Below are 134,579 nucleotides of genomic sequence, written 5' to 3' on the forward strand. Positions count from 1 at the left end.
AGTCAAACAAGACCAGCCAGTGCATTTGTACAGACTGAAGACAAGCAAGAACCAAGAAAAAGAGCACAGCACCAAGAAGATGCTGCCTACTTAGCGTTTGCTTGGAAAAAGAAGCAGGAGGGACTAGGAACTTTCCTCTGCAAGGAAAAAGTCATCAGCCGCCCAGAGATGGCAAAGCAAGGTATCCTCAAACAGCCATTTCTTTCCACCTCCCAGTTTAATGAAAGGGTGCATAATCAAGGGAAACAAAACAAAGCCTGCTTCTGTAATCTAGTACTTCTAAGTTACACATAGCCTGATGTTCCTCACGCCTTGATTTATTTGTCCATGCTCTGTATTTCAAAATGATCGTGTTGGCTATGTGCTGCCCAGAACAGCCAGCCGGCATCCCAGGGCTGTTGCCCTGCAACAGGACTGCCTTTGGGGCAACATAACGTGTAGGGAGGTAATGACCCAGGAAGAGGGAAGAAGAAAGGTGAAAGAGTGACCCAGAGCCCACAACAAGTTTTCAGGCCTGGCATTCAGGAAAGCCATTTCTGACTTGAGATAAACCAGAGCTAGGGTGGAGGGGGAAGAAGGAAAGCAACGCCCCAGAACGAAATGACCCCACCATCTCCTTATATGCATACACTCAGGAAAAGCTGTCCCAGTTGTCAAAGATCAAGTGTTATGCATTCAGAGCATAAATGACAGCAGCAGGACATCACGAGCTGCCATCTAGCTAAAGATACAAAAATATTTCCCTGAAGTTGCATTGCAGTTGTGTTTATTTTCTTTGTGCCATTTCACACAAGACAGTGCTGCCTTCCTTTCTGCTCTGCTCCCAGCAGCCTGCAGGGAACGGCCACGCTTACTGATGTCCTTATTTAACACTTCAGTCATTCCTCACACTCCTTCACAGAGGACGCCAGGGCTTTGAGACAGGCCCGCCAGCAGGTGCGCTGGGACTCGCCAGGCTGTGCAGGAGTACAAACACCAGCTAATTAAATCTATTGTTAAAACAATTTGTTTCTTGCTGGGGCTGACTCGCCTGGAAGCATCTGAACTAGGCAGGTTTCATTTCTGAGGGCAGACTGCCACCTTCACTCGGGAGCTCCTCACCCTCCGCACGTTGTTTTAGATTTAAAGCTCAGATCACGAGCAGGGAAGGGAGTTGTACTGGAATCAGAAGAAAATTAAAAATCCCAAGCCAAACTGCAAGCCCTCCCTTAGCACGAGCAGTGCTCAGTGGGAATACCCACCATTCAGTCAGGGACAGTCCAGCCAGCAGCCCAGTGTTCTGGGAAACAAAGCAACAAATACAATGCAAAGTCTTCTACAGGATACACCCTGCCACTTGAGCAACCAAGTCTGTATTCACTCCCCAGCAACCAGCCCTTCTCACTGGGCTGATGATTCAAGCACTTCTTAGGAAGCATTTGAGCATGGATCTTGAGAGCAAATCATGAAAGCAGCCTCTCACAGCTTCCATACCTTGTACAGATCTCCGTAGCCATACTCTTTCACTAGCAACTTTCCAACTTTGCATACCATAGACTGTCATGTCCTAATTACAGAGCTCTGCGGCACTTAATTGGGCAAAAATTAATTACAATATGTGCCAGACAAGTAAACCTCCTTCTGAATACATAATGCTCTGCAATGAGGTTCTCCACAGACAGGTAAGTAAATCAGTAGAAGGAAGAGATTTCAGAGGCACTCATTTGGGATAGCTAAACCACAAAACACTTAGCTGCTTTTCTAACTTAATTGTATTTGGATTTAACTGCCATAACTCAGTGTGGTAATAAAAGCTTCTAATTTCCCCAGTTTTCTCTTGACCCCCATCACCACACAGCTCCATTTCCACCAACCCAAGAGGGCCCTGCTGCATTCAGCTGTGCCCAGCAGTTCTTGGGCTCTTCACTTCAAGTCTCACAACCCACTCTGCTCCGGTTATATCCAAACTTATTAATGCTCTTTACTAGTTTATTCAGTGCTTATGGTTCACTCAGCTCTTCTGCCCACTGCAAAGCATTATTTTGCTATGAAACACATTCTGAGATATATCCTCGAAGCAGTTCACAAAAGAAATCAGGGAACAAAATAGTCCCTTAGGAGACTTAGGGAGTGACACCTCCAACCAGGCTCTCCGACACTAAAGAGAAAAAGCTGATGAAAAGCCCCAGGCAGCTGATTTTCCCTAGCTCTCTATTAAGCCAGGCTTACCACAGGTATGAAAGCGTAAAATCTCAATCTTCACTCCTTCCAAAAGGGATTTTGGTACAGAACCAACAGGAAAACCCCCTACTCCCCTAACTGTGGGATTGGTCCCTTTTGTCTCTCACTTCAATCTCACTGATTGCCTTCAGGCTTGAGATTTGGCAGGTGAAGCCCTGCAATGCCAGCTGGGTCAGCCAATTATCCCTTTCTATCCTTGACCTCCCTTGGCACCTACTGAGGTGCTCAGAAGCTGCCCAAGGGACGGTGATGTGGCCCACTGCCATGCACCAGTTCCCAACTCCTTGCTTCATGTTTTATATCCCCCATATGATTTAAACTCTCATTTGCATGAAGAGATGTTTCTGGCACACTGGGAGTGCCAGGTTCAGGTTTCTCTTTCATGGCTGAGCAAGCTTAGGTAATCAAATGGATGTCCATAGCGTTTTTTGTTTGGCATTCAGTGCATCCTGATGAATTTCTAGATCTCTTGTAGGTCCTGCAACTAACTACACAGATTTGTTGTGTTTGAACAGAAGGACGTGGCACTGTCACTGCTGCCCAGAGGAGCTGTGGATGTTCTCTCCCCGGAGGCACTCAGGGCCAGGTTGGATGGGGCTCTGGGCAGCCTGATCTGCTGGGTGGTAACCAGCCCACGGCAGGGAGATGGAACTGGGTGATCTTGAAGGGCCCTCCAACCAGAGCTGTTCTGTGATTCTCTAATATGGGTAAGATCTGAGGGCAGAGAGCTGCAAGGATCACATCTGCTGTGAACATCAGATCCCCTCATCTACTAAAGGTGCAAAAAAAAAAAAAAAAAATCAGAGCAAGAGTATTTCAAGCAAACACCAATCCCTGAAACATGCAAGGAAGGAAACAAAAACAAACAGCAACCTATCACCAAACGTAACTTTCTACCTGCACCTTGGTTTTTCTCCAGTGCCAGTGCTGCTGTTGCTGCCAGGAAGGAGCTGTGGGCCCATGGCAAACCCCAGGCTGCGGTTGTACATGCACGCTCACGGCTTCCATAAAACACTCAGAGGTGAGGCTTTGCACTTAGCTCCTTTTGCTTCTGTTCCTTCGGCTTTTCACGTCCTTTTAATACCAGCACCCAAAATAACTTCACAGTTTGATTCTGCAGAAAAGGATCAAGGGTAGCCACAGCGTCTCAGCTTCCGAGACAGCTTGTGCCTGGTGTGCTTTTCCTGGGATCAGGCCCATTTTTCCAACTGCTCAGACATCACACAGGCCAGAGATCAATTACCTGTGAATAGCTCACTGCGCAGAGCTTGGCAAATGGGGGGCAAATGACACTGCTAACAAAATGAGAGCACTTACCAATCATGTAATGTACTTTACTGGCTACACCCCTCTTCAACAAGTGCCTGAACCTGCTGCAAGACAGCCTCTGCTGTCATCCGTCGGCATCGCACAGAACAAACCCGTGTACCGCCGGCTTAGCCGGCAGTGTACAGGAGGGGGAGCATTTGCTGCAGGATGTGCTGTTTCCCCATTGCCAGCTGGCCTTGCTTTCCCGGCCCCTTGGAGGTACTGCGCCGCTGGTGCACGGCACAGGGCTTTTTCTCGGTTACGTCATTCCGGGGGTTTCAAAGAGCTTTCCCATCAGCGAGGATCTTACCTGCAAGTTTTGGGACATACCTATGACATGAAATTCCCACTATGCTATAGCTACACAAACATCCTCCCTTCTGTCAGATCTCGGGATGGCATTTTCCTGAGATATACTGCTATCAAGAAGGGAAAGGAAGCCTGGTGTAAGCCTTTTCCTTTGTGAAAAGACATTGCTTTATTCATTCAGTTATGTTTAGTCACCTCCAATTCCCAACTCCTCTGAGAAGCACAGCTGCAACCCCTGCTGAAGTCACTGTGGTTGTGATTCACAGCCTAGATGGAATTGTCAGGAATCCACCATTCAGAAGGCAGAAATCCCAGCGCACTTATTGCTGGCCTAAGCAGAAAGAGACCCTTGGCCCCAGATGAATTCTAGCACCAAAACAGTTGTCAGGAAGGTGCCACCTCTACCGCCATACCACCAACAAACTCCTCTGGGCTGACAGAATAAAATAGGAGGCATTGCTTTTGGAGCAGCCCTCATATATTCAAAAATCAAAAATAGCATTTGGCTTTGTATTCAGAAATACGGACATTTTGTGGTCTTAGGCTCCTTTTTATAGTGAGAAAGGAAATGCGTGCATCACGGGGAGGCACTGGTCTGTAAGCAGCACTGGCCAGAAGTAGCTATTCTTGTGGATGAGGAGTGCTGCAAAGGGAGGAAAGACCATTCCTGCTCTGGGCCCCAGCTTACAGCAAGAGAATGCCTCGTTTTTATCACGTTTATCAATTCTGATTGAAAGAGAGGGAGTGCAGTTCCAGGTTCAAGAAGCTCAAGAGCTGCTCTTTATGAAAGATAAAGCTCCCCATCCATGCCTCACGGAGTCAGAAAGCTGCCTAGAAAACCTTTCCCTGCAATGCTGTAATCAAAACCCGAATACTTACATGTGGCCACGTGGCTTGTAGCTAGGGATGGAAAAAATCTCTCTGTGTACTTCTGATTTTAATACAACCAGTATCTTGTAGAAGATAGGCACGGATCCCCATGGTGATTGCTTGTCCCAGAACACTCATGTTTAAACTCTCATCATCAGACAACCCCTATTTCGAAAACTCAAGTGAGGAGCAGAAAAAGGTTAAAAAAACTGTAAAATATTTGGTTGAACTAGAAGATCTTAGAGGTCTTTTCCAACCGTAACAGTTCTGTGACTGAGCAGTGGGTGTTCTCCCCCTATATGTGCACAGGCATGCAGGGGCACTGAAGAGCCATGGGGACCCACCTCACACTCTTGACATCACACTTCCCCACAACTCTCTACTCCATCACAATGCTGGGTGAGTCCTGATCCCCACTGTGCACCTGTACGCAGGAAGGTGAAGATCAACCATTGCCACACATCATGTATTAAGACTTGAAGCCCAGGAGCAAAACACGAGCTTTGCTAAAGCGTATTGTAATCACCCAGCATGCCAAAAATCAGTGCGGGTGAGAAGGCGCTCAATGAGCTGGGCTACAAGCTGGGTCAGACCTTAGGGGAGGGCAGTTTCTCAAAGGTGAAAGCAGCCACCTCTACCAAACACAAAGTCCCCCTGGCCATTAAGGTGGTGGATAGGCGACAAGCTCCCCCAGCCTTCGTGTACAAATTCTTGCCCCGGGAGCTTTCCATTCTACGCAGGATCCGTCACCCCAACATCGTGCACATCTTTGAGCTCATCGAGGTGTGCGACGGGAAGCTCTACATCGTGATGGAGGCGGCAGCCACCGACCTTCTGCAGCTGGTGCAGAAAATGGGCAAGATGCCCTGCGTCCCTGAAGCCCGGGACATCTTTGCACAGATTGTGGGGGCTGTGCGCTACCTGCACGATCGCAATCTGGTGCACAGGGACCTGAAGTGTGAGAACGTGCTGCTGACTGCCGACAGCCGCCGGGCCAAGCTCACCGACTTTGGCTTCAGCAAGGAGGTCAACGTCTACCCGGACCTGTGCACCACGTTCTGCGGCTCAGCAGCCTATGCTTCCCCGGAGGTGCTGATGGGCGTCCCGTACGATGGCAAGAAATCCGACATGTGGAGCCTGGGGGTGATGTTTTTTGTCATGGTGACCGGCCGCATGCCCTTCAATGACACCAACGTCCGCAGCCTACCCCAGCAGCAGAAGAAGGGGGTCCTGTACCCAGAGGGAACACCCCCATTGCCAGGGCACTGCCAGGCCCTCATCTCCCAGCTACTGAACTTCAATGCGGAGCGCCGGCCTGGCGCGGGGCAGGTGGCCAAGAACTGCTGGCTGAAAGGAGACATCTGAGGGACAATCCTTGCCGGAGACCCCAGCGTGGCAGTCACATTTTAGCACAATAAATACTGTAGAAGAAAAGCACATTAGCAGTTTCTCGATCGTTTTGGGTGGCAGAATGTGAGTGGGATTGAACTTAAACTGCTGGCGAGACAGTGTGGTGGTCAATAACGTGGTCAGAGAAGGTAGTCAAACCCCTCCACAAAGGAGATAAATGTGCCTGCTGTGGGGTTGGCTTTAAGCCCTGGTGACTGTTGAGTGAGGGGTTAGAGAGCAGCATAAGGCTGCTTATGCCAGAGTTGGCTATTTGGTCACACGGGGGGTCGGGTGCAAGCTCTACCAGCAGCCTTGGTTACCACCAAACTGTGATTGAGCTTTAGATCACACAGAAATGTCCAAAAACCCAAGTTTAGAGTAGAATCCTTGAAGATGACTCAATAGCATTACCAAGCCAAAAGTTTTGGTGTGTCTTCAACCAAAGTCTTGCAGATACTGATTCTTGCCAGCATTTGAAATCTCTGCCGAGAAAAAGCTGATGAGAAGGAAATGCCACTGGCAATGGGGAACACTGAAATGGGAAATGGGGAAAAGTGTAACAGAGAAGTGCTTTTCTAACACCAGATTTCTAGCTCCCACACTAAGTTACCAATTAATCTGTAATCCCTCCCCATATCCACTGTATAGCCCAGCTGTCAAGCTTTCAGATGGTTAATTAAAGGTAGGAGCTGGCATCTGAAATGCACTTTCATGAGATCTTTCAAGTTCCAAGCAAGTTCCAAGCAAGCTTCCACTGAAGCTGAAGTCAAAAGGAAACTTTCCTGTTGGGTGGTCCACTAATCCCGGTGTCATTAGTGCCCTGTGAGCTAACATAGCACAGCCCTGACAGGGGACGTCTGAAACGAACAGAGCCCACGGGGTTCTGCTGGAGGAGAAGGAAACAGCTTTTGTAACACAAACATTTTGGGTCTATTAAAAGCAGCAGTTTAAGTAGAACAAGATGTGGTGGCAGAGTCAGCCCTGGGCTTTTCAGCATGTGGGCTGCAGTGAATTTTGCCACCACCAGACTGAAGATTTATTTTATTCTCAGCTGCAGAATAAAACTTCATTGCAGCAGCAAAGCCCATCACAGAGTAAGGGATGGGATGGGTGTCCTGAGGCCTGTGGTTGGGGAAACAGGCTTGGAAAGAGGAGCGGGTGATAGGAATGGGAAAGAATAGAGAAATCAAAGGAATGCAGGAAGCATGGATTTCGCAGTGGTGAGACTTTCAGCAAGGCTCTTTTTCCTGCTAGCCCTCATCTCCAACACCTGCGTTGCTTTTCTCTTGCAGTGACTGAAACAGGGCTATTGCCTGCCTCCTTCTGACAGGCACCACCCAGGTGCTGCTGTGCGGCCGTTTGAAGATGACAACTCCATGGTTGCCAGCCCATTGTTACCTTACACCAAAGCTGTGCCAAAGAGCTCCCCCCTGAAACTAGAGCATGTGAAAACTTCTCTAGCAATGCAGAAAAGTGAATGATATCCTTAGGCCATAAAACTTACCTTTATAAACAGCAAATAATGTCTCCAGGTCTGAGGCACTGCCATCTCATGAGCTTTCCAATGTTTCCACAAGGTGGGCTCAGAGATCTGCTCAGGTTGTGACACCTGTGTCTTAGAATCCCTGTGAGCGGCTCTCTGGTGTCTTGAAGAAACTTTACCCCATTTAATCAGTGAACTAACCATTCCAGAGACATCATCCCCGTGTTCAGCACTGTAGTGACTTCCTCCTGGTGCTCTGTGGTTTCAATCCAGCAGCATTTGGCCTGAAACATGGGCTTCATTCCACACAAATGAAAGGAGTGGAGACAGTGGAAGGAGAAAGGGGGCAAGCACATTCATATCTTGAGCCATTTCATTATATCAAGCATAATTAATAACAATAAAAGTAGTTTCACATTGAATAACAGGAAGTTCCCCATGTGCAGGATTTTCCATGAATCACATTTTCGTTTTCACAGCAAACATTAATCTGGGCACCAGGTGGTACATCTTATCCTCTCGTGTGACAGTGAGCAGACTGACTGCCTTACCTCAGCCAAGAGGATTGCATTTCACATTACAGTTTAAAACTTCCCTGGTCTCCAGACTTCAGATCAGATCGTGGATTTGGCTTGAGATGATAAGAAATTGAACAATATTTGATGGCCTGGAAAGACGTGAATTCTCTCTCCGACTGCTTCCAAGTCCATCTCATTTTATCTCATGAATGAATAAAAGGGCATACGCTACTACACAAGCAGATGGCTTTTTCCCAGTGCTGAATAAAGGATTCAGATTTCCTAACTGCACTTAGCACAGCCAGGAGGGCACGCACAGCACAGGACTGCAGTGGCTGCCTGCAGAGGCCAGGCAGGATCCATCCCCTGGATCTCCTACCAGCAGACAGATGTTTGCTCCCAGTGCTGCCATCCCAGGAGCAGCTCCCAGGGCCTTGCTGGGAGGGAGAGCTGCTGCCTGCAATGGCTGGCATTCATCTCCCAGCCTCAGAAGATCTCATCCCTTCAGCGAGAGATGCTGTGGGCACAGCAGAGACCTCCTGGGGAACCAGGCAATCTGTAGGTGGCAGCACTGAGAGCGGACACCATGGTTTACCTCCTCCATTTCCTAGCATCGAGAAGTGTTTCTGGGCAGCACAGCTCGCGTTGCGCTCTACAACAAGAGCAAGCCCTGCTAACACATAGGAAAGTAATTAAATGCCTCTTAGCAAGGCAGTTAAACAACAGTAATGAGACAAGGTCAACAACAGCGTCATCAGAGCCAGCATGGGAGCTGACAGCCCACAGAGCCCCGTGCTTCCTCACAGGAGTGTCTTTCCAAGGGGTCAGATCCCACCAGATGCTCTCGATCCTGCTAAACGATTTTAAAGCAGATAGCAGCTCCTCCGTGTGGTCACTTTGCCTGTCCTCCGTGTCCCACGTTGACCCTCTCAAAGCACAGCTGGCAACGCCGCTTTGTCGGTCGTGCAACTGCACAGCACTCTCAGATCTGCATGCTCTCCAGAGGGGAACAAACACGCCATTCCCATTACAACCTTAATTAAAAATACAGCTTGAGGGCTTGCTGCAGCTGACTTAGCTTTAGCTTGAACTCTGGCATTGGCATGGGAGGGGAGGAAAGGAGAGGGAGAGGTGAGGGAGAGGTTTATGCAGCTCACTAGCACTGGAGATGGTGAGCAAACAGCCTCACTCGGGAGACACCGGGCAACGCTCACTAATTACAAGCAAAATATATGCGTTGCTGTCTCAAGTACAGTGATAGTCCTTGGCTCCTCATTTGCATGTTTGTTAGCTTATTAATAAGATACGTGTCTCGGAACACCTGAAACACACCATCATGCACGTCTGCAGCAGGTCATTTATGAGAACAAGTTGCCTCTCTTTCTATCTCACATGCTTCTCCCCTGTCCAGAGAATGGTTCAAACCACACCATCCAGGGCAAACTGTAATTGATGAATAAATCTTGGAAAAGCAATTTTGCTTTCTGCACATTATGCAGACAATTAACTTCCCTGACATTGAGAGCCACATTTATTTACAAGTGATGGACCCAGAGAATTGCTGGAGGAAGGACCCATGGGACGGTTGGACCTACTGGAAACCCACAAAGAAATACATATGTATTTACATTATTCATATGGTTAGTGAGAGATATTTCTCTGCTTCTTCCTGCTCCAGAACCTGGAAGGAAGCAGTGCCACGAGTGCAGAGCTGGGCTGGGTGCTGCTGCTGTGCTCTTCATCTTTTTCCTTGCAGGAGCACATAGAGGCGACTGCAGCCGTTCCCCTCACACCACACATTCCATTTTATCTTTACAGAAGAAAAAGGAACATCAGTTGCTATCTTTCAGTAGATGCTATTGCAGGCAGCGCCTGGCAGGAAGGCTCTTGTGGAGACAACTGCACTGGTGGTTTGGAATGGAGAGCCACCCTGTCAGCAGATTGAATCTATTACAAATGCTATCCTCAAGACGTCATGTGGGATCCAAATTTCAGACCTGCAACTCAGCACATATTTTATCTGCAACACTCATAAAACACCCGCGTTCTCAATTGCACTCTGCTCCGTCTCTTTGGTTTTATTCTACCCTCAAATTTGCTGCATGCCCCAGATTGCAAAGAGGAGAGCACAGCAGTGCGTCAGATGCTCGGCGAGTCAGCACCACAGCCCTACAGAATACATGGTGCCAAGCTGCAATTTCATGCCAAAATAAGGCACAAACTGTAATTGTTGTCAAAGAAACACAAACTAAAAGCACGCAAAAGGTAGTTCTAGTCATGGGGATACTTTTCCAACAGTAGGTGAATGGACACCACCTTGGTTCTAACACTTACGTGCCTTGAGAGCCTGCTCTCCTCACAGATAAATGCAAATCTCTTCCACAGAGACAAACCCACAACGGCCAGGAACAGCGGGGAACAAAGCATAAGGTCAGCGCATGGGGAGACTCCATCAATGGGTCAATGGGCCATCCATCCAGCTGCCACATGGGAGCAGGGGCCGGAAACGTTCCTCGGAGCTGGTAGGAGAAGGACGGACTGTCATAAAAAAGCCCAGGGAGCCATGAAAGGCTGAAGAACAAAAAAGCAGCACATTGTGTCCAAAGCAAGTTCAACAATTTTCCCAGCTCGCTGAATTGTGGGAACTTTTGCTTTTCCAGGGAATAACTATGCTATTTTTAGCTTTTTTATTATACAATTTGTCACAGGCTGTCTCAGGAGGCTATCAACAATCGGTTTCAAACAGATCTGACCACAAACACTTCTCCACATGTGATTTAGAACATCTGGACCCACAGAGGCAGCTTTCAACGCATGCCAGCAGCGCGTTTCTTCTTGCTTCCATCCTCGCATCCGTTGTCCAAGCGCACGTAGGAAGCAGATTCAGACTCAAAAGCTACAGCCATACCTCTACGCTTTGCACTTACTTGGAGGAGCTGGGAGAAGAGATGTCGTGCCGCTGGAAGCAGAGCACAGTGCATTGCTGGTAGCGCATTCCAGGCATCGCCGAGCTGCCTCGATTGGTACGTCACATCCCTAAGGACAGGGGATGGGATCTGGGCCTGGAGGAGCGCCAGCAGCACGCTCACATCAATACTGCATCTGCAGATCAGGAAAGGAGGTGCATGCTCCTCTGCTACGTTCCAGCCGTGTGCACCAGATCTATGTTTGGTGCACAGGAGGCTCCAGCCATCATAGGAAACCTCGCCAGACAGCCTTTGTAGGTAGCGTGTAAATTCATGGAGCAGTTGTTCAATAAATTTGAGAAGGGGACGGGAAGATATGAAAAAGGAATCCAAGCAAATAGCAAAGGAAATGACATTATGATCCCAGCTGGAAGCGCTGTAATGATCAGTTTGGTGTCTGCATAGAAACCTGCATGAGAACGGAGAGATTCAGGCTCCTGTGGAGCCAACGAGGATTTAACATCAGCGGGAGGGGGGGGGGAAGGTTTTGCACAGTCATTAATTTTGTGTTCCTCTTTAACTTCTCTTTCATAATCCTCACATACGCAGTGCTATCACACAGCAGCCCACGTTCCCACTGCCTTCTGCCTTGCCAGTTTGGGTTCCCCGCAGCCGGCCAAAGCTGCGATCGTTGGACAGATGCTGTGGTGCTAACCCCAAACCAATCCCCGCGCAAACACCAAACACCATGGTGTGACAGCTCAGCCGGCATAGGAGCAGGAGGAAATCTCTCCCCTGCCAGTCACAGGCAGGTGCTGGGCATTACCTCCATGGGCAGCAGCTCCTTCACCACTGAGGACAGCTCGCCCTGCAGCCCCCACTACCAGAACCAGAACTGCACTGGGTACGTGGACTGTGGCCTTGTGCTTCAGCAAGACAGAGCACTTCAAAGTTCTGGATTTGAATCCCGCTTTGCTCCAATCCCTTTTCAAAACCTTTTTTTTTTTTTCCTTTTTATGCTTATTTACACACTACTTTAAAAGAAATTCCCTGTGCCCTAGCAGAGGGATGGGTCTCACATGAAAGCTCTGTGGGACTCACTGGGTGACATGGGAGAAGAGAACATCTGGCAACGCAATGCCAAGCATGAGGAGAAAGCCACACCAAGGGATGCCTCCAGTACTGCCACAGGCCAGGATTAGCGCTGTGCAAGTCTTCTATAGCACAGAAACAAAAATAGAGCCAATCTACAAAGGGCTTTGCTCTTCCTGGAGGACACTGCAGGTCCCCACCCACAGCATCCCAGGGTCTGGCAGCTGAAGAAGAAATGCCGTTTTTTTTGGAAAGGGTTTCTTCACCCCATTTCTACAGAAGAGCCTGAAGATGCAGCTGAAGCTTAAAACTGAACACTTCAGAGCAGCTCTGGCTCTCTAAGGAGGAGAAGGGTTTGCTTTGTTGCTCTGGGCAGGGAGCTGGATCCTTCAGCCATGTGTCCCAAGCAGGTCGCTTGGCCCCGCAGGGCATCCCTGGCACAAGGTGCTGAGTGGATGGATGCATGTGGTCCTCTTCATTTACACACTGACATTTTCCTGGCTTGCAGTCCTCCTTCTTTTCCCATTTGCTTCATTCTACCCTGAGAAATCCTACTTCCTACCAACAGAGAAAAAAAACCACTCGGGAAGGATCAAGAACCACATCCCAGAACGACACAGTTCTTGGGAGCCCAGCACATGATGAACACCACATGGTGTCCATCTAACAACACTTCCAAAATGCTGCCTTCAGACAGGAGAGAACACATCTGTGCCAGTAACAGGCTGGGTGTTAGCTGAGAACAATGATGTATTCACATTGCAGTAAGTTCCTGCTATTGGTTTAAAGTCAATAGCTTTTTCTATACCAGAAACAGCCGATTTTTTCTTTTCTTGCAGCACTGCCATAAAGCTAATGAAAACCCAGAGAATTGCCATCACAAGCCCACACTCATATAAGAAATCTCCATGAAGAGATACAGGATGCAATCACTCAGAAGGACCTTTCACTGCAATTAAAAGCTCATCCACAACTTTTGGGCTCCGTTACTAAAAATGAGATGATAATCCACAAGTGATGGTGGCTTCGATCAGACAGCATCAAACCCGAGCCTTCATGGTTAAACTTACACCAAGGTCCCATTCCACACCTATGGCAGCATGCACGTAAGTAACAGTCACAGTAAGAGCATCCATAGCTACTTTGAGCTTCTCTGTGTCTGTGTATACATGAGCTCCCTCCTTTTGGCACCGGGTTTAAAACCACATGGTTTGTGCTGCAATGTAATTCTTTCTTGCAGACTACAAGAAGGGCAGGCAGACAGCAGCTTGAGATCCGCGCAGTGCATCAGGCCAGCAGGGACCTCATCACAGCTGTGCTTCAAGTGCTTTTCTAACAGAAAGAGACAGAACAGGGAGAGAACGCACAGCAACAGAAGCTTTTCATGTTTCAGGCTTTGCTTTTGCTTTGTGTCAGAGTTTTGGGAAACACTGATGATACTGACAGAGCCAGCAAATCAGCTTGAAAGGGAACAAAGCACTTTTCATTAGAAACAGCTCTTGGTTAGAAGGGAAATAGAACATTTCCTATATATTCAGCTGAAACCAAGATGCCAGCATGTGGAGGCAGATAATGGAAGAAAATAACCTGAAGAAAGTAAATTGCTGCTTTACACTTCAGACATACACCTCTCTCCATTACCAAAGAACATCAAAGCGGGAGGGAAGGAGGACAGGAGGAAACGAGTCGGCTCACAATCAGATGTCAGTGTCTTAAAGGTTTAGGGTGAAGGACAGAGGGAAACTGTTTCTTAAAATCTCTTAGGACAGTTTCATCACTGATCATAACCAGAGGCAACCACGATGCTCCCACACTTTCCTAGCTCATTCTAAGTTGAAGTTTGTGCACCCAGCTCACCCCTGTGCACAGGGGAGCAGGAGTGAAGCTGGTAAGCCAGTAAGGAAGATACAGATAGAGAGAAAGCATAGGTCTAGGAACTGTTTTTTTTATTTGATTCTGGAAATTTTCAAGAAACCAAAAAACAAATCTCTTTTTTTTTTAAGCATCCTTGCCCAGCTTTCAGGTGGCAAATGGAAATTTACAAATAAAATGTTGGATGTGTAAGGTTAGCACCACAGGAGTAACTGTCTTCTCTTTACAGTTCCGTTTGATAGATGATAAAAGAATACACAGGAAAAGAAAGAAAAGCTGACCTTGCATTTTAATCTTCAACATCCTACATACTGAAATCTGAACATCAAAATGCCACAGCTCAATTGGCATATCCAAATCGTTCAGCAACACTCAGTCTGTACAGTATGTGACATTTCGGTGGCAAATGGCAACTATCACAACATACAGCCTAATAGGCAGGGCCAAAATGGTAAAGCTCCAGGAAAAGAAATAAAACAACAAAAAACAAAGCAAGGACACTAGTATGGCTATCACAACCTGCTGCAGAGATTGGAGAAATAAAAGGAATTTATGTGGGCCTGGCTGGGATGGGGTTCATTTCATGGGTCAATTACCCTAATGCTACCCTGCAATAGCCTCATTTCATGAGATAAACATGCAAATGTATCTAATCTAAACACTCTCACTTCCTACCTGCAAACTACAGGAGCGCATAAGGCTCTGACCGATTGTTTTCCTCTATTTGTATTCGTTTTAAAAGTCGTGGTTCTTACTGGAAGGTCTTAAAAGTTCTTCAAAACAGTTCTACAAGCCCTCAGTCCTTACCAGGCAGGAATCTTAACACAGGATTTAGGAGATTTAAATCTTGCAGTTACGTGCAGTCTTCTTAAGGCTTAAGTGCAATAATTACTTCGAGGTATCCTCATTTTGCATTACACCTTGATGATAAGACTTCCCTTCTAAGTAATTATAAGACATCTGAAATGCTTCAAATTTTACTCAGTGATTTGACTCAGCCGCTTAAAATTTTTACAAAAGGGTTCAAATTTGGATCATAAAGAAGAAGTAGAGGTGGACACCCCACCCCTGGAGACACTCAGGGTCAGGCTGGAGGGGCTCTGAGCACCTGATGGAGCTGCGGGTGTCCCTGTTATCGCAGGGCAGTTGGACCAGGTGACCTTTCAGAGTCCCTTCCAACCCAAACAATTCTGTCATTCTATGATTTTGTCATCAGTTTGGGAAATATGTCTGTTGATTACTCCCACCTTTCCACATCCTGTGTACAGATTTCTAACAGCAACACTAAGTAACCAGCTAAAACAATTGCTTTGTATTGACATTACAGCAAACTCATCTACTTTAATCCCAAAGAGAGATGCAATACAACCCAGAACAACCTTTCTTCTGTTTTGTTTCAGACTGATGAGGAAGCCAACATTAATACCAGAGTATCAGCTGCTGCACACGGTTTGAACACGGAGCGCCAACAGCAACAGAGGAGCCTTCACAGCCAGTAGTGCTACGCAACGTCACCACCAGGAGAGTAACGAGACGCTGAACTTTTCTTTTTCTTTCCTTTATTTATGCTTGGACTTCCAGCACTGCACATCAGGGACCCAGGGTCTTCATCTGTCCTATTTCAGACTGCAAAAATACAATGGTTTCTCCGCTGTGCTCACATCAACAAAGCAAACAGTCACATTCAACAAGCCCTTCACGTGAGTAGTTACTTCTATCTTAAAAACACAGCTCCTCTTAAGGATTTCAGCTAACGCTTCTGGCTTATAAAGATTAAGTGCAATTAGTTACACTGAAAGTTTATAAGGTAGCTCTTGGATTGTATTTCTGTGCACACATTTACATCAGGCACACAAGTTATATAAAATAGCTTGGAGTACAAAAATACGGCTACAACATAGGAATACCAAACAGCACAGAATTAAAACAGTTTTATTACTGTAATACCAATTTATATACAGACCCTCAGATTCAGGAACTTGTAATTTTAAGTATTCTTCCCAAACTGTAGTGTACACTCTAAAAAACTGCAAATTAACAACACAACTCTACACTTTAACCCCTACAACTGTCTATGCAGGCTGCACCAACCCTCTCTTGCACACAAAAATGTATTATAAATAATTTTTCACAAAATGTCGTGTGTGTTTTATTGCACATTGTACATGCCAATATCTAAAGGAAAGGCCCAAAGCCTTCGCTTGGTACCAAGCAGCTTAAATACCTAGCAGTACTGTGTCATGAATACTATGGCGTTTTTCAGGCTCTAATCTTAACTGATCATTTAAAGAAAAAAAGCAGAACAGAAAAGGTTTCAAACCACGTGTTTTTGTGAGTGAAATAGGCCTCTTCAATTTTATTCTTATTTTTGCTGTATAAAGGCATTACAAATATCTGACCTAATTAAAAATCCTGTTTGAAAATTTCTGCTTTTTTTTTTTGTCTTTTTTTTTTTTTTTTTACTAAAAAATTATGCACGTAGCTGCTTGGGTAATGACACGTTCCTTTTGTTTTGCAGAATTAGGTGTTCCCATGCTGTACATACTGAAGGATTGAGCTACATAGGTGCTAGTGTTAGCTACAAGGGTCGGTGCCTGGTCTCAGCTCCCCCCATCTCTCCAGTGGTGGTGGCAAAGGAGGAGCCCATCAGAACACCACAGTGGGTTGGTATAAAGAAACTGGGCACAAGTTGCCACCAAGCCTCAAGGTCATGTATGGCTTTTGTTATGTGGATCTCTAGACTAAGAAATATGAGTAATTTATCATTAATATGTGGGTTTACGGTATGCTGCATTAAAATATGGCCACTAAACAAAGAGAATGATTCAGGTATGACAGGTAACTTGCCAGCTGGTAAAAATGCCCCACTGGGTAAAGATCTGCATGTTGAGGGTTAAAACTATGGCATGACGGATAAGATTAAAAAGTCAACTGATCCAATGTTTTGCCAAGGGCTTCTAAAGCTATTAGCCATCAACAGCTCCAGAAAGGGATAAAACCAGCAAAACCAAACGACTAAAATTGCACTATTACAAAGAAACAAGTCCATGGAAGGGAGTCACCAGCTGCAGTTAGGGGACAGCCACTTCAAGAAGCCGATTGTTTTTTCGTTTGCAAGTTGGGACGTTGCCATTTTTCTGGCTGCCTTGTATGAACTTCACACACACTTTGTCTTGTCTGAACTGGACCAAAAACCTAGGAGAGGGAATAAAACGCATGTTAGTGAAAGGTGGAAGGAATGCACAGGAAGTCTTCACTGCTCTAACTACAAAAAGACACCAGAGAAAAGGCTTTTGGAGAAGAGAAGGCTGTGAGGAGACCTCATTGCAGCCTTCCAGTATTTAAAAGGGAATTATAAAAAGGAAGGGAATCAACTTTTTACTCAGGTAGACAGTGACAGGACAAGAGGGAATGGCTTTCACCTCCAGGAGGGAAGGTTTAGAATGGATGTCAGGGGGAAGTTCTTTATAGAGAGGGTGGTGAGGTGCTGGAACAGGCTGCCCAGAGAGGCTGTGGATGTTCCATCCCTGAAGGTATTCAAGGCCAGGTTGAACGGGACCCCAGGCGGCCTCTTCTGGTACCACACATGGAGGTTGGTGGCCCTGACTGTGGCAGTGGGTTGGACCTTGATGATCCTTGAGGCCCCTTCCAGCCCAAGCCATTCTATGATTCTATGACACTGGATATTGCATCCTTGGGAATTTTTACTAAGCGAGGCAATATAATTAGAAAGAATATAATTGGAAATATATATTAAAAAATACACGCATTAAAAAATATAATTAGAAGAAAGCATAATTAACAGTATTTTACCATTTTTGGTCCATTACTTATACCCTATTTTCAGTTATCTACAATATGCCAGTGACTTAGGCACCTTTGAAAACTAGATTCTGCAGCCCTGTAATCAAAGGAAAAAATTCAAACTGGGGGTTTTGGGTTTGTTTGATAAAGCAACAAATAGGGATATAACTTCTTGTTACTTTCTTACCATACAATAAGGAAATTAAATCATAGCTACGCATTCTTACATTCTTTGTACAAAAAAAAAAAAAAAAAACAGTTCTCCCACTTAAAAGTGGATAAAGTGAATATCTATGTCTATATAGATATATCTGTGTATCTATAAACTGCAGTAAGTTCCAGACATCTGTTAATTCCCTCAAAGACCAACATCCCTGTGACTGAGAAGCTCAGCACAGCACAGCAGAAGCCACATCCCACGAGGAGATGGCTTCGTGCACACAAAAAGCCACAAACACTCAGCTGAGGATGACTGCTTGAGCCGAGCAGCATTTCAAAAGCTCAGCAGAAACTGAGGTGAATGCTGAATCCTTAAGCCAGCATCTCTGAATATCTCAATAAACAGGGAAAACGCTGTTAAATCTGTTTTATAGCTGAGACTCCCAGGCCCACAGAGTGCCTTCCTGCTGGCATGTCGGAAATGCGCTGCAAAACAAACCAGCATTTTAGCTGCCTTCTTCTTTCTTATAACTACTTAGCTCTCACAGCCTCGGCAATTAGGAAAACTCATTTCCTCCTCAGCAATATCCTATAGCCCAGGGAAAATTAATCTGGATTTGACACTTCTTGTTACATACTGGATGAGAAGTTTCAGTGCATTTGAAGAACTGCTTTAAAAAAAACCAACAAGCTCACCAATAGCCTCACACCTCTCACTGATAGGGAGAGCAAATTAAAAGCAATAAACAGGGCAGTGCTGCTTTCTGGCTCACGTGCAGCAGTCACTGACCTAAGAAGTCCTCTGTAACAGCAGATTTTCCCTTTTTGCATCCTTAAAACGTCCTCCAGCAGAGGCCAAAAACTTCAAAGAATTTGTCCTCCATCCGGAAGCCACAAATCAAGCTGACAGCGTGGCCCAGGGGAGAAAGCGGCCGTGCCGTGTTGCCCCACAGCCCTGCTTTCCTGCCCAACCCAGCAGGCTCCAAAATTAACTTGTTCAGCACTTCCTGCCATGCAGGCAGCCACAAAATGGGAGCTGGTTTCAGAGCCACCACCTCTTGTCATCAACAATGCATTTTCCTCTGACTTTCATCAGTCTTCCAAGCCTTGCCAGCAAGTGTGCCGGTAGCGCTGGCAGGCAAAATGCATCTTCTGATACAGCTGGCTCTGCTCCTGAGTCACTGCTCCAATAACATGTGTCAACACTGACTCAACACACTCCTGGATCAACAGCACTTTTGGTTTTATAAGCAAAAAGTCACGCACAGTAGTCAAAGCGTGGCCTCTCCTTCTCCTCAATTCCTAGTTTGGCCTGTAACTAAACTCTGGCATACAACAAGAGTAACGCATTGAACAGTCATCTCTGTTGACAGCAATGAGAACAAACAAAACTGAAAACTATTTAGTCTGGATAAAATCAAGAGCAATACACACTTGAATGGTTTTAGTCTCCAAAGCAAGTAACCAAACCACATCCCAAAATACAAGACTTCCAGAAAGCAAACTGGTCTCCAAATCCTGGCTGGAAGGCCAGACTAGAGCACTGCACACTTAGATTTAACTCCAGTTTATTCCTTTATAGCAATCACTGAACTAGTAACTGAGCAGGGACAGTCACAACTCTTGTAGAGGCTAAAAAATCACTCACTTCAGCAAAAATGGAATAAATCACATCTGGCAGCAGAACACTGGAAAAGGGCAGATGTCATTTTCAAGGAAACAGCAAAATCAGTCTTTATATAAACCCTCAAAGCTGATCAGATACAAATTGTTATCACCGCCTGAGCTCTAGAATGCTATCAGTGCTGTACAATAGATAAAAAATTACATTTTCACCTGCAAAAAAATTATTTTGCTAATGTTAAAGGTTTCCAAACGTTCTTCCTTATTAAAAATGAATAAATCCACTAAATCAACACCACTGAAATCAGGAGGTGCTTCACACAACAGACTATATGCAGAACAATGGTGGGTAAGTGATGGACTCCTATGGAACAGAATTCATGAGTCCACATGAAAGCAATATCTTTAGTCCATGATTATAAACGCTGCAAATTCACATCTCACTTCAGGTCAAAATACGAAACTGAATCAAATAAATTCTAATTTGAGATACAATCTATTTATAAAACAGAAAAAGAAAAAAAAACCTACCAAGAAACAGAATGAAACAACTAAGCAAAAAAAAAAAACCTCAAACAACCACCACACCAAAAGGCCAACAACTGATGACCGAAACTCCATAACAAGGAATTTAAGAATATATCTTTCACCATCAGAATAAAAAAAGGTTGAGCTTCATGGACCTACACTACCAGCACTGCTGCTACGTGTGTTTTTTGTTGTTTTCACAGGAACCTGGCACACGATGTCCATTCTAATTAATTGATAAACATCTCATAGGAGTATGTGAAGCTCTCATTTCACACATGAAAGAGTCTCCTCAAATGTAGCATCTCTTCATTGTCTCTCAAGCAGCATTTCTGCTTCACAGCTCTACTTGAAACTATGTTACGGACATTTTTGCTATTGACTTTTGAGGAAATAGGAGCCATAAGGAATATTAGGGATGAGAATCTATTGAAAATTGGATCCTTATTTATACGCACTCGGTCGAGAGAAAAATAGTAATTGCGAAGCAGTGTTCTGTTTCTCTAACACTAGATACTTCTTAGCACATTGCAATATAAGAAATGCAAGCAAGAAACATACTCATCAGAAATCTCAATGTTGAGCTTCTGCTTGGTTTGGCTGAGAGTAGTGCGGTAAAGTTTAGTGGCCATTTCAATAAGGTGATCGCTGCTGAGCAGGAAATCCCCTTTGCTAGCTGCTCCTGAGCCCTGGAACACAAAGAAAAGTGGTTAGGATGACCAAAATCTGAAGTGTGCATTCAATGCCAACAAAGCAGGATGCTTTACAATGAGTCCTCCCACTGCAGTCAAATAAGTCTTGTAAATTAAATAGAGATGCTGTGCAGTGCTGAGGCTCAAAATACAATTCAGTCTCAAATAAACAGTAAATTTGTTGATAATAATAAAAACTCCTCCTCAGCCTAAAGGAAAGTCACCATCCCTTGTCCAACAACGCTGTATTGTTTCTGTCTCCCTCTTCTGGCCATGCCACCGCAAGTTCACATTTCTTTTCCAGGAAGGAACAAGAACCAATTAATGCCACAGCATTTGGAAGAAGGTGGTCAGTATGAAAAGACTCTATATATAGCATTCCTCAAACCCATTTAAGCCAGAATACAAGTGCTAGCTTAATGATTTTAGCAGAGCAGTACTGACAGCGCTGAGAAGTAAATATAGCACTGAAGTAAGTTCTTTGGAACTGAGTAACCAAGTGAGCTGTGCCATAATGTGAGTTTCTTGGAATCACAAAAAGAAGAGAGAAACATTCTGCTGGCGTGTCAGGAAGAACTATACAAGCAGCTAAAAAGGAAAACACTGTCACTAGGTATAAGCAGCAGATCAAAGGCTCATTATACTAACGGAAAATGTTAATCCAAAAGAGGCTACAGTGAAAAACGTTCACAATTAAATTATCATTCAGGATGTAACAACTGTTCCTGTTTGAAACCAGGAGTTTTAAATCAACATTTTTGCAGACGGGGCAAAATGAAAAAATAGCAGTCTCAACCTTCAGGCTAATCCATTTGACCAGATGCTACAAGACAACCAGTAAGCCATTGTTATATTGCTACGCATCAAACAAGCATTTACTATATGAGGAAGTCACAACCAACCTCCTTGAGGTGCACTGCAAAGAAGCCATCATTTTGGGAACTCATGGACACTTTGGTAACGTCTCCCAGTGGAACCTCCGACTTGATATTTCCCGACTTTTGATCCGCAAGGAGAACGTTGTTTTTGGTTAATAAGAAAATCCTGGATGTAGCCTGTGAAAATACAAAATCGCAAACCACTGTCTACACAAAGAGGCAATTTAGGCTTTACTGAGCACCCACTTAGACTACAAATCATTCCTGGAGTTGATAAGTTTGGCCCATTTAAGTAAACACCAACATTTGTTGTTCAGCAAAAACTGCAGATGAGTTAAAATTAGGTCAAATTTATTTGTGTGTCTAATTACAGATAGAACAGCTTAGCTCATTTTGGCACGTATGCTTAGATATAAACAGTTTCTTTAATTACCAGCTTACAGTTATAAAATCCAGGAAATAAAGTCCAGAACCACAAATCAGAAATACCCTCATTTCTCATGCAGAGAACCATGTAAGAAAATCCTTAAAAATACAACAGATACAAAAATATATGTTTTAAGAAGGTATTTAAAATCAAAGCTTCAAATAGGACAGCTTATGTTTGGTGTAAACCTGTTGTAAAATATCACGATAATTCAATTACGTAGTTTCTTCTCCTGGAAAACTTCAAAGAAAAAAATCTTAGCCATTAAGACATCTCTGTCTAAAGCACATAGACCCATAGCTCATTATTATTATTAACTTTGAGCGCTGTCTCCCGTGCCAATTCAGGAAAGATACTGTCTTCATTTAATTACTCCCCTCCACACTGAAAAATTGATTTGGCATCAACAACAGTCAACCTAATTTCTCTCCTACAAATGCATAAATGACACTTACATCTTAGAAGCTGAGATCTACTAGTTGGAATATTTAGACAGATACGGTGACAACAATTATATCTACTACAGGAGAACAATGCTTCCTGTTTCAGTAACTATAATTTAAATGCAAAATAAGTTCTGTCTTGCCAGAAAAAAAGTACGCTGCATATTTAACAGCTTTATTTAAATGATATTATCAACTTGCCTCTTAATTCCAAAAAAAAGGCTTTTGATATCAATCAGAAGGTGGGCACATTTACCAACGTCTGCCGCTCGTGGTTTTAAAACATATTAGAACGTGATCATCATGGATTTGAAAGCTGTAAGTTTTTCAAATATTTCAACGCAAACAATATTTTCTAAATATTTATTTCATTCAACTGGCCAAGTGAAAAGATTATCACAAAGGCTGCATTTAGTTGTGAATCAATACAGCCTGTTGCCAGTTGATGAGATGCCATTTTTGCTTGGAAAAGCCACTGAAAACCGTATGCCCAAGCAAGCTTTTACCAACCGTGAGGTAAATTTACAGTGGGTGTTTAGAATAAAAAATTTACATAAATCCAACACTTCAGGTGTTGCCCTTAAAAAAGTTGCGGTGTTTTTTTGTTTGTTTGTTTGTTTTTTTCCCACCTTGGTACTATTACATGACAGAAATTAAATCTTCCTGTCAGTTTACAACAAAATCAATCGACCCTTCTGGATAAAGCAGCATCATTTTATTACCTTGCCATTAGCTCTATTGATCTTATTCACAACTTCGGCAATAATGATCTTCTCATCCACAGCATCCTTCAGTTTTTTGTACTTGGGGTTCTTGCTGATCTCCAGGTAAGCCCCTTGGAATGGCTGCCCAACGCTGCAAAACAAAGAGAATCAGAGTTGAATACGAATCTAATACAAAACAGGTATTGCTCCAGGCTCCGTGGACTCAGGATTTGCTCCAAATGGAAGCTTCCCTAATCCTGGATACATCATCTTCCAGAGAAAGTCATCTTCCACCTCGTCATTTGCAAAAGACCCAGATCCAGAGCCAAGCGACCCAGAAACCTTTGCTTTCAATTTCTCCCTCTTTGAAATAACAGCAAGGCAGACTGCTACATTACTGTGTAACAGAATAATTACAGCAACACATTGCCGAATGCAAATATGTCAATATCTCAGTGTTTATGCAACCTAATTTCTCCTCACTGCTGCTGAGGAGCTGGGAGCTGCTTCCCCAAGACAACAGGAGTGGCACCAGCATTAATGCAGTGCAGAGGTGTTCACAACTGAATCTATGCCATGAAGGCACACCACGTTCATTAGAAAAATTTGGGAAGTGTGGCTCTATCCCACAACACACTATCCCCAGAAAAAGAAAGAGGGGTGCTAAATGGTAAGCATTTTAGTCATGCTCTCTTGCATATATTAACAGCAAAGCATCAGTGAAGAACGAGAAATTCATCTTTCAAGACAGTAATAGGATATTTATTTTCCTGCTCTGGAAGCAATTCCAAATAAACGGGCCAAATGGTTACCAATACCAGGCACATGCATTTCTCTGTATATGCAATCAGTTTTGATGTAAAATCTCCCAGTAACGGCCTGTTTGTGAAAACAGAAGAAATTCAACTTTCAAAAGAACAGCAGCTCTGTCTCTTTGCAGCATTTCAGAGAGACAATAATTCCCCTTGAGGATTCACTCGTTAGATGTGTAGCAGCCCTTCGCCAACACTTGCTGTCCTTGCAGCTCACCCCATCGTTACCTGAGGGTCGTGTAACGACAGCTCCCCTATCAGTCGCTGCTTGTTTTGCTTGGAAGTCACTTTAACTAATCACTTTGATTAAATTACAGTCTAAGCAGTAAATGCAAAGCTTTGCCAAGGCGAGAGCCCAAAAGGAACCGCTACATTATCTGGAAAAGCACTGCCTTTTCTAATCACCAGCTCACAGGGAGAGAAAAGGAAGGGCACTGGATTTTTAGTAATCACCAGAAGTTCCTCTCTGCTCTTCAATAATTACACTGCACGCAGAAAATTAGCCACGTCCTTCAAATCACTATCATTCCAACTAATCAGAAACTTTATACAAAATTTCCTCCACCCTTAGGCCAATAAAAAATTCAACAGGAATTAATCAGCTCTGAATACAGTTCACAAGGGAAAAGGAGATGGAAATGTTTCTAAATCAGAGAGGGCTGAGGAGTGGGGAACGCATTCTAACTTCCCACTGAGTTGACGCTTTCTGTTTTGGTTTTTATTAATTAACACTATGAAACCATAGTCACCGAAACCATAGGTTCCCTGCAGATTTTGTCCCTGATCAAGTGACAAATCAAAAGTTACTTTCTATCACATTTACCACTTGGATAGAGATCACTCAGCTACATATTGCAGCAAAATACTGCATTGTTCAGCCTTGGACGTTTCTGTGTGTAAGTACCAAAGAGGGATGCAAAATTCCTTCCTTCCCACACTGATCAGACAAGAAGTCCAGGGGCAGCATCTTTCTCTTTTCCCAACAGCATGAAAAGGGATCACAAAGCAAATAAATGAGCAAACCACAAGCTGACATACACAGCCTTTAAATAAGTAATCTGCTGAAGGCAAGAAACCGAGCCCATTACAGGAAATAAAGGAAATGCCTCAGTAAAAAAATGAAGAAAACAAACCAATAAAATGCACAGACATTGAAGCAGAGCCTCTCCATGCATGGAATTGGCCCCATCAACTGTTGCAAGATCCTGGCCCTGCCTCATTTAACATTGCTTTGCTCCTCTCTCTTCAAACTGTGGCACACAATAGAAATCTCTGTCAAGATGAACGATGCCTTTGTTTTCAATGAAAACATTATTTCGCAGCTTGTATTTTCTTAAAAAGTGCAATTCAACTTCTTTCAAAGACATCCAACCTCTATTTTGTCATTTTATTGCATACACAAGACACGCATATTGCTTAAGTAAAATCAGATACTGCTGCACTTCCCTGGGCAATGTTAGCTGCAGGGAAAGGAAAGACTAAAAGTTAACAGATTTTAGGTGCTCAGCAACCTGAGAAATCAAAGAACTTGTACAGACGTTTCACATTCGTCAGTAGTTTCCAACAGAAAAAGTAAAAATTTGTAGAATTTAAATTAATGGTAGAGCACTTTTTAGAAAATTCTCCTTTCAGAAAAAAATACATACGTGCCAATGCATGTAACTTAAAATCCCCAGTCTTCCAATCCAAACATTACTCTGATTGCACTAATTAGGAAGATAAGAGCGGTGCCTGGCACGCCTCATTGGGAATGATGTGGTCACTTACAGCCCTTCAGTCGGCTTTGCACTTCTGGGCTGCAGGAACCAGCACAATGGAAACTAGGGGAAAGAATGAGTTCAACTTCTCCAAATTTTTACTGTGCAGGTCTGTCATAGGGGATCAGAGCAACAAAATGTCATGGTTTCGGAAAAGAAGTGCTCAGTATCACAGGATGAGCAGCTGCAACAGCAGGCAAGCTAACTTAGAGGCAAACTGAGGTCAGTGAAGTAAATGATGGAGCCGTGATCGTTCAGCAGCCCCTACAGTAAAACATTACAGTGAAACAAGGAAAAGCTCTTTCTTGCCTAAGATAAAAAGCAAAATCGTGCACAGCTTCCTAAACGCGCGGAAGGATAGTAAGGATATTGAATTTATTATACAGGAAAACCTGAGGAGTAGGTAATCACCTGGCTGGATATAAAGCCTTCTTGTCCTTGAAAAGTTCGCTTGCTTCCAGTTTTTCTTCATATATAAGCTTCTGCTGATCTGTGAACTGGTCTCTGTACTTTTTACACTGCAAAACACGATATGTCAAACAAACCAAAAATTATCCTTCCAATTCTGATCTGAAGCAGCAGCACCACAAACTAATGTTTGCTTATTGCTCGATTTGTACATTCTTTGTATGCTTTTGAGGCGACTCAGCTCCGTTCTACATGTCTCTAGCACAGTAACAAGCTGCAGAGGTGTTTTCCTCCTCACCCATTCCACATTCTTCTCAATTACACCAAAAAGAATCTCTACAACATCTCATTTAAGCACAACATGACTGGAATGCCAAGCTAAAAGGGTTCACAGAACATGCAGATGCACAATTGCGGATGCTTATGTAAGCACACAGAAAGAACAAAACATAGCTGAGAGGATGACTTTTGCAAGCACAAAAGTGAAAATGGTTCCTTGATAATGCACAGAAAATATAGCCCACGAGCTCAGTAAAATGTCTCATCAGCACTTACATTGATTCTCACCATTCTCTCCATTCAAAGATCCAAAACAAATTTCAGCTGACCTCAGCTCATAAGTAAAAAATTCCACCAAGTACTTCCAATGTTGGGCTGAGAGCTAGTCCCAGCCCTGGCCACAGACACGAGGACTATAAGGTACCAATTAACAGGGAACAGGCATGTGGCTTCAATATCTAGTTAAAAGCCAATAGCAGGAAGCGATCCTCTTTCCCCAGCCCCAGGAAGAAATAGGCAGGATAGTTATACCCCTTGAAGGCCAAAGACAATGATCTTCCAAAGAAAGAAAATCATCCTGACTGGAATGGGAAGAAATGCTTCCTAAAAATAGGCTCTTCAGGAAGGAAACAAATCTGCTGACAGTCATACACTGAATTTCTGTACAGGCTGGACCAGAACGTGCCCTACCCTCCACAAATGGAAAATCCTCTTCAGTTCCTTGTGAGTTGAGTCCAAGAAAAGGTAAGGTCTCGCTGGCCAGTTTTTATCTATTGGTGATAAAGAAGGCATCTTCTTCTTCATTTCCAAGAAGTATTTCTGCATCTGAGATAAAATTGAAGCAAGATGTTTTATTAATGTTCAAATACAGACTTACTGAAATACGCATGGCAAAGCAGATGCTGTGTGATTAAAAGCACCGTTACCAAACTGCAACTCTCAGCTTTAATAAACATCAGCACAGATTCTTAAAAAGCTGGCCATATTGGAAAAAGCAGATTTAGATGTCATGAGTATGACAAATGCATAGTTAGTGCCACTCCCACACCTTCAAAACACTATTACTGTTATTCTTTCTTTACAATGTCAGAAAATTTATTCATTTTCTGCTTGCTTAGCTTGGACACTTCCTTACAAAGACCACAAAGGTCACAAAACAACTGTTATTTTTGCAAGAAAATATACAAAAATTAATACATAATGTACATATGCTTTGTACAGATATATACATACAAGTCTCTGAAGGGTAAATTCATAAATTTTTCTTCCAGCGTTGGCTCTGAAGAATTTCCTGTACTCTCTACGGACCTAAAAAGTTAAACAAACCCCCCAAAGTGAGCATGAAAATGAATGTGTTCTCACTGGTATTCTTATAAATCTTTATGGCAGAAAACAGTCAGAAAGCAGACAAACATGCAAAGTGTTCCCTGAAAAGCAAACTCTAAGTGGATACACTTAAAACATATGAACCGGGCTACAGATTAAGAGGTCAGAATGTTACCTCAGACGACCTCAGCAGAGTCATCTGCAAGTGTGACAGAGAATTTTAACTATCTTCCTTTGAAAACACAACACTCGATACTGTTGGATTCACAGAATTCTGACTATCTTCCTGGGCTTTTTCATAAGGTGAAACTGAGCACATCCAATGTGAGAATGAACGGGAAGCCCATGCTCATGTCAGAGCTGAAGCACCCGCTGGCCTTCCTCCAAGTTTGGAGCAGCCGGGGACACACCTGTTAAGAGTTTGGAGCAAAAACCAGAGAAAACATCGTGGCTTTGCATAATTTACCCCAGAGCAAATCTAGCGGTTTCAGTGAACTTGCCATGTGCTGCTAAATTCACTGCAACCGAAAAATAAAGTGAGACTGAAAAGAAAAGGCTGTGGGGAGACCTCACTGCAGCCTTCCAATACTTAAAGGGAGTTCATAAACACGAGGGGAACCAACGTTTCACACAGGTAGACAGCGACAGGACAAGGGGCAATGACTTTAAACTAACGGATGGAAGATTTAGATGAGATATCAGGGGAAAGTTCTCTATTGAGAGAGTGGTGAGGTGCTGGAACAGGCTGCCCAGAGAGGCTGGGAGGCTCCCTTCATAATAAAAATGACTAGAGTTGTTATTCACTGATTTTCTGTGAAGTCTGGTGCTGTAAAACTGGTGCACAGCCCCTACTGTATTCAAGAAATGAGTACATGTGGTAGATACTAAGGGACATAGTTCAGTGGGGAAATATTGGTGGTAGGTGGATGGTTGGACTGGATGACCTTGGAGGTCTTTTCCAACCTTGGTGATTCTACAATCCTATTTATTACTCAGTGATGGAAACTCGAAACCACTCCAGCCATAATCACCCCAAATCTCGCTCTTCTCAGAGATTCTCTTTAATAATGGTGCTTTACATTCCCTTGCAAGGTGTGCACATTAATTTGGAACACGGGGTCTTGCTACACATCCACAGAGTCTACTGGAACTGTGGGGAGGCTGCAAAGCAAGCACTGATCAATGCAAGCGTTCCAGAAAAGCCTATCTCCAGAAAGTTGGAAAGCACCACAGATGGTATTAAAATCTACTTATTACACAACAATAAAAAAACTAAAACAAAAAAACCTCAAGAATTACTGGATTAATCTTGATCACTTGTATTAAGTTTAATTCTTCACTTATGTATATTTTGGGTGAAGCTTCTACAACATAAGACAGAAGAGAATTGCCTGTGGTAACAGTGGTGAAGTGGAATTACAGAGTGGGTTCTTGTTCAGAAAGCTCTGTGTGTTTCAGGTGAGGCAAACGTGCCACTTACACCATTTAAAAATTTGCTGGAAAACCACACGACAGACAGGCAGAGGAACATTCTGGCTGCAATGTGCCTTAAAAGTTTTGGATTCATCAGTTTTCATTCAAATGCTGCTGTATGATATGCAACAGCCTCTGAGTTCTCATTTTAAAATGACAAAAACAGACCCACTTTGGCAGTAGCACTTAATGTGCGATTCTGATCTGTAGAATGACTTCTTACAATGGCTCCTCTGTATTTCTAGCTCTGCTTTCCATGTATATATTGTAACGTAATTTTTATATGCATAGTGTGCCCATATTACATGCGATTAAAAGTTTCCTAGGTATTTACACCCATTTCATCACTGTTAAAATAAATTTGAGAACATGGTAGCTGGACTTATCATTATCGGGTTGTGGTTGTTTCCTTTCAGCCTTCTGTAGCCCACAGTACCCCATTAGCTAAGGTGGCACCCAAGCCAAACAACGATTTAGATTTCTGCAGTTCCTCAGGACTGCATCTGTAAAAGTACGTTTGAAAATCTACAGTGAGCAGAACCATGTAAATCATGTCATGTGTCATGTAAATCATTTGGGCGCAGACCTGAAATATCCCAAGTTGCCATTTTTATAGTCTATTTACAGAGCAGAACTACATTTTTCCAGATTACAAACGTGTTTTCTTTTGCCAACCAGTCCTTGAAAGCAAGGGACAGACAACGAAAGTCTATTGCACATCATAGCTCTGCTGGGAGGTCAATGATGCCACCAGCCATAGGTGACCGCATGCAATGCCGTGCCCTACACAAGCTCAGTGGTATCAGCCGTGGGCTCAGCATTGTGATGTGAGCAGCAGTGAGAGTCTGCAGTTCCTCTCCGCCTCCATTCAAATAAGCAGAGGTCACAAGTAGAAAATAAATGCTTGTAATCTGTCCAGACAGGACCTCTGCCAACACAGGTCATGTTTATGAGCCATACTAGAGTCCTTTTAGATTCAATGAGGCACATTCAGCTTACGAATTTTGCTGTCAATTCACTGAAAAAGTTAAGCAACATAATTTTGTGCAAGAACATTCTTACTATCAATCCCCCACACCTGCTGATTTAAGCGTTAGTAAGGTGCCACGCTGTAATGAGTTCATGTAGGCAGAAGGGAGTGTTTAAGAAGTACCTTCAGTCCAAGCCAGTAAGCCCAAATGACTGCAACAGCATGCTTACGCCTAGCCTCCTCCTTCAAGCGTTTCAATTCCCTTCGAGCCTAAAAGGTTTAGATAGTGAACAAAAGAGACAGCCCGATGCAGACAGCACAATGACCAGGAAAGGCTTCTCCCAAACAGAACAGCCAACATACAATCAAGGTACAGAGAGATGGAAGAACAGTGTTTAACCTCCGAAACCCCTTTTGTGGTGTGAATTGGTGCTAAACCGCATATGAGGTCCAAAAAGCCTCAATTTGATCTTTTATTTCACAGATGAGAATTTTATCTGCCCTCTCATTTGCTGCCAACGTTTCCATCTCATCCTACATGCACACCCTTGCCATCAACAGTAAGTACCGTGATCAGAATGACGTCTATGGAAACCAAGACCGAAATCTCACCATCTCAGCAGCTCTTCCACTGGCAAGTGCTGGATCATAACCCTGAAACTGTGTGTGATAATAATGACGGCACTGCACTAAGGGCTTTTATTCTGGAGGTGATTTTGATTTTTATGTACTTAAATAAAATTCTACAGCCTGGTAAATTATTCCTTTCTCTATGGAATGAAAAGGTAAGCCCCCCAACATAGAGCCTTCCTGCATGTAAAGAGATAGGCGCCCACCTACAATTCCTCAATAATTCCCATTTCAGGAAAGCAATTTGCAAAGCGAACACATATATGGGCAATTTAACAGAATCAGGTACTTTAGAGGATATCCAAACCTCTGTTACTCAGTATGTGATTGCAAAAACCAAACGGAACGGAGAGTTCCAGTGCTATAACATCAGAGAGGCACAGCAGCTCTGCCAATGTCGTCAAGTTATACATTGTCAAATGGAACTGTGCAGCTGCAGGTCCAGCCTGTGCCTGTAATGGAGCTAGCATGGGATGCAGGCACTCACAAAAATGCTTCTACTCATCTGAATGGGACGAAAGCTTCAACCACACTGTACTGGCAAAGTAAGGATTATGCAAAGTCAGAAAGTTTCGTCTTGTGAAAAGGAAGGAAATCGAGCACTTGAGGTCTAAGCTTTTCTTTAAAAGCAAGTGATTTCTGAAGATAATATACTCTTCTTTTTGAAAACTTCTAAGCATTTAAATGATAAGCTCTAACACAATTAATACTATCACATCCATTTCTGATCTGGTCCTTTCTAGCTCCGAAGAACATCTTAAACTCAAGAAAGTAAATATCACCTGTGCAGTACTGATCAATTTTTCAGGTGAAAGGAACTGTGGATAAAAAATAAACTACCCATGCGTTGCATTTAAGTAAACAAAGAGGAAACTGTTAAGTTCAGTAGCCACCTAAATGTCAGATTAGATGCTCTGCAGGGTCTCTCTGCAGGGAGGGAAACTCTGCACGTTTGCTTTGACTTGCAGTGCTGCCACTCCATTGCAAATCTAACAGCTTTCTATCAAAACAGCAATAGTCAAACTCTGCATTCTACTTCAGATGTGATGTGAGCACATTTCTACATCTTGTTGGCAAGGCGATCAGACAGCACTTCCCACCTCATCCTAAATAATAACTGGGAGATGTTTTAAACATAATGAATCAACAGAACATAATTTTCAAATAAGTTAAGATTTTACTAGTTTAAACCAATACAACTTTGACCTCCAGTGAGAAGCATTTCAAATGTTCACAAAACCCACAACTGCAGGCTGGGGATTAGCAAGAATCTTTCAGTGGGACTTTGCTTCTGAAAACAAACAGCTGATGCTGGAATTCCTGGGATTTTTCTAGGGCTGCAAGTTTAGAATTGCAAACTAGCACCATTTTCTGCTAAAAGATCTGGTCATGAAGCCGCACTTTAATTGCAGCTACTAAAATTTTCTTACTGGTTCAAATCACAGCCAGAGAGTGAATTAAACCAATTAAAATGAATATTGAGTAAAATGAACAGCATTGGTTTGAACTTGCAAATGAAGACTGCTCAGGGTGCAGAATACACAGCCTGATGAAAGTGTCAATTAGATCTCTAGGACAGTGTCACTGAAAGCACTTGTTAGGGGAGGGAAAAAAACCACTGACAAACCACAACCTTCTCTCCCCGCCACAAACCATGCTTTGCACATTTACAAGTAGTTAAATGCATTTTCTAATTTGAGAATAATGGAGTCTAGTCGTTTTTAATCTGGTCTAATGGCTTGTTAGTGCAAATCACTACTTGGCTGCCATGCATGGTATTTCCTACTCTACAAAACACTGACGTACAGAATGTTGTCAGATTTAAGGATGGCATGAATGGAAATGGAGGGAACCAATGATCATGCGCTATTATTTTTAAGTCAATCGTATTAGTTATTAATTCTCACTATTTACTACTGATTAATTGTTGACATCGTCGGGTAATGAAGGGGGTCTTATGACATGTGCATGAAGTACCTTATATCCAAGCCAGTAAGCCCAAATAACAGCAATAGCATGTTTATTTCTAGCCTCCTCCTTCAGTCGTCTCAGTTCCCTTCGTGCCTGCGATGTGTTTGAAAATGGGATATAGAAAAGCTTAGGGAAGAAAAGGTTACTGCAAGTTCCCAACGGTGAGAGAAAGAAACCAGCCACCACAAAGAGCAAATATTAAAGCACATCCCAGCTTCCTAGCCTGCACCAGCTAAAACACGTTAGCAGCAAAGAGGAAAAAAAATCAGTAGTTGAAGCCACTGAAAATAGTTTCAGCTAGAATGCCCTCAAGGGCCCTATTCTGTCAAGAGACAGTTAGGTGCAGAATTTGTTACCGCTTTCTCACCTGGGTACCATGCCAGTAAGCAGCAATTATTGTGGCAGCCTCGTTACAACGCTTCTGGTGCTTCAGCTCCCGAAGAAGTTTCCGAGCCTGTAAACAATTGAAAATAAAAAGTAGCTTGACCCTAGATCTCTTTATGACTATCTGCACAATGGCAACTATATTTCCCCTCTTCACAGCATATGCCTTTTCCCTTTAGAAATAAATCACAAGTAAATTGCACTGTTGCAGGCAACACTTAAGGCTGCTGTCAAACCAGGCTTTTATCCCCAGCACTGCTACCACCAAACATTATGTTCTCCATTGACAAATGAAGAAAAAAACATAATTCAAGATGAGATGATGATTTGACTGAGTTCTCTCCAAATAACACACAAGGGAAAAGACAGCACAACAACTTTTAGGCTGTCAGAATACTTCTAACTCACATTTTTAAAAAAGAAAAAGATGGAGTACAACTCATAAGAAACAATAAAACCAAATTATGCTAGCGTATTGACAACAGAGTTCAAAGCCTGCTGGGCAGCAGAGGGCTGCTGACACCTATAGGTTGTAACTAAAGCCCCTTCCCTGTCCAATAAGAAGGGAACTGACTCCAAAATCAAAGGCAGCCCCCTCCTCCCTAAAGAGAGAAGAAAATGACAGCCTGTGGGATGGAGAAAGGTTAATAAGAAAACAGAGGAGCCCAGAACATTTTTTTCTGATGCTGAACAGCTTTAAGCACTGTTTTCATGGGAACTGTTATCCCCATTTTTGCCTCTCACTACTGCATCACTCCTTAAGTCTGGCTTAAGAACACTGGCTGCAGGATTCTCCCTTTGCAAAGTACAAACCTCTGAGACGCAAAGTTGTCACAAAGTTTAGACAAGCAAGCAATGACAAGGCACCTGCTTAATGGCAGGGATGACACGCTTTCACCCCTCTGCTTAGCAAACAGCAGAGAACTGGAGACATAACCCAAGCAATGTTCTGCTCAGGTGATCCAGACTATTTAAACCTGCTTACAGTGACCCTAACTCATGCCAAGAAGCGTGAAAGCCAGGAGGCTCGGTGCACTTCAACTGTGTTTTCTTTCCCACTCTGTAACTCACAGGCACAGCCATAGGAAGAGGAAACTCACCTTCCACCCTCTGATGTACGACTGTACTATAATAGCTGAACTCTTTATCTTCTGATACTTCTTCTGTTGCTGTATAAAAATGAATATATGATGCTCAGAATATTGCGTTACTAACATCTGAAAATATCACTAGGGATAGAAGTAATAAATGTTAAATATGAACAATTTCTGAACAAGCAGATCAAAGCACAGATTGTCTGTTAAACTGGAGAGGAAACAAAACCCATCAACAATGCTACATGGACAATGCCACTCTCTGTGTACAGAAACAGTTCATGGTCAGCAGCACAAAAGTTACATGGATTAAATACTAACAGTAACAGCTTTATTTGTCTTTCCCACCAGTAGGGCAGCATACAAACTCTCAGAAATACTCAAATTTGTTGGCTAAGCTTTTCATTGCCTTTTATGCTTTTTCTATTAACTTAGGGAAAAACAAAACCAAAAAAACCCAAATGTACTCCTGAATGACACGTTGGGATATTATCCAAGTACACCAGGCATTTTCTTACTAAAAAACAGCAGCTCTCCAGTAGGCTACCGGCCACTATAACAGTGAATAACAGTTGATTGACTTTGCAATATGGCTTCTGGGCTTCATGCTCAGCCCCATCAGTACCAGGGAGCATCACTGTGAGTGAGCCAGAGAGACTTGTAAGACTCAGCAAGGGTCTACAGCTAGGAAATCAACAATGACGTGGACTTGGTTATGTATGGCAACGACATTTTCCATTCGTTATGATCATACGAGATCTCAAATCAGAAGCACGGGCGCATTGCAATTCTGTACTGATGCTGCTTGTAGAAACAGTGTATTCAATCGCAAAAATTCACAGAGAAGAGTTTTACAGTGTAAAAGCATTTCTTCTCAGGTGCAAATAACTACACTTTTTTGTAATAATCCATATTTTGCTTTCATTATCCATGATAATTGAACCAAACATGAATGGCTTTCAAGATGACAAATGAAAGTGCTCGTCAAATGAAAGGAGCAACTGTCAGTTCTCCAACTTCCAGTTTAAGATGCTTTCTCCCTCTTTCACGTGATATTTTATCAAGCTTTCTAATATAGGTAAGGAAATGCACTTTGACATCTGAGACTTTAACACTTGATAACAATCTATCTGTTGTACCACATGCCATTCTCTAACTGATAAAAAGACAGCTCATAATGGCACGGAAGACCCAGTCTACAAAAAGATCTGTTTGAAAACTGTACCGGTGTGAACTACTGAGCTATGATATTTATGGGCTACAATTAAAATAAATCCCTGAGATTCTTCCAGGCAGTATTCCTGAGCCTCAAATGCAAAGGTCCCAAATAAGGGGAAATACAAAAACACTTAGGAATTACTGAATTCTACAGAATCACACATGCATATTACCAAACTTATAAGCCATATGCTTTGAGAGTGGCACAGCATTTGGTTCAGCTGAATAAAAAAGGCTAGGCCACAAAATCCTGCTCTCAGAGCTAATGGACTTGAAGGAGCTTTTAATTATTTAAGCGAAAGCAAAAAGAAAACACTTAAAAATTTCTTTAATGTATATTTTTAGTATTTAAATACTAGTATAAAATTGAATTCTTTCTACAGTCCTCCATACATAGGAAAGGAGGTTATGAAAACTCATTAAACAATAATAAGATTTGCTTCCCTTACCCCTGCCACTAATTTAGTCAGGATTGTCTTACCGCGTATCTCCTGAACCATGCAGCAATCACAATCTGGCTTGTTTTCATCAACAAGAAGCGTGTGCGGCACTTCCAACCTCTGTAAATCTTCTCAATGAGAGTAGCCAAGTCCTCCAACCGCTGCTTTCTGAGATCTTCTAGTTTGAAGAGCTGGGTGTATTTTTTAGGGTTTTGTTTGACATTGGAAGAAAAACAGAAGGCAAAGAAAGACCAAACAGCCTGTTAATTACAGTTATTCTAAGCAAAATCTCTCCTTTATTCAAGTTCCCCCTTTACACACCTTTTCCTGCGACACCAGCAGACACATCAACAGGTTTGTGAAAGATATGCTGCTTTAAGTCAGCACATGAAAGTTAGATTAAACTCAGGCTGACAGCTATGGTAGAGAATTGACTCTCTTTCAGTCTTCATCAACGTTCATTTATCTCAATTTACCGTGTCTAACATTGAACCTTTAGCCTTTTTCTAGGCTATATTCTCCACCAACCAATGTATCTAAAAAAATCAATAGGAACAAGCTGGCAAATTATGCAGTCCATAGCAGGCTATCCTCATAAAAGATGTCTTGATTTTGTGTAGGAAGACATTTTTCACTTACCGTTCGTGGGTTGCGGATGAATATCTTTGATCTACCAAATGAAAATTCTTCTTCAGGGATTTCCAATTCATTAAACAGTACCTCTACGCCAGTCCTAGTAAGAAGTAAATGAGCTTAACAAACACAACCCCCAGCTCTAAAACTTCTTAGTTTACATATTCACAGATTAATTTCTGGAAAATAGATGAAAGCTTATTTTAAATTCTTAAATACTGCTTGACATAAGCAGCTTGGAAACCTAGCTCACTTACTTGCTGTTTATTTAGCTAAAGGCAAGAATAATCATGGTAAAGATTCAAAATCATTTGATGAAAAAGAGGCAATTTTCATTCAGCAGCATCAGCAATGGCCTATTCTTTTCCCCGCTTACTTCTGTAATGATTTTGAACAACAGTAATTTTTACATCCCTGAAAAGGGTAGGTTTTCCAATGAAGGAACTCACGCAAAGTCCAAAACGATTCTAAGGGAATTAAACAAGTAAAACACTTGAGCTGCACCAGCTTACTTGTCAATTTACTATTCAAATACTTGATTTTTCGTTAAAAAAGAACAAATTATATTTGTTTTTAAAAAAGACAAAAATCCCAACGTATGGAAGATAATCACTGTATTCACTGAAATGGGAGAGTTGAGAAAACTGCAGTTCTCCTACCTGGCTGGCCCTCTCCAGTGGGGCCAGGTCTGCTTGCACAGCATTTTGTATCTTTCCAGGCATGGCTCATATGCCTGCCTGAATGCATACCCTGCCCTTCTAACCCGGACATTTTCCAGAAGACCGAGGTAGCGGATCTGGTGGCACACCAGGGCATCGTTGAAAATGTGCGCAGCCTTTTTGTCATTGGGCTTGATGCATCTGGAAAAGAAATGAACAGTGACACTGGACTGCAGCCCTGCAAGTCAACAGCTACCGTTGTGAATCATAGGTTTCAACAGACTTATCCTTGACTGCCAAAACATCATTTAACTCAGCCAAATACAAATTCACCGACTTCATCACAGGGTCATTTACCTAATGTAGTTTGGATTTTTTGTCTGGAGATTTTTCATCAAGGTAGCAACTGAAGCCTTGAACTGTGATCCTGCTGTTGGTGGTCTTTTGAGATTGATCTTGGCAGGGTTACCTTCAGGGAACAGTGCTTTGATAAGAGAGTGACTGGCCTTCCACATAGCCTGGGAGAGGTCCCGGTACAGAAGATCATTATTTTTGTCAACAAATCCTTCCACCTGGTACATAACCTGAACAACAGAGACAAGTCTAATCAGACCATGGTTTGGACTGTCGGATGTAGGCCGTTTCCAAACTGCATCACAACACTGATTTTTCTTCTTTCTCACTATTCAAAACAACTTAAAGATCCCAGCAGCAACTAGCTATCCATGCAGTCCTCAGGGGACTTTTATTTACAAGAACTCTCACCAGGAAAACAGTCCAATGACAACAATCATACATGCAAATCCTTGACCAGCAGCTGAGGATGCTGGAAGCACCCTGATGAACTTCATGTAGATCTGAGAGTTTGACTGGCTTCTTAAATTTAATTTGATTAGTCATGACAAGTCATCAGGCTGATAATACAGATTTATCAGCTTTCTGATTTCACAGTTAGTTCTTTGCAAATACGTACTACGAATGCTGACCATCAATCTTCTGCTGCCATAGTCATATTTTACACAACAGCAAAGGACTATGAACTTGGATGACTTCTTGTTTAGAGAACACATTTCATGTTTCTGACAGGTGTGGTAAATGCCACTAGTGACAAAGCTCTTTGCCTGATCTTGCTTAGATTTCACAACAGAAGGGTCAAATTTTTGCTGTCTAGTGACCAGATCAAAATGTTCTCAGCTGAGAATGGAAAAACAATCCTGAAACAGTTGGAATTTACTGACTGCTCTGTTGTGTAAATGAATATCAGTAATGACTGAAGACCCTCCCTGGCCACTAAGACACAATCTGCTTACAATCTTTCCCAAAGCACTGTGATATTTCAAATTCACCTGGAATTTTGACAACCAAAGAAATATCAAAGTATTAATCCCTGACAGATGATAGAAAGTCAGAAAATGAACGACTGCCTTGAAGGCTGAAAGCGTGGCATTTCTAGTGCTACTTTGAAATGACAAATCAAGCTAATCCAAATTTTATAATTGAAAAAATACTGAAAACTGGAGGGAGAATTAAAGAGAATCAGGAAAATGGAACAGTTTCCAAAAATTCATTAGTCTGTGAAATTAACAGTTCAGTAGTGTTTTCAAACCTATTTTTGCTTAAAAAAAAAAAAAAAAACAAGTTTGTCTCCTTTCTACAAAGAATAGTTTTGAAATTCATTAACAAAGTCATTTGAAGTTGGCATTAAAACATCTATCAGAATTGTATTTTTTCATATAGCTTATGTTGTAAGAAGCAAAAAGCATTCACAAGCCTTCAGTATTGTTTTCTCTTCCGTTTCAATATACAGACTTTCAAAACAAACTCAGTTCCTTCACATGTACAAAAACTCAACCTTCTCATCACCCTAGCTATAGATTGTCACCCTAGCTAACAACTCCAGCTAGCTCAATGACAAAGAACACGCTTTCCAAAATATCTTGCCTTCAGATATGCGTGACTTTTTGCTGATTCTAAACAACGCTGTTGTTTTCATAGACCCAGCAGCACAATTGTTCTATCACCAAAGCCCATGGGACATCCAACCAAAGAAGCTCTGCCTTTGGTTTTGGCTAGAGCAGCGTGATCTCTGAAAACCTCCAGCCAAAACCAGTATCTTAGGTTCAAGACTGAAAAGATTAAAAGAGGTTTGGATTTTCTGATCCACTATTGACTCAGGAAAACCTCCTCCATGACCATAACACAATTTAATAATTTCAAGAGCTTTACCACTATACCAAAGTTTCACACAGGACCAACGTTCTCCAAACACCAGAGTCCAGGTCACAGGTACCTTGCCAGCATAATGCTGAATCCTGAAGCAGCTGTGAGGCAGGGTGGTGTCATTAAGGAACCGGGAGCACTTGCTCATCCTGCTCTCAAAATGCTGGTGGGTGGCACAGACTTGGTTGAGCTTTTCTAAAAAGGTGTCATCGGTGACAGTTCCTGGTCTCAGGCACTCCTCATCAAGCATGGCCAGGATTCCAGTTTGGTTCTGAAGTTTCAAGACAAGAGTATGAGTGTCTGTTTTCATCATATTTACATCAACACACAAAAATGAGATTGCTCTTTCCTGTTACACCAGAAGTACGTCCCTCCAAACCATCTCCACTGACCAGTTCTCTTTTCCTCACCCTTACTCCCAACAGACCTTTAGCAGCTCAGTTTTTGAAAGGCTGCTTTATAGATTGGAATCCTCCAAGTTCATCTTAGTTGGCAATTCTGTGTCTTTTACTCAGACCACAGAAACTCCAACTTAAATGAAAGTAGCTAGTTTATGGGTAAAAACAGCACGCATTTTAAATGGATAGCTAAAAACTGTCCTGAATGTTAAGGAATTTGCTGTGCTAAGTCCACAGGAACTCCTCCTATTAGAGACAAGGATTTGCTGTATCTAAAGTGATCAGTAACAAATCATGGAGATCTCTGGTTTCCACAGGAAAAAAAAAAAAAGCTATTATTTACAATACAGCATGTGATATCTTTCAATGAAAACACTGCTGCTAAGTGTAAACATTTAAGTTTTGCTTTTTATTTCTCTCACGTAGGTTCTGCTGACCATTTGTGACACAGAAAAACATCTAAACTTTGGAAAAAAAAAATAATAAAACGAATGTTTACCATTCAAAATAAGATTATTAATACAAACAAGGGCTTGTTTTATCAAAGTAGAGCGAGGATGCATACAGATGCTATGGTTAAATTTTATTTATCAAAGCAAAGTACAGTGAGGATGCATACAGATGTTATGGTTAAATTCATACATGCATAAAAATCATTCAAAAAGATTATTGTAAATAACTTACATTTTCTATTAGGTCACAAATTATAGCATTGTTGAAATACTCAATATGTGTCCACTCAATTCCCTATAGGGGAAAAAAAAAAAGTCTGAACAAGAAAACAACGGATGGAGCATTTCCCCTAGGCAACTTAAATTATTTTCCAGCTAACTATTTTTGAATTCAGTTCCATATGCTTACCAACATCTTATTTATTAAGAAAGAAACGCGGTCGTCTCCCGCTAACATTATCTGCGCAAAACGGCTGCCCTTGAGCAGCAGCCAAAGCCATTCTCCATTCCTTTCCCCCATCGGTGTCAACTTCCCATGCACTCCCCTGGAGCAGGGCCAGCTCTCTCCTGCCCAGCCCCGGCTCAGCACTGCTCTCTGCTCACTCTCACTGCTTAGAAGGGAAGAAGCCCATCTCAGGGCAAGCATCTGAGATCAACATTCTAAGCTCTGAGGGGTTTTGTTGTTGTTGTTTGTTTTTTTTAATGGGAGAAGGAAAAAAGGCTAAATTTAGATGAGACCATCTGGAAAAAATCCAGATTCTGGGAGTTGTTCAGATATTCCTAATATCCAAATTTTTTTTTAAAATTTTACAAATTATTTTACAAACATCAGCAACAACATTTCCAGGATGAGATGTTAACACACGTGGAGATAACACAGGTAAAGGACTGGGAAAAAAAAATTTCTTAACTTGCATCCTGCAGTGACATCTTACAATTTAAATTTTTCAGAGTGCTCAAAATATCACTGAAAAAGCAAATTGCAGTGAGTATGCTTCACAAGTTTTCACACTGAATGCAAAAAAAACAAAAAAAAAAGGCATGTCAAAGCTTCGTGTTATCCTCAAGAGCACGAAGAAGGAACTTTATTCCATTTTCAGAAACGTCACTACAGCAAAATAGTATCATATAAAAAGCCACTCCCCTGAAAAGAGGTTCAAGCATGCATCAGTGTGGCTGAATGGAGATGATGGGAGAGGAGAGGATAATGAGAGATGGTTTAAATGTTACCTCTCGAATGTATTCCTCCTGCTCTTCTTTGAGGGTGAGTTCAATGAAGATCTGCTGCAGCTTCTCATTACAGTAGTTGATAATGAATTGCTCAAAGCTGTTGTCCTGTCAGATGACACAGGTGCAGAGTGAACACACTGGTGTTGAATTGTAGTAAGTTCCTGCGGCAGCTGCACGTCAGCAAGCTGCTCTATTCACTCCTAGTTTTGCAGTATTCTACTGAGAATGAAATTAGTTTGGAAAACTTAGACCAAATCCTTCCCTCAGTCTTTCTTCCTCCACTAGAAGAAATCACTGGCTTTGTAGGTCTCTATTGGTGATGCCTCTGTACTACTTCCTTGGGACGAGTCATAAGGACAACTACAGTGCCAGGGAACAAGCAGCTCTGCTGTGTTAATCTGTCCCCATACATTACACACGGTCTCCTGCAGGCCCGGTAAGTAAAATGGCATTGGCTCTTTTCCAACCAGGATCAGCCAGCATCAAACAAAGTATCCTACTTCACTGCAGACTGAGGAGCACGCTGCTAAGATCTGATAGCCTTCAGAGGTCAACTTCACCTCTTCCCTGTCAACCAATCTCTTGACAAACCGCCCCCTAAAACGATGGGAATTTGGGCTTTATCAAACAAAAAAAACCTTCAAAAGGCTGACTCCTACAAAACCGGCTTGGGGAAAAGCACGTATGTAACCCTTTGCAGAAGGAAATGGGGAACAAGAGCCCCAGGAAAAGGTGGTGGCAAAGGCGAGACACCGCTGCAAAACACTTCCAGGAGAACAGATGGCAGGACTGGAAACAGTGACTCTCAAGTACCCTAGGTAGGGCCCTCAGGTTCAACCAAACATTCCCAGGGCCTGCAGGATAAAGCTGGGGTTCGCCACATCTCCATGATGTTAAATGAGCACAGCTGGGAGGCCAGGTGCCCATTTTGAGGATCATTTCCAAAGGAAAAGGGAGCATCAGCCTCCTTGGTTGTTTTTTTGGTGGTTTTTTTTTTTTCTTTTTTCCTCCAGTGCTTACAGGAGTCATTAATATTGTAAGAATTCCCTACATGTGTCTGCAGAAATAATTGCAATCAGCAGCTATTTTGGGTATCTATTCCTGGTCCCTTCTGGGCTTTGTGGTTGGGTTACCCCTCCTTTCTTTATTTGAATTGCTATTCATCAAGAGCCCTCTGGTTATTTAGGAAGCTTGAAATTTTGCATAATAAACCACTATGCGTTTTTAGAATATGAAAGAAGTCTGCTGTACATTATCTGTAAAGCTCAAGTTACAATACTTTTTTTTTTATGACTACAGGCAACTGCAATCATTTAAAACCTTTAATTAAGGATCTGGTCACTAAAACAAGATTAAAAACACACAAGCAGATTAGAAAATATTTAGGTAGCACAGATTACTTCTATCATTTTAGTTTTAGGTAAAGCAAAATCACAGCTGATCACCCCAAATTCTCAGCCACATTAAATTCTGCCCCCCCCCCCCCCCCCCCCCCATCAATTGCAATTATCAGTCAGAGATTGCAAATTTGCACAGCTCTAGATGATAAAGTCAAAATTTGGCATGCATCAAAACCAGCACTGCAAACAAGTTGTACTTACTGCATTCTGTTGAAAAAAGAAATTACATAAACTGCAGTCAATACTTAAATCACTTCCAAAGAAACACAGAGCAAAAAATATCTATTAGCATTTATTTGCTGTACAAGTAAAATAGCAAAACAGCCTGGTTTTTCTTAATCATATTTCCATGTAACTGAAAACATGAAGTGCTACATAGGTGGTATATATGATGTTTGTGTAGATGCATATGTTTATATTCAGTCCAAAGACTCCAAAGTAAATCAAGGGATCAAGGCGCATCAGCACGTAACACAGAGCAGCACTTCTGCACTGTCACATCTCTAAATAAGAGCAGACCTTTTGACTCACAAAGCCACAAATACAGCCTCTGATAAATAAACCTCGGTAAAAGGAAGGGGGAATGGGGGAGGTGGGAGAGAACACTTGAAGAATGAGCCAAAACTTACGTGACACATGCAGATAAGGCCTTTGCTTTAGATATACTTAGTCTGACATGAAAAGACCCCCAACTGACAGATCACCTTGGCAAGAGGAAGGGTTGAGCACCCCCCTCTTCCTGCCAGGTACACACCACTGATTCAGAAGAACTGTTACCCCAAAAGCACACATTATTCTGATTTCAAGGACAGCAGGGCTTATATTTCACATGTTACACGTAGTCCTCAGAAGAGGATAGAAAGCAGACTGCAAATCCAGCTAAAGCACCTCACTGCAAGGTCATTAACAATATATTAAAGTAATTGCTAGGTGCTTTCCTGATTTGCTGTGTATCTGTGATATTTATGGCCTGTCACAGAAAGGCAAACCAAAATCCACAGAGCTCTTCGGAAATCACTTACTATAAGCTAGGAAATTCTATCTGACATTGCCAAGCCACCGAGAATTGCTATTCCAGGAAAACAGGCACTGAAGATCAGTCGTGATTTTGGCTTTTGTGTGCGACACAAAACTAGCAGTTATTTAAGCACAAAATGAGGGAAAATGTTTGGAATTACTGAAGTTCTGAAAACACTTAACTGAATAAACCGAGAGACGTTTTGTAAGCTAACTGCTGTTCAGAAAGAGGCATTTCCTTCCACGGATTTTAAGAAGCATTGTGAAGAACTGCTTTTAGTGTTTGCTTCTGGGCAAATGTGAATAAAAAGATGGAGATTCTGTGAATGTATTCCCTCTTATTGTAGAGCTATAGATTTTGATTGCATAAGGGCTTCACAAACCATATGCTGGTGCATGCAAATGGTAAAGAACTGTCCATCACTATTCTAATGATGGCTTCTTGATTAATGTGGTAAAGATAGGAAGAGGTCTAAAGAACTTCCTTTATTTTTAGAAGATGAGAAGGCATTATTGGCACCAGGGACAGCACACCAAAAATCCAGCCAGGAGAAACAGACTGGGAGGGCTCTGTGACCTAAGACTCTATTCACTCCTTGTGCTGAACATCCTCCTCAAGTGATAGAAAGAGCCTTCACAAACAGTAAATTTCAATACCCTAAAAAAATTTCAGGAAAAAAATAATTAGGCTAGCACTTCCCAAATACTGAAGAGTTTCTTTTCCAGGCTGTAATTTCACTGCTTTAATGCTGCAAGCATCACTTCAATCGCTGCTTTTTTATAGCAGCATTTCATAGCATCCCTCTGAAGCCACTGTAAAATACAAAACATAACCTTTCAGGAAGAAAAAAACACTCAATCTCTCAACTAAAATTAAAGGTGCTGGGTAACAAAATGTCACCTGAAGAAGATAAAGATCAAGCAACCACCCACAGTTCACTCCATCAACCTTTTAATGGGTGCAACAATAAATTCAGACAACTAAAAAATGCACCGACAAATCAAACCTGCTTCAGCATGCTTTTCACCTCACCAATAATGGCACCTTGCTCCCCATTTTATTCTTTATTCATTAGTAAGTAGGAATAGGTTCCCTACCTAATGAAGTCTGACTGTGAGCATCCTATTTTCTTGGATCCTCTCCACTGTTTTCCATAAATCAAGATTACGTTCATCACAGTGCACAGACTCAGCTACATCACCAATATCACCAGTATCATCCATCTGCAGGATGTTTCTCAACTTTTCCTCTTCCTTCTTAATCTTTCACCCCACCAGTTCTCACTGAGAGCCAATCCCAAAAGATGTGTACTGGCAGCCTACATCCATGCTGACCAGAAGGTGTTCAGTAGCAGCTCTTCAGATGCCTTACACAAACAACACATAAAATGGAAAAAAAAACCCCACAAAAACAATACATGGTATTTAAAGGAAAAGCACTGTTTGCACCAAAACCCAAACATTTGAATTTTTGAGACTGTCTGCTGAAATCAGCAGGAACGATGACATTAAGTAAAACTTTAGATCAATACTGGGGGGAAAGAAAGAAAAAGATGCTTCTGGTATAACACACACAGCCACAGAAAGTAGCTTTCAACCAATGCACCCCTTGGGCATCAGAAGCTCCTGAGCTCCCTCTGCCACAGGTGGGTGAGCCTAGGTAGTTCAGACCATGTGCTACCACTGGGGCTCCTTATACAACAGCCACATGGCAAATGCAATGAAAAAACATCTGTGTGCTTGCTTCAGTGATATGAGTGGTGAAATGAACGGTGAAACCAGCCAGCAAATTTCATTTACATCCTCCTGTGGTATCTGGGGATAGAAATTTCTATGTATGACCACAGAGGCATGTAAATGACATGAAACTAAGAAATATAAATGTTGGGAAATGAAAACTAGCAAAATGGGTACCGTGCACAGAAAGAAAATGAGAACAGAGACACTTTATCTTATAAAACAATGTGCTATGTGTGACCCAGTTAAAAGTTGTTTGAAAAAAAATTAAGGTTAATGAGAACATGCCATCAATCCCCTACTGAAGAAGTGCTGTGACAGTCTGGGGACAAGTGCTTATGAACAACTCAAACTCCTCTGCTAGGCTACCATAGTGCTAATGGCGCGCGCACACACACACACACACACAAAAGTCATGTAAGAAAAAGTGTTTGCATTTGTCACACAAAGAGGACATAAAGATGTGACCTATTAGGTCAGTCTGTGGTCCACCTGCCTCAGCCTTCTGCCTCCAGCAACAGCAAGATGAGGTCACATTAGGGGACCATGTAAGTCTGACCACTCTGTAGTCCAGAACATTCACACAAAGCTGCAAAAGCATGTTTCTGAGTCTTAATATTGCCGTTCTCTTTGCAGCCAACATACAAGGGAATGACAAGTCATCAAAACCACAGACTTTTCCCTTGCAGAGCAGAAGACTGCAAGTGCTAGAGACGTGGCAGAACACTGCGCTACCCATCAAACCAGCAAGCACTAGGGCCACAGCATTTCATCCTGGTCGTGTTTTGTCATTTCCATAGCCTCAAGCAGAGCGCTTGTGTATGTTTGCATCAGCATTTCAAATATTTCCTCTGTTGAAAGCAAACAGCCAATGGGATTTGCTTTATAAATCTGCATTTCACAAAATAAGCCTCTCTAAATACTTAAGGTAGAAAGTGACTAACTAAATGGCGACTAACTTCAGTTTCAGAACACGATAGTATGCAAGGAAATGATTGCTGTAACTGTATTTTAAGGTCCCCACAGCACCCAGGAATTCACCCAAGGGTCACTCTGCAAAGCTCCCTATTCCACATTTGCCAGCAGACGCAGTTGATCAATTCTAGATTAAAAAGTCCATTTTTTTCTTTCAGTGCAAGGTATAGTGCCTGGAAGAAATTATGTTGTGGAGATTATTAAAGCAGCAGGACAACAGATATCTGCAGCTGAGATAGAGTTGAGTAAGATGTGGATAAAGGGTCCCCAGAGCCTAGAAAACTGAAGATAACATAAGACCCCAATAAGCCCGTTTTGTCCATGTGCTTTTCTCTCTACTAAGTCTTCTTTCTAGTTATTTGGTGCTTCTCCAGTAAAATCCTCCTTAGGGAAAAACAGCAGGCCAGCAGCAATGTCCCCAAGCTCAGCAACTGCCCTTTCATTTAATAAGCAGGACACCAGCAGGCAAAGGAACTGAGCCAAGCTGTTGTGCGGCCTTATGGTAGAAGCGGAAATACCTTCCCACTTTTTTCACGCCTCAAAAATCTCAGAAATATCTTTGCAATGTTTACTCTTTTCCTTTATTGGTTGCCTCCCTCTAAAGAAGATAATTATCACAACTGCAAATATGCTAATATAATGAAATGGTATTCGTGTTTCTAAAGACATTTCCTCTATAAAGACATCAGTACACATGCAGCTGTCCAAGCAAGGTGACCAGGCTTCTTTACATCACCATGTGGGACTTTTACAGACAAAAAACAAGCTAACTGTGCACAAGGGATCATCCCTCGGTACTCAGCACTGGTGAGGCTGCACCTCCAGTACTGTGTTCAGTGTTGGGATCCTCAATACAAGAAAGACAAGGAGGCCCTGGAAAGCATCCAGAGACGGACAACAAAGCTGTGAAAGGTCTGGAGCACCAGTCTGATGGGGAGCAGCTGAGGGAACGGAGACAGTTGAGTCTGGTGAAAGGGAAGCTCAGGGGAAGACCTCATCGCTCTCTGCTATGTGCTGAAGGGAGGCTGCGGTGAGGTGGGGGTCGGCCCCTTCTCCCAGGTAACAGCACTAAGATGAGAGAATGGCCTTAAGCTGCACCAGGGGAGGTTCAAGTTGGGTATTAGGAAAATCTTCTCATAAAGCATGGTAAGGTTTGGAACAGACTGCCCAAGGAGACGGTGGAGTCATCATCCCTGGAGGTGTTCAAGAAAAGGGTAGATGTGGCACTAAGGGACAAGGTGTAGAGCAGTCACAGGCATGGGAAGACTAGTTGATCTTAGTGGTCTTTTGAACATTAATATCCTATTAAATAAATAGAAGCACAATCATAGTGTGCCACAGACTAAGAAATGGACCTGCTTTTGCTGCTGGGAGGCTTGTTTGATTTTTTTTTTATTGGAGATAATTCTACTTACCATTGATTTTTATGCAGAATTTGGTGTATGCTATGTCTTCACACGTTCTCTGTGACATGGATCAAAACAAGTTGGACCTGCTCCACCCCTCAACCCGGCTTTGTTGTGCCAACAACACTTACCCAGCAGTCAGATGAGGCACTTTGCACTGCCCCAGACCAATGCTCAGAGGATCCCTGAGGGCCACATGAAGCCCTCCCTTACACTTCTCAGCATGTACTCCTGCCCCCCTTCTCACCCAGCTGGAAGCAGGGCTAAGCACAGCACTTTCTGGCACATCTCAAGAATAAGCCTCGTTTGGCACCTTCATAAAGCTGCGCTCCAAATCATTAGCTTCAGCTGGAGGACCAGCTACATAGCAGTGCCTGAAAGTTTGGAGTAAAGCCTTTAAGCCAACTAGCACAGACATCTTTATCTCCAAAAGCCAGGCAGGATGACATATTCTCACTTGCTCCACAACATTCAGTTTTACATACTCTAGCCTTCATCTACTGAACAAGTGTACAGGATATCACCTCAATTTCAAATTAAGTATTCAATCCATGCAGGAGGAGTCGCGACCGACCCTGTAGGAGGCTGTAATCCCCACCCCAACCAAACCCCAGCCCAGGCTGCAGGCTTGGGACATGTGTGGTTGCTACAAAATGTGGACTGACAGTTCGACAGCCCTTATGGCCAAGCTCTGACACAACGCCCAAGCTCCTGCAGCATCACACAACCACCCCCAGCCCTGCAGCCTGCCTTTTCACACTGACTCTACTCCCTAAAAACCTGCCCACAGACCCTTTGCACAGAGATGCCAACATTCCAGCATTCAGCTCTCCAAACACTCAACCCAGCAAATGGCTTACCACAAAGGGCATGGCAAAAATGAAGAATAAACACAGCTTTGCAGCACCTATTTTGCAATCATTTAGCTAAGCTTGCTGCTCAAATCTGCCAGACCCACAGAGGCTGAGGATTATCAATAGATTTAAATTGCCTAATCTGAATTTTTGGACAGCTGAGTTCTTAAATCTGTGCTCTTGGATAGCTTTCAGGTTTGTCTGAAAAAAGTTTCTTGTGATTGACAAAAATACCAACCGTGTCCAAAGCCCACAGAGTAGAAGCCAGCACTATCGTCACAGCATTCATTATCTTGCCTTTGCTTGGCTTCAAGAGCCTTCCAGTTACTCTGTAGGTAAACCTCAGCTTAAGTTAAATGCAGAAAAAACAGCGGACAGCAAGTACGGTCAGCTTTCAAAAGCAGCTGAAAGAAATGCCATTTTTATATCATTTAAATTAGACAATCATAAAATCATAAAGGTTGGAAAAGACCATTAAGATCATCTAGTCCAACCATCACCCATCCCCACTGTGCCTATTGAGCCACGTCCCTCAGAGCCACAGTTGCTTATAACAAACAAGACTGCAGTCATTATCACTAGGTGAAGTGTAGGATGCTTGGTTTTGGTGTTGGTTGGTTTTTTTTTTTTTTTCACTCATCTTATTGCAGGAATTATTAGATGATCTAAGGAATCGTCCTGATCAGAAATAAGGATGGTTTAGGCCTTACTGAAAAAGACTGTAACAAATTCATGTTTCTGCAGCAAAAGCAGATCACTCTATAAGGCATTCCAGTAACTTAAGCAAGAGCTTCATGGCAAAACAGCAAACTAGAATATCATTAGTTTAGTCTCTAGTGATCCTAATGGGTAACTATAATAAGGGCAAAATGTAAAATAAAGAAAAAGTCAGTAAGCAGGCATCTTGCTACTTACTGCAGTGGCATTAATCTTCATCTGAAAACATTTAGCATATGAAAAACTCTTCTTAACCCTGCTATGATTTTTGTCCTCACTCCAATTCTGTTTCTTCCTAGTTGTGATCGTGAATTAGGACAGAGAGGGAGAAAATATGTCTCAGACTGTGAGTCTCTTAGGTGCCTTTATGCTCCTTTATGGAGTTACAGGTCAAAAAACAGACAATAATGATAAGCCTAGCTGCTTGCTGAATAAAATCATATCTAAAGCAAGCCTTTTTATCTTCAGCATATCAAACAACTTACAAGTTTAAAACCCACAGACTTTTTTCAGTTTGTGGTTATGAGCCATTTATAAGCAGACATATAAAGTCACCGCCACCAGCTACACTTCAGCTAGCCATCTGAACACTCAGCAGTCATGTTTACAAATGCACCACACAGCAAAAAAACTTGAAATTCCTCTACACTTCTTACGAAATAGATCTCAAGCTATTATTGATTTTCCCTCAAGGTGCTGGTTTGTTTGTCCAGCATTTAAATCTCATGCATTTAATGGTGGGTTCAATATAGTTAATTTTAACGCTATATTTCTTCTGTGAAGTGGTTACTTGAATCCTCAACAATCACTGTTTGTTTCCATATGTTTTCTGAAAATGTTTAATAATTTTTGTGAGACTTGAGCATTTGTTATAAGGCTCAGTGTAGAAGTATTTGCCTGACATTTTCTTTCTACAATGACATTAATACACGTGCAGTCATTCAAGTGACCGCAAGAGCAACTACACTTTGTTTATGCAGTGCTCATTACTGACTTATTTTGCTCAATGTAAGGATTATGACATTGCATCATCTTAGCTGCAACAACAGCTGCATAGAAAATGACTTTTCTTTTACTTTGAAAGAGTATCTTTGCTTTTGATTCAGTTGAGAATAAGTCAGCAGTTTCTGATTATAAAATTAACCTGTTTGGAAACACAGGAATGTCCAAACTGGTAGTACTAGAAATACAGCTGATGCAAGATTTTCTGATGGTTTGTTTTCCCATCACTTATCCTTTGAATTACAGCACTGCCACACAGTCCCGATACTGATAGTTGTACTCTGTGACTGTAATAACTCCAGAAACCTAAAATAATGAGTTTCTCCTTCAGGCATCTCAACGATAAAACATGGCATAATGTTTCTGACATACTGTCTGAATCCCATTTTCAATGTGCAGAAAGAATTCCATTTATTTATGTGATGCCGGACCAAACTGCTTGAGTAGCACTCCCACCAGTCCTTAGTTCATGAGCAGAACGTTCCCATCTTGTATATTTCAGAATTGCCTTTCCCATCTCCTCCAGTAGAACCCATTCTCATCATTTAAAGTATGAACAAAAACTTTCCTATGTTATTGCGACACTTTTTGTCTGAATTGCCAAGGCTAACTTTTAAGGTAAAAGAGAAAAGCCTTGTTTTCCTCTTTTTTCTCCTGGAAAATGACTTACTTATGACCTCCTGAGAAGCTGAACTACAAAAAAGAAAGTGGCATAGGAGCAACAAGATTAATTTAGCCTGTTTCTGCAGTGCTGTCCCTCAAACACCATTATTTAGTTGGCTTGTGCAATAGTGCAAGCTTCTAGCATCTACCTCCCCTACATGCCTATCCTCAAACCAAACAGAACAAAAACAGATGCAAGCAGGGGTCCTGCCCCAAGCTACCAGCACTACCACTGCACTCTCCAGCTTGCTAAGAGTACACCAAGGACCAGCACCAGAGATCTTGCAGCAAGGCCTGCATTCAGCCACATGACTGCTGGCAGTGTGTTTTCAAAATATTCTCTCATGTTTAACACAAACAGTACAAACCTCGCTGACTAAACCCTTGAATCAAGTATCACCTTTGTTTTTCCTCCCCATAGAGGCATTTTGATTTGCACACACTTTGATGTTAGGCTTCTGAAATTAAGCTTACACCACCCACCCGTATTTAATTACTCTTCTCTAAATTGTTCCCATCTTCTACACTGTTTAAAGGAGCTTGCTGGATTTTCAAGAGAGATGTAGAGAAGCGGGCAAGGGCTGAAAGTTTTCTGCTGATCTTTCTCCTCAACAGTTCCCAGTTTCAATAGTTCTTTCCAACCAAGGCTTAAATCTCTCAAAATAAACGGGCAGAGTAAGATTTATGAAGACTCCTTAACCCAATTAATAATTCCTCGTTGATTGTTTTTGTTTCAGAATATCAGCAGGCCAAAAATACTATCATAAACAAACAGCAGAGAGCCACAGGTCATGAGCTAAAAATCAGTACAGAATATTTATGTAGGAGAAGCAAGATGAAATGGAATATTACTCTTCATTCAATTTTGACAGAGAAAAAAAAAAGTGCAGGTTTTGGTTTGTTGTTTTTTTTTTTTAAAGGAGCAAAATTTGTTCAAAGGCATCCACAAAACACCTCAGGGCAGAACTGCCAGGCTTCTCTCATGCTCAGAATGTATGTCACAACAAACAAAATGCTTTTATTTTGTTACTATAAATATTTATTTACCTATTGTGTGAAAACACAAGTTTGGCTTTCATGAGTTTCTGGTCTGGTTGCCAGACATGCAAAGACATCTCTCTATTTTAAAGCGTTTTTTTGGCTAAATATGACACACTTGATTCAAATTACGTGTATTCCCATTACACATTCAAAAACTATTTGGTTTAATAACAGCTCTCATGTTAAACATTTATTATTATAAAGGTCTTACCTCAAAAATTTCAAAGCCATAGATGTCCAGCACTCCCATCACCTTCTTTCTCACTTTTGTTTGTGCCTTTAAAAAATACAAAGCAATCAATATGTTACTCTTCTGTACATTTCATATGGTGGACTCAGGAAAACTAGTGTATCTCGTAAGCAGGCCGTCAGGTTGTGTAAACAAAAAATGCTATATGTTGCTTCTCAAAATACACTTCAGGTGAGTTTTTTCATGAGCTTACAACAGAGCAGACAGCAATGTCTGGAGCTGTGACACAAACATTCCCCTGTACCTTAAGACCATACAACCAGGTAAAATGAAATTGGCAAACAGTTTTCACATCCGCTTTAATTCGATTCCGTTCTACTGATTTTCTTACGGGCATAAAACAGCAATACCTTAATGCTCTCGTTGATCCTGGTAACAAGCCAAGAAAAGAGGCGGCTGTATAAATTCTTAGCCAGAGCATCGCGAGCATAATATGCCTAAAGAAAAAAAAAACAACAACATTTTAAATGCAGGGCTTGACACAAGTTTTGAACAGAGTGCGTGTGACTCGGGCAGTGGTGCCTCTGCCAGAGCAGGCTCCTGAGCCAGAGTGGGCTGCCAGGAGTTTTCAGCAGCATCCTTCCACCCTACTGGCACAGGCAAAAGTTGCATTCCCCATTCTGATCCTAAGCAAAGGACTCAAGCAACTGCAGTCTGTGAAATTGCATTCCTGCTGGCCTGGGCTGATGAGACACAGGTGGCAATCAGACTGGCTTTGCAGTATTGCAGAAAGATAAATTCACACTGGCAGCAAAAGTTTTTCGGCTGCCTGGGGTACACGATCCCTTAGATTACTCCAGATGCTCTAAATAAAAACAGAGTGCTTCACCACAATACTTTCAACATGTGCTCTGTGCAGAACTGCTTCAGTTTTTCATCCTCCACAACATTTTCCATCTTTCTGAAGTAATTAACACACAGAAACAACACATCCAGCCCATCTGAACTGCTGAATCAGAACACGTTTATGCTAGTGATTATACAATACAGCCTATTAGTTGGGGCTCTTACTTGGGCAGTCATGGATTCAGGTAACATAAATGGCCATTTAAAACAATTATTTCTGTTAAAATCAGGACCTCTTTGTACCTGGGCCACATTCAGCGTTGTTGAAACTTTTTCTTGCTTGGCTTCAACTGTCCGGAAGCTGAAAGCTCTCTCCAACACTGACTGGTCTATACCTGTAAGCTCGCAGATTTCCTTCAGCTCTAAGGTGAAAAAGCAGGGTGTAAGTATAATGAATCCTTTCATAGCGCTGTTTTTATTCCCCCAAATGATTAGCTTTAAAATAGCTCAGTGTTTTCCCAAAACAGGTTTTCCTCAACTGCAATGTTTCCCATCCACACTCCCTCCTCCTCCTCCCCCAAGCACAGTTTTTAAAAAATGCACAGCACGAGGAAGCGGGATCCAGTGAGTTATGAGCTTTGAAAGCACTTTCTGTTTGGATATTTCTGCAAAGAAACTTTTCTGCCATTTGTCACAGGCTACTCTTCTTGATGAAAAGCTTTGAAATGAAAATCGCTCAACCTCCAAAATGTATCAACTGCACAAACATGACATCGGATCACCAAAGGAAGCTATAGAAGAAACACCCTACTGCAAAAACAAAACAGAACAAAACAAAAAGCCTTTGCTGCAGAATAACCAAGCACTCACAGAAATGCAAAGTGCCACTCCACATTTCAGAAGAAATCATTAATGAAGGGGAAAAAAAAGTCATTTTTAGAATTTCAAACACGGAGCGATTGAAATTGCACAAAATTCGAGTCATGTTTGCCTGCAGGTGAGTTTTGGAAGCAATCAGTGATAGGACGAGAGGTAACAGCCTTAAGCCGGGCCGTGGGAGGTTCAGTTTGGATATTAGGAAGAAGTTCTTCTCAGAAGGAATGGTGAGGCACTGGCACGGGCTGCCCAGGGAAGTGGTAGTGTCACTGACCCTGGAGGCGTACAAGAAACATGGAGATGCAGCACTGAGGGACATGGTTAGTGCACACAGTGGTGATGAGCTGATGGTTGCACTAAATATCTTAGTGGTCTTTTCCAACCTTAACAATTCGATGATTCTACAATACTGTACACCTACAGAAATTACAAAATCCACAATGAACTTCAGACAATCAGTGCTTTTCTTCCCATCGCTAATTTCATCTTACCATTTTTATCTTTGATTTTACTTTCATCTAAGCCGTTGACACGAGATTCGGGCTTAAACTCAATGTTTCCCAATTTCAGAACTGCTGCCACCACTTCAAAAACAGACTGTGTTTCATGATCCATGAAACCAACAATCTGCATGGCGTTCTGAAAAGGAAGCAGATAACATTACAAGAGAAAGGAAACTACATTCAAAAGGATCATACTTGCAGAAGCATTAGCAGAAATTAGAAACGTTTTATAGATAAGTACATTCGTAGCATAAAGGGTTACAGAGGATTTGGTAATTGAGCTGACATATTAGTCTAGCCCACTTCTAGGATCCATATCAGACTGCTGAGAACAGTTCATGGATTTTTAAAAGCAGTATTTTTTTAGCCACTTAAGTTTATAATCCAACCAAACTATAGATAATCAAATAAAGAGATAATTGCTGTCTTCTCAAGAGCATACCGTTGCTCAAAAGGACAGTACCTTTTAGAAACCACGTTTCTACGACAACCCTCAAACGACTCAAAGATGACCCTGCCAGCACTGCCCAGAGCAAACGGTCAAACTGCAGGCGTAACAACTCTGCACTTCTGTTGAGTACTTTGGGGTTTACACCCAGCCCCTGTTATTCCTTACCCGAACTGTTCTGAAGTTTGCAGCATCATCCACTCCATTCACTCTGGCAGAGTCCAGGCCCAGGTAGTTGTATCTGCTGAAGTCTCGCTCCAGCTTGAGTTTGCCTAATAAATCAAGCAATAACACCATTGTAACAGCATGCTTGTTAGCAGCTCTTTTGTCCCCCGGAGTCAGTATTGTCAAGAATGATTTTTATTTAAAACATTGTTTTCTTTAGGGATCTTTCAATTACAAGAGGTTTGGTTAAGAACAGGCTGCTTTCTTTGTCTAGAATGCAAATTGTCTAGAATTGCAAATGTCTTCCATTCTGACTGAGGTGTCTGGAAAACATCAAACTATACATTTACTGCAGGTATTGCTACTGCTACTGCTAATAACATGACAACAATAATTTGACAAATGAAAGCATGCTGCATTTCCCAGAAAACAAGACACGCGGGGAATGGTCCATTAAGGAACTGTTTCTGGAACAGGCACAAGTGTCACACTTACAGAGGAAGTCTTCCGATGCACCAGACAGGATCTGATAGAAAATATGGAAGTTTCTTTCACCTCTTGGCTGCTTAACAACACGAGATTTCTCCAACAGATCTAGGCAAACAAACAAAACCTCACAGGTCAGGGAAAGGTTTAGCAAAACATTTTCATATGAATATATTGGCTCACTTTACTTCTTTCTGTGATCACCAGCGAATAAGAAAAAATATGTAAGGCGCACTGCACTTGTAAATGCAGAACATTGTAAAATGCAAACAAAGGCTGCAGACTGCGAACTACTGACAAAACTCAGGTGATGTGCACAACAGCCAGCAGCCAGCGAAACACCACTGCCTGAGAGCAGCATTTTGGGCACCAAAGGAGCTTTGGAGCTGCACCCAAGGAGCTGCACATCTGAGCGAAGGTTAATCTGCAGGATTGTTGCATGCACTGCGTGTCCATAAACTCTGGACCTTGTTGAACAAACGTTTGTGTTTCTATAACTCAATAATCCTAGTTTCTTTCTACACCCAATGACAAAGTACAGGTACACCCAAGCAAGAAGCTGTCCCACACCACCAGCAGTTCCACCTTGACATTACGATGGGGTGGGGTACAGATTTCCCCTTGTGCTTTTCCAGGTTAAGGACTTTTTTTTAAATTTTAACTCACAGACAACCAACACTTGGCAGGATGCTCCATTGGAAAGGCAAAGATCAGACATAGAAGTCTCATCAGCAGCTGGAGTACCACCTTTCCACCCCTGAAGTTGGAGCTCTCCTCACTGAGCCATGGCTGGAACTCAGAGCCATCCCGCGCCTAACCCAACTCCCTCACTTTTAATTCACAGCCCAAAGGAGAAGCACGTTCCCCTTCAAGTGGTAATGCTGGGAACTAGGAAGGAATGGTGAAGGTAAGGCAGCACTGAGTCACGTTGGCTGCACAACTTCTCGAGTTAAGTGTTGGAACAGATGGCAGCCAACTTTAATCTCAAAGAAATAAACAACTTCAGCTCCCGCAGTGGCTGCACACACTTGAGGAAACGGCTGTGTTTTCAAAGGATATTGAAGTGATGCAGTTTGTGAAGCGGTTTGGCTTAGCTGTGTTGAAAAACATTCTATATATAAATTGACTCAAACGCTGTCATAAAAGCTTAGCTACACATCCTGGCAAAATATTAAATGTAAGCCTCCTTCTAGTTTACATGCATGCCTTCCACAGATACAAAAAAGTTTCCTTAAGCAGATGTCGAATTTAACATGTTATGCTATACGGATAGCTGTCTTGAATTTTCCCCTGTGGTTTACTTTATTTATATGATATATTTTTAGAAGCAAGGAGGTTACTAATTAACAGCCAGCTTTCCAAAGTCCCAAAACTCCACATCGCCTGCCTGCCTTCATAATTGAGGAAAAAAGCTCCAGAAACAGTTGCTGACAAAGCTGGGTATTTACCTTAACAAAGCAGCGGCTATCAGTTCTTTTTTAAAGATGCATTCATTGTCTGTGCTGGTTAAAAACGGCTTTTCAAAAGCAGGCATTACATATACTGCATTTCACATACACCGCTGTTATTTGCTTGTTAATCATTAAATCACTGGAGGGCTTACGTGGATTAGGGAAGATCACATCATGCTAAAAAGCTAGATATGTTTCAGCAGGGAATCCCAGGTGAAATATGAAAATGCAAAGCTTACAGACACTCTGGGTAAGATAGTTTAAGATCCCCGCTTTAGAAAGGGTCCAAACAAGTGCCCACGTGAAACATGTTGGACTGTAGCACAACAAGCTATTTCAGATGAAACAATTAGTGCACACATCAAGAGGCACAAGAGAAACTGAGCACACCCTATCTGCAGTGTGCATTACACACTGCTGGAAGGTGGCACTAAGGGACATGGATGGTGGTTGGTAGGTTGGGCTGATGGTTGCCTTCCATGAACTTCACAGTCTTTGCCAGCCTAGACGATTCTGGGAATGTACACACACAAATATCATCTTAGGAACAAGGCAGACACATGTGGATGAAGCTGTGTGTTACAGCTGGATAAGCTACTGCTTATCTTCTACAACAAGGAGTGTGGGGAGGAAGGGGGGAAGAGCTATTACTCTCTTTGTTATGCTCCCATACCTATTAACATGGCAGTTTTAATAAAAGCAAAACTAAGTCAAGTATTTTATTTCCACAATATTACTCCCAGGTGAAAGCAAGAAAGCAATTACACAGTCCTACAAACTGCTTTTTCCCACAAGCACTGGGGGAAAAGTCTGTGAGCACACAAGCATTCAGAAGAGCACTGTCTGCAGCAGTGGTACCCATACACACCATGCAGCATGGGAAGGCACACATACCATCTACTTCACTGAGACAACGCAGATGCCATTTACCTTGCTGGAAATGCTGGGGCCTTCACAGAAAACTGGCAGAAAAGGAAGACTCAAGAGGATTCAGACCTGCTAGATACTGCAGCTTACTTCATCCTCATGACTCAATTATTATGTTTTTGTAGTGTCAAACAAGCACAATTCCACTGAACTCTTACCTACACTCCTATCTACTTTACAGGGGAAAAAAAAAAATTCCCAGCTGAAGTCATATACTTAACGACTACATAAATCACATTCATCTCAAATTTTCCACTCCTGATTTCTTTTCTTTTATAACTGTACATCACATGAATGCCTTACAAATCAGGGCAGGCAGAAGCTGTGAGCAACTACGTAACGTACTTTTAATGAGTCCATATGTATTTTACAGTGTCCAAACATAAAATTATCTTCAGTTTGGGAACACGCTGGGCCTATCTTAATAGATCCTGGAAAACTATTCCATTACAGTCTCTTCCACTTTACTATCCACATTCTGACTTTACTGAAAAGATTTACTCCTCCATCTACAGCACATAAACATTTCAGATCTACCAGCTGCCACCAAAGCTAGGGGATGTTTCTGTTCACTGCAAACTGGACACGATACACAGGCAGCAAGCACTGTCATGGTAATTTTGCCCTCTAGCTCCTCTAGCTCATGAAAGGTTCACTTGTAGGTGAATCCTTGTCATTACACAGCAAGAGTTCACTGAGGGCACAGGAATCGCTCAAAGGAAGGTCAAGATAGCATCTGTCACAACATGAAGGGTGACTGGCAGACTGACTGGTCTCTGTTAATCTTTAGCAGCCTGATAAAATTAATGGTGTGTTTTCATTAGCCTTCTTGCCATCAAAATAATCCAGATATTCAACACGTCTGCTTTACAGCATGAAATGCAGCTCAGTGACATACACCGTGACCCAAAAAGCCCGACTTCAACTTCATAGGTGTTTGGGAATCAACTTCATCAGATTCAACTAATAAAGTTTAATCAAAATATTATGATATTGTCTTCACATGATGTTAACACTGAACCAACAAATGGTCAGAAAGTGAAGAATATTTATTAACAAACTAATCACCCTTTCCCTTTTAAGGATAGGAAACTTCAGCATGGCTTTACGAATTAAGATGGCGAATCCTAAATTTGACTACAACCAGAGTAAATTGTAAGTGGTGTAGAAGAATTTAAGCCCCCAATAAATCATGAATAACAATATCTCACAACAGAAACATTTCTTGTCCAAATCAGTACAACGCTGCAGGCATTGGAAGTGTGGAAAAATACAAGGTAGGGCAACACATTTGTGTTAACACTGTACATAACTGAAACCAAGTTTTAAATGAGCTGGCTGGATGATGAAACTGTGAACTTCAAGGTAGTATACATTAACGCCCAGACACAGAACACAGTATTTAACTGAGACATCCAGTGTTAGTATAGGGTATTTTGTGGTCCAGTCAGTAGCATCTTTTTCACAGTAGGGTCTATATGTAAAGGCTTTATTTTTTAAATTCAGTATTCCACTTCTCACTATCAGATACTTCCTAAACTTGAGAAAGAGAATACCTAAAATAGGTATCTTATAGGAAGATCAAAAAATAGGTCAGCCCTTGATTACATATGTCATCACATCAGATAATTAGATGCAATGCCATAATTACAATCTGCTATGATTTAGAAGGAAGATAAACAGCACAGTAACTATTTGCATCACCTTTTAATATGACACAGTATTTTAATTAGATGACTCAGCAGGGTATTTTCAAAGACACATCGCTGAATGTCCAGTGTGCAAAGCAGAGTTCATTTTTATTTATCTTTATTTATCTACCTTGAATGTGAAGTTAAAAAACAAACACAAAACCACAGCTAGACTGCTGATTTTTTTTTTGTACAGATTAAATTACTGATGACTACACTTTGTCCACATTTAATTACTGAAGAATGCACTGAGTACATTTGGCATCTAATTTCATTGATTGTCAAATGTCAATGTTAACAGATAGCCACAAATGCTCAGAGAGTGACGGCCCTGAGCTTCAAGTTTATTGCATTACAAAATTTGTGTGTGTAATTCTTCACAATGCTTTTAAAAGTTTATGATGTATCTGAGACTTATGTTGTACCTGAGTTATGTTATATCTGAGCAAACTAATTGCTTCACAACCAGGAAAATGGCACTGGGGTCAGAAGGCTTTAGAAAGAGAGATGAATTTGGCTGAGCAGGGAGAGAGGCAGAGGCCAGGTCACTAACACCTAGTACAGTCACTCACTGCCCTTTGTGAAAAATAAGGAAAACAAACAAGCATAGCCTTTTGTAGCACAAAAGAACAACTTCTTAAAAAAAATACCAACCAACAAAACTGCACTTAAGTTCTAGAAAGAAAAGCAAGTCAAGGCATCTTGAATTGGCACTCAGTTAATGGTTTCTTTCTTCCCAGCAGAGAGATGGCTAAAGGGTCTGTCAGAGCAGCAGCCTTACTTCCAGTAATAAAACTTTGGTTTAGTGTGGAAATAGTAGTAGTTGAATGATTGGACTAGATGATCTTGGAAGTCTTTTCCAACCTTGTGTTTCTGTGATTCTGAAACCCAGGGCTACCTTTTCCTTCATAAACTCAACAGGTTTTTATGCTCTCTCACACTGAGCATTTATCTATACGGTGAGGTATGCTAAAACTAGCATTAGAAGCATCAGAATGCTTTGATTTCAAGAAAGCACTATCATTCCATTGTGATCTTCAGCATTCTTTGTGTTACTTCTAGATTACAAAACAGAGTATCTCCAACATCACCTACCATCAACATGTAACTTATCAAATCAAGTCATGCAGCCAAGCCCAAGGATCCAAGTATGAAATATGCCTCAGAGACACTAAATCCATTCAGAGGCAATATACGGACCCATGCACACTGCTTACTACCCTCTAAAATTTATTATTCTCATCTTTCAAGTCTCTCTTCACTTACTCTCATATACTCATCACCAAAACAACAAAATTAAAAAGCTTAATTTATCACATAATGAGATTCAGTCAGACAAATGCTGCTATTTATTTCAATAATTTAACTGTCTTCCTTTTTGAACAAAACATTTTTAGCTGTTAATATGCTGAAATCAAGAGCAATACTCACAGTTGCTTATAACTCCCCCGAGTGGATCACCCTTGAAATCAAACTCAATATCCATGTATTTTCCCTGCAAAAGCAACGTAGTTCAAGACTATAAGTTCTGTTAAAGAAAAATTGATATTTTGGAGACATTTTTAAAAGCTCCTTGGTCATTCTTACAGGCTAAAAGAGCAAAATGCAACCTCCCGTGCACAACACCAAATTGTAGAAGCCCGAAAGTGATTCAAAGCTTCTAATTTTGCTATTTGCATAGAGATTCTCAAGCCAACTGCTTTAATACGGCTTGCGCAACCCAGTCATTTTTTTGTTTCCTCAACAAAAAGTAAGCTGCACAAACATTCAGCAGAACACTACCCCCACCCAACAGTGCTTGTGGTTGTGTAGGCGTTACCACACTTATTAAAGGAAGAATGGATGTCCAAGCAGACGTATTTGCTCAGCGCCAAACCTCCTGAGCACTCAGAATAGCGCTCAGAAGCAGCAGCAGCGATTACCACTGTTACTGTGGGTGCCTGTCCAGCTCTGAGTGCCGGCCCTGTTCAAGTGATGGGTTTTTCCCATTCAACTCTTTGCTTTGTAACTCAGGAGGGCAGAGGCAACAATTAGCAGGCTGTCACCACAAAAGCCACTTCATTTGCAGCCATACTGATGCAGTGCGTTGCCTTGACTTCTGCATGACTTTTTCCGCTTTGCGCTGCTCTTTGCATCGTTTTAATTTGTACAAGGAGCACCCATCACAGTAACAGCTACGTTTAGCAGCGACAGAATGGGCTGAGCCATGCTATAAGCACAGCTCACCCCAGCAAGGAAGTGTAGAAAGATAAAGAGTGCTGGTAGGAATTCAATCCAGCTCCCCAAGCCACGCACAGAAATGATCTCACTGGTGAGATCAGAGGATAAAAACAATCTTGAAAGGAGAAGCCTTGTGTTTATCCTGCCTTACTGTGTTTGAGATATCTTGTTTTAATTACAGAACATGAAAATCAAGCACATCACATTGACTGCCTCTAAGATATTTTTAAATTTGCTGTCTATTTTGTCAAGTTTGGCTAATTACGTTCCTACTGAAACTCCATTCTTCTCCTGCTGGCAGCTGAAATAGACAAGACAGGACAATACTTGTACTTTCTTGTTTGAAGTTAATTCTGAGCTGATTCAAATTTTCGAGATAAAGAATTAAATCAGATAATTACATCTTAATTTCCCAAGGACTGGGCCAGCTGGCTGTTTCTGGAAGTATTTTTAGCTTTGTGTTTATAAGCAAGGACTTGAAAGGCGAAATCCTTCTCGGTTGCACTTTGTCCTGGAAAGACTCCTGCTTGCAAACGCCGCCTCTTCTCTCTGACGGCTCTCCTCCTCCAGCCTGCAGGACCTCATCTCTGACAGCTGCACGTTTTCCACCCTTTTTATCCAAAAAATTGTCCTGCAGTGCCTCAGATTTCAGCCCTGACCTTGCCTCAGCGGCCATGTGCAGGGCCCACAGTGTGCACCCCTTGCTCCGTTCACAAGCAGGGCAGTGATGGCAATTATGTTTTCATTCACCGACACGCTGTCAGATCCTAAATTCAGATCCTAAATTTCAATTATTTTTTTTTGCTCATTTCCCTTTGATTCTCAATAGATGTCTCCGCCCACATCAGAAACCGACGAGATTTCCAACAAATAGGTGATACATCTTTCAAAAATGTGTCTGAATGTGGTAGTAATACTAGGAAGACATTTGGGCAGGACGTGCTACAACGTACAGAATGGCATACTGATTGCTCCTGATCACTAGCACTCTCCAGGCACCAGGTCCTTGGACAACTACAGTAATGTTCTCTCTCCAAATGATTCATTCACTCCTTACAGATGACTTGATGGCTGATACAAGGTAAAATAAAAACTGCTGACAACACAGCATGCTCTCCCCTATAAGGAATTCAAATTAGCCTTGCAGAAAATACTTACAAATCTAGAGGAGTTGTCATTCCTCACAGTTTTGGCATTTCCAAAAGCTGGCAAAAGAGAAGAACAAATAAGACCACATCTATCAATTAAAAATATATATATACATATATCTTTAAAATGCTATAACATCTACGACTTTTTATACATTTAAAAGAATCCTAGACTTCTGAGAAACAATACACCACTCACTGCATTGATAACACTCACTCACAATAGACTAAGCGTGACATTTTCTCAAAAACACCTATGGAAGTCCAAAGCAGTTGTGTTGATGAAAGAAAATGAAAGAAAAGCATATAGGCTCAAATTATTTCGAGACAAAATTGCACCTGGATTAAGGTGAATCTTGAGTTTGAATCTTCAAATTTAAAATCTGATGACAGAAATAATTTTTTGTATAGGAAGTTCTTCTTTCTTTTCACTTCAGAGAAAGAAATCTATGTTATCTCCCAGTACAGAAAATGATAAAAAATGGAGTCTGATTTATAAGAGTTTAAAACACCCTCTTCAGTTCAATCTAAGCTAGCTTTTTGAATAAAGCTTCATTTTAAACTCTTCAGTTCAGGCTTCCTGGCAGAGCAGTCTCTCTAAGAAGTGTCTTCCTAGGGCTATATTCAGATGGGCAGCCACCAGCTCAGAACACACACGGGACCGGAGGACATTCAAGCTCAAACATTCTCAAAGCTTGGTGAGTCAACCAGGAGCGCGTCTCCTGCTTTATTAATTACAGCACTCCTACTCCAACAGGAGCCCTTATTTACTCCCAGTACTAATTTATATAGTGTACATATCTTCAAAGATCAAACCAAGTCAATGTTATTTGGATAGAAATAAATACATTCTTTTAGGCTTCAGCAAAGTTGCATGAGTAGATTTATTCTTGATCAAACAACTGAAGCCAAAAGGAAAAGTTTCTTGCTCCTGAAGGCTAAGGATAAGTGAAAGAATTGTTTTTAAAATCTTTATGCCTGCAATAAATCATCTTTTCAACAACCAAATCTCTGAGCTGCATTTTCTTAACACAGTGCTGAACAGTAGAGTCATTTATAACCACACGGAATCAAACACAAGCGTTCCTTTATAAAGCATGAGACACGTTCCTCAGTTTTCCCTTAAGTTCATTGTTTCTGAAAGTTAATTTACAGTTGTGACTGTAGGTTTTTCTAAAAAAAATAGAAATTTCCCGTAAGATAAATTATGCACATTTAACATTTATGTCATTTTTTTGCACTGCAGCTAGACTGAAACTGATCTACGTAACCAAAGAAAAACAAATCTAACCACAAATGCTTAATTCCTGTCTAAAATGTATATAAGCAGCCAGGCTTGCTCAGCAGCCTCCTGGTCCAAAAAGCTATATAAGCATTTACCACCGCACCAAGCAGAACAAAGAATACCTTTAAATGATACAGCACTTTTCTGTGAGCTTAGAGTATTCCTCTTGCATTAAAACAAAGATTTGTGAGCTAACATGAAATCCAATAAATTTGGCAGTCTCTGGGGAGCAACTTCGCTTTGGCAAGAAAAGCCATCACAGTACTTACACTATTTCTGTCTACATCTGAAGCTGCCTTCCCGGGATAAGAGCAGTATGGCTCTTCTCTGTGAACTCCAAACCACAGAACATTGCAGCTCTCCATTCAGAATTAAGGGGAACAGATCCAATGACCAAGAAAGGCTTACCCTGCATTTTTACATGTCTTTAAATATTAACATTTTATCTTTTGCTTGTAAGTCTTTGCTTGCAACTTGTGTTTTGCGTATAGTCACGATCACATTTTACCCATCCCAGTGCATCACTGCTCTCAACATGCTTTTATTTACCCTTCCCTTTCTTGATTATTTTTTTCTGTTCCTACTCATGTAATGAATACTTGCTCCCTACAGAATACAAACCCTTACATTTATGTATAGATAGCTAAGCAATAAATAAAATGTTGACACTCAACAGTCTGGCAAATACTGTGCGTTCTATGGCCATAGCACAACTTCTTTGTACAGCAGTTACAAGAGTTTGTCTCAGCATCACAATAGCTCAGAGAACTGTGGCAAAACCCAAAGCAGGGCTCAACACAATAGACTTAAATAAGCCCACAATAACCAAGGCACTTCTGAAGGCAATTATTAGACAATAGGATAAAACTGTGTGCTTTGAGGATCACATATCCTATCACCAGGAAAAATGAAGATCCTGTTTCTGGCAGCCAACCACTTCAAATTGACTAATTAAAAAACAAAAACCCAGACAATCACAAAGTCCTTCATAGGAGAGCAGGAAAGGCAGCTGTCAGGAAGACAAGCTAACAGAGACACCAGACACCATGCAACAGGGAACAATAAGTTCTAGAGAATAACGGGCATCCTTGTGGATTAGGTTAGTTTTTCCTAACATCCATTTCTTGACTTTTTTTTTTTTTCTGAAAGAAAAATAATGCTTTGCAGACAATGTTTGTTTACTAGGGCCTACAATAATATAAGTTGGAAGGAAATGAATCAGAGGGACTGAACCAAAGTTAAATCTCTTGATACAGTCAAGCATCATCAAGCCAGGGTTAGGAAAGGGTATGCCCTTAGAGAGCTGCCTGAGGAGTATGGGAAATATGACCTAACTTCCTAAGCACTTACTTCCTGAGGAAAAAATTCCATTTTTAAGAAGATCTCTCTGTAACCAAACAACTACGTGTGATTGTCTTCACAGAAAGCACCTACAGTTTCGGAAACCGAGTAAATACAAAACAACAGTGGGTAGTGCTTTCAAAGCCAACTCATCAGGGAAGCTGACAGATAGAGGTAGTACATGCTGATAACAAACATACCTTCAAGAACAGGATTTGATTGCAGAAGTTGTTCTTTCACTTGGTTAACCTCTGCCCCCTTGCCACACACAGCAGCTACATATGACATGACAAGCTTGCTTGCCTCTGTATGGGAAGAGCAAAACAAAACCACAGTAAGTATTGGCAACTGGTCATAAAGTCATTTGGAGACTTGATCTCCACCCTATTTTCACCATACCAGACAAGAACCATAGGCATATATTATTTCACTTTTCTTCTCCCTTGGTGGACAGCTTGGGAAGGACAAAGGAGCTCACCATGCCACTAGAGCCACACCGTGACATCAGGACCCCCATTGACTTAAATTCCTAGAGCCCATCCAGGCTAAAGAAGGCACTGCTGGATACAGCACACTGCAGCTACTTCTTTGTTTAGGTTCGTGAGAAGCAGCCACTTAGGAAAGAAAACCATCTCTAGCTAACATCATGGAGTGCTTAGTCTGAATCTTCAGGTTTCAGCCTGAAAAACTAGGCCCAAGTACCTTCAAGATGCAAAATTCAACCAGTTTTCCAACCTCACCAGATACACAACAGCACAGATGCAAGCACACAACATGCAACGCTATACAAATGTAATTACAACTCTGAAGTAAGCTACAAGTAAATAAATAACAGCAATTTAACATCAATAACATTATGCAGTGAGTTTCAAAGTATAAAGTTTAGAGAAAGTCAAGGCTTCATTTAAACAATGAAACTAATTAGAAGGTATAAACTTTTAAGAAAGTCTGGAACAGTTTTTGGACTGGGTTTGTAAGGATGCCATTCACCCAAACAGACATGAAGATTTCTGAAGGAAAAATCCATCCAACCCTTATGTTTTTGTTGGTTTGGACAAAGAGCAGCTGAGAAAGGACTCTGTCTATAAACAGAATCTGTGAAGTTCAGTATGATGTAAGATAGTGAAATTTGAGGCAACGTCAGCTGACATACAATGTAATGACTAACAGCTGGAATCCCTATCAACTCAACCCAATTGCCATAAAAAAAACCCATTACTTGCTATTCAGAGATCTGCTACAAATTTAAGGGTTTCATTTCAGGAAAAAACTGACAAACAAGTTATCCCTTGGATTTGATTCTTCCCTATTTAATCAAGCTTGTTTGCCGGTATTAAATGTCTATTCTACACTGGAAAGAAAACCGAGCAAGCCTGTGACACAAGGAAACAAGCAAGCAGAAACCAGCGGTGTCCATCTAGACTCCCATCTCCCTTAACCACACAACTCCTCAAGCCCAGCTGTCTTTTCTAAAAATCCCTTTCCTTCAGAGCTTGGAGTTAACAAGCAGTTCAGCATGAAATACTTGCTAAAGCAGTCAAAACCTCTAAGGAGAGCTACTCAGTCAAAGAGAGAAAAAAGCACTGAAGCAGCAAATCAGCTATCATAAAATAACATACAATAAGAATACATACAATGGCCTTGAGATAGGCTTCGAACATCACTGAAAAACAGAATAAATGCAATTTCCTTTATTAGGAACTCTGCTTCACTGAATGAAGACACGAGGAAGTGAATCATCAACTTAGCATCTAACAGCACTTAAATATGCTACTCATCTTGATAGAGTTCCATGTTTTCCTGCACAGTGTTACTATCAATTACCGATATAAACACGCAGTGAAACGAGTAAAACCTGAACAAACTAAAGAAAACAAGTGACAACAGTTCAGTTTCAATTTTCTCAGCCCAAACACACCAAATGTTCAGGCTACCAACACTGTATGTTCTAAAAGCATTATATAGCATCTGTACTATCAAATCTGTTTCTTCACTTTGATGAATTTCTCCACTATCCTCTTTTTTCTTTGCATTACAAACTTAAGTCCTCAGCATTAGCTCAACTTGAGCATCCACGATTACATCAAATATTAAAGAGAGAATACCACAAATTACGAGTTCATTATTGACTTGGATTTCAAATCATGCTCTTATGCTATTCAGTACTTATCTTTATAAAGAAGGAATAACTCATACCATGTCCCAAATCTGAACCTACCAGACTCCTTTTTACAAATAGATTAGTTCAAAAACTCAACCACTTCTACATCCTTCAATTGAATAAATACATTAATAAAAGTGTCCTTCAGCTGTTTGAGAACTTACTGACCCTGAGGAAATAAAAAATTAAACAGCTTTGGTAAAGAACTCCTTTCTGATGTGTGAAATCCTAGACAGAATCCATAATAATCATATCACCAGGAACTTGCTTTTTTAATAAATACTCTTATTGAACACACAAATGTTTTCATGCCATTGAACTGGAAGAAAAGGATTAAATCACAAGATTTCAAGACATTTTAAGTGGCTGCCACTAATCAGACAAAGGAGAACAAGACATCACTCATGAACAAAGCAAAAGCCAAAGGCATTTATCTCAACACTCCAAAGATAAAGCCCATGCTTCACATTGTTGCCCAGCAGGAAAAAGACTGATGAGATTTCCAAGGTAATCAGCTATTGGTATGAATTTTCCTTCATTAACATGTGACAGGACTATGTTATGGCGACAGCATGGAAAAACATGCGTTTAGGGAAGATGACCCCTACAGCGACATAGATGACCGCATTCATTTTCTACAGTGGCCTGACACAAAAACACATCAGTACCTCTCAGTTCTTACAGCTTCCAGCATCACTTTGCAACAGACAATTGTGAATGCTTCTGAATGAGGTCAAAGCGGATTATTACCTGTTTTTCCAGCTCCACTCTCTCCTGTAATAAGAATACACTGGTCTTTGTCTTGGTCCCTTAAAGATCGATACGCTTCATCTGACAAAGCAAAGCTGCAAGAGAAAAGAGCCAATTAAGAATGAGATATAACAGATAGCAACAACAAATATGATTTGTCCTTCACATCCACGCAGAAAAAAATAAAATATTCAAGCAGAGAGTTCTGTAAGCGCTAAGGCTTTCCATTTCCAGAATAAAAGACCCACAGATGCAAAATGGATACTTTGGCTCATTGTTTTTTTCAGGCTTTTCCCCAGGAAAGGGGAAGCAAAATCTGTCCTACACGTTTTTATGCAGACAGAAAACTCAAACTGATGAAGTGTGAGGGAAACTTAGGTCACACTCTTCAATGAGCAAAATGTCAATGCGATGGGACATGGCCAATCTGAAAATGTTTAGAAAAAGGAAACAGGAGAATCCTTAACACTAACAGTATCATAAGCTTCAATTTCTACCCTGACAAGTATGAAGACATCTCTGAACCTGAAAAAGCACTGAGCATTTTAAGCATTTGGGGGTATTACTGGATTTCTGCGCAAATATGCAGAAGTGTTTCCCAGTGTGTTCTTAGCAATCTAAGGGTGAAGTCATTCTGTGAAATTAAAGAATACTGTAAGAATCAGCAGCTTTCCTACACCAACAGTATCTTTCAATGGAACACAGAACATTGCAAGTCTGAAACTCCTGGGCTGCAGTTTGGATCCAAACGTGCTTTGTTGCCATGCAGCAACATGTATTTTGTATTTTGGAGAAATACATATGTGTTTTTTATATTCGGGCTTTCCTCAGTTGTCATTTTAAGCCAGAGAAAGAATAGCATTGACTTTGGTTCAGCTGCATTTTCCAGCTGATGGAACAAGGCATTCTGGATGCAGCACAAGAACTCATTGCAAAAACTTAAGCGGTATCTACAAAAAGACATAAAAGCAAAACCCAAATAACAGGGCACACTTACAGCACTAAGCAAATTCAAGAAATATGCTAGCAAATCTGCTATCAAAACAAGGCATAGTTTTACATGAAATAAACATCCATTCATCAGACCAAGAGCTTTGTTTGATTGCTGTTCCCCATAAAATGATGTGTTGGTATATATTTCAAATCGGATATAGTTCATTATTTACAGCAAACAAACCACGGTTCCAAAACAGCAAATAACTCACAAGACAACATGAAATACACAGTGGTTACAGATTTGATGCATGTTTTAGAAACTTATTCTATAGCAGCTCAGGAGCTTTGCATTCTGCTGACAACTGCAGAGATACCAAGTCTTGGTTTTGCATAATGTAGCCATGCAGAGTTTTCACAGGAAACCACAGCTGTCTGAAAAAAGCAAGCTCTTTGACATGAAACTAGCTATGGTTAGCATAGGCAAAGTGATCCACGCTCAGCTTCTTTGAGAGACACTACTGCTACAGCTCAAAAGCTTTAAACATTAAACCTGTGTATGCTCAAATCATTTCGTATCTATTTCTTTTTCACTAGCTAACATTGCCCCTTGAGCTCAGGCAGCTCTTCCTTCAGGCTACTCCTCCTCAGAGGTGTCAGGAGAATGTCATACTTCCCCAGTTATTTACCAGGTGCACACTCTCTACTCTCTCATCCTTCATCGCTATTAGATTCATCTCTCTCTTCTTTTTAAAGCTGCATCATGTTCTGAGCTCAGCCATCCAGCAAGAGCCCTGCACACCAGGTGAGCAGCGTTCCAAGAAGGTTGGAAAACAGGTCACAAACACCTTCTGCCTCCTTCCCTATGAACACATCATCCCTGCCCTTCCTCCCTAGCTCCCGCCAGTGATGCTCATGCCATCGATTCCCCGCTCTTTGTGCTCCTTCCGTCCTCCTTTCTGCACAAAGGCTCCTCCATTGCTTTCCTTACAGCTTACGTTGTCTCAGACTCTAAACTGCAATTCTCCCTACACAGCTGGGCTATGCATTTACCAAGCACAAAGAGAGGTCACTACTCCGTCTGATACACTTACCATTGAACCAGAATTAAAACTGATCTCTCAAAGCTTACTACTGCTGCGGTGATTGAAGCATTTCAATGCGGTAGTTCAACCAGAGGTGAAAATGTGTTTACGAGAAAGTAGAAGGCTGTAATGTTTTTAGCATTACAACAAAGTCAGCCTGTGCCATGGCCAACACGCTGGAGAACTAGAAAAAAAAAAAAAAAAGACTTTTCTGCTGCCGAGAGACCATGACACAATTTCTGGCATCTGCTTAACTGACCCAAATCCAAGCTACAGTAGCAAAAACACTTTACCAGACTCTCTTACAGGATATATTTAGGAAATGAATAATATTTGCTGAATGCTGCTGCAGATATACTTGAACTGAAGTACATGAACTGTATGCATGCAGTATACATGAACTGAAGAGCACAGTGCAGGGTGTTCAGACAGGCTCATCCCAGCACACACTCACATAACTTCAATCATCATCCTTTTTGCAAGGAAAAATAAAGCAGTGAGATAGAGAGGAAAGGAAGGAAATGTAACTGCAGTAAGCATTCATGGGACACGTGTGAGGCCATTAATGGCAGTGCCATGGAGCCAGGGGTTTGACTGGAAGCTGGCTTTCAGCAGGAAGGTGAGGCTCTGCGGTGCTCTCAGACACGCAGGCTGGGTGGCTCGCTCTGCTGTCCTTCAGACAATCCCAGCCATCAACTACTATTTCATTGCTGGAACAGCTTTCCTGGCAGAAAATGAAGTCAGTGTCAAGCACCGAGAAAGTATTCTCCCTGCTGATACACTGAGTTATGAGTTAATCAGATTAGAAACCATTCGTCGTTTCTAATTCACCGAATTTCTAGTTTCCCAGCATCCCCCATCAAAATTTATTTCAGTGCTTGATGTATTTATTAACACTGCCTGCACTGCACAGTCAAGAGCACCAAACTGTGCCTTTTCTCCTCCCTCAGCAAAGAAACAGAAAATTAAGTGCTAGAAAGAGATATGAGAAGCTGGGGAGAGAGCAGGACTCCAGCCAGCCCTGATCTGCCCAAACCCAGCCAGGGATGCTGGGCATACATTCGCTTTTACTCCACTGTTGTACATCAAAGCAGAAGTTTCACAACTGTATCAGATATTCTCCTCTCCAGACTGAAGAAAGAAAGAAGTCAACTCATTTTAGAAGAAGTTTCACAGAGGTGCTTATTAGAAGTTGCCTCAAACTTACCTCTGAGGTTTCAACCACTGCTCCAAGAGTTCAATTTGAGGAGGCAAAGAGTATATAAATAACAGCATTTAAGGCTTTGTCTTGCTGGCATTGCATAAACAGCATTAGGCACATTTACATCAGAGCCTGAACAAATAACATTATTTCAAAGAAAAAGAGAGAATAACACATTTGTCATGTCAACTTTAGTGGCACAGCACTGCTTCACAGTCCTTCATATTTATTATCTTCTTCTGTTGTTGCATTAAAAAAGCTTCAAATCTTCTTGTTTAAACTCTACTTCTTCCAAAAATGTTATGTCACACTACTCCTTATTTACTACAAACACACTAAATAATCTCATTTAAGGCCATTTGAGCTTAACATATTTTGATGATCTGGAGACAGCAAAGAATCTCTCTCCCCCTCTGCCTTGCAGCAATGTGAAGAGGCACAGCTCTGGAAGCCAACATCTACAGCTGCAGCTTTAGGCCACATTCTGTGCTCTGACCCACCTCACAATTACAGAGCCCAAGCAAAATTTTCAAAATAGTTCATAATTTAAGAAGTAGTTATAACCCATGTGTTTTGAATTAAATGGTGAGTGTGTCAGCAATGTCATTTCCCATACCTTATAATAAACTCTCCTTTGATTTTTAGGTTTTTACGAGAGATGACAACACTTTCCTACCACAGTAAACGCAGAACTATTTACTGGAGTTCTCTTTTAGCTGGGATTTAAGTATAGAAGCAGTTTGAAGTCAAAATGGCACCCACACCTACACAAGTTGCAGGCTCTGCCTTTTTATAGCACCCATTTCTTTGGCCACACCACTCCAGATGGCCTGATGGGCCGGCAGAGAATCACACAGAATCACTAGTCCAAACCCTAAAACGTGGACATGCAGGGAAGCAGCAAAGAAGGGTTTCCAAGAGGCTCGGGCAGCACCTCCTCTGCTCGAGCAGCGGGGTCAGCCCAAAGCAAGGCTCAGCGTGAAGCAAAAACTTAGCCCTCTTCCATCGCTATCTTCCTTGAAGCCAAAAACATGAGGATGAGCGCTCCTCAGCTATCGGCACTTCCATCTCCCCACCACCACTTCAATCCTTCTTCTCTCTTCCCTCAGCAGTCTGCACCACTAGTTAACGTTACCTGAAACTCAGGCATGAAAGCCATTGTCTCTGCCTCATCCTTGCTGGTGGTTGCTTTCCACTCTCAGTCAGTCCCTTTCTTAAAGCATCCACTGGTCAATCCTGGCCTGCCAGCCCTATCACTGCTTTCAAAGGAAACTCAGAAGGCCTTCCTTCTTGGCCCTTCCATTCCCCAGGACCACTTCATTGCTACCCAGCCGCCTCCAAACACGTGGACAGGGTATACACGACATGTCAGCACGTTATCATTACAAAGCACGCACTATGCTGCACTAAAAAAGAGCTACAGCTAAATTTGGATTTTACATATTGTTTAATGTGAGCTTCACATAAAATGTAATGTACATCTTTCTGCAAAGTCTAACGGAGAAGGGTATTTTTTAAGTTCCTTTCCTTTATGAGTGCACAGAAGTGCTCTGCGACAGGATGACAACAAAGCAGTCTCCACCTCTCACAGTGAGTTAAGGAAATGCATCAGACTGGTTGGTCCTGATGTATGCATATAAAAAGGAACCAATAACCAGGGACAGGAGAAATAGAAGCACATTTTATAGAGAGCTTTCAGGCTTTATGCTGTAAATCACCACTATTCATCACATTCCAGCCCCCCCAGCACCACGGAAGCCCAGTGAAAAAACCACCATTGGGGAAAAACAACTATAAGAGATTATTTGCATCGTTAGCTCATAGCACAGAACTGTTTAATCTAATTGCCCCATGGATAACAAGTGTGGCCCCATTTTCCATCATTACAAGGTGCCTCCTGTCAGCCCCTTTGACACACGTGGAGAGAGGAGGCTGTCAGCCTGCCACAGGCCTGAATGGAGCAGCAGCTGATGCAGCAGCGCCTGGGACAGCCCCGCACAGGCGAGCAGCTGCTCTATGAGCCAGGGGAAAAATGAAATGAGCTTAAGCACCAGGATAAAGAGGTGCACTAAGACAGATGGAAAGGCTTTTCTCCTCTTCAGAATGCTTCTGCATCTTTAAGCCTACTTTGTTTTCCCAGTGAGAACAGAAAATTGTTTTATCAACAATACTATGTGGCTAATATACACAGGGAAGCATAGCTCCTACATTTCCTTCCCCACTTGGCTATTCATGCTGGCAGCTGTGATATGCTGAGACACAGAACAAAGCCCAGAGCTGAATAAATCAGCCTAGCTATTTGTGAGGAGTAGCCAGAATCTATGGAAGGGACAGGAGAGAGGGACAGACAAAACCACTCTTGATTTTCAAGAGTAAAGCACTTTAAAACACAGCCTAATGCTAAACCAGAGACATTTTCTGTTCTAGTGAACTGGGAATGTAATATACACCCTCAAATGCTCTCTGGAGATCCCTTCTTCCTCAGGATGCAGCAGCTCTCAGGCACACTTCAAACACAGTGCCGGCCCAGCTGGGCGGACAAGTCCCTTCCCCTCCCTGGGGACAGGACATGTTTCCCCTGCAAGCCAGCAGGATTCTTCCTTCTTGGTTTTAATCACCTCCTTTTTACTCAGTGAGGGTTGAAAAGATGCCTTTTTTTGGAAAACGAGCAGTGGTCTTTCCCCTGCACCGTATACAGAAGATACAAACACAACATGTGACTGTCTGCCTACTTCAGCAACATCTGAAGGCATCCCTCCGGGGCTGCACAATACTGTGATGGAAAAGAAGCAAGCACAAGGAGTGCACAAGCTAGCTGCGATGTAACCTCCCTTCAGCCACTGGACAAAAGGACTCTGAAGACAAAGATAACTGCGCCTCATTCTAATCCAGACCATACGACAGATCCTCCCTTTAGATTTCAGCACAGTAGCAACCCCAATAAGCACATTCACATCCCATTCAACAGCTTGGTCCTATGAGCTAGCAAACTGCCACTGCAGTGGCCCTCCAAAGTAACATGGGAATCCAATGGCAAATCACTGCATCACTGCTGATAAATCAGGACAGACCAGGGTCCTGTTAATGTCTGTTAACTGGGGAAAGCCCCATAGAGTAGCACACCAGTTGAACACACAGTAATGCTTACAGACCCAATATACAGCAGGTACAATCTGAGGCATGGCTTGCATGCAGAAAGAAATTAAAACAATGAACTATAATTTGGAGCAGGTTCCTGCTGTCAGTAAAAGGGAATATTTATTTAAACCAAAGAAAGAAAAAAGGCAAATATCTCCACACCATGAACTTTTCAGCAGAGCAGCTGGGCTTGGCTTCCCTCTCAAATAGTCCCGTTCCTAGAAATGACATCAGCTAGCTGGATGCCCGTAGCCATCACTCTCCCACGGATCCAGAAGAAAGGGTAACTCCCAGTTCCAAGGCCCTGAGCAGAGGAGGTCCTGACCCAGAGCGTCTCCCACCCCAGCACCGGGCTGCGTTAGCCAGGCAGACAGCCAGATCCTGCACCATTACAGGGAGGACACCACAGACCTGCAGCAAACCAGTTTGCAGTGACAATGCGTGCAGGATTTTAAGTTTCCTGGGGGGAAAAGGGCACCTGCATTTACAAAACAATAATGATTTTATTGAGCTCTTAAATATTTGAAAGGAAGCACAGAAAGTGTTTTCCGTTCTTTTATCTAAAAATACCTTTAATTATAGATGCAGTGTTTTTCCTGCAGTTTATTTCTTCTTTGTGGACCTTCTGAAGCTTTGCAATCCATGAGCTTGGGCTTGCAAAAATGGAATTAATTTCTATACCTAACACAGAACTTGTATGGAAACCAGAGAAGCCTACTGGTAAAACTCAAATATTCGGTTTGTGCCAGCTGTGGCCGTATTTTACACAAAACAATTATTTTTCTGCAAAACAAGACATGTTTGTTGCACCATGTGAATAATGTGCTCGAAGTGCTCAAATAAAACCATAACTCACCCTGACTTAAATGGCTGAGAAACAATTCTTCCTCATTTGTAAAGCATGGCTTTAAGGATTGATTTTAAAGATCGTGGCTAAACAAAGGCCCTTTCCTGAAGGAAGCATCACTTGGGAACCCCTGGGCAGGGCAGGGATTGAAGCACACCTCAAGTCCTGAGAGCTGATGAACTCTGGCACATCCTCACTGAAAATCATTTTGGAGCCATTCTGGTCAGCTCCACTCTGAACCTCACACAGGGTTTACCAAATAAAAAACATTTCAGTAGTAGAGAGAAGGAAACTGTACACAAGAGAAATACAGATTTGAACTAACTTACAGAGGGGACCACGATTAAACTGTCTTTTATAGTTCAGACCTCTATTTGTAAACCCCAGTCCCAGCTCTCCTATCTATCCAAAGCATAAGGGAAAGATTATGCAGTGTGCTAGACAGTAAATATTAAGACTGCATATTTCCTAACTCGTAACATGAAAAAGTTTATCTTCAGTAATCCAAACTGCATTAACCATGATGTACTCTGAGTTGCAGAAATCAAAGCCTTTTGGATATAGTCACAGGCAGAAGGAGAAAGAATGGAAAAAGGGCCTTTGAAAGCAGTAGGAGAGCTCGAATCTTGCTCAAGTTTCAAGGCTTTTAACATTAGCCTTGTTTATGCTGTATCTAAAATGATGACAAAGGCTCCCAGCATAGCAGATGGGCCTTTACTGATGTATCATAAATTGCTAAAAAAAAAAAAAAAAAAAAAGAGAGAGAGAAAAAACCACCACTAAGCACAATGAGACATTTCCAATGAAAGAACGACAGCTGTTGTTAATTGCAGTTTGAAATCCCAGTTGTTGAGAGCACCATGCTGCCAGTGTAGGAAAAGCAAAATGTAAATTTAGATCCATGTACAGACTATACATAAACTGGAATTTTGCTCATTCTTAATAGGGGCTCTACCTGCCTTCACTTCTAAGTCTGGATTTCAAAAATCAAAGGCAACAGCCTTCAGAATTTCTCATTCCAGTGTACAGAAAGTCTCAACATATTAATCAAAAGCAAAGCTACAAGAACCTCCTTTAAAACACAGTTACACTGACAGATGCTTAAAGTGGTTAAAAGTGCTCTCATTTCCAAGTCCTACCACTCCATCAATCCATTTCCTAATGGGGAAAATTATCTTCTGTTAAGGAGCAGACAAAAGGTTGGTCTGATTTCTTGCGTAGATGCGCACACGAAGAACTGGAAAGGCAACTAGCTGCAAGACTGAAAGGAGATTCAAGAGCATGGACAGACTTGGAGAACTGTAGGAGGCAATGCAACAGAGAACTGTGCTATAAATCTGAGAAATTACTGCAGGGCCTTTCCTCTATTTAATGAAGGGCTCATTTCATTCCCCCAAATTCAGCCAGTAACGCTGGATGGATTCCCAAGTCTTTCGTGTGAATTAGCAGGATCTGACTTTATGTGACAGTACGAATTGATGTTTCTTTAAATATCAGCACTTTGTGTTCTAAATATACAAATGGCACAATAAGAGCTCTAGCTGGCAGTTCCAGTGTCAGGAAAATGAGAGACATGGGACCTGGCAAAGAATTCATCAATAGGTTAGACTATTGGAACATTAGCACGCATCTTCAAATAGCCAACATATAGTAAGGCTTATTATTATTATTTTACTGACCTTGGCTTGAACGTTGAACTGAAAACGTGTGTTTTTATGCTTACAAATAAACACAGACTATGACAAATGCACTCACATTAAAAAAAAAAATTAAAAAAAAAAAAAAAAGAAAAAAGAAAAAAGTTTGCTACAGATAACTAAAACCATTTGACTCTTAATCCCCAACATGACTGAAGTGAAATGTAGAAGTATGCTGTGTACAGAGGTATGGGTAAATATTTGAAAACAGCACTAAAAACAAAGCTATTCTGCTGAGACCAAACCAGCAGTTAGTCCACAAAGAAACCCCTTACATTATTTTCCTTTGTAGACCATGACGGCAACGATGGAGTTACAGAAGCATCTGGAACAGATCTGCAGTTAAGAGCATCCCTTACAAACTCATAGCTTTCCAGGCACCCACTCCTTGCATGTTCTGCAGGCTTCTCCAGGAGCACACAGGCCACACGGGCACTGCTCTTGTGACTAGCCTCCACGATGCTACCAACAGTTCAGACAAAAAGGATGGCTGAAAAAGGTCATCACATCAAACCATGTAATCCAGTCTTAGTGCCTCTCTCAACCATTTTAGAAATTACAATAAAGCACAACTTTCATCCATACACTCATTCATTCATCCTTATACTTTTCAGGCTGTTTGTACTTCTTAGGTGTTGGATACATTTTCTGAGTCTCCTTACAATGCACAACTGCTCTAAACCCATTTCTGTGTTGCTATGCAACATCACAAAATCACGACCCAATACTGTCCGTCAGTAAGACCGCCTTCACCTCTCCAGCACTCGGGTCAGCTGGCTGCATAATATGCTGTCCAACCAACCTTGCTTGGATTTCGGGAAAAAGGTGAAAGAATTGTTGTGTGCAAGAGAAATCTTCCCTTGCATTCTAAGCCTTACAAATATTTTCAAGGACTCTCTTCAAAAAATGAGACGGCCATTTCAAGACGGGCAAATCACAAGGGCCTTCCTCAAACTCCATTTTCTCTGGACTGCAGAGCTGTCAAGGTATCGTGTTCCCACAGGAGGTGTGCCCACAGCCTGCAAGGCAACAGGTCCTTCTCAGGCACGAAATCCTTCTGACTCGGGAAGCAAATGTGATCCTTCATCCCCATTTCATCTATACGCTTGACGGACTGACAACCACAGATTTGCCACATCCAGCACTGCCTCTCTAGAGAGGTCAAGAGCCATAAGCCTGACCCCTTCCAAAATAAGACTGCAATGCTTTATGCAGGTTTTCTTCTTCCCCTTTTTTCTTTCAACTCATTCCTAATATGGTTTTAAAAATTAGATACAGGCAGTCCTCCCTAACTGTTATTTATGATTTCTGTCAGCCGTAGATGCTCCTTCCCTGCCCAGCAGTTAATTTTGCCAACTAACCTCTGAAGTGATCACCTTCCCTACCTATAAATCTCTTTAGAAACAGACACTCTGCTGAGCCACATGAGCAAGTCCAAAGAGACCAAATTTCTGGAGAATTCAGAAATTATTAGGAATAAGAACAACCCGGCTGCACAAAGGGGACACTGCAAGGTGAACAAAATCCATAAGGAGTAAAGAGCTTGTCAGAAGAGAAAAGGAGGTTAGGAAAGGAATAGCAGAGAAGGAAATAATAGAATAGATATGCTTGATCAATGAAGGACATCAACCTATGGCCCAGGCGCTCACCTCACTATCCTCTCCTTCAGCAAATAAAATGTGTTATCGTGTACTTTAAAACGCTGATGCCTATGGGGGATGGCTTAGTTTTATGTATAGGCAACAACTATGCAGGTCTTCATCATCCTCTCAGTCAAAAATGTTTGCTTTAAATCAAGGAGTAAAGAAAGAGTTACTGTAACCTCAGCATTTCTGAAGGCATGCAGTCCTGGAATGCCAGCAAAAAAAGCCAGAAGCAAAACCGTAACTTCTGTATTTGCTGCTTACATGGGCTCAAAACAGTCCTGACGTGAATAGCTGAAAGCAAATTTTGCCTATTGTCAGTGTAACTTAGATATCAGCATTAAAGTGATTTTTCCCAAAAATTATCAACACGATGACAATCAAAATAGGGAATCTAATTAAGTTTCTCAAACTTGCCTCGTGGCATGAGGTTGACGTCTCCGCATCTGCATCCCATGTAAAGGCAAGCCATTTTCAGAACCTGCCTGCAAGAGCTTATGCCTCTATGTATCTGAAAGCTTTTAACTTAGTAGCTCACAACTTGTGGCTAGCAGTACCATTGCCACATTCTTTTGTCCCTCAGCTTAAAGTAATTTGCAGATCTAAAGCAAGAAGTTGAGGAGCTTCAGCCTGGGAAGAGGAGCAGAAAGTCATGTTTTGTGTTACCTGCAAGAGACGGACACCTGCTGGTAGCCAAGATGGGAAATGCAAGCAACATCTTCTCTGCAAACCCATAAAGCAAATCTGTTTCTGGTAGGAAAGTGATATGGCACAGCAGCTACAAGTAAGTGATATGATGAAGTGTTTAATTCCCATTGCCATCACTTTGAAGATTCCAGAAGCCGCCTTTGTCACCAGTGGAAAGCAATGTAAATTAGCAAGGTAGACAGCTTTGTTCTCTCTCATGTCTAGGCTACCCACCAGGTAAGCAGAACGGCAATTACATCAACTGAAAGGGTAATTACATCAACTGGAAGAGCAGAACAGAAATGTAAGGACTGCACAAATCAAGCAGCTAATGGTTGGAGCACTGAAATGTTATCCTCTGCGCTGTCGAGTCAGAGGCAAGCTTGATCCTGCCTTGTAGATAAAAACAAAACCAGAAAGAGTAACAAAACACTGGGGAAATAAGTAGATGCATAAATAAAGAGCTTGGTGAACTTCCCATTGCAGCTATGCAAATAGCCAGAGACTGGGAAAACAAGCATTCCAGGAGCATTACATGGTGTCATAACAGCAGCAGTGAATTTAGAGAGGAATGTAACATTAAAATTTAAACTCCTTGATTGATTTTTAACAGATACACCATCATCCAAAACCATCTGACCAGGAGCACCCTCTCCCAGAACTTGTGTTTGGCTGCCTGTTCAAAACATGTCTGCAGCCTCACTCAATTTCCAAAGGGCACTAAAGCAGTGCCCCAAACCTGCAATTAAGTGTTAAGTAGCGTCACTGAAAGCATTGGGTGCTCTTACAGATGCTGCTGAGGAAACACAAAGCAAATGAGAAGGCAAACACTCCCCTCATCTTTCACATTAAGGGTAAGAAAACACGTGATTTCCACTTCGATGGTTTTGTGTTTCTCTGTTTGCCTTTCTACCTTGCTAATTTACATCGCCTTCCACTGTATGGGAATAAAAAAATCTCTAGGTATGGATTTCCTTCATGTCATTAGATGCTGCTCCTTCCTTTGCCTTCAGTTTTCCCTTTCTCATCCAGTCAGCTATTTTAGTGGGACATCAGGATTTCTCACGCACACGCTCCCCATCCCAATCCATCACATCCAGATGCTTGCATGTGCCTCAAAGCACAGAGAGAAGAACATAAGAAACTAACAAAAAATGAGCAAAATGTGATTTAATAATCCCCATTTCTCAGAATCTCTCCTACAGAGCTCTCAAGAACAGCTCTCAGCAGTCTGCTCCAGAAATACCAACATGTAAAACTTGGGAATGCAGACCTGGAGGTTCTCTCTGAAATGGCAGGCCTTGCAGAATAAGAGCCATCCAGCGGCAGCACATTTTCTTCAAACCAACGGCCAGGCTGCCCAGAGAAGTGGTGGATGCCTTCCCTGGAGACATGCAAGGTCAGGCTGGATGGGCCTCTGAGCACCCTGATCAAGCTGCAGGTGTCCCTGTTCATTGCAAGGCAGTTGGACTAGATGGCCTTTAAGGGTCCCTCCCAACTTGAATGATTCTGTAATTCTATGACTCTAAGTGTTTTGGTGTCACACAGCAGAGTGGTTTCCAGAAGAATTTCACCGAATCTAAACCCCTGCAAGGTATTTTTATGCATTAAATCATTTGCATTTTTCTAGCTAGCACTAGTAACGAATCAGATTGATAATTAGTGCAAAGGAGATGCTAAAATAATAAACACACTAAATATAACTTCATTTATAAACATATTTTCTTGGTCAGATGCATTAGTTTCCTAAAGAATAACCAAGAATTTTGGTTTGCTCATGATTACATGATAGGAACCAGAAGTCTCTTCCCAAAGCCCCCTGACATGGTGCAGTGGGCTTACCTACAACATGTCTTCTCAAAAGGCCACAGCTCAATGGAGATTTGCACGTCAAAGAGAAATAAGTATGTAGATCTCGACAAACCAATGTGGGTTTTTTTCCCCCCATATCAGAAGGAACACCACAGATTGCAATCTGCTACACAACAACTCTTCATTTAAGTTTCTGACTGTGGAAAAAAAAAAAAAAAAAAAACCAAAAAAAAACAGCCTTGAGGACAACTGCAAGGTCTCCATGGAAGTGCACCACGGGCTGTGCCTGGGCCCTGCATTTAACAGCAGCCTGCCACATGTGGATCTGTCAGCCCTAAATCCAGCTGCTGGCTCCAAGCTGGGGCAATGCTGGCTCTACCCCAGAACCAGTTCCTGGGGAGAAGCATTTACCAATTTTGGAAGAGACAAACGGGGCTCTCTTAATCCTACAGCTCTCCTTAGCAACAATGGAAGCTGCAAAGGAAAGCAAGGTTACCAGAAAGTGAGATCTTTTTAAATGAAGAAACGCGAAATGGAAACACAGCTTCTTCAAAATAAAGTGGAATTAGGAAATGCTATTTCCTAATCCAGTATTTTTAAGGATAGTTTGGTACAAGGTAAAACTATCATACAGAAGCAATACCAACTAAAGTTCCCACTCTGAGACATGAGCCTCACTGTACAATTACTGTTATTAGCAATGAATGACATTTATGAAACAATTTTCTAATCAGATCAGATTCACATTTCTTTTCCCCAAGTCTCTTACTCTAACCTTCTGATACTTCCCCTTACCGCCTTGAAACTCATTTCCACCTTAACGTTGAAAGGCAAATATTTCTCCAGTCAAAGCTGAATGTACATGTGATAGGATTGAGCACTGAAAAAATACGTATTAAAATGATCAAAATGATCATTTCATTCTGGAAAACCACCTCTCAGGAGAGATGGAGAAACAGAGATCAATGTATTACTTGATTCAACAAGTAACCAAGAACCAACTTGCAGAATGTCAGACAAGCTGTTACTCACAGGTCCTACTTACAAAATCCTCCACCATACAACAGCTGATTTAGCTGAGCAGAAAGTTATTTTAGCAAGCAATTGCGTTAACTTAGCAAGCCACTGCACTTGCTGAACAAAACTTGAAGGAAACCTGAACAAGGTGAGAGTTCAGATCCAAGAAGACCAAGAAGGGCCAGAAGATCACTTTACACGTGTAACTGTGTGACAGCAGTTCAGCCAACATATTAGGTAAAGCTACAGGTGAAGGATGAAGGCAAAAAAAAAAAAAAAAAAAAAAAATCAGAACAAAATAACTTCCAGACATGTTTCCACACCACTCCTTGTTAAAATAGAAGCTAACACTGGAGGAAGATGCTCGAGTTTATGGCAATGCTTCGATACTTCCCTGATTGCAGATCACTCCATACAGCCTCCTGAATGTGTAATGGCAAAGCAGGGTGACAGCCTGACACAGCACAGGTGTGCTTCCCTAATTCAGAGCCATGTAGAGGAGAGGAGCAGAGGGCTGCAAACTCACCGCTACAGTGCCTAATGAGATAAACCAATTACCTCAACATGCACACTCTGAAGACAAGGCACCTCATTCTCAGCCACACCACCCACTCCTATAATAAAAGTCTTAGGGCCTAACCACATTTCAGGCTTCTCAGTAATTCAGACCAGCCCTGTATAACACAAGGCATGCCAGGTCGGTGGGGCCAGCTCCCAGCACGGAAAGGAGCCGTGAGTGACACATGCAAGGCCTCCGACTTCTTTGCAATGTGCACTCCTGCAGAGGGAGTACCAGAGGTGAACCAAAGTCAGAATACGACACTATACTTACTTTCCAGCCTTCCATTCCTACATTTAGACCTGGAATTTACATCCTATGGAAATCACTCTTTGCAGTGTTGCGTCTCTGTATGCACACAATAAATGTTAGTCTTAAGATTCGCATGATACATGGATGGCACTGTGGTTACCCTCTCAGAATTGGCTCATCTCCACCCAGCACAGGGGACCAAGTTTTTGTTTCCCTACAGATTCCATCAATCAAGAAGATTTCCTCGAAACCAGACTACAATGCAGCAATGAAGGCTACTGGTAGCAGTTACAGGAAAATGTTCCAAAGTGCACATACTAGAGCCTAAATACATGAAATACAAAGTGTAACTCTTCTTGGCTTCTCTTCAGTATGAACTAATCGTGAGGGGACTGCTTTTACGAGCACGGACTTTTTGATGAGAAAGACAGCTGGTACCATCTGCTCACGGGCAGCCTGAAATGAAAGCTGTCGCTGTACTTACATGTGAGGGCTGAGTTCATAGAAGTTCCGGTTTCTGTACTCTTCAACTTTCTCTGGAGTATAAATGGGGAGAGGTCTGTAAGGGTTTATTGATATCACCACGCTGCCGATGTACGTCTGTTAAAGGAAAACAATGGAAAAAAAAAAATCATGGAGTTTTCTTTTTAAAATACTTTTGCTTTTCATGTATTTCTATTTAACGCGCAAGGAAGAATAACAAACAAACATAAAATTATAAAAAAAAAAAGAAGAAAAAAGCCCAGTTGTGACAAAGAATAAATATGTATCCACACTGAAACATTTCTCAGATCTCATCCAACATGTCTGTAGCTACTTCTGCAGAATGGAATGCCTCTCATGAACGTTTTTAAACAAAGTCCTACCATACAAACATTTCTCTGATTCTCTCAGCTGGAGGAGAAAGGGAGAGGACATAGATGTTCATGAAAGACCCACTCCATCTGCATGGCAAACAGCATGATCTTCGCTGCACAGAAGTGCAGAGAAGCAGCACTGTGTGCGGTCACACTCCCTCCTGCACTCGGGGAAAAGACACTTGCAGGTTGATGGCCTCTCATAGGGTTCTGTCAATTGAGAGATTTGAAGGCAAAGCCGAAACCAGTTGAAGTCCTGCCACGGTGCCCCAGCAGACACAAAGCATTGCTTTGGTTTCCAGATGCTAAACACAGCTGCGTTACTGGAGGAAAATGGCGGGTAATGCATTTGTTTTCCTTTAGATCCTATACAGCACCCAGTGGAATGACAGTGGGTTAGCATCCACGTGGTAAGTGCCACAACCCCTCCAATCCCGCCTGCAGGCACTGAGCAAGCACAAAGTGAAAGCTCAGCATTTGGTATCTCTTTGCCCAGACATCAAATGATTAAGAACACCAGGCAAAACACGGGTTTTCCAATAAGCGGGGCTTCCTGGAAGTGTGACAGCTGCACACAAAAGCCACAGGTTCCCACTAGGATTACCCCTGATAGGAACTGCTGAAGAAAAACAACAATTCTTGCATAGATCTTTGAGTTTAAATGGCTCCTTCCCTGCAACACCTGAGCACCTCGCAATTGCCACTTGGACTTATCCCCACAGCTTTTCCTGGAAGGAAGTGCTACAGTAAGCATTTGCTAAATGGGAGCAGAGGGGAGCCCGAGTTACTCAGCAGAGCACTGAGGAGCCACAAACCAACAATGCTGACTGCTATAACCACCCCCCATCTGATCTTCACGTCTAAAGCAATTTTCTGCTAAATGTTAAACAAAAACCAAGCCCTAAGCAGAAAGCAAGGGGAGCGACACTTCCCACCTTCCACAGCATGCATATGCATACAAGCTGTGAGCCCACTAAGCATTTGCTGTCTGATATTAAACAACCTGAAGTGCAGCAACAGAGCAAGCAGCATGAGGCTGCCGAGCCTAGCAGCTCACCCTCACAGCATCTGCAGCCCAAAGGATGAAACAGAAGCAGCCACTGCTGACAGCTCATCCTGCAGCTGCTGCTACAATGAAGCATAACACTCAGCTAATTGGACTCGAGGCTCACCATTTTCAAACAGCACATAGTTTCTCCTCTCCTTTGAAACTGGCCAGGAATCTTGTGCAAAACACTTCCCCCCATGCATCTGAGCTAGAGTAGAGCCAATCGGATTGAGCTGGTTGGACCAGGCACCCAGAGAGCAAGGGGAGGGAAAGAGCCTGGGGTACTTTGCAGCTGAGTGGCCAGAGCAGCTGTGGCAGCTCACAAGAGGGACGACTAAATGTGTGCTTAATGAGGGAAGCACCACAAAGGCTCTCCGACACAGACTGCTCATTCAGTCACAAAGTGGATCTGTGCCTTTGCAAAATAACTAAGATTTCTGCTTCTTGCAAAGACATGCTGCCATGTGTGCTTAGATACACCTCCTTCAAACACTAAGTTGTTCTAGTTTCGTGGTCATCCTCCCCTTAACAAGGAAAGTGGTTTCCACTTGTGTCTGCGCTCCTTCTCTGAGCTGTAAGAAAACCCCAAAATGAGCTTTCTACAGAGTTTGCCCTGCTCTCTCAGCATACACAGAGCTGGCAATTTGCAGCCTACAGATGCTTGGACAAACACAAGTACCCCAAAACAAGTAGCTTTCTGGTCTTCACAAGTGCACGGATAAACACTGACAAACTGTGAATTCAGCTCATTTTGAACTTTATGTTGAAAACTACCAGCAGAAGACACGTGCAGACCAGATCTGAAAGATTATATTTTGAAACTGCAATTCCCTGCAACTCAAAGACCTGCTATTTCCAGCTGTTCTGCTGCCATAAAAGCATAAAGTTTGATTGCTGCATTCTTGAAGTACCCTGACATGCCAAAGCAAAGAAAGATGGGTGAAAGTGAAAAGCTTCATTTTTAAATTTGAATACAGGCGTTCATATGAGATTTATTTAGAAGCATCTCATCATAGCTAAGTACTGCCCAGACGATGTATTTTGGGAATTCAAGTCAGCTATCTATTGTCAGACATGTACGAATACAGCTCAATTCCTAAAATACCAATATTTCAAAAGGTCAAAGGACTGTATAGAAACAAAGCTGTATACATGCCCATTTTAAACACCAACCCACAGCATGCCAAGAAATCATCAGTTGTGCTGCAAGGCTGCTCGCAAGAGCTGATACACTGATACACCCTCTTCTAGAATGCCAGTGTCTCAAAACTGAGACCACTACTTGTCAGCGGTGGTCTGTGTGATTCTGCCTAACTGGGATAAACAGATCCAGAAAATAGCTTTCCCACATAACATCTGCCTTCCCAGCAGAACTCCACGATAAACAAACAAATTAAACGGCTTAAACCCTTGAGCAAGCAACAGGAGCAGTAACATTCCAGTGCTGGAAGGAGTATGCTGAGGGGCAGTGGGAGACATACAGCAGCACCCCAGGGACTGAGAGAGCCTTCATCCTCTCTGTTTGAGGAAAAAAACTAACCCCAGAGGAACAGCCTTGTGATGACAGCACAGAGCGCAGGCAGGAAATCTGATTTCTGTCTTGGCTTTGCTGTGGCCCTGTTATGCGAGTTTGGACAAGATCTGCTGTTTCCTCAATTTTCATTAATGAGAGAATTTTGATTATAGACCTTTCTCTGAGCTCCTTCTTTACTGCAAGGACTGACAGAGGCAAATTCTGCTTCCTTTGTGTGTTTATCCTGAACCTGGATCAAAAGGACTCATTGGATGGTTGGACTAGATGATCTCAGTGGTCTTTTCCAACCTTAATGATGCTACGACTCTCACTTGAATCAGTGAACCTGCTCCACTGCAATGACTATACTGCCAAGCACTAACACTGCAGCTGTGAACTGCAAAGAACAAAGAAACACAGACAACGCCTTCCTGAAGTGAATTTAAGGGCTTAAGGCCCAAGCAGAAGAAAACTTTATAACCCAATGAGAAAAGGAAGCAATGTTCAGTACGCTGCTCCTCCAAGATGTTGGAGGTGCAAGTTGTAAGATGCTTTGATGCCTACTTTTTCCTCTGAGGAGTGAATGCAAACCTAGCAGCCTAGGGCAAGAAGTTACCACTACAGTATATCAGTAAAGCTGTTTTTCCTCTGTCAGAGTTAATCTTGAAATATCCCAAGGGTCCAGAAGAGAGGAGTCTGCAGCTGCAGAAGCCAGGGAACACTGCCAGCGGTAGTCAGAGCTGCAGAACAGGAGCTGCAGAAGCTGCCTTAGCAGCATCTGTGAAACCTCCTCTGGACCCGTGGCACCCAACACAACGCAATCTTCTGCAGAGTTTAAAATCATGATGTGCCTTCACCTGTTCACTAAAAACCGTCACTGCTTCACATCACGCGTGGCAGCTCAAACAACAGCATCAAAACAGTCTCTCGCACATGGCAGCCTGCAATTGGCCAGGAAAAGATGTTGCTGCAAAAACACCTCCTGCTGTAAAATGCACAACAGATACAGGACTCTACAAATGTGGTACAGGGGGCTCAATTCCCAAGGTCCAGCAAGGCTACTCCATTTATTTGTGCATTTTTTAATGTTTAGCACAGAAACAGAAAACAAACTTCTCATAAAGTAAGATTGCTAGTGGGGGTACAGGCCCTTCCAGACACACAGGCCAATTTTAATAGTCCAGATACACATTGCGTGCATTTCTTCAGCACCGATTAATCTCATGTGAACTGAGTTCCTGAGATTTTGACTGCTTCAGATCACTAAGACTAGCAACTGAAAAGAAAAACGTCCAAGTAAGATCAAAGACAAGTGTGACCAGGTTTTGTTGGAGAGAATCCAGAATGAAACACTGGGGCAGCATTGATTTTTTAATTATTATTATTATTATTATTATTATTATTAATGTGACACGTGCACTAATCCTCAGTTAGCAAAAGCAATTTCTGCAATTGGAGCCATCAAATTGGCTTTTCCCAGCAAATAGAGCGTTTCCAAAGCTCTTGCTGAATTCTGAAGCAGCTGTGGTGACCGGTGAGGTGCTGCAGATAAGGAAGTACTTTGCTACACACCTAACTGCAAAGGAAGCTAGTGCTAAAAATTCACTTTTTGCATGTCTAGTCTGCGGTAACCTGAACTTCTAAACCAAACTGATATATTTGGTCTTACTCTCTATATAGAGAGAGCCCTCTAAAGTCCCCCTTCTCAATACTCCTGAATATATCTCACTCTAACTTAGTCATTTCTAATTCTCTTTGTATAAGTGAAGAAACGCAGTGGTGGATTTCTGAACAAACACTACTTGTCCCAAGATGATTAAAATATTCTGCCCCAAGACCACCCTCCTCCCGAGCCCAGCACTTCAGGCCCAGAAACAGGCCGTATGTTGTAATACTGTTCGTGTATATCCTTGCCATGCACCACATACATTGTGGCTGTGGAAATGACTCAAGAAAGCTCAAGCAGGTAACACAAAGGCAGAATTGCACACATCCCAGAGCAACCAACCGCAACACAGCAGCCCGTGTCAAAAAGGACAGCAAGATCCTCTTCAGCACAGGCTGGGTCCTGCAAGCTGCTGTGCAAACAGCCCCAGCAGGCTGCGGTTACCTGCAGCAGCCAGGATCAAGCCCTTAATCACACAGCAATCATTTCAGAGCCCTGAAGTAACAACGGAGCATTCTGCAGAGAAAGGTGCTCGAGCATAACATGCTGAAGCAAGTACTTAAAGGGGATGCGTGTGTACAGATTATCAGGTTTCTCTTCTGAGTTTCTGGAGGGCACAGACTTCGCTGCTCACTGAGTATTACTGCTAACCTCACGATCATCCTGACAGAGCTCAATGGTATTACTAATGAAGATGATTAATCACCTCAATCCCCCACCTCTCTGACTCTGAATGTGACTCCTCTCAGAGGATCCCTGCAGAGGATGCAATGATAGGCGAAACCTGTAAAGTATGCGATGAGGAAGTCAGCCCAAGGCAGACATGAGCAATTTTAAAGACAGCATTTAAGCATCCTGCAACGTAAGTGCTTGCTAGCTTTGGAAAAGATAAAGACTTGTTTTCATAAGCAACTGCAACTGGGGATTGGATAGTGCCTGTGCCAAGAAAACCCCTGTCTCCATGCAAATAAGAAACAACAGCAGAAAACATTAAAGAGGGGACACGTGCCTTAATGGAGTACTTTGACTCCATTATTTCTGTATAGATAAAACATATCTGTATGGATAAAAAATGGGGAAAGAAAGTCTCCCAGCAGGCTGCAGCCAGGGCTGGCCTATGTGCTGAGTGTGAGGACCGTGGTTTTACAGCACTCGGACATTTTTGCTGCTCTCTCTGCTCTGTGCCAGTCTTTGATTAATCTTTTGTGTCTTTATATCAAACAACATGCACCGAAACCACTGCTAAATGTCCAACACATCATCACTGCCTCTGTGAAGGAACAAGATTTTGGGGCAGAGCCAATGCTGCAGAAGTTGCTGGGGCTCTATGGGAGACATTTTCCACACCAACTTCTCTCTTTTTTCAAGGAGCCCTACCAAAGCAGCAAGCAGTGTGTAGGGAAGAAGACCCTTCCACACAGCCCACCACATTCACCTGATTTTTAATGGGTTTTTTTTTGTTTCTTTAAGCAGGTATTGCATAGAGCCCTACGCTTCCGTTGCCATGTTTAGCATTGGGGGTGGCATACAAAGAGGAAAGGAAATAAAGCAATGCCTTGAGACAAGCAGCTCTCCTGCTGCTGGGCACACCAAGGCTCAAAGCAACCCACCTGCTGGCTGCTGGCACCTTGGCCTGCTGAGCGATCACATTTGCTTATCAGGTGTGCTGATGTGAAGGGTCAAGGGACTAAAGGGAAGTCTGACCAGATAACATGCACAGAAAGATTCAGAGGGAGGCAGAATATTTTTCATTACACCAGATATGGCTGGAGAAGACATGCCTGGAGCACACAGGCCCTACTTGACACCCAAAGCAATGGACTCAAGGCTCTCACCTGTGGCAGCTGCAACAGTATTACTGCTGCATGGAGGGAGAAATAAGTGGCAGCAGCAGAGTCATCCCTGTGGGAGGAGAGCAGGAGGTGTGGAGAAGCACAGTCAGCAGGACCGAAAACTGCTGTGGCTGCTGAGCACTGCTCAGCTCTACAAGGCTTTCTTCATAAGGAGGCTGATGAGGAACGGGCTCGGCTCACACCAGGCATCTGCTCTCATCCCCTGCCCTTTCTCAACAATTCACCCCCCAGCTCTGGCCCTAGGCTCTGTGAGTGTCCCTTCTCTCTCTTCAGACAACGCTTCCAAACCTGCATGAAAGCCTGATCAAGGGCCCCAGCCAGCCTTGAAAACAACCTGTAAAGGCCGGTGAAATTATGCTGACCTAATTCAGACAGCAATGACATTGAGAATAAAACTAAACTTCAACCAGCGCTACGACCATATTGCATTTAAAAATTTACCAGCAACCTGCATTTATATATCCTAATACCACAAAACTCTTTTATTCACACCACCAGTGAAGTTTTATGGAGAGGTGTGATCTTGCAAGTCCAATTCATATTGAGACTTCAGTCTCATTTATGTATTTCTATCTTCCACCCTCTTCTTCCCAGCATAATAACTGGGAGATCAGACACGGGTGCAGCAGAAACAAAGCCACTGTGCTTGACTGCCATTCGGCAAATTCCTGAACCATGCAAGATCACAAAAGAAGGAGAAAATCAGTAACACACACAGTTGAGTAAAGTCAAACCAGAAACAACAAGGCTACCCCCAAAACACCCAAACAGCATCTCAGGAAGCTTCCCAGCCTGCGACACAAGCATACTGCAAGGCCAGCGAACCAAAGGCAGCCACAAGGATGTTACCTCAAGCAGCTAGCACTGAGTTATTATACTGGAATGCCAAATATTTAATAGCTCAGTAATAAAACAACATGTGTTCAGTACCATAAGAGTGTTCTTGCCCAAAGCAGCCCACAAACTCCACGTGCAGAAAATACAAATTAAACGCTGACATCAGAGAAAGATTCTGTTATGCTACAAGAACAAAAAGCAAACAAACATTTTGTTGTCATGAACAAAATGTTGACCTCTGCTTCTCTGGGAAGGCTTCAAGAAACAACATAACTGTGGGGAAAAATGTGCAGGGCAGCAGAACAGAACGGCGTCTGGCCCTAAAGGCTGCCGATATGCCCACGCAGCACCAGTCCCTCCAGACTGCTCCTCCAACACAACCCATCCAGTAGGAAAATCAGTTGCAGAGCAAGATATATGCCTCAGCTTATCCCAGTTCTCCACTATCACTGGGAATCAGGTAGATCAGATAGACAGATGCCAACCCTCTTCCTCATTTGTCAGCATTCCAAAGTATAAAAGAAAAAATAACAGCTGGGCTGGATGGGCTGATCACATTTCAGTCAAATCAATGCAAACAATAAAAGTTCAGGAAGAAGGTGTAGCAGAACGAGTCAAAATTCATCCATGGTATACAAGCTGAATTTTATGAAGGTATTTGAAAGTTAATATGCGGTCTCTTGGTCACACATTTTAACCACACAAGCTGCTCCCTGTGACCTCCAAATAATCAACATTCTATGTGCTAGCTGCATTGGCCATGAATCACATTTTACTCTAACTTAAAGAAACTTTCCCTTTGTTACTGATATTTACAGAACAGAAAGTGATTTTATCAATAAAAGGTTTAAGAGCTGCAAAAATAACATCATAGACTATTGCAGCTTTTTAATGAGATTTTTCTTGGTCAGACGTACCCCAGGCATTTCCAGACATGACTAAACTCCAAGATTCCCATTCCCAATTAACACATTCATTACCCAACAAGCCGTTCCCCCAAAGCACGAGATTACAGCTGAATCTGATGGTCTTTAAGAGAAGAACTGGCCCAGCTCCAGCTTCACCAGCCTTCATGTTTATTTTTACAGGCACGGCCTCCAGCCCAGTATGCAATCTAACACCCAAGTCCATTAAACTTTCCATCAAATACACATAAAAACGAACAACAGGCAATCATGCTGTAGTCTGTTCTCTGACTGGTAGTACACTTTTTTCCTTGTTTGCACATGACAACTTTGAAGCACCGGTTCCTCTTGAAGGAGCTCAGAGTGGCCGGCTCAGTTTGAAGAGAGGACCACTGGGAATCCAGGTCTGATCCAGCTCTTCAAGGGGAGCTGTTGCAGAGAAGACTTGGCACTAGGATTTCCGACATTAAAAATTCAGCGTCAAATGTAACTATCATGACAGAGACTAGGAAAGACAAAAATAGTATTGTTTTCTGCTGGAATGAGCCCATTTATCTTGTCATCTTTGGCTACGGAGAGAGATCTGGCGCTGTTCACGGAGGGATTGATCTGACTCACATCCATCTATAGGGCTGGCTAACACGATTATGCCACGTCTGGCCAACTTTAAAGCTTTTTCAAAACTACTCACATTACAGGTCTCATTCCCCACAACAAACCCCTTTGAAGGTTTATAACTGCAGCTTGGTTTTAAAACTAACATATGCAGCACAGACACAGCTATTGATTCACAGAAAACTGCTTAAAACCTGATGCTGCAAAAGCTGCGGTCAAGATGCTGTAGAAACATTTCAGTCCGCTCATACAGCTTCCGTTTGACTTCATTTTTTTTTAAAACTTGGACACCATTTTTGGTAATGCCTACAACTGGGTAATGAAATAAGAGGTGACCTTACAATCCCAAAGGCTCAAACTGTTGCTCTCCAAATGGATGTGAGGGGCCAACTTCTGCAGCTTGCTAGAACTGAGGAAACCTGCAGTCTTTGTGGAGCACCAACAGTAGTCCTATATCAGTTTAACTCAGCTTCTCCAGGAGAGCATGCAAACTACAGATTTTACATGGCAAAGCAAACATTGCTTCCAGATGGAACAAAGGCTCCGTTGTGCTCTTCTAAGTCTAAAAACAGAAATGCAAAGTGTGGTTTCCATGAGCGAGGCTTGGGAAGAGGAGGGTGGCTGGCGATAAGGGGAAGGGAGAGAAAAGTTTGAAAAGTAATGCCTGGCTAATGCAGCGAGAGCCTTCGTGCTTCAGACAGCGATCATGGTAAGAGATCGACAGGGCATTCAACTGATGTGAAATGAAGATATTATTCCCCAAGTGGTTTGGGAAGCAAAGCCATGCATAACCTTCCTACATGGTAGCAGCATGGTAGCAGTGGCACGGATGTGAATAGCGATGCCTTCCATCACTAACATACCAAATGCTCTAATAGTTGCAGAGATCTGCAGCACTCTGCCTTTACAGCATGTATTCACAAACAGTACCTGTAAGACCTTAAAAAACCGTCACACTATCAAACATACCCAGAGATAAAGAGGGCAAATGACACTGCAACATGCTGGATTCGCAACAAATTACAATTCAGCTACACACACACACAAAATCCTTTGTTTTTGGCAACAGTTCAAACTTCCCACCAGAGCTCCTTTTAGTATTAGTCTTTCCCACCTGCAAGGCAAAGGAGCATACACTGCTAGAGAAAAGTGACACCCTCTATCACCTGCCAAAGCACATAATACAGCTAATTACAATGCACTTCAGTGCCAGAATGAGAGAATGAAGCGAACACAGGTTCCACTGTCACTGCCTCACAGAACTGCTTGAAGACGGTTGTCAGCTAGCATGTAATAGGTGATAAAAATAAAACAGATTACCCAATTGTCAGTCAAGCTGATTTATTTCTGCCCTAAAGTATATAAAAACATGTAGATAAATACGTTGCGGTCCATAGCAGTTAACACAAAACGTCTTGAGCAATCCACTCCCATGTGGTTTATGGCAATCCTCATTAACAGACTGCACAGGCACCAAACAGGTTTCTGTCCTCAGTGCTTTAGATCAAACTTCCAAACAGGACCCAAAGATAGGGCAAGGTAGGATTTCTATGCTCAGTCTTTAGGCAAACATCTCCCTTCTCTTTTCCTTCTTGAGCTAAAGTAGAATCATTCCATATCCCCCATTTTTAGTGTAGGTATTAGGAATGCAGTGCTAACCCTAAAATTCAGGTCAGTTACACAAGCCACGGACTGGATGAACTCCTACATCCCAGAAGAGGCAGCCAGAGCAGGACTTGTAGAGAACTGGATGGAAGAGCAGCAAAGAGGAATCCAACTGCTACCTGCCTGCGTTGGCACCTAAGGCTTAGCAAAGGGAGCAGGGAGCGTCCTCAGGGAAGAAAGAAATTTTTGGAAATGTAACTCTCAAGTCACCAGGGAGAATTCTTCAGCCATTTTGGAAGAAATCTTTTTGTAAACGCAGATAAGCTTTGGGTTCTTCTCTAACAAGGTTTTCCTGGCTCCTGAGAATCCTCATCTTATTTTCATTTTCTAGTTTAAGTAAAATGCCAGTACTGCTTGAAGATGGAGGTGAAACAAAAGCAGATAGATGCAACTGTATTTTGCTAGGCTAGTGCTTCTGTAGAGAGAACAGGGGTGGTTGAGTAGGAAAGTTATGTTGGAATAAAGATGCAGAAAAGAATGAGGTACAAAGACAGAGGTACAAAAGCACAGACTATAATAAAATAAAACCAAAAAGGAATAGAGGAAGCAAACATAAAAACAATACAGATCCTCCCATGCTGGAGGATGGAACGAAAAAGCATAATGAAACCATGAAGATCTAAATGCTTAGCAAGGGGGAAAAATATAGTCACACTGAAAATTAAAGTGGGGGTATAATTAAATACAGAGCACATCTATTAGACTGTAATAAGCTGCAGACAATTGCTTGCAGCTCATAGCTCTATTTTGGCTTAAGCTCTTTTTTTCAGCTTCACTCTTGAAAGACTTATCTTTTACCAGAGGTCTTGCAAAGTCTCTATAGATCATTAAGTTCCTACAGCCTTTGCAACACTAGGCACATTTTAACAAAAATGGAACAAAGAGATGAAGCAGGAAATGAAAGGCTTAATTGGACTCACAATTTGCTCCTTCATTCCCAGCCTGTGCTTCAGCTGTCAGTTCACAAACTCTCCTACTGATCAGCATTCAGATATTAATATACCCAAAGATTTTGATGATTACTTCCATGTATACCCAAGCTTAAAATCAAGCCATTGTAAGGTATACAACTTTTTTTTCCAGCAATTTACAGGCAACAGGCACCACTGAGAGCAGCCCTAGCACACTACAGACACACACTGTCTGTACATCAGCCTGCTCTAGAAGTACCTTACCTGCTGCTTATTTGCAACTTCATCCTCCTTTGACAAAACAGTATCAAAATCAATGTTACCAATAGTTCCAGAACTGTTTCTTATGAAAACTGGAGGCACGTTGCACAAAAGGGAAAAACAAAAAGGAAAATCACCAGGTGGAAAAATTCAAATGCAGGTAGTCCACTATAGGAAGGTCTACAGCTCCCAGAAGAGTTCTGAGACAAATTTAGTTTTTTCTTTTTGTTGTTGTTTCATTTTATTAAAGAAAGGTAAAACTGTCCCTAATGCAACAGCCTATGTACAGGTATTCAGTCAATCCATACCCTTGTAAATACACATACATTTCAAGAATGACAACACAGGTCCCCAGAGGATGCTATTTGTTGCCATATACTCACATATACTTCGCTGTGATCAAAGCGCTTTTTCAGATTATTGATGAATGAATCTTCATTAAGCGGCTCGAGAAGAACCATATCTCCCACCCCTATCATGTCATCTAGAAGTGACGTCTTGACCTCCATTTTGGCCATTTCCTCCTGCAAAGAAAGGAAGAAAAGAAGAGCAAAGTTAGCTCAAAGTTATTCTAATTATCCTAATTTTTCAAGGTGTTAACCATCAATACTAAGGCTTACAAACAAAAAACCCCACCAAAAGACACTTCTTTAATTTTTTTCCCTACACTGCCTCAAATTAAAGCTCAGATAGGTTCATATCCTGATCTGAATTTCCTTCTCATCTTACCTGCATTTCTCCAACCCAAACGTCTTTTAAGCAGAAACCAAGCAGTTGAATTTGCTCCCCTGTTGCTCCCCCTGTTTTATCTGAAATGAATAACGTACTCTAGAGTGCATATAATTCATTACAGTGCTGGTCTTGTTTACCTGAGGCTATCAAATTATTTCATTTTCTAACCAGACTTGATGAAGTTACATATTTATCTGTTATTTTATTGCTTAAGATGTAACAAGGCAGCTGTTGACAAGAGGCTACACCTACATAATTGCAGTGGTAAAAGGCAGAAGCGGGGATAAAACAGGGAGCCAAGATCAACGTAACCAGTGCTGATAAAGTAATTCAGTTGAAGAAGTCAAGGTGAGGCCAAAAGTCAACACCTATTTGATCCTTCCACGTGCTTATCCATCCCATGCAACTGCTAGAGAAGATTCACTGAGCCTTCTTGAGAGCTCCAAGCACCCAGTCTCCAATTTCAGGCATCATGATGGTGTGCTTGGGAACGAACACCGCAGCAGGAACAACTCTGCTGACAACACAAACCAGGAACCCACTACTGAGCAGCTACAGTGACACAACACAGCAACGGAACTTCTCAGCTACTGAAAACTACCAATCTGTCCTTGCTCCCCGCATCAGGGCAGCATATTTTAAATACTTTTTTTCTCAGTTTCCAAAATGTCTTCTAGCAGTTAGTGCCTCATACAATCACTGTTAGCTCACCATTGGAGCTAACCCATTCGACAGCTAATCTAAAACAAGTGTAGCCTTTTAACTCTCACTCGTGTCCACAACCACTACATGCCGTTTGATTTTTGAGCAGTGAGTGACATTTGAGGGACATCAGATCAGGGCTTAAGTCACGTTTGATGTTTTTCCAAATTCAGCAAAGAGAAGCACAGCTCCCCAGGCAGCTACGGGAAGCACTACAACAAGGGCCCCAACCTGAACCAAGCCTGGGAATTGCTAGAAATTCACATGGAAAAGCAAAAACAGTGATGAACTATGGTAACCAACCAAAGCTGAGTCAACTCCGCTAAACAAACAAAAAAGCATTCGTTTTAAACATAAGCATTGCATAAATATTTTTTTTTTTTTAAGAGAAAAAGGCTTTTGTTCTTAAAAGTTCACCTCCCTAAAGCCCCCAAAATATCTTAAACATTCACAAAATCTTTCCAGAGGTATCACTTCAATTTCTGCATCCCATTAAGACAAATTCTTTACACTACCAGCCTTGTTTCTGTGATCCCATAACTATCGATAGAGCAACAACTGAAGTTCAAATAATTTTTGAAGGCTGAAAAAAAAAAGTCTTTGAGTATGGAACTTATTAAATAATGGGTCTGTCGCCAAAAAAAAAAAAAAAAAAAAAAAAAAGTCCTAATATGGGCAATCACAACCTAAAATTAAACTTCTGAATAGCATACCTCATCTACCATTGTGAAATGACGTACCGCCTACCACACTCTATACATCACTGCTTGGGAATTTCAAGACCAGAGCAGCCAAACCCATCAGGAACGCTTGCGTATTCCCGACCTCAGATGCACAAAGACACTCTATCTACTTCTAAAAGCTGGATCAGAAATTTGTATACAAATCTGAACTTACCTACACATTGAAGAATTTCAATTTTACAGTCAAAGGCTTATTTTCATCTTGCTGGTTATTTTTTTTTTCTCCAATAATTTAATATCATGCTACAGTAAAACTATTTCACTGACTGCCAGAAAATATTATAAGCATAGGTGATCAAGAACAGACAATATACCTACAGATATCCCATTAAACAGTGAAGCCTAAAAAACATTTGAATTGCACACTGAATGTGGCTCAAGTTCCGCATAATATCCCTAAAATCAGCCATCAGTGTTTCAGGACTGTCAAGGAAAGCCAACAGTAACGTCTGAATTTACATGAAACATATTAAGATTGAATGTGATAAATAATTTAACTCAGTAGAAGCAGTTAATCAATTGGAGAAAATCCATGCATATAACACCCTCAAAACACAAAATGCTAATTTTAAAAGTAGCTCTAAGAAAACTCAAAAAGTTGACATGCTACACAAACTTCAAAAAGCATAATTATAAATACACCTAAAAAACCTTGCTGAAATTGCAAGATGAAACTTCCATCAAGACTTTTTAGCTGTATGTCACCAAGCTCAGAAACTCAATCCAAATCCACACCCAAGTACTTATAGAAATCTTTCCTCATCAGTCCCGCTGAGCTCGTTCACCACAGTTTGTACAACTGTACACCAAAGCAACCTGCTTCTTCTTCCATACACATTCTGGCATCCTTTCAGAGTCTCTCAAGAATGATGTTCATAGAACCAGGACGATGAGAGGGCTGGGACCAAAACGAGCTCTCAGCGGCTCAGAGACCAGAAACAATTACAACCACAGCTGTGCTGGTTGGGGAGCACCAGCAGACAGGAAATTAGGTTAGAGGAAAGAGTCAGAATGGGTTACATCCTTTAAAACAAAGACACCCCACCTGAACAGGCTCTGCAGGAAAGCTGGGGAGAGGCTTTTTATGTATAAGGGCATGATGCAAAAGGACAAGGGGAAATGGTTTTAAACTGGAAGAGGAAAGGTTTGGACTAGATATTAGGAAGACATTCTTTACTGTGAGGGTAGTGAGACACTGGAACAGGTTGCCCAGAGAGGCTGTGGATGCCCACTCCCTGGAAGCATTCAAGGCCAGGCGGGATGGGGCTGTGAGCAACCTGGTCCAGAGGGAGGTGCCCTTGCCTGTAGGAGGGGAGTTGGAACCAGATGGTCTTTAAGGTCATTGCCAACATGAACCATTATGATTATATGTTCAGTTATTTTCCTAGGAAGGCTTTCGAAAGGGAGATTTTTTGTGGGGTGGAAGTGAGGCTCTATGCGAACTGGTCCAGAATTTCAAACTGGAAATTATCCATTGATTTAAATAACGCACTCCTTTTGTGACCACAGCATGTCATTTTGTAGACATCAAGAAAAACAACAACATTGTACAAAAGATTACAGCTGCCAGTCACTGAATTTTTAATACAGCAACCAATTAGCTCAGCATAAAAGCAAAACCCATCTAACACAGTCTTAAACTTAGATTCTTCTTCAAATGTTTCCAGAGCCCTACCACACCCACTTAAAATCTTCCAAATTCACCTTCCTTATCCCCACAGCACACACTGGCAGCGTTTCAGAACATCTCTCTTTTCTCCATCCGTTTGCCAAATCTCTTCCTCCTCGCTCTGGTTTTGCGTCTAGGCCTTAACTCAATGAAGTGAGAACAGTTTCAACACTTTTCCATTCTCAGGGAATTTAAAAAAACAAAACAAAACAAAACAAAAAAGCTTGTTCAGTAATCCCTCACAGCTTGACCTATTTTATGCTGGACACAACTTGCTCTGCAGGAGAAGGGCTGGGCACGCTACACCCCTAACACGCTTTTATCCGCACACTGTTAGACATAGGCTTTTGGTATCTATTGCTTGTAGGCGCTGGGAGTTCCATCCTGCGCTCACATCCAGTGAGGCCAGCTGGATCTCATCCTTCCTGTCCCTCCTGGCCTCAAAGATGGCAAATTGAAAAACTCCCGAGCCACAACAGTCTTATCATCAGCCCATCTGAAATAAGAACTAATGACAGCTATAAATAGGAGAGGATACAGAGAACAGGCAAACCCCCAAAGCCTTATACAACTACATTCACATTCCTCTTAGGGGAAATGAAGTAATGCCACATTATTGGCATAGAGCACACTATGGAATTGTCCAGGTTTTTCCACACCGTCCTCATACAGAGGAACAAGAACAACTGCAGCCAGGCAGTCCTCACTCAGCACAAGTTTGCATTTGCTGCACTGGGATTACCACTGGCAGCAGAGGGGCTTGCAAGGTTCCCGTGGCATTGCAACAGGGCACAATTTTCCTCCCACCAAAACCGTCACAGCAGAGGTACTGTGAAATCCTACATTTTTAATAATAAGAGAAAAAAAATAAAGCCACATTTCTTGACAGCAACACATCGGAAGATCTTGATTGTACCCAAAGAAAATACTTCCTTTGCCTCCAGACTCCATAGTGTTTTAGTCTCTGGACACAGCAGGACACAACCAGCAGCTCGTATCTGCTGCCCAGCAGCTGTGTATCAGAAGAACCTGCAGCCCTAGCTCCTGGATGTTCCCCATCACCATCAGAATGCCAAAAACAAAAGTGTGCAGGGCACAGCACGATGCTGCCGCTCATGGTAGCTTTAAAATTAGATAAAGTTCACACTAGCTTACTACCAAGCAAGATCTGTTATCTGAAAGCCTTGTGCAACTTCTTTTTCTGTAGGCACCGACCATCAGCCATGCATACAGATTTCTTCAGTAGTTAACAGCAAATAGCTCCAGTAAATTGCACCAGTCAAATGTAGCACTGGGGCATATTTGTGTTTAGATTGCAGGAATGTTTGCATCAGGCATCAGCCCAATGGGAATGGCTCTTTAGCAACATCAGATTACTGCAGAGTTGTGCTCCAGTGACTGCAATTTAGATGACAAAAGATTTGCCCAGAAGAATTCAATAGCAGAAATGAGCACTCCGTGGGCTGGTGCTGTGGAACGCCAGGATTTAGCTACAGATTGTGCAATTCTCAGGAACCAAACAGGCCACTTCAGTACCGCTGAACAACGGCAGTCACGAGAAGCAACGCCATCCTGTAGGAGCTTAACGATAAAAGCTCAACTGCAGCTTAGAGAAGTGCTATAATTAGACTCTATTTGGGAGTTTGAAGGATGTTTACTGGGACGTTTTCTCCACAGGCAGCAGCTTAAGCTCTCTCCTCATTAACAGCACCAAAGTCACAGAACCATACAATCCTACAATGGCTTGGGTTGGAAGGGACTTCAAAAATCATCTAGTTCCAACCCCCTACTGTGAACAGGCTTGCCAACCACTAGATCAGACTGCCCAGGAGCCCATCAAGCCTAGCCTTCAATGCCTCCAGAGATGGAAGGCACAGCAGAGGGAGACGATCACCTCCATTTCCCTGCTGGACACCCTTCTGTAGGTGCAGCTTAGGATACCATTGGCCGTCCACGCTGCAAGAGCACAAGTCCTTTCTCAATGCTAAGGAAAGAAGTTTGGTTGCCATTGCCAGATTGTTCTGGGGTTGGTTTTGGCTTTATGTGACCCCTGCCATGTAAAAGGTGCACTGGACCTCAAAACAAAAAGAAATTTACTGGAATCACGTGTGCAGCATGTATCTTACCCTCCTCCCTTACAACATGTGACACCTGGGGATGGTAAGGTGCTGGGTTTATGTTTCTCTAAGTATGTTTTCTGCTCTTTTTCCCTACCAGTGAGCAAAACACCGGCTTGGACATTGCCTACTACAGTAAGAGCCTGCAGGGTGCATCTATTCTGCTTCTACTTTATACTCCCAGCAGTACCAGCTTTCAAATTGCTTGCAATGACTGGCAACCATGGCACAATAACCACCGCCTGTAAGCGCACATCAGGCTGACCTGTTTCCAAAGGCAGCTTGCTTTGAAGCTGAGCTGCCTGGGTCATGCAGTCACACAGGCTTTGGGGAAGTAGCTGTAAAGCAGCTATCGAGCTATCCAGAGCCTGAAAACTGAAAACTGTGGGGTTTGTGCTTGCTTTTTTTTTTTTTTAATTACTTATGTTTTATAGAGAGGACACTTAGGGCAATTTCAACGCATCTGGAAATAAGGTCTTCACTAACAAAGCTGTTTTGATGCCCAAAATTTGATCAACTTCTGCTGATTTCAGCAGAAACACGATCCACGGCTGCTGCTTACATTTAGGCTTTTTTAGTCATTGTCTAACCACCAAGTTCTGTAGTCATTCCAGGTCCACATCTTCAGAAAGGGATAAAATACTCAGGAGGCAAGGGAAATCTCTCTTTTGTACATACCTCGCTACTATCCTCTTGAATCCTCCTCGAAACAGGGAGTCAAACGGGACTGTGAAACCAAAAATTGCCCCGTGTTCTGCCTTCTTCCCCTAAAGACTACATTTACTACATTTCAAATGGACAGCGTTCTTCAGACCACAATTCTGTGATTTTAAAGGTTGTCAGCACAGAACACCAACACAGAAAGAAAACAGCCTCTTTTTTTTTTTTTTTTTTTTTTTTTTTTTTTTTAAACAAAAACAAAAACCAGCTCTTGCTACTGGATAGTCAGGGGGTGTCCTTTTAGACCCACTATCTTCATCTTTCAAGCTGCCGCCTGAAACTTCCTGCCAATTTTTTGGGATCCCACCCAGTCCAAAGGTTAGGTTTGCACAGTTGTTGCAGAAGCAGGACAAGGAAACCAAGGTGGCCCTTATTTATTTCGGGAGATCCTCTTTGTTTGCTGCATGTGACGCAGCACCAGCTTGCTGCCACATCACACCTTGTCTTCAAAAGATCTGCCTGTAGCAGATCCTCACAAAATACTATAGGGAAACAACCCGTCTCACAAAGTCAGAGCATTTCTTTCAGGAAGGGTTTCACTCCCCTGGGAGCAATCCAGCAATCAGCAGTCACCTATACTGATTCCACTCCTTCTTTTACAGTTATGCCATTTCTTTCCTTCCGACACAAGCACGCAGGCACAGAGCAAGCTGCTGTACCCTCCAGGCAGCACAGGAATCACGCACTCCCAGTACTGCCAAAAGAAACCCGCTTGTGCTGTGCCAGTAAGGATGTATCAAGAGATACCTTAATACCAAAGCGTTAATACACCTAATACATGCTAATCTTCTCAAACGTTCAGGTTCCTTCCCCATTCAACATGGTGATAAGCCTCAAAGATATGCAAAATATAAAATAACATAATAAGTAAAGCCACAGCTTCATACAGCTCCAACCACTGAAGGGAAGGAAGCCACAGAACGTCCTCCCAGCCATCCCTGAACTTGACTTAAGACAGAATATGGTCAAGCACAGCGCCACTGAGATCTAGATCCCAAAAGAACTGGTGGTGTCCTGGTGTCCCCAGTCACCTGTCACCAAGCCCCCATGATAACTGAGCATAGCTGTGACTGGGAAACACCATCACATGCCCAGAGTCCAGTGCAAGGGCCGGTCTACAAAGCAAAGTCCAAGTGCTCATGCACTTGTATTCTCTTCCAGGACTAAAGTCTGGGTAAAACTGCAATGTACGTGGCTGAGAGTACTGTGTATTTTCGTAATGTTTGCTTTCCTGTTGTTTAAAACAGGAAGAAAAGAAGTCCAGAACACTACCCAATACATTTATCTATGCCCACTGAACCCTCCCTCTCCTGAGAACTTCACCCAGCAGGCTCAGCCAGCATCCACAGCTGCCTCGAGATGGACATGGCAAGCCATGAAGACAAACCATGTTCTACCTCTTGGATTTTTTCAAGAAAAGGGTAGATTGGGCACTTAGGGACATGCACTGGTGGGTCAGTCACGAACCAGGTAATCTCAGTGGTCTTTTCCAAAACCTTAATGATTCTATGATTCAAGGACAGAAGAAGCTTAGATAACAGCTGCTTTTAGACAAGTACGTCTCAAGCACTGAACAACATCCGCAGTTTGGTCATTTTCATTCTCAGCAGTCACTTTCAGTAGTACATCTGAAACCACAATATAAAAGCCACCCGTTTTTAAATCAAGTTATCTCCAGCTGCTCCTCTATATCTCCATCCTTATCAATAGGCATCCGGGAATACGCGGACAGTTCAAAAGGCTGCATTTCGACACATGCTAATCCCTCCGCTCCAAAAGTCCAGGAGGGCAGATGCCAGCACACATTCTAAAACCTATCAAGATAAACTAAGTCATTCCCAAACAAAATGCAACACCGCACCTCCCCAAAATAGCTCTAAAGAAAGGAGGAAGGGAAACAACCAGTCTTAGGGCAGACAAACTCAACATGCACTCACAGGTACAGAGCTTTCCCTCGCTTTGTCTCAGCACGTGTTCCCATCTGGCAGTTTTGTGAAGCCAGAAGACTCGTTCACAACCTCCCCGTGTCAGAAGTGTGCTGCAAGGTACGAGGAGCTGGGCTGCAGCCTTGCTTGCCAGAGGATTTATAGGGGTTTCTCCTGGAGCAAGCTTCATTTCAGCACAGCCTCAGGCTCTTTGATCAGTCAAGGTAATCTCCAGAGGCCTTTTAACCGCCGCAGCCTGACAGCTGGGTAACTGAGCAATGACGGCAGTAGCTATGTCTATTCTGCGTGTTTGAGACTGGTGCCAAAACCACTGTATCATACAATCGTGACTACTATATGCTACAGCTTCTCCAGAGAGCAGTTTGTCAGCCTTCTCACGTTTCATGAGAAATTGCTCCAGCAGCATGTCTAATTCCTAGCCTAAGCGCATTCATGGTCAGCTAATAGTTACTTCTTTCTTGCGCTAATGTTATTGGTGCTTCGTTTTGAAATGTGTTTCTTCTCCCTGTCTGGTGCTTCCCTTCCTACACCACAGTAAAAATACTTGGAGAGGACCTTCTCAGGCCCAGCTGTACCCAGGTCTTCCTGTGTTCTCCACGGCTTCCCTATGCCCCATACTCCTACAGGAGCCCTTCTCTGCTCACACTCCTCCCTGAGCCCAGCGTGGCTGAGCAGGGTTAGCGAGGGCTGCACAGAAGATTCCTAGAATCCTCACAACCACAACCAGGAATGTTCTCTCCAAGAAACAGGGATCCCCGCTATTCTTTTTCCTTCTCCAGAGCAGCACTCTTCACTCTCCCTCTGCTACAAAACCCAACCGCTCCTACAGGCACAATCCTACTGGCAGACATTGAGGCTGGGAAGCCTCTTCAGACTCTCAGAACCCAGATGTTCAGCTCATATAAGTTTCACTGCTCCCAGAAATGACCTCTGTCCATCAACCATCATCTTCCTTCTTTCTCCAAGCCTCTGCTGATGAAAAGGGAGGATAGCTGGTATTCTGGCCACAAAATAGACTTCTCCTATGATGTCTAGTAAACATGAACCCTGCCAGGCAAAGCCACCTTCTGCCACTCAGGCAAAGGGCTCCAGCAAAGCTGCTTGGTCAACAGCTCACCAGTCCCTGGTGAAAAAAGGGGGACTTTTGCCTCACTCGGCCAGCATCACCATTAAACTGCTCGTTTGCTTCCTGGGAAGAACATTGGCAAGCAATAGTAACACCTTCACTCCCCCTCATCAGCTTTCCCAAAAGTAGAACTTCTACTAACACCACTCTTGCAAGAATCCCATGCAAGAATGTCTTTAAGGATACCTCTTTGACACCATTAACTTCTGTGAATAGCTTCAACACAAAGGCACAGAGAATAAGCACAGCCTCCTTTGCTCAGGTCTTCCCAAGATAAAGAACTCAACACCCTATCTCTCAGCAGATTCCCACTTCGATTTCTGAGTGCAGGCTTCCAAAGGTCAGCATAAAATACAGCACTGGAACTTTACATGTGCTCCACTGTGCGTAAAAACCAGTAACCCCAATGTTCCCACTGCAGTAAGTCCTCCAGTTTAATCGTTCTTACTCTTAATTCTAAGTACCCTCAGTAGTGCTTTAAAATATGCCAACCATGAGAATCGTGGAAAACCACAGAAAAAGGAGCGGGGAAAGAAAAACAAGAGACCTCGCACACACAGCATACTTGTGGGCCCAGGAAACTCGTACCCATGCTCACCAGGCTGTGGTCACTAACTGTTCTTTAAACAGTTTTCTGCTGACAGTAGGAAAAAACACAGCACAAGTCTCTCCGCACTGACTGTATTTGGAAACTGAGGAAACCTACAGTGAGTAATTGTCACAGTGCAGCACCACCAACCCTTCTACTCAGCACAGATATCTCACAGCTATTCCCTCTTTCTCCTTCCTATGCACTTCTTTCTTCCTGGTATCTTTGTTATTCTGGGTCTTGCAGCTGAGAAGGGGACGGGATAAATCGTCACCATCTGCAAAAGCATCTTTTGAGACTCCGTTCTCTCCCACAAAATGCTTCCAGCACCACAGTGACTTTACCAGTAGAACTGAAATATAGCTAGAAATTGAGAGACGTATGCTTGCAACTAGAAATGGAAAATTTCTCAGTAACAAGGAGCTAGGAAAGAAAAACATTATCACTGTCCATGTGGTTATGCCCTTAGCTCTTTGCCTGTAAAAAGAATTCGGATCATTCTAGCCCTGCATTTGGATGACACATTGGTCAAAAGTCTCAGGTCTGCAGGCAATCCTTAAAGACTCCAAGGTTACTTAAAGTAGAGATAAGCAAAAAGTGAGATAAACTGCTTGTTTTTACAACAGGGTTCTTCAAGCCCAGAGCAAAGCATCAAAAATGGCAGGAATCAAAAGCATCAAAAATGGCAGAAAATGGCCAGGCATACCATAAAAGTACATTCCAACCCTGCTCAAAGAGCCCAGCCCATGCTGGGCAGGTCCCTGAGGAGCACACTGCACAGTACACAGCCACCAGCATGGGACTACAGGAACGTGATGTGCTCGAGGCCTGGGGAGGACAAGGTGAGGTACCAGAGGCAAGTGAATGAGCAGGAGCCACCTGGATACAGATAAAACAGCTCAGCAGGAAACCTAAGTCAAAAGTGATTAGAAAGCATGGAGAAGAGTTTCTGCCCCCACTGAAGGATGGAATGTGGGAAGACCAGAGACAGTCACACAAAATCCCTCACTCACGTAGCAAGCAGAAAGGCTTCTCCTGTGCAAAGAGGAAAGCCTCTACTGTACCTCTTCTATGTAGTTACATACATATGAAGGCACAGAGAAAGGTTTGGAGAATCTCACCTTCCTCTTTCCTCAGCACTGTCCACCAAGACAGGGACTGTCCATAAGTGAGAAGAGGAGATCCTGCCCTCCACGCTCTGCTTAGACACTGAAGTCTGGAGTTCTACACAGCAAAAGAGCAAAACTTTCACAGTCTACAAGCAAAGTGGGACAAAACTGCAGTGAGTGAATGTTTTGAGACTGCAGCACAGATCAAGACTGATGCTGAGACCCACTAGCAAAGACTGCCGAACCTGTGCAGTTCTGGTTTTCTCTGCAGCAGGTAGGACAAAGAGCTGCAGCCCTTCCCAATGCCCCATCAGGGAAAAGAAAAAGCTTCACTTTTATTTTTTTTTTCCACTCTAGGTACAACAAAACAAAAGAAAATCAGTGCTATTCTCTACTACTTCTTCATGACAAAGCACTCCTTGGTGCTAGTTTATACATCAGAAATCAGGCTCTGCTTTCCTTCTTTCTGGAGGACGTGAATGGCGAGGTTACGTAAGGGTGTAATCAGAGCTGTTACTTCCTTTCCCAGATGAAGAGAAAAAGCTGTGGATCAGGTTACAGACTCAAGGGCCGGACATCACTACTGCAGCCTTCCGAAATTTTGCCCATAATCCCCAACAGACAAGAGAAGCTGCATAGATATTTTTTACTACAGTGTTCTGAGAATGTAAAAGATGATGTATGTAGTTATTAGGGAAAGAAAGAATAAAAGAAAAAGAAGTCCATATTTTGGTCTTTCATCAAACTCAGGAAATTCCCCAAGCTTGAAGCATACAATCGCTCAAGTCACCATTTTCCATTTCAGCTTGTTCTTCATAAGCCCAATAAAAAGGATGAATGAAACATAATGGAGGTGTTAAAGGAACGTGTAGATGTGGTACTGAGAGACATGGTTTAGTGGCAAACATTGGTGGGAGGTGGACGGCTGGACTGGATGATCTTGGAAGTCTTTTCCAACTTTGGTGAACCTATGACCCTATAAGGGAAATGTATAGGACAGCCTGGCATGCAAGCAGACTAAATATACAGTAGTGCACTACACACCAGTAGTATTTAACATAGGCTGATGTGTTCAGGTTTGCCCCAGCCATGGCCGCACCAAGCATGTGGGAGGAGGCAAGGTGGTGCCCAGAGGGCCCACAGCAGCACCAAGCAGTAATCCAGCTCATTCCACTGGTGCCTTCCTCACCTTCCTCCCCGATTCCCAAGCAATTCCCCTGCTGCTGAGGGAAGATGAGATCAGAATCCTGCAGGAGGAATTTCTGTTCCCACAGAGCTCAGAGGAACCGGATGATCTCAGAGGATCATGTGAAGAAAGTCCATGACACTTCCATGAGGCAGAATATCACCAGAGCACTGCCAGCAGTTTCTTAAGAGCACACAGTGGGAAAAATTAATGGCTTTGCTTATGTTTCCAATTTCTCTCCCACTTCCTCCTCCCATTTGCCAGACTCTGTCTTCCCTTCCCCCAGCAGCACACATCTGCCCTTCTGAAGAGAAGCGCAGAGAGCCCTCAGCACAGCAGCTGAAGAGCTAACATGCATCGTCCAACTCAGCTCCGCGCCCCAGCGTTCTTCTCCTGCACAGCTCCACCCCTACAGACAGGACTTAAGCTCTCACAAAAATAAATATATATATATAAACAAACAAAAAGGTGAGTTTCTGTGAGCTAAGATGCTGTGAGAAGTTCTTTCACCTCTGCCTTGCGGAGCACTCACTCTCCTCTGCTAGCTGCCCTCACACCACCCACCCAGAGCAGCACCCCACACCACGCAGGTGTTCTCGCAGACATCCATCCCTAAAGACGGGAGGGAGCGGACGATTCCCCACAGCGTCAACATTTGCAAGCGGTGACCGCTGCACGCCTCTCCTGGAACAATGGGCACGGCCCAGAGTCACTGCTCGGAGCGCCGCGTTAAAGCTATTTGGAACCAGGCTGGGACAGCTGGAAACAAAAGCACGTGCGACAACATCGGTAACACGAATGCATTAAGAAGCAGCCGAGCTCCGGGCTACAACAGACGAAACCAGCTCCTCCTGCCCTCACACCACACGCTTTGGGGGAAAGCCATGTTTTCGGCACAAGGCTTCACAAAGTGATAATTCATCCGGGGAAACACGGGCAGCTTGCTGCCAGCCTTCATTCACAATTAACAATGGGACGGCGGGACACGGGAACCTCATGATTCAACACAAAAACTGCACCGTCAGCCATTTTACCTTGACCTTTACGTTCCTCAGCGGTAATTTCTAACCGGGCTGCATTTCGGACAACCAGTTACACTAACGCACGTCGAAAGAGCGGCAAGCTTTTATACCTTTCCTTTCAGTCACCTCCACCCTTCGGAACGCTCCCGGTAGACACGCCGAGCCGCACGGCTCGCATCGCAGAGGGGCGAGCCGCCCCAGAGCCGCGGGCAGCGCGCACTGCCGCCCCGAGCGCAGCTGCCACGCTCCTCCCGCCCAGGGATGCGCTCGACGAGGCTGCAGCGAGCCCCGGAGCTCCGCTTTCCGCTCCCCTCCCCGCATCCCCGCCGCTCGTTTGAATGAAGCGAAGCCACGCTCCCGCGGCACTGCCTCCAGGCGGGAAGAAGCAAATGCCGCGGTCCGCCTTGAAGCGGCGAGCCCCAGCACATCTCCTCCCGCGGCTCCCCGCGCCCCGTACCTCGGCAGCCAGCCGCAGCCCCAGCGCCTCCCGCCCCGACGCCGCCCGGCAGCAGCCGCGGGGACCGGGAGCGGCCCCGCCCCACCCCGCCCCGCCCGGCCCCGGCCCGCGAGGGGCGGAGGCGGCGGCCCCGGGCTGGGAGCGGGCGGGGCGGGCTCGCAGCGCCGCCCGGCGGGCACGGCGACTGCCCCGGGGCAGCAGGCGGAGCTGGGAGCCGGCAGGGCGCCGTGTGCCCTTCGAAAGCTTTTGCCATTGAAACGCTTCTCTCGCTGCATTGTAAGAACGTATCTTCAGCTCCGTGCCCGTTGTGAAAGAAGGTCTCTCATTGCCTGCGCTCCCTCGGGGGCAGATCGCAACTCTTTAGAAAGCGTAACGTTGCAGTTAGCGCTGTGTCTTACACTTTGGTCTGGCCTGACTTTGTAAGAAACATTGATTCTGAGACCAACTTTCTTCTTTCCCTAAAACAAATCAGTGCAGTATGAAAGCTATATCACAACTCCGGCTTAGACTTCTTAGTCCTTTTCACTCCATTTGCTGGACTATCAGAATTACCTATGCCTAGTCATGTCCCTCCAGGTGAGCAACTCTGCCACTCTCCTTGAACAGAACTGATACTTCAACGGGGTGGGTACAGCTGGGGTAAAAGCACGGTCTCCCTGATCTTCCTTTCAGATACTTAGGATACGTACTGATTGACATGAGGAGGAAGCTGAGTCAGCAGGAGCAACTGCTGGTGAGTGGGCACAAGGGTGATGGGTTGATGCTTGGACTAGATGGTCTTAGAGGGCTTCCCAACCTTAAAGATTCCCTGAACTCACTCCCTCTCTCCAAAAAAAAAACAGAGCAAACCCTCGACAGAACAGCAACATAAATTGGATGTCCATGTTTCTGATCACACTCTTAGCCATAAACCAAGCTTAGTCCTTGTTCCTGTACTCAGTGAGAAAATTCTGCATGCTCATGGAATGTCCCAGCTATACCTCTGCTCTCAAGCAGTAGGACAGCGCACTCTGGGAGCCTGCAACACTTTCCAGTTCAAGCATAAAACAGCATTCATAAGACAAGAAACTGCTCTAAGAACTGAGCATAGTGATTTATCAATAACAACCTCTAGCTTTTTTATTACAGAGAATGGCCACAGGTTTGAGCTCTGTCTGAAGAGCAGACATTAAACAGGCAATCTGAACAATTCCAGTGCTGGGACCAGCAAATAGGAAAGCAAGGACTCACACGAACACAGCTTATCCTTCACTCACCTGAAGCAAAACAAACTGCATTCAAGTTGGAATGAGCAAGCAGCAATTCTGTAGCAGCTACATCTCCTCTGTGCTTTAGAAAGCATCAGTTAATTCAGTGCGGAGATAAACCATCTGCTTTCTTTGACTGTGAATCTTACATAGGACTGGATTCCCACCCATCAAAACACCACCAACTTTCTATTTTGCTGTTATGTCTATGTTTTCTGCCAAATAGGAACTTTCCTTTTTTTCCAAGCAATAGCAGTACAACTTCAGTTAGCATGTTGTTTTTCTCCTTGGCAGCTAAGACCCACTTAGGGCAGCCCAAAGCTCTATACCTGTATGTTGGGAGAAAAGGTCAACCCGACTTGGATATTTCATGCTAAAGGTCCTGTGACAGAGAAGGACCTCCCTGTACACATAACATGTTTGGGACTCTCACGAAGGACTCCTGGAAGGGTGCCCTGTGCCACCACTAGCACTACTGAGATCTTTGTCTTAGCACACACAAGTTACACTAGTGACATATTGGAAGTTTCATTTCTACAGTTGTTTCCTTTGAAAACACATTCCTCAGTGTCTAACTACTCAAATGTCTCTGCTTTACAGTTCAAGTGTAAGTTACATCCATTAAAATAAAGAAAAACATGGAAATGAGAAAGCCAACAACACAGAAGAGCTAAAGAGACCTTCTGCTACCCCATTAATTCTGCGAGCTTGGAGCATATTTCAGGAGCTTAAGGATGAGTTTGACCAGAAGCAATGCATGCAGTTTCAGACTTCCTAAATACTCCTTTCCTCCAGCACCCAAAGAATTGCATTGCTGATGTTAGGGAATAAAAGGCGGTCCCATATTTCCCAGCACAACAAATTTATCTTTCCTCCAGCTAAATAAAAAAATGAGCTTTTCAGAGGTGTAGTTACATGCATCCTGTGACAAGCAGCTCCTGAAACAAATAAAAAGACCCTCTAACTTTGGGAGAAAGAGGCCCAATGCTATGCAAATTCAGAAGCTCACATCAGATCAGTCCTCAGGTTAGTGACAGGGCTAACATCTGGAGTCTGAGACCACGTAACACTAGGGAGAGGAGTCTCTTTTAATACTAGAAGGCAAACATCACTGCCAAAGTATTTGCACTGCAATCTCTGGCATACGGTGAAACACAGCCTGAAAATATTTACGGCAGAATAATTGCAGATAATCTTGTCCCATTCCATACGCTTTTCACAGAACTCTTTGATTTTATAATGCTTGCATCTATGTGGCTCCCCAGGCACGATGTGTGTTGGTTTAATGATAGAGTTGCACTCCACTGAGATTTCTAACTGCGCGTAACCTCTATTTGTGGGGACTCTCCTTCCTACACGCACATGAATGTGGCAATGATGTGGTTCTGTGCTCTGCACGGTCATCTCATATTGAGGACTCTGGTTAAAAGGAAAATATTTTCTTGAATTATAGATATTAGACCAGGACTATTTTGGGGAACACTCAGCAGAGTTTGGGGAATTACTCAGCAGAAGTGCTGGAACTGAATTGTAGTACGTGTAAACTTACATTTGGAATTAAACCCAGTATATTAAAATAATAAACCCCGCATGTCACATATTGGGGCTTAATAAGTTGCAGCAGACTGGGAACGATCATTCCTGTGCGGTCATATGAAATGATGTGGGATTTTTCCAACACCACGACTTCTAATGAGGAGTTCTGCTTTACCGTTATTATTACCACTTTGTGAGTGGTACAGGTCTGTTATTTCCACTAGGATTTGAAAACCTGAAAGCTGACGAATGAAAGCAACAAAAGGTGGTGTTGCACAGTTTAAGCCAACAGAAGTATAAAGGAGAGTGACCTGGGTCTTCAGCAGGAAGCTGGGAAATCTTAACAAAGACCTAATAAATATTAATACTGAACCAGACAATTACATGTGAGGAAATTATTTTGCATATGTTTCCATGAATTATGTATTCATATTCTCACCTTTCTGCTTTTCTTACAGTAGAATTTAAACAAGAACTGACCATGCAAGCTGTGGCTTCAAAGCCTTTTGAACTCCAAGCAAATGCACAGGCAGATGGAGCATTCAGTCAGGCTCTTCGCTGGCTCCCATCCTTCTGCAAATGGCAGGAACGATGAAAGCAGCATAAATTACAGAGAGGAGCGCAGCACGGAAAAATAAATGGCTACAGAACCCAGAAGCAATACTTCTGGAAGTCCCAGAGCCTTCCGCTTCCCCTGCTAGCTAAAGTAAAGAGATGAGTTTAACTCGGGCACATAAGGACAGCTTTTTCTTCCAACTTAATTGCAAGAAAAGCCTATGGAAGGTAATGCAGCTGTGAGGAATGTGACTGCACATGCCAGGCAGACACTGCCAGCATCAGTTCTTCCTACGTTCCCCAGCCGTTAAGTACTCACTGGAGGTCATGCCTCCAATGCAGTTTTTTTATTCTCCAGCTTTATTACAACACAGTGAACTCTAAAGAGTTCTAAACTCTAAAAGTGTGAGTTTATGCCAACAAGAAGCAAATTAACAACACATGTTACAGTATGTTTCCGCTGCCATCACAGGTGAACACAGTGCTTGTAAGAGATGCTATTTGCAGCTCTGTTAAAGCAAAGACCTTGGATCCAGCCCCAGCTATGGCACAGTGAGCCAACCACAGCTCTGCAGGAAGACACAAGGCTGCCGTGATCTAAGCAGTGCCTCAGCCAAACCTTTAACTCCGTCCAAACAGAACACAGCACAGCAACGCAACCTTCCTCTGCATTGCCCTGTTAACTCATCGTCAGTGCAGCTACTCAGGCTGTTCCACCACCTTGCTGAATCCAAGAATGTACTCCATTAAATGTCAGCAAACTAATCACTAGTCTGTCAAAATGCAGCTTTTATGATCGCTGCCAGCTTTCACTGAGTGTGTATGATTTAGCTAGTCTCTGTTATCATTATCCCATGTAATACACAGATTGTCATTTTTAAACAAACAAAATGTACACATTATAATAAAATCCTTCATACATACAGTACAGAGTACCATGCATCGGTGGTGCTATGCCATGTATTATCCAATAATAGGTATCACCAAATCATTTGCTTTCATAGTTCTCGCCAATAGATGATCACGGTCTGTTTTCTTCCAAACACCCACTTTGTTATTTCATATCCATTTATTAAGGAATATCCCTGTATCGCGAGCAGCAAGAAACGTGGAGAAAGGTCATAAACCAAAGTGCTGTGTCAACCTGCAAGGACCTGCAGAGGGCAGGACGATGAAGTTCACTGGTTTGGGGGTATTACCCAGCACACCAGAGCTGTTCTAAAGGTCACAAATCCTGTGCATAAATAGAGGTGTTGCTAACTAACCCTTGCTAAACTGACTGGCTACTTGCTTAGACAGCCCTAAACAAATATTAATTGAAACAATCCAGAGGGCACATTATCTCAGAAGTGATCAAAGATGTTCCATTGACTTTGGTCTCAATTACTCAACAGCTTCCACACAGAAAAAGCACACTTGTGAAAGAAGCCAATCTACTGCTTTAGTATAAAAACGTAACTAGAAAGAGCTCATGCAGAACCCTATTGTTTCTGTGATCACTCCCTTTAGGAAAGCACAACTCGGAGAGGAAAAATTGCTAGAAAGCTGCTGTTTCACTGCATCATTTGTCTGGGAGATCTGAATCATCAGCTTAACTGCTGAATTACTCTTTCTGCCTTAAAATATGATGAGAGAGGGATTCTGAAGGAAACAGATCAAAAGGCAGCCCTTCCTCCAGCACTGCACCCAGTTGAAAGTAATTTCCTTTGTTCTTCATAGAGTACAAGGATCAGTCTTTCCATATATCTTAGCAATACTGAAAAGCAGATGAAGAAAAAGGATGCCTACTTCTCCTGTCTGTTTTGCTTCTTAGGCTTCTGCAAAATGAATAAGAAGAGTCCAGATTAGCCAGAGTTACTTGTTGTTAAATCTAGCAGCCACTTCAGCAAGAACGACAGAAAGCTGTGCAGTAACAGGATGCACAGTGAGGGTGTGAGGGCTGCTGTCCATACTTTACAGGGAACCATTCTGTTGAATGGTGTAGCATCTGCTAAGCATGCTGTCAAAGTCGATGGTGTGTTGGTGACGGCGCAGAATCGCTGAAACACAACAAGCAATATGAAAAAGCAGATGCTGAAGACTCGTATGCGATTCAGGCCCTTGAAAAGGGCACCCATGAGAAGAAAGCTCCTGTGGTTCAATTCAAGGGCTTTGCATCTGGAGCAGACACTTCTCGCGGGGTGCCATGGTGCACGAAGTGGAGCTGGTAACCTTAGAAAGACGCTCCAGAAGGCTGGATTCTTTACTGCAAAAACAAAGCTGGTAGACTTCAAGCAAAACTACGTAGGTTATAATGAATATTTTTGACTGTAGGGAGAAAAATAAATGGCTTGAGTCCAGAAACTCTCTCTGCCTACATAAGCCTGTAGGAGATCCTTATTCAGCAAGTTTCCTACAAAAGACATTAATTTACTTTTTCTTGTTTAAACAATTTTCTCCATGTGAGAAATTCCAACAGACACAGGCTTGGAGGAACGAATGAGTGCTGCAAAGAATTCCATCCATCGCATGCAGACACTTGTGACTGCTGCCATTTTGGGGTCCCAGAGATGATGCAGACACCGAGACATCAGTCCCTGTTAATCTGCAGCTGCTCTCTTCCTGGCAGTGCAGTTTGAGATACACGAGGTCCTAAATGGGCTCAGATGAAAGGAAAGGTTTCTTTTAATTGCCATCACTGTTAATGAACAACTTAGTCCTGTTCAAACATTCAAACTGTGATATGGGTGAGTTCTCAGTTTATCATGCCCTCAATCTTTTAAACAGCTAAATTTTATTTGCTAAGCTTTGGCTGGTCCAAGAGGAACAAACTTACCCTGAGAGGGATTGGCTGAACTTGAGGTCTGGATTTTAGATAACAAAATGTTCAGGATTTGATGCAATTTTGCCTCAACTACCTTTGCTGAGCTTTGTGCTGTCCTTGCAAACCTAGCAAGTAAAGCAAATTGCCCTGGAACCCTGCAAAATAGAAAGGCATAGTCTCATTCCAAAGGTTTTTACTTGTACATTTTTTGTCTACAGGTTAAAGAGAAATGCTGAATCTTTGTGCCAAAAGGAAAAATACAAACACAAATGGACATGCTAATGTTAGCTATGATTTTCTATGCAATTAGAATAGCCATGTGGAATAATTAAACATTGACAACATGCACTCCAAGTACTGTTGCATAATAGCTTCTCATGAATTTATTAATCAACACATCACTGATGAAATATTCAATATGTCGGTGCTGGGGCTTCCCGCTCCTGCTCCCGGAGTGAACTCCTTTCCTATCTTTCTGGCACACTCAGCCTCGGTACTATTGACATTTTCAATGATACCATAGTTTTATCTTTTTGATTTTTTGTAGAAAAAACATTGCAGTAAAGACAAAATATCAGCCGAGATGCCCAGCTGCCCACAGAAACAAAGGCCCATCTTCTGCAAGTGAGATTCAACTAATTCAATGCTAAGTGCTCTCTTACTTGCCAGTGGTATTCATTTAGTCCCTGACATCCGTTCCAACTGGAGTCAAAGTGTTGCAGCTGCTTCTGCACCATTTTCCATTTCAGTTCCCACTGCAATGAAGCCCTTAGGAAATTTAGTGGGGCATCAACCTCATCTCTGAGCAACCTGAGCCTCACCACACCCACTATAAAAGATTTTTTGTTTATATCTAATCTAAATCTACCCTCACTGAGCTTGAAACCATTTCCCCTTTTTTTTTTTTTTTAATCACCACAGACTGTGCTAAAGAGTCTGTCCCTTTTTTTCCCCTTTAGTTTGTGGTCAGCAAATAGTTTCTTTTCTGGAAGTCACGCCATAAGACTGGAACTTTGCTGGTTTGGGGTGGAGGGGCCTTCATCTTTGAGCCTGATCATGCAACTCAACTACTACATCCTTTGGGAAGTCTGGTGTAGTCTTGTCTTGCCAATAAATTAAAAAAATAAATAACTAATGCTAAACACTGATATTAAACTTACATTTTTTCAGTTGGCACTTGCTGATAAGGAACAAAAGCAAAATACCTTAAACTAACTTTAAAAATAAACAAACAAACACAAGTGTCAAATATTGTCTTCTTACAGTGTTCGTGATATTCTCTTAGCTCTGTGTACTCTTCCCAAAAAAGAAAGTATTACATATTGCAGTCCCACAGGACACCAAACACAGACATCCCCTGAGCGAACAAAAGAAGTTACTTGGTATAATAAACTATAAAGACAAGAATATGAGATTATAAGAAAACACACAGCTGTAAGCACTAGCTGCAAGGCTTAGCATTCACCGCCATAACTTCTTTCTGCTGGGCTTACTCTGATCCCTTCCTTTCACATTGCTAAAGCAAGTGTTTTTTTTCCATCATTGTGGAAATTCCATGCACTGTTTTTGCAAAGAGGAAGAGACACATAAATGAGTCAGAAAGCCCCTCAAAGTCAGTGAAACGAACACTGGATCATGCATCTCTTGTTTGAATGTTTGACACCCCCCAAAAAACCTAAGAACCTCAGAAACTAAAAGCCTGGGGAATTTTCTGCTTTGGCAGGCCTAGAGTGAAGCATTAGCCAAACACATTGCTATTGGCATCCAGTCTTGGAAATTTTAACCGAGCAAAACCATAGCTTGCTTCAATATAATTAAAACAGATGCTCAAACTGGGGATTGCCAGGCTAAGTTAAGAAATTACACACAATATATTTTAACAATCAAAACGTCTTGAGTAATCAGGAGAGGTGGAAGTAGTATTTCTAGCTTTGAAACTAAATCAGGAAAATTGAAAACATTACACATAGCAGTAATTACATGTCAGTTTTCCCCCAGGCTCTAGAACAGTCCAAATGGACAAGTACTATTAAATCTTCTGTTCTGTAGGTCTTAATTTTTGCAAGCCATGTGCCTTTTCCAAGTCTCATGACATTTTACAAAGAACTGTAAACCATCAGCCAAGCTCTGCATAAACGCATGCCATTTTCTCCAATGCACTGCTAGATGTTTTGATGATATTGCTCAGATAGGTAAACTCACATCTATGAGGAAAGCAATAATAGCATCAGCTACTTATATGTGCTTCACTATATCTTGGTTGTGGGGAAAAAGAACCCATTAAGCAATTTAAAGATTGGTTAAGGAGAGCTCACGTCTAAAATCATTAGGGTCTTCTCAGCTATTCTCGTCAAGCTCCATATGGCCTCTATAGGAAGCAATTACCATTTTACAAGAAAAAGCAAGTTTCTGCCCAACTTGTTCAGTTTTTAACAGAGCTTGGTCTACTCATTCTGCTATTTTGAAGTTACTCTCCTCATTTTTTTAATGACTGCAGAAGCCATTCTGAACAGGGCTATTGTTTCTTGGACAAAGCTCCAGGTCTGATTTCCATCCGTATTAAATGCTCCTGATGACTCTCTCCAGACGTAAAGATGAACTTCAAGGAGAAGTATGAAACTCAAACAGATTGCCAATGTCAGGATGAAGTAAAGTGGTCTCATCAGAAGGGGAGAAGTTAGGCTCCCTAACATATAAAAAGAAAAAAAGCGAGCTACAAGCCATAAGCACTGATTCTATTTTCTTCATGGATGGCAATGATCCATATGGTGACATTTCATCTACAAATTTTGTATTTGTTAGCAATATTGAGTAATAGCTTTCTAGTAATGTGTTCTGAATTAGCAAATACCGCTGTCCTCAAACTGCTACAGTGAACTTGTGGCAGAAGTTACAGGAACCACAGACTTGCAAAGCTTAAGCACTGCTAATTTGGAGGCAGAATTTAGCTAATTCAGACCACAGCAGTTTTACAGTCACACTCTGTAGGTCCACATGGATAAGATACAGGTAATGTATATAAGACACTGAATATAAGAAACCCCCTTTATCTAATCTGTAGTATCTGTAGTAATCTGTAGCACTCCTTAATATCACTGGCGAAAGAAGCTTTCTACAGCTTCTCCCTAGAGAAATCTGAGGGGTGGACCATAAACCAGGTCTAAATGTTAAGTCTGTTGAAAGAATGAACAGAAGTATTAACTTACATCAGGTCTAGGACATTCTGAATTGCTCTACTGAATCAAGTTCTAGCTGCAGGCTGAGCACTGCTCAGGCAGCCACAGAATCCAGAGGCACTAAAAACTGCTCATGGGCAAGGCCATCCTCTGCTGAACACTTTCAGTGATGCTTTGTGCAATAAAATTTCAATTTACTAAGCAGTCTGGTTCCTGAGAGTTACACAGGCAGGCAGATTTCATTTGTCTTCTTAACTTTGAATGAACAGATTATCTGCCTGTATTTTTCAATGTATTTATAGGAAAGCATTGTTTCTTTTATTGCTAATGTTAAATTAGAAATGAATGCAAATCCAGTAAGCAAGTATCTCGTACACATTGTGAAACAATCTTCCAGAGCGGATTCTGTTTTTCAGCAAAAGCATAGAAGTCATTAGTTTGGAAGGCAAAGGATGGGTCCTATGATCAAATTTACGGGATCAGTTCTCTGTTCGTCCATTTTGAATAGAATTCTCATGCATCTTACACAAATGTAATGGAAAAAAAGTAAAAAAATAACACTACCATTTGTCCTCAATTGATTTCTTTCATTTTGTTTTACGTCAACCAGGTAATTTCTCGTATGCATAGGAAAACAGCACTTGATATCATAAAGTACCACGACGCAGTGTGAAAATCTGGTAGTCAGGCTATTTCTAGTGATCTCATGGTTCTGCTATGATTCATGAATATAGAAATCCATTAAAATGCTTTCATTAATCCCTGATGCTTTTACTGTATTCAAAAGGCATGCAGCTTAAATACTGAATTGTACAATAGGCTTTAACCTTCTGCCATGCCTCCCTCCTGAGCCTCATTGGCTTAAGGAGGAAAACAACTGAAGAACTTAAACTATGTCAGTGAAAAATTTAGAGACAAGTTAGGGCAGAATGTTTTGCAAGGCATGACTACCATGACTATCAAATCTGAGTGAATAATCAGTATTCTGAAGGCCACGGTTCATCATCTTTTTATATGAAAGAGAAAACATAGCTTTACCTTGTTGAAAATGGGTTGTGCGACCTACATACAAATTAAGGCAGACAGGAGCAATAAAATGAAGCATGGTGGAGGAAGGCAACACGTTCATTTATTAAAAACATGCAATGTATCTATATTTCCCCCTCAAGTCATTGAGTTTCATTGAATGTGAAATGCTGTGTGATTGCCTTAGCTGTTGTTACTATGAAGACAGCTGTACTGTTAAAATTAACTTCCATTCCTTCTGCTTTCATCAAGCTAACAGCTTTCAAAAGCAACAATAAAAAGAATGACCAAAGAAGACGAAAACTTACCAAATCTAAATTCTTCCCTCCTCCTTACTTAAAAGCAGCGATGCTTTTTCTGTGCTGTTGCTTCTGTAGCCTTTGGGAGTGACTCTAGACATAGGTAAGTGGTAGCAAAACTGCCTTTTAAAAGCAAAACATTTCCATGAATAGAATAATATGGTTTTCTGCCTCCTGGATCTCTTCAGCCACTCCTTATCAACTAGCAGTGATCAGATGACTGCAAATATGTGCAGTTCATAGAGCCAATCCCAACTAGTAGCCAACTGCTGCCATTTTCAGGTTGACTGAAATTTCTTTTAGCTCTCTTTCCCCTCAAAATCACTCATTCTTACCTAATGTAATGCTTTGTGGACTCACCCAGAGTTGTTCAAAACAGCTACAATCCGGTGGAGTGAGACAGTTCTTTGCAAAGACACGTGGACAGGAGATGTGCAGAGCATGTGGGAACCTCTCCGTTGGGTCACAGGAGTCAGGTCAGGCTGCCACCTACAAGGATTGAACCACTCTGCTTATAAATCCTGTTGTTTGCACAGCTATGCCTTCACCATCAGAAAGCTGTCTCACAGCAGGACAAGCACACACCAGCTATTTTGTGAAGTCCTTGCAGAGGGGCATTGCATGTAGCATTTGCCTCCGCACAAATACAAGGTCAACGTCGCACCTCTGCTTCTCACAAACAAGACTTCCATCTCAACCTGCTGGCTGAGGTGAAAATTTCTGCTGCATCTCTACTGCCATCTTGAAGTGAGATGACTAGCTCCAGTTAATCAGGATGCTTTATGGAGAGATAATTGAGATGTTTAGTGGCTTCATCCAAAGCATGCCTTGTTTATCCTTGTTTGCCCCAGCTACACAGCTCAGCTGCCTTGATCAAGCAATTTCATAGCTAGAAAAATCTCACAAATTTAACAGCTAGAAAACAACCAGCACGTCTATCTATCTTTTACTTTATCACTCAATAACTCTGAATGGATCAGATCAAGGAAAAAAATAAAAAGATGCGATGAGAGGGAACTGGTGTCTGCAACACGAGAGGTTTGTTTGAAAGCTGATCTTTGAGCTGAAAGTAGCTTCCCTCCACATCCCTCCACAACCACCGGGACTTTTTCCATATTCTACCAAACTTTAAGTGGCACAATCACTACAGAGTCCTGCAGCTTTCACTGACAAGTGTTTTCCAGACCAAAGACGATTGCTTTCATAAGTTTGAAAACCAAGCAAGTAAAGTGACTTTTCACATCTTCTTTTGTAATATAAAATCGAAACAGTCTTATTTTCTTCTTTCCTAAGACAGATTTTAAATTGACTGCTATGCTGGAAATGCACTGGGGACATTCATTCTTCTCATTCCATGTTTAAAGATTAAGCTCTTCAATTATTAAATTGTACCCATAGCCAATAAGTTGCTGTGCAGTTCATCTTTAAAAGTAGGTGGAATCTTAGTAATCAGAATACTTGAAAGAAGGACGTATAAGCAAAACTGCTGCGCAGAGACCTGAAATTTGTAATTGTGATGAAAACCCAGGAGATCTGCTGTATCAATTTACAGCTAAACCCAGGCTTGCTTGCAGGGGCCCAGATCACTTTTTGTATTTTCCAACAGCTGCACAACACACAATCCCCATTCCCGAGCCACCACTCAAACCTGTGTATTGCAGCCATCTATGGGGATAAGCCACATTCCCACTTATCAAACTGTTGGTGCTTTCTTTACATGCAAAATCACATCTAATTAACAGGAGGCCGGATAGCATAAGGTATCCTCTACTAGAGGCATCACTGCTGCAAGAAGGACAGGCAGGTTAGCAAAACAGCAACCTTTCCTTGTATTTCTTGCATCTATCTCCAGCCACAAAATCCAGCATAACACCTCACAATAGCTTTCAGAATCGCTTTCCAAAACTTGGCCAATGTGAGGCCTTGTTGTTTTATTCTGACCCACCAGCTCCAGGTGATGGAGGCCCTGATATAATACTCAAGTTAGCTCACTTCTAAAGCTCCTTTCACATCTACTACCTCATAAGACCCTCCACACTTAGCTAAGCTGAGACTACACAATGGGACAGGAAATAAAACAAACAGTCTGACAAAATGGCATCTGACATAGAAGTGTGTGTGAAGCAAAGGTGTGTCACTGAATTCCTCTATGCAGAAAAAATGGCCCCCACTGACATTTACTGAACACCTATGGAGAACAGCAGTGGATGTGAGCACAGTGAAGGGTGGGTGGTATGCTTCAGCAGTGGCAAAAGTGACCTGCTGATACAGATTTTGACATGCCCAGCATGCAGGCTGTTGTTCATCACTGCTGAAAATGCAGAGCTAACGGTGGTGACTGTGCTGAAAAAAGAATGTTTTGTAGCTGAGAACTTCCTATATCAAATAGTGTTACTGTGCCCTTTCTATCTGTTGCCATGGAACTAAATAGGAGGCATTTCTTTTGGAGCAACCTACATAAAATTGACACCTCGAAAATAAGCTTTATTTCAGTGCTGATTTCTGCACTGTGCAGCCCTCGTGCACAGGAGCAGGCTGAGATGGTGTGAGGCAGTGATCCATTTCAAACCAAGTCCTGCAAAACTACCAGGCTTCAGTCAAGCACCAGCACTGCAAGAGTTAAGAGCGTGTGCTGTACATCACTGGTGGGAATAGCTCGGGAAGCAGAAATAGTAGGAATAGGATCCTTTACAATGATTTCAGTTTTTATTAACATATTTTTACAGGATATCCCAGTTAAGCCAGACAGCTTGTTTACAATAGGGCCCTGTCCAAGGACAGCTTAAAACTATTATACAGTACATACAGAAGGACAATACAGGCCCAGTACGAGCTACCAGCAGGCAGTAAATCATGTCAAAGCCTCATGTTACACCTGATTAACTACTTGGCTCCAGTGCTGCAGTGCGTTCCAGGAATGCCTGCTTCAGTGTCGCTAAGACTTGTCAGGGAATTTATGCCATCTGATGGCAAGTTTCATAAAATAGTGCCTCAGTGTACCATTGAAGAGGCATTGCTTGGCATGAATGTTGCAGCATGCCCTTAGCACCCGCAGTGCCCTCTGGTGCTATGTATTCCCTAAAAAGTGACCCAATGTCAGCCTCGTTTACAAGACAAAAACACATCATTTGGGTCCCCAAAGGATCACCTAAGCTTGGATTATATCTCTATCTGAATTACGCTTCATCAAACACTTCATAGCTCTATTCCTCACAAATCAGTCCATTCTCTAACACGGTCACTGCAATTAAATGCCTTCCACCATTTGATTCTGCAAAATGGCTTTAAAATATGTGTTCTTGTCAAATTGGCAACCTTACCTTTTTCACTGAACACACAAGCCTGCTGGCAGACCATATAGTGAAACCTTTACACTGTCTGAACATGAAGGAAACTGTTTATGTGAGGTTCAAAATCAATCCAATCTGCTAAAAGAGGCAAATTTCAAAAACACCCTAAGATCCACAGGATGTATGGTGTCAAACATGCAAGGCACTGTGGAAACCAAGTTACAATCCTTAAAGAGTCCATATTTATCCACCTGTCTCTCAGAAAGCCATAGAGAATTAACTGAGATGCAGTGCACCTTGATCAAGAGTTAGAGTCCTACAAGTCAGCAGAAGTGCTTCTTAATTGCAAAATCCATTAGCTCTGGCTCTGTGTGTGCAGCTTCTCCTAGAGCCCCGGAGGAACTCAGATGGCATTTCCTTAGAAAATGGAGGTGATATTTCAGCTTTACTCTTGATTTCACATACAGAGGATCTGGTGTAAGCCAGGTCTCTCTGCACAAAATATAAACGTGGTGCAGAACCCAGTAAACCAATTTCTTGATTTAGCATGCTGCAACACACAGGGTAGGCTGGGCACCTGAATTCTTTCTCTTGCTTTTTAAGTGAGGCAATTTCACGTTCTAAATTATATCACAGATCACAGTAAAACACTGCCTTCTAAAATTGAACAAGGAGTCCAATTAAAATAAGAGCAAGGCTTCTAAAAATAACAGCAGAACAGCAGAGCAGGCATCCCTGGACTGCAAACCTATTTCTCTACTAAATCATAAAAGCATTTCCACAGCAATAGCTATCACAAGAGTTGTTGACAAGTGGAGAACGTGATATTCAGTCGTCTTTTCCTGGAAGAAGATGACAAAAAGTCCTTCTTGGTTTTAGGATGGAGTAAGAACCAAACTAAGTACTGAGGTCGCAGCAAAACAGATACGTGCAACCTTTTAAAAATCCCTACACCTAAATGCAGATCACCTACAGACACAGTCACTTAAGGAAGAGGAGGGATCTGCACTGTACCACTCTTGTGGCCTGCTTGTATGATTACTTGTGCAGTTCAGAGGCAAGAAAGAAACCAACAAGACCTCTCCAGAAAGGCATCAAGTAAGACATGAATGTTGGGCAGCAGGGAACAAATCTCAGCTGGGAACGAGTGAAACATGAGGAAGCACCTCAAGGTGAGAAAAATGTCTAGGCGTGGGTCAGCTGAGGCCAGCTTCTCAGAGGACTTCTCTTTCTGAATCCTGAACAACTTGTCCTTACGGGTGGCACAGCATCAAGGGACAGTAAATCCAGCAGGACCCCTTCAGACAATGACAATGATTCAAAGCTTACAACTGTTCTGCTGGGGGAGAAAGATGGGGGGCAGCAGCCAAGGAGAAGCTCAGCCACTGCTGAACTGGACCACAGTAGCAGGAACTTAGCAAATTGCTGCCCAAGCCTTTGGGTGAGATGTGGCCAAACAGCTGCAGAGCTGTGACAGGAGCCATTGGGCACCATGCATCGACTCAGACACAAAGCACAAGGTCTCCTTTGTGGCCAAAAGTCATGCCAGCTGCTCGGCAGGGAGGGGTCAGGCCACAAAGGCAAGGCTAGGTCTGGGAGGAAGCTTACCAGTTGCCACAGACATTTAGTTGCTGTCTGCAGGGCTCAGCATCTTGAGCAGACTTGATCCTTGCCAATTGGAGCTGAACTTTTTAATCAGCTCTGTTTGGGAATATAAAAAAGTTGATTTGCTTTTAGCCAATGTATTCATCTTCAGCTGGTTTTGTTTAGTAGGAAAAAAAAAATCAGGTCCAACCTCAACTAAAATAAATTCAACCTTTCAAAGTTCCAGCTGTAACTGAAAATCTGTGACTAAGTCTAGCTGTACTCATTGCCTTGCTCAATTGCCTGCAAACACAGAAATGGAAGCAGTGCTATCAGCCTGTACTGGGTGACTAAGTGCAGATATTACTTACAGGTGATTTTCTTTTCCTGGTCTTGCAAGTCTTTGCCCAGAGCACCAAATACCAAAGCCATGATGTGTAACACCATCTTTCCTGTTGAGCTGAGCTCTACCATTCCACAGCAATGTCCAAGAAGTCCTGTGCCTGTGGTAATTTGGTCTGTGAGAGGAGCCTGTAAGGCAAAATTGAATGGAAAGCACTGTATTCTTTTTACAATCGATCCATGCAATTTTTAAATTGACTTTCAAAAATGCACCAAACACGCCCAGGGGAAATAAACCAACGATGTGAGTTGCTGCCTGAAACCACTGTACAGGTAATAGAGTGCATTTATTGTGGTGGTGATTGAAAAGAAACTTTACATAGTGTATTTAGTAAACTCGCCATTTCCACTTCCACAACAAAAAGTTTAATATCACCCACAGTTACAAACACGGTGCTACATGTCTTGGTTTCCCCGATTCTGAAGTCACTGCTGCAAAGCATTGCACAGGACACATGCCTATAGCAGAGGGCTAACTACTACTCTCACTTAGCTGTAACGGCAGATTTGAGACATTATTATCTCAAGGCACAGATTTGTAAGAAGTGACTTGACTACAAATAGGACTGCTTTCTCATACAAAGGCATGTACATTCAAGTGCAGCACTGAAAGATAGAGTTTTGTTTTGCCAGTATATCAGGGTAGATCAATTCTTGCTGTGGAACAATAAAGACGGGTTCTGGAACTCAGGTTGTCCCAAAATCTGGGAGTTAGGAGCAAAACTGCTTAAATTCATGGCAAGCCTCCAAATCCTGCCAAGCTTTCTCTTAGTTGACTTCAACCAAAATCTAGAGAGCTACTAAGACACCTTTTGTAGGTCAGAGAGAAAGCATAGATGGATGAAGCCTGAAAAAATAAGCTTTGGTTTTCTTAATATTTCCTTCAATTAAAGCATTCTTATGGTAGTAGTTAAACAATAGAGAGGCAAGTTTTAGCGTGTGCTCTGGCATGGTATTTGACTACCTCCAAACAAGCAGCAGAGTGAGATATCAGAGACACGAGTCCTGACTGTTAGACTTCCACTGAAATTACACCCACAGTATTTCAGCAGAACAACAATTTGCACTTGCATCATCTTTTCCCTTATAAAAAAAAAACAAAACCAACACAACACAGCTTGATCAGTGTTTCCACAAGAAGCTCTTTCTCAACTAAAATGATGTATCCAAACAGATTTATGATGCATCCTGTTTAGTCATGAAAGTATTTAATTCTGAGTGAGATGAGTGTACATGGGTGCCTGTTCGTGACTGTACTCCCGTCTTAAATATACATATTTAAAAATCATATGTATATTATATATAGGCAAGGTCAAAGGGGAAAAAGCAGGGAAAACACAATTTAAGGTTAAAATTCCAGAAGAGATTAAGAAACTTAGAAACAATAAGAGTTTATTTCAACACTAATCTTAGCAGGATTTCAACCCAATATGGCGAATGACTGAGATGGTGCTTAAAATGACCTATGTTGTACTCACTGCCCTTATTTAACTAAGTTATGATGATTTTAATAGCACCGCCTACTCGAAAAGGTTTAGATAAAATACTTCAGGTTATACCATGAGCCTGTCTTAACAAAACCACTGCCTGTGCCATCACAATAGTATTCTTATTCAAAAACGTTTGCAAGATGGATTCGACAGATGGGGAAACAGAGGTATAGAAAGGAAAAAGCTCACATGGGCTTTGCCACGCAATGTGCAGCTGAGCAGTGTACCCACTGCTTCAAACATTGATCACTACAGTGCTGGCACCTTTCATTCCCACTTCTACATTTCTCATGCCCATGGCAGCACACCCATTTACCTTGTAGTGATAAGCACTTTGGATGAGAGGTGCACATGACCTTTAGCAAGATGAAGTCAAGGCTTCTAAGCACTACTGCCACACGTACAGTCACTGCATTAATAATCCAAGTCTGGCTATGGGCTGGAGTGCAAGAGGGATTTATTTTTTTTTTTAAAACCATAATAAGCTCATTATATACTAATTCAATACCTCTACTTTGCATGATGATGCACAACCTCACCCACTCTGAAGCTTCTGTGTGGCCATCATGCTATTTTTCTTCAGGGCAAGCAAGTGTACCTCTTGGAGTTTAAGGCAGACAAAAACTTAAAAAGAAGGGACAAAAAAAGAACCATAATTACTGAAGTCTTTGATGACAATACCAAAATACTGAAGAAGATACGAGAACAAACAAAGCACTTTATTTATCACAGTGAGGAAACACTGTGATTCAGCAGATCCGGAATCAAGTGGCCTTCTAAGGTGTGAATCTGGACATTGCTCCTGGACAACACAAAGTGTCTCTTCCCTACCTTCATGAACCCAGGCAACGTAGCCTGAAAGCAAATGCCTTCATGCAATTCAAATGTGGCCGCCTCTGAGTCACCACAGAACTCCCACAGCAGTACATAACCTCTTGTCGTTTGAGAACCTCATTAAACCTATCAACACTTGTATCTCAGGCTGATGAGAATTCAGAGACAGTGGTACGCTTTGCTGTCCCCTAGTTATAATCTGCTGAATTTGGGAATTCCCTTCATAGCTTTTCCCCACTGAGTGATAACAGGTAAATCACAAAGACCAAAGATTCCTGAATTTATACCAAATTAGAATAGTCTGTTTGAGAAAAAAAAATAAATGCAGTTCACAGTGCAACATGATGATACTAGTTTTCTGCAAAGCATTAGATGAACTACTTCCTGCCACCTGCCAAGTAAGCAGGAAAGCTTGAATTCCCATAAAGCATGAGTAGCTTTGTGATTTTGCTTGGTTCTCTTTGGCAGATGCCTCGTATCAGGTATGATTCATGCCCCAGCTGTGCCACCTTGAGCCATCACCATCGCATGGCTAGCATAAGGGAGGGTGAAACACTGGCTGGCAAAGCCCCCCAGCTGCCTGCTTTCCCCAGAGGGCTCCAAAGCAATGGATCACAAAGAAGACTCAACAGCATTCAGTAGCATCGTGCCTTTCAGCACCGCTGTGAGTGCTCTGTGCACTCAGAAATAGCTTGATGTCATTTACTTCTCAGTAGCAGCATTTTAAATACAGAAGTGTGGCTTGTAAAACAAAGTTAAAAATAAATCTACCTCAAAAGATATTAGCATCGCTTTAACTGAGAACCTCTAGTTCAGTTCTCAGGATTACACAGGAATCAGTGGTTTCTTTCTGGCAGAAGATAACGCTCGTGGTGTTGGTTATCTGCTTTGCTGCAGCAACGAGCAGCACTTCACAGTCGCTGGGTCACAAGTAGGTCAGGTGCCCTCACACAGCACTGTGAAAAACAACCTGTACACAAAGTCTGATTTTCTGAAAGATATGTGTACACATTCGTAGGCATGAGAAGAACTAAAGAAAGCAAGCACTGGGAAAAAAAAATGATGAGAATTCAAAGATCTTTGCCTAAATCTTTTGGTTGTGAATGAAAACTACTGTGGCAGCACTCCACAGTGCACTTCTGATGCACTATTTTTTTTCCCCCAGAGGAGTGAGGCAATGATCCAATTTTTTCCAGACTGTGATCTAGATGGCTGAGCCACCAGAGTGCCTGTATGAAAATAGAATAGGCTCAGATTCTCAACAGACAGATGCTGCAGATCATACCCTAAAGGAGAGAAGAGGAAAACTGAGATCACAGGTTCCCACTCATGCCAATCAATGTTGCAAACTGTTCAAAGGGGAACTCTTTATCTTGTGTTCAAACTACTGAGAGATGTGAAAACTGCATATCATTAAATAATAGAAATGATTAATGAGTCAAAGAACATGAGGAAGAAAAAAGTGATTTCCAGCTTACATTTTAAGAGTATCTCCTTTTTTATTAAAGACAAGACCCTAAATGCACTTACAATAAAGTCTGAATGATGTTAGGAGCCTAGCTAAGAAATAAAGACCTCAGAGTGTCTGCCTGGTCTTTTACACACCTAGAACAAGTGAGCACCTGAGCTATGGCATGAAAGTCATACCACCCCAACCCAGATCTTTCAGCAGCTCACTGCCCATTTCACCCCTAACACCATTCTGACTCAAGACTCTGTGATTTGGCAAGAGCGCGCTTGGTGCACTCTAACCCAGAGCACAAGCTTCAACAGCACCCAACACGCAACAGTGGCAGGGAGGAATTCCTGTTGCAGACATCACCTTGCCTTCAAATCTATGTGCTGTCTTGCAAAAAAACACATAAATCAGTACTAGGGTATTTATTAGGACACAAAGACTGCAGTTTAACTTCCTTACCATGCTGAGAGAACCCAGACATGCAGTCTCTTCTCCTCTCCCAGCAGACTGCTGTAATCCTCACACTACAGGCTGCTTCACAGTATTACAGAGGGCAGAGGAGGAGTGCTTTCTCCCACAGCTGAGGCTGTGCTAACTCATCCAGAACAGGAATGAAAGCATGAACTTGCCCAACATTGTTAATGTCCAACCACAAAGGCTCACATCTGCTTCTGGGAAGAAGGAAGCCAGGTTTGGATTCCTTCTCCATGTACATCGCAACTGCTTCATACGCAGTACAAAGTCCTCGGATCTTATGATGGACTGCCTGAATTGTAAGGCTCCAGTGAATCAGCAACTCTCTCCTTAAACCTCATTTTTTTCTCCAGGAGAAATAGAGAACGCCCATCCCTACCCTGCAGGAGCATCATCACCATAGCACCTACAGGGAAGATGCAAGACGCAAGTTTGAATGACCTCAGACTGTAGAAAGAATTGAGCTTTTCTTTGGTCCCTTTTGGCTACAGGTTATTTTCTTCTTTACTAACATCTCTCTTCAATGTTATTGAGCAAGCTGGTCTAGCGAGAGGTGTCCCTGCCTATAGCAGGGGGATTGGAACTAGATGTTCAGTGACTACATGACCTTTAGGTCCCTTCCAATTCAAACCATCCTATGATTCTAAGATTGAGCTCTAGAAATCATCTTTTTCCCCTTGTAAATACAAGAGAACAATGCAAGTTTTGTTCACATCATTAGAACAACTCTCAATGTTAAATTTTCATATACAGTTTCAGTTCTCAATGTCCTTTTACACCACCAGGCACTTGGTTGTCCTCTAGTGAAAACAAACTCATTTTCATTTCCGGTGTGAATCAATCTCGCTGAAAACTGATTCATACTGAACATTTTGAAACAAATTGAAAAAGCCATCTGGAAAATTCAGAAAAGATTTTCAAAATACATACAGGATCACAACACTCATCCATCTCTTTTCTCCCACCACCACGGGAACTGCGCTATGTGAGGGACACCACAGTTTGCAACTCACCTTCTCATGGCAAGGGCCTGTACCAGCAATGTGCCAAGGGAGTGAGATACAGGAACAGAACAGACCTATAAGAGATAAATTGAGCCCCAGCAACTTCTTACAGAAGGCTTGAAATGAATACAAGGATTAAAGCCAACACTGCTTTCAGACAGTCTAGAAGGAAGACAGTAAGTCCATAACAGGCACTATTGCCATTCTTCTTGTGATATCCAACGATACAATTAAGGTCAACTGTACAACTGCTTTCAATTTGTTTTGTTGGTGGGGTTTTTTTCAAGGGAAAAAAAAAAAAAGAAAAAAAAAAGACATTCTGAAGGAGTGTGCTTTCTTATATAAACAGCATAAATAGATAAGCAGTTTCAGGGAGTAGCATAAATCAAGAGGTTATTTTACTGCCACCAGAGTTAAAACCCTTAATTTTAATACGGAGTATTTCAAACGTTATCAAGCAGAGATAATCAAACTTTGGTTTAATTGCTCCCTTTGTGAAAAGACTTTATTAAATTAATTAACCAAGTTATCTTCTCAGAGTATGATCCATTTCTAATTCTAAACCTATTGATCTTTTTATTTGGAAGCCATTGTTCAGCATCAAATTGCTTTCTGCAATCAGCATATAGTAGCGAGTTTAATAAAGCTCAAGGACTCCTCTAAGGTCCTAGGAGACTGAGAAACAAAAATATTCATAAGTACCCTGAGAAATTACCATTATGCATAGTCATCCCGACCCCAGGTATAGAAGGCAGTAAGAATATAAGTAACTATTGACAGTGTGAGTCCCAAGTGAGATTACTATGAGAAATTCTCTTTTCTGTCGTCCAGTCAGTGCTGACTTCCATACCAATCAAGTGGCATCGCCAAGAGATTCCTCTTTTTGCCCTCCAGGTTACACTCCACAGGAATATACACGCAGAAACACTCTCGCCCAAATCACATTGACTTTGTATTTCTTTCTCACACTCTGCTTTGGAAAACAGTAATCACAAAGTTCTCAGTTGCCATGCAAATAAATAGGATCATTACCGATGGATGAGGAGGCTTGTATCAAGTAAGAAAAAAGCTTCCCAAGAGTCCAGTCTGCACTAAACTCAAAAGTCTATTTAAACAGTGCTGCTAGAATTCCACCAAGTCTACATAACTCAGAACACAAAAGGAAACCTGACTCCAAATTCATTCAGGAAAAGCAAAAGTTGAATGTACATGAGAGCTTTTAGGAGGTGGAAGAGTTAAAGAGTTCATACATATCAAAGGATGGAAATTGCTGAAAAAAATACTTAGTATAAGGGGGATGTTAAGCAAAGTAGATTGATGAAATTCCGCATATACAATTTTTCCTTATCAAAAGATGGTTTCATTTACACTATAAGGCAGTACAAGACCCCATGAGTTCATTCCTTTCCCCTTGCTCTTCTAAACTACCTTGTCTGCCGTCACTTCTTTCCGTGCCTCTTTCCAGCCTTTCTCCACAGCTGCCCTTTCTCTAAACAACAGCAGACTGACATCCAGGTGGAATCGAGGCCTTTCAGATAATTTTTCATCAACGTGAGGATTTGCGTGGTTGCGGCAGGACCCCAAGTGGCATGTGCTTTAAATGGTGTAAGAGAGCTGTGCTAGAGAGATTTACGTGATGTGTTAATTATTTTTTTTTCCTAGCTGGTATCTTCTTGGATTTGAGTGAGGTGTGTATACTTACTTCAAACAGATTTATACACTTGCACGTACGGCTTACTCGCTACTGGAAGAAGGAAAACATTTTTTCAGCATTTGAGAACAACTAAATAAACAAACAAAACCATTTATTTCTGAGCATAACAATCAGTCTTTTAGCTACACACAAACACAGAGCCAAGAGATCTTTCTAGCACTCATGAACAGCTTGTTAGAACGTGCAACTTCAGGACAACATCACTGTTCCTGTCTTTTTCTCCAAATAGAGGACAGTAGTGGATGTGACCTGCACGCACGACTGCTGATTTATGCTGTGCTGACTCGGAGGAACTACACTGCCAGCAAGACAATTTCTCATGATTACAGCGTTTACAAGTCTCACTGAGTCCAGAAGTCCTTGTTTTGAATACAAGAAGAAAAACTGTGAACGTCTCAGACACAAGACATAGTGCATGTACCGCATGCTCTAGCTAAATGTCTCCCTTATGTAAAAGATAGATGAGACATACTCTAATTAAGGGTTAGTCAGGGAGTATAATGACCAGAGGCCAAACACAAGAGATGATAATCTTGATTACAGGTTGGTCACACTGATCAAAGTAATATATTGGCTCTATATTCCTAGAAACAACTTTGTGAACTTTTGATTAGAAGATTACTGTGTCCAAAATTCCTTCTCCATTATTTGAGACTTTTTCTTCCCTTTAAGTAGCCCACATAATTTAGCTGTTTGCTTCTTATTCACCTGCTTTTACTGGAGCTAAGCACTGATGAAGCAGAACGAAATGTTTCAAAGCACAGATTAAATTTGACCTACCAAACTCAACAAGGGCTCCAGCCTCTGTGGCCTGTTTTCCCTCACTTTCCTCTGCACCTCCACCCCAGGCTGCACCCTGTGCCCTTTAATGTGCAGTTTCAGAAATTCCCTTCCACCCAAGGGCTGCCCCAGGCTCTTTCCTTCATTTTCTTCTTTCCTTCACAAGCACCATTTCAGCCTGTTTTGCCTTGCCCTGCTGAACTTTCTTGCCAAGGGGAGCCAGAACTGCCCATTCCTCAGCTTCTCCTGTCATGCCAGGTGTTTCTGGCGCTCCTGGCCTGCCTCCTGGCCCCTTCCAGGTGTTAGCAGCACCCACTGCTTGCCTCGAACCAGCACCTCCATGCTTCCTGCCTACCCACACACTCTCCTCCAGAGCCCTATTGGGCTGACCCAGGCCACCTCTTTCTTCCCATTTCCCCACTCTGTAGCAGTTCTCCTTACATCTCCAAGCATTGTCACATCCTCCACAGCGTGCAAAACATACTCCACTGACCCTTCTTCCCAGAGCATAGAGCTCCAGCACAGTCACTGCTCAGCTAGCTCTGCTTGGGTTCCCCCTCCTCCTCCCATGTCTCTCAAGAAGCATTTCAGCTCCCTGCAAAAACCCTGAAGCCACCTTTTGCTCAGCTCTGACTGCTTCAGCACCTTCAGTTTCTCTTCCCTACTACCTGCAGTGACCTGTTCCACATATGCTTTAACTTCCTCCTGGCCCCTTGCCTAAGCCTTTGCAACCCAAGTCTTCTTCACAGCCATCAGTTCCTGCACCCTGCCAGTGCTCTGTGCTTGCTACCCTTACCTGCCCCCTCCACTCCCCCAGCAGCTCAGACAGCCATACCTTCCCTTTCCATTTTCAGCCACGCTTCAACACACTGGATCCAGTGGGACCACAAGCCTTTTTATTCCTCTC

General features: G+C 42.5%; 2 protein-coding genes across 5 annotated transcripts; one reads left to right on the forward strand and one right to left on the reverse strand.

Moving 5' to 3' along the window:
• Positions 1–5,238: 5,238 nt before the first annotated feature.
• Positions 5,239–6,072, forward strand: TSSK6 (testis specific serine kinase 6; the record flags this gene model as incomplete). The annotated part of the gene is made up of 1 exon (XM_079539410.1): positions 5,239–6,072. One exon carries the CDS (start codon positions 5,239–5,241, stop codon positions 6,070–6,072), a length of 834 nt encoding a protein of 277 aa, XP_079395536.1.
• Positions 6,073–17,038: 10,966 nt separating this feature from the next.
• On the reverse strand, positions 17,039–96,399 carry MYO1B (myosin IB; the record flags this gene model as incomplete). Of its 4 annotated transcripts, XM_079539153.1 has the most annotated exons (30): positions 17,039–17,162; positions 20,643–20,770; positions 21,676–21,828; positions 23,244–23,376; positions 26,206–26,312; positions 27,172–27,306; positions 27,715–27,789; positions 30,434–30,520; positions 32,858–32,944; positions 33,219–33,305; positions 34,336–34,404; positions 36,029–36,178; positions 36,627–36,720; positions 37,280–37,480; positions 37,637–37,863; positions 39,570–39,770; positions 40,582–40,644; positions 41,580–41,684; positions 52,603–52,668; positions 52,992–53,078; positions 53,731–53,849; positions 54,795–54,942; positions 55,423–55,526; positions 55,915–56,013; positions 61,406–61,469; positions 63,353–63,399; positions 66,169–66,273; positions 68,880–68,974; positions 84,235–84,350; positions 96,265–96,399. In XM_079539153.1, 30 exons carry the CDS (start codon positions 96,397–96,399, stop codon positions 17,039–17,041), a joined length of 3,411 nt encoding a protein of 1,136 aa, XP_079395279.1. The 4 variants fall into 4 exon arrangements, with proteins under 4 accessions (XP_079395279.1, XP_079395281.1, XP_079395280.1 ...); XM_079539155.1 differs by lacking the exon at positions 32,858–32,944; XM_079539154.1 differs by lacking the exon at positions 30,434–30,520.
• Positions 96,400–134,579: the final 38,180 nt, after the last annotated feature.

Source organism: Tetrao urogallus, assembly GCF_951394365.1.
Source record: "Tetrao urogallus genome assembly, chromosome: 8".
Classification (NCBI taxonomy): domain Eukaryota; kingdom Metazoa; phylum Chordata; class Aves; order Galliformes; family Phasianidae; genus Tetrao; species Tetrao urogallus.